General features: G+C 43.7%; 2 protein-coding genes across 16 annotated transcripts; both read right to left on the bottom strand.

Moving 5' to 3' along the window:
• Positions 1-38,799: 38,799 nt before the first annotated feature.
• On the bottom strand, positions 38,800-70,920 carry mctp2a (multiple C2 domains, transmembrane 2a). 3 transcript variants are annotated; one of them, XM_047597080.1, is made up of 23 exons: positions 70,804-70,920; positions 67,701-68,687; positions 66,830-66,889; positions 66,645-66,753; positions 64,256-64,398; positions 64,067-64,143; positions 63,855-63,969; positions 63,727-63,750; positions 61,221-61,394; positions 60,397-60,527; positions 60,103-60,289; positions 59,875-59,968; positions 59,691-59,793; positions 59,500-59,599; positions 59,296-59,397; positions 59,126-59,200; positions 58,766-58,885; positions 49,077-49,196; positions 47,982-48,023; positions 43,265-43,374; positions 43,057-43,166; positions 41,819-41,916; positions 38,800-39,654 (listed from the first exon to the last, which is right to left on the bottom strand). In XM_047597080.1, exons 2-23 carry the CDS (start codon positions 68,673-68,675, stop codon positions 39,595-39,597), a joined length of 3,129 nt encoding a protein of 1,042 aa, XP_047453036.1. In that variant the 5' UTR covers positions 68,676-68,687; positions 70,804-70,920; the 3' UTR covers positions 38,800-39,594. The 3 variants fall into 3 exon arrangements, with proteins under 3 accessions (XP_047453036.1, XP_047453035.1, XP_047453037.1); XM_047597079.1 differs by lacking the exon at positions 70,804-70,920 and adding an exon at positions 69,143-69,255; XM_047597081.1 differs by lacking the exon at positions 70,804-70,920 and adding an exon at positions 69,143-69,255 and having other exon boundaries at positions 61,221-61,391.
• Positions 70,921-74,533: 3,613 nt separating this feature from the next.
• Positions 74,534-133,329, bottom strand: mef2aa (myocyte enhancer factor 2aa). 13 transcript variants are annotated; one of them, XM_047597379.1, is made up of 12 exons: positions 133,049-133,327; positions 130,240-130,531; positions 113,965-114,181; positions 106,339-106,542; positions 90,750-90,884; positions 89,179-89,401; positions 87,830-87,889; positions 81,803-81,987; positions 80,375-80,398; positions 78,718-78,847; positions 78,427-78,550; positions 74,635-78,225 (listed from the first exon to the last, which is right to left on the bottom strand). In XM_047597379.1, exons 3-12 carry the CDS (start codon positions 114,016-114,018, stop codon positions 77,889-77,891), a joined length of 1,476 nt encoding a protein of 491 aa, XP_047453335.1. In that variant the 5' UTR covers positions 114,019-114,181; positions 130,240-130,531; positions 133,049-133,327; the 3' UTR covers positions 74,635-77,888. The 13 variants fall into 13 exon arrangements, with proteins under 13 accessions (XP_047453337.1, XP_047453339.1, XP_047453335.1 ...); XM_047597377.1 differs by having other exon boundaries at positions 133,060-133,327; XM_047597381.1 differs by lacking the exons at positions 90,750-90,884; positions 130,240-130,531 and adding an exon at positions 90,952-91,083 and having other exon boundaries at positions 74,534-78,225; positions 133,060-133,329.
• Positions 133,330-144,179: the final 10,850 nt, after the last annotated feature.

Genomic DNA, 144,179 nt, shown 5'->3' with positions numbered 1-144,179 from the left:
ATGTAATGGATTAACAGTTCATTTCTGACATTTGCTCAAGGAACTCAGTCTTCTCATGGTAGATACAGTAGGGTACGACTTATTGGACTTTCTTTAATTGCTTACGTTCACGCTCTTTACTTGCGAGAATTATTTATTTATTTATTTTTTCAAAATGTATTTACACCTGTAAATGTAAGGGTCGAAATCACCAGATGTGTCACGGTACAATATTATCATGATACTTCAGTCTAGATCAGGGGTCGCCAACCTTCAACACTCAAAGAGCCATGTGGATCCATTTCCCACAGAAAAGAAAACACTGGGAGCCACAAAACCCCTTTGACATCTAAAATGAAGATAGCACTGCATACATCGTTTTTACCTCTATGCTAGGCCTATAGCGTGTTACATTTATGAAATGAAAGAACTGCTACAGAGAAAACGAAATTGCATTTATGTAACATAACAGGGATTTATCCGTGGTTGTCTTACCTGGGCTGGGCCTGCCGGCGGGTGTCGCGCGTCGGCAGTTGTGACGTATATTTTGAGCGACAAAAAATTAATTACATTTTATTTTAATGTTAAAAGATCATCATCAATTCAAATTTAGAATAATATTTAAAAAACTAACGCACTAAAATAAAAATACATTTGAATTAAATACTCGATAGCAACTAGTAAATGTGCTGCAATGCACTCTGGGAGTTCAGTGTTTTTTGGTTGTTTGATGTTACAACCGTGAGTGTGGTGTGGCATTCAGTGTCATTCAGTTGTTGTGTAGCTCTCGCTCGTTCACTGATGAGTGACTAGTTGTTTCACACAGAGCGCTGCACTAACTGAGACCTGTCAATCAAAGCCTCCCTGCACACGAGGCCCCGCCCCTATCACTGTTGAGCCAATCACAAGGCCACATGTTATGTCACAGACTCAGTCAGGTTCCCCTCAAATAGCCGAGAGCTTATTCTGTCCCCAGGTGAAAACCAGAGGCATGGTGCAAATTTAGCAGAAGAGAAGCTGACAATGCAACTAAAATCAACATCCATCCATCCAAGGTTAGATAAGTTGTGTGCTTCTAATCAGGGTCAGACATCACACCAAACATATCTCTGGCATGTTTAAAGTGGAAACTTGAATCTGTCAGTTTCTTTATCTGTCAGTTGCACATGTTTGAAATAAAACAATGCATATGTGTATGACGTATTTTATGTATGAATGTGTATTATTTGTCTAGCATTAGTTAACTTAGCTCGCAGAGCGGTATCTCCTACTTCATCGTCCGTGACCAAGTCTGGTGTGGAACTTGTTTTGAATACGTCCCTGGCTATGATGTAGAAGGAGTGTGTCTGGTTTTGTTGGTTGATTTTCCTGTGGAGCTGACTTCACATTAGCTCTGGCATTGCTGGCTAACGCTGTCTGTGGATGGCGTTGTAGATTTCTTATTAGTATTTTTTTTAATTATTGTACAATACTGCTTTCAAAACCAAACATCCTGAATAAGTCCACACCTTTGGTTTAAACCAGACGTGTTAGTCTTTGCTTTACCATCGTCCATCCATCATAATAACAACAAACCCAACACCACCTAGAATTTAGGAGGTAAAGGTTTTAATGTTCTAGTACCAAGAATTTCAATTCATGTTTGCATCTTATATTAAAAAATGTAAATACTGCATCCCTGTATTGTTACAACATTGCCATGCCGCTATGTTGTTTTCCATTTTTTCTCCTCGATATGGCAGAAAAAGATTTTCAGGGGGAAGAACGGTTATGTCAACAATACGGCAGTTTTATGATTTGAATAATGAAATTAAATCTCACATCTCTGCCTTTGTTCCACATTGTTTGACTATTATTTATTCTGGGCCAGAAAATGACGATACTAATTTTAATAATTTGACTGCTAATTTTAGTACTATTTGTACTGCATTTTGAAGGAGCAGATGGCAAACGAGAATAAATTATTGAGCGAGTGGCTCCTTGATCAGCAAAAACGTGCTGATTAAACTCCTGTTATATTTGGTTTTATGGAGAGAAAAAAATAATAATAATAAGGAACAATGGTTTACAGATATTTGGATTCATTAGTTGCATGTTGCGTCTCTACCTGCAAATTTTCTGGGCGTTGGTGGATAAATCACAATGTGTGACATTATCTGGGCAAGCAGGATTTTCCACTGTGACACAAAGCCAAAATCCAGGAGCATACAACTCATTACGCACTTCTTATTCAGCAGCACTTGGAAGCTACCTCAAGCCAAATATTTGCTCTTTGGAAAACCTTGTTACCCAAATCAGCTGGTGGCCCTTGGTATACATTCATCCCATAAGGAGCGAGTGCCAGAGCACGCTGTGTGCATCCACTAATACAAATGAACTTCCTCAGATAGGTCTGACACTTACAGCAGTGAACAAACAGCGCAGCCTCTTTATGTAATGGGTAGCAGTGGGGCACAGCAAAGAAATGATGAGACATGAAGGGCCATTGCCTCTGGATAGAGGTGAGTGCTATCGGGCTGCAAGGATTAACACATGTCCCCCACAGCCGAGTCACAAGCATTCGCCGCTCTCCACCAAACAAGTAGGGTTACAAGTGTTATTACTCTCACCTTTCAGAGGGAGTTTTGGATAGAGAGATCATTAAATTAACCGCAGGGCACTGCATTTGTGACCAGAAGCACATAAGCCACTCAGGGGCGGTGGCCTACACTCTGTGCCTTTTGAGATGCATGTATAGCTGTCCTCAGAGAGCCGGTATGACAGCGAGGTGAAGTCTGGGTCTGTAATGGTGTTAGCCTTTTGATCACGATGCGCTTAACGCAGTAGATCTTCATTATCGAGGCTATTTTTCTCTGAATTCACTTAACATCACTTTTCCGCAACCGAGTTCAGTATGCGGTGCCTCACGTCGACTTGACTGGGATAGTAAAAGGTAATGAACGAGTGCCTCAAAGAATTTTTCAGCCATCAGTCTGTAGCCTTTCAAAGCGGGGGTGATTGACAGCATCCTATCAGTGTAAGTGTGCGGTGTATTATCATAGTTGTCCATCCTGTCTAACGGGAGAGGATGTCCCTGTCTTCAGACGATGCTTTTCATGAAGTGGTTCTGCCCGATCATTGTCAATAAATAAATCTGATAATTGTCAGCGCAGACAGCTGTTTGTGACAGCTTTGTTGTCTTGACTCACTGCATCCTGTCATTCTCACAGAGGGAAAAGTGAGTTTTATATACTCTGACTGCCATCCGGGGAGCGGGGACATTTGCACATGAATCAATTGTCAGCATCACTGTACGCTGACAACTCAGTGACAGCTCAGATACACCGAGAATGTTGTTGTGCACATTTTTCTAGGTGGCATCCAAAGTTTGCGCGGATATTTTTCTCACTGCTGTGATTCAAGGAATCTGGAATATCAAGGTTATATCTATCATTATGAAAACAGAAGTGGAAGAAATCTTCAGAATTATGGACTGAACGGGAAAGTAGATGAAGCATCTTTTTTTTTTTTTTTTTTTTTAAATATCTCCTCTTTCAACAGCTACTTGAAAGTGAGCCTCTCCGATTATGATTGTGGCTCTTGTTGCTCAAGATAACTGCTTGACATTTGCTAAATCAGTCAGTGTCAGTCTTGCATACTCAATTTCTCCCCACTTGAAAGCTCTTTCCAACTTTGGCATTTTGTAGTGTTCTGTCACTCAAACAGAATTTGCCATGTGTATTGATAAACAAAAAAGTCTGACAGCACAGCAAACAAAAAGCAGGTTTTTATTACAGAAATAACTTCCGTCAGAGAATCCGGACTTACGAAGTGAGAGGTGCGGTAAAAGCAATGGGCTGCGTGTATCAGCATAGAGCAATTTAGATTCACCTTGCAATACTGTGCCATTCATGCGCAGTGATATATTCTGGAAAATGATTTCACTTTGAGGGTGGCCAGTGGTAGAAATCCTCCCTTACTTTTGCCCTTTGTTGATATTTTTCCCCTTTGCCTTGCAATGGCTCTATATTACTAAAAGATAGCGCATATTAGAAAGGCTATGAGGAAGTGGACATTTTACATGCTGCAGGGACCGAACCTTTTGCAGCATGATTGATTAATTTAACATTTAGAGCTTGCCTGGTAGCAGAAATAAAAGTATTAGTCACGTGCTTCAATTCCGTTTGGCTCGTAGTAGGCTGTACACTTCATGGGTTAATATGTTTAGGAAAATGAGGATGACCTTCTGTCAACAGCAGAGCCACTTACCCTGGTAGACCATGGCACATTGATCCATGCTGGTGAGAGGAAACGCTCTCCAGTTGCACTTCATCCTGGACAGTTCTTAAATGTTTTGCCAGTGTCAGTGCACTCTGAGTGCTCCCGGTGAAAAGATAATCACTGCGATCAGTGTTCTTTAAGGCTTGACCAGCCACAATAATCTGTCCACATCAACGATTGTTCGCTCACTTGTGCCTAATGGCCCTTTAAGTTCCCGTGCCCTACAGCTCCCGTGCACCCTTTGACTCTGAGCCTGCGAGCCGCAGGGCTGATCAATTAAAACGACCCGGACATTTAAAAGGCAGTCAATAAACGGTCCCGTATGACACAACACTACCTGTTGAAGCGTGTGCATTTGGCTCATGTGCAGAGTCAACGGCCAGTCAATGCAACTCAATGTCATAAACGCGTCTAATCATTGATCACATTTGCATCGTGCATATTTTAAAGTTTAAACCGTAAAATATATGTGATTTCAATCGGAATAATTTGAAGTAGCGCAAAATTGTAAAAGCCTAGAAATAACACAACAGAGTTAAAGATGAATGTTGCATTTGCACAAGGAGCGCGAGCTGTAGTCACCTCTCTGTTGTTACAGATGAGATTGAAGTTGATGCTATAAATGGGCCGGGTAACTCCCTGAAGGGAGCCTCGGTTGACACGTGTTACTAAATCTTGTGGAGATGCCATCTGCCACTGTGTTAACTGTTGGGAATGCTGACCTCTGCAGACACCGAAGTCATCCAAAACGGATCACATCCGCAAATGCAGACAGAGTGACTAACGACTTTAAGCAGTTTGACAGTTTTTCTTTTCTTGTAAAAATCTGAAATTTTTGCAGGATAATAAAGCAGGAGTAAAACACAATACTGAACATTTCCCTCTTTGACATAAAAATCTTTGCTGCAAAATTGAAGGAACAGTTGTGAACTTCCTGTCTGGTGCACGTGTTATATGTTTATTCCATCCAGTTGCCCTGAAAGGAGGCATTGGCTGGAGTATGGTGATTAAGTCCAGACTGTGTTACTGACACTGCAGAGTTGGTTGTGGGCGGATACACTTGCCTGCAGCTTGGGGTCGTGACATAGACGTACCAGGCTCTCTCTCCTTAGCAGTGAGTGACAGGAGGAGGCAGCTCGCCGATGCCTTTCACGTGGGAATCACAGCTTGCAGCAATATTGAAACAAAAACGTCTGTAAGACTTTGTGGGAAAATTCAATTGTGAGTTTTTTGGTCCCTTAATGTTTCTCTTAAAGTAAACTGCTGCCCAAAGTTTATTAGTTCAGATAACATTTTTGTCCAAAGAAAGGAGCAGCTGTGTTTACCGTCCTCCCCACAAGGTCACTCAATAGACACCGGCTAAAAATAACTCCTTCTAAAATGTCTTATTGCAACAATTCCTGTAGTTTGAGACACATGGATAGCGCTTATTTCATATGTTGTTATTTATTATCAAAGATAATCTTTGTTTTTACAAGTGAGACAGTTTTGCTAATGAAACAAATTTAATGAGTGGATTCCTAATTTATTCTGACTATTGAACAGCCCAGAAACGGCATATTAATCGTGACATTTGGCCGAAAGGAAAGCTTCAAAGAGCGTTCCTCTTTACGATGTTTGACAGTGAAGGCGTCAGTTGTGTCAGAGTGGCTGCTTTGCTGTCTTGAACCGATGTGCAGCGCTAATCAGTTTGCGAGCATTTGGAGGTTCCTCTGACGACTGAGCCGTGCAATCTGCACACCTCAAAGACACCTTTCCTATGGAACAGCGGGGGGGAGGGGGGAGGGAGCTGCGCGCTTTACAGTTTGTAAGTTCTTCTCCGAGTCTTGTGTAGAAGTTTGCGGGCTTATTACTCAAGGGGGGGTCTTCACTGTTTTCCTTGCATGTCCCATGGGTGTCTTTTTCAGCTGTAATGAGGCCTCCTGGACCAGAAAGCTCTCTTTAAAACAGGGAGTAATGAGTCCTTGTTGGCAGAGAGAATGGGGATTCGCACTACTCCGCGGAAAGGAGAAGGTCACTGAGAGGAGTTTTATTTTGGGAAACTGTCTTGTTTCTGAACCAAACAAAGCTTAAAGGGAAACACTACAAAGTCCCAGTCCAGAAACTGACTGTCTCGGTCTAAAGGCAATTCAACAACTTCCAAGTTCTAGCGTCAAATTGACAGCTCATTTCCTATAGTTTTGCCCCGATGGCAGGACTTATTATAGCTGGCAGTATCATTTTTGCTACAGCATATTTTTATACAGCGCGCGGTAAATTCCTGAAATGCATGCGCCACATTGAATGTAGCTGGTTATTGTGAAGTGACTGATTAATCAAAGTCAAAGGCAAGTGCTGGCGCCGCTCACGTCCGCCGTGAAATAAAAGAGACCATTCCAGTCGTGCCACATGCGCTTTTATTCGCGTTATTATCGAGCCCATTCAAGGTCGCAAACACGTCGAGGTTCCATAAAGTATGCGTAGACGGTACATATTTAAAGCTAAATAGAAATCAGTGCATAGTTACGTCTCATATTTTTCCCCACGCATCTTTATTTTGGAAGTGAGGCCACAAGAAGAGCAAACCCACAGAGAAAACGTGTATTTTATTTATTTATTTTTTTTAACTCATTCAACAATCCATGCTAACTTTAACCTGAAAAATGGGTTCTCGCCCCTACATCGACCTACAGTAGGGAAAATTGAGTGCAGCACCTGCGAACCTGGGGTGGGGTAGAGGGGCCAGGCAGCTTGCAACTGCCTCACGTCATCCCTCTGCCTGGCCCAGTAATAGCAGTCACACAGACTGCCACCATGACACATCCAAGCATAATTGGCCCTGACAAGAGGGCAAATCATCAACACAGGCCTGATAAGCATTACAGCCAGATGACAGCGTACAGAAGTGTATTAGCAACAGTGTGACATATCACATTACCACTGTGAATACAATAAAGGAGATACTAAACACTATGGCAGCTTCAATGACTGTCTAGTTCTTCCGTCTTCTTCTTCTGCCAGGCTATTATGCCACTTTTTCTTTTTTTTTTCTTTTTTTTTTTGGCCCAGGACTCATAGCATTGTATGAATATTAAAGTGTAGATATGCACTTAATTTATGGCACAAGAAGCTTCCTGACTTACTGTAGGGTGTATTGAATAATGCATCCCTGCTTATTACATATGTATGCTTTAAGTGTTAAGGCACACTGTGCTCAAAGATGTTGTTGGTTCACACATATGACACACCTTTTTTTTTTCTTTCTTTTTTTTTTTTTTAACACACATGGCCAATCTCCAACAAAGCACTAGTTCTTTGCCATGGTATGGGAAATGCTTGTGCCCAGAAGTGAAGTAAGTTTTTACGACTTGTTCTGTCACTACCTCTAAATGTACTTACTTTGATTGGAGCTTTTATGACAGACTGGGGAGGCTGATTTCTGCCATGCAGACAGTGGAAAATCCATTTCCCTTAATTGTTTTACCACTTGTATTAAAGGCAGTGCCATGTGTAACAGGAGCCTTCAGATACTGGGACAGGTCTTGAACCTGATAACTTGTACATGTTTTATAGCTGTTACATTATAAATTATTTCCACAGACCGGGGCCTTGAGGGATCATATTCTCTCAGCTTCAGTTACTGGTAACATCTTTTAATGATATTAACAAATTTGCAGCTCTAGTGTTTCAGCTTTATCTAGGAAATCTTAAACGGCTCCATGGTAAATACTTGGTTATGATATTATCAGGCGCAGCCCATTGTGTGCTGGGTGGATCGTATGGCTATTAAAAGTGGGCTAGCAGTGGTAATAACTAAGCTCATAAAGGCCCGTGTTGCTGCCTAACAGCCCGTCTGCATTTCCTGTTCCAACAGCGTGATATCGGCTGGAAAAGCAGGAAAGAACGGCCGTTTTAATGGCTGCAAAAAACAGCTTTTTACGGTTTATTTTTCATGGCTCTGTGGCGCTCGGTTAAACCTCTTATTAACCTCGTTTTTTAACTTCCTCTGCCATATTTGCAGTATTGTGTTTCGACTGAGCTTCGATACTCCCGTAGCTAATGAGGCTCTCAAGAAGTGTCCAGTTGTCCAAATAAATCTGTTTTAAAGTTCTTCCGACCTTTTTATAATGCTCAGTGAGCGTCACACTATTTGTACCCATGTATAACATTTGTTATTGGCTGCGTATTTACCTTGCCACGTCTTCTCATTAGTTCCATGTGGGTTATTATGTTTCCAGAACAGATGCCAATAAACCGTGGCATAACTGTCAGAGGGTAAACAGCACAATATGATATGGCATTTATTCAGTGGTGTGCCTACAAATCTCCCGGCTATAGGTTCTTTCGTACTTTAGTAAAATCACATGACTGGCAAAATATTCCAACTACAAAACAGCTATTAGTGAGAGAGGGCGGTGGGAAATTAGAAATTCCCTGTTCTCTAATTCATTCAGTTTAGTCATACAAACTATATTCAAGTTAATATGAGATTATAATGTGGAAAATACTAAATGAGTTCATTCTCATCCATTTTTTCATCTGATATAGATGTGCATGAAATAATAAGCTGCCAGATATCATTCTAAGCCACGGAAGCCTGGCTCTACCTCTGTGGCCACACAAGACATGACAACTTTTAATCTCAGCACAGAACTGTGCCAAAGCCCATTTTATCCCAAAGACAGGGAGAGGGATTTGCTTCCACTAATGGAGTTCAAAGATTGCAGCGTGTCAGATAAGGAGTCATGGGAAGTGAGTGACAGCGCCGGGTATGAAGTGAGGAAGGTGTTTGAGCGTGAGCTACATGAGCACCCATGTCTTGTTTAAAAGGGCTTTTGCTCCATCACTCGCCTGCCACTGTCAGTCTTTTATTTTTTTATTTATTTTCCCAACGTCCTTACTTTTAATAGACAAACTGAGGAGGATGAGGAAATGTTGCACCAAAGCTCCTCTGAATCAGAGTTAGAGGGGGCACAGGCGGCATCACACCAGACAGCTATTTATGGGAGATGACAGTTTGCAAATATCTCAATCTGGGGAAAGGCACTCGGGGTGACAATGAGGAGTGCCGTGAAATTGGAGGAGTCAGCAGCCAGCATTTATTTCATCAGGCGTTTTCCAATGAGGTGCAATTGCCTGACAGCATGGGGTTAAGGTGGATGTGTCATTACACCCACAAAAGCCGTTCTGCATGGATATATTTTTCAAACAAAAATATGGTCCAAAAAGACAAAAGAATGGCAGAGAAATCACAGTAAACAAGAGTAGCTTTTATAAATTTTAATGAAAATCTACCTTACTGCCAATATTATCCATATTATTTAGGCCACGTATGTTTAAGAAAGTTATATCAACTAATTGAGCAAATTAAAAAAAATTAAAGGGTAAAGATGCGTAATGCTGTATTCATCCAACACTTATTTTCTACAGTGAACTTTTAAATGGCTGATGTCACCACCAACAACATGCTTGCCCAAGAATTGCTGGCAAAACTTTTGTTACTTTTGTCGCTTGTAGTGTGAATGCGGCACACCACTGACATTTAAAAAGCATCTAAAATGATTGACTCGTAAAGCCGATTAAGCTGACACTGCAGTGTTATGACCTCAACCAGCCTAGTGTCGCAGCAAAACCACGCAGTGACGTGTTTTGGAATGTTTTTCAGTTCAGTTTTTGCTTTTAGTAGCTGCACTTAATGTGCAATTTCAAACGTAAAAGAAACATGGTCAGTACGTGTCATTGGTTGGTTTGCTAGCCCTTGTGTCCAGTAGCCGGATGACAAGCTAGTCACTTACTAGTGTTGTAGTTGGTCGGAACTGCAACTACAAATTTAGTAGACATATGAACACTGGCACCACTTTTACAGAATGAACTAACTTTCACACCAAGGTCGTTGATCTGATCGGCAGCCAGCGAACCTAGCCGAGCCCAGTTAGAGAGTGTGCTATCAGCTAGCACATAGCTTGTGCATAACAATGGTTTATGAAAGATAGAACAGCAATAAATACCAGTGCCTCCAGTTGCTGCTGAACTGTATCAGTTGCTCCCTGAATCCTGTGAAAGCGCCCTAAGTTGTTGGTGCATAGCCAGTGTTAGCCCTGATTAGCTGATTACTTAGCAATCTAGAAAAAACGGTACTAATTCACATCACACTTCATTCCTTTAAGTCACCAAGTGGTGTACTAATGTGGTGTGTGTGTCGAAAATTTTAGGGTTGACGTTTTTCATGTAATGTTTTTCATGTTAGGCACATGTAGACGTGTAAACTTAGTGAAGCGTCTGGAGGTAGCTAGCTGTTGTTGTCAGAAATGTACCATTTTGTTATTTCATATTCTGCTCATGCACAGATAAGTAATCAGTAATATATTTCATTCCTTTTGTAATATGGGGAAAAAACACTACACTGAAATTTTCCAGGATACATAATTGTACTAATTCAACTGTAAATTAAAATTAAAAAAAAAAAAACATTTTTTTTGAGTCTGTTTATCAAACCGCATGCCAAACTATGAATTTTGATCTTTGCTGCGTTTATTGTGACTACTTCACACTCAGCACTCTAGTCCCACTGAATCCACTCTGCACCCTTCGAATGATGCAGTCCTACATTCAGGATCAAAGTTGTGTCACCTCCAATGACTTCCACGAGGCAGCGGATTAAAGGAGATGGGAAACCATTTTTTCCACCAGGTACGACTGGTACAGCTGTACAAACATATTAAACAAACATGGAAAGTATTTTCTGAAGGAAGCCTGTAATTCACCCAGAATTAAAGGCTGAGGTGGGGATGAAGACACAAAGACTAAATTGCTTGCAACTGAACCTCCACCTTGTGACCCAAATGATGGCCAACATGCTATCAAAGGTTTAAAGTTTGGTGCTTTGGAGCCATTTGGTGCTTCAGACTATATTCAAGTGACTCTTCCAAAAGTAAACATGAACTAAAAAGCCACCTTCAAAATGTAATTATGTTAAGTACAGGCATATGTTGAATCACAAACCTGTACTGTGTGAATTGTCATTTCAGTCAACTCTGACCTTTAAATGAGGTCTGGAACCAACGGATTTTGTCAGCAGCAGCTGCATTTTTATGTTTTTTTTTTTTTTTTTCATGACTTCTAAAACACTTACATTCCTAAGAGGCTCATATTTCTGTCCACTTGCGCGAGTCCAGAGCCTCCTCCTAGCTACTTTTAGCTTCGGCTGGTGTTACGTTGACTGGGATTTTATTGAGCATGGCAGCGTGTCCGAGGCACGCCGCGGACGCACGTTTAGACGCCTGATGTCATGGTGCGGCGTGGCATTCAGGTTAGAGAGCTTTCAGCTGTGATGGCAGAAGTACTGATAGCTCCACTTTAAGATCTGTACTTCCCAATTGTCTGTGAATGCAACCTATTAAATGTGACCCATGTGCATTTATGGGCTGTTTTCTCACAGGTCTGTATTTCCAGTGCCTTTGATCTGGTCTGAAACTAATACTTAGAACTAAATAAATAAAAAAAACAAGACATGTTTTTTTGTTTTTTTTTTGGCAGCTACTATTTTTATTCATACATTTTGCTCACACTTGTAGGGATGGTTTGTTTATCCAAAAATATTACATGATCTGAGTGTAACTCCTTAATGCGTAAGTCCATCTTTTAAATGCTTGTGCATGCACATATAGGCCAACTATAAACAGTGAGCATGTTACATTTTTTTCTGGAATCTTTGTGTTTGTTTTCAAACCAGTTTTCATTAATTGTTTATTGTAATCTTGCAACTTAGGACTTAGTCTTCCTTGTGTTGTAAATTATTGTTGTTTTTTTGCTGCTTTTTATAACTGTAAAGCGAAGTGACAACATAACAAGTGGGAATGACAAGGCGGTGCATAAATAATTGATGAACACTAATCACAACATGTTTTGAGCGTCATTCGTTTCCTATATGAAATCAAAAGTGAGCTCTTTAATCTGTTCGTGTCAGATATGCACTGTAAAGTGAGGTCAAACATGGAGCGCTGTACTTGTTTTCCAGACAGTCGGAGGAAAGCTAATGTAAAACATAGCACTTAGGAGGGGCTGTTTGTGAGGTGATACTTTTTAATTGCTTCAGACAAATTTGTTTTGAGTCAAGCATCAAATCCAGAACATTAAAGTGGATTTCAGCGAATGAGCACGTAAAAGGCGTGTCCTCGGGGATCACCGTGATGTGCTGGTAATGAGTGGAGGTAATGAAAGACTTCACATAGACAGATGTATCCATTTAAAATAGTAATAACTCCAGTTAAGATGGCAAAGTGCAAATTATGCTCAACTTTCACTAAAGCACATGTTTATGCAGACTCTGCAGGGACCTGTCATTTTTACTGAGTCCCTGGGAAGTGAAGGCAGCTCCTGAAGACTCTCATTGCCTCTCAAACAAGGTCAAAGCTGTGACAGTGTCAGTGTGACTGAAGTGCTACTGGTACTGCACCTCCGAGACTGGAATGGGACCATAAATCCACTGTTGTGTGAGGCCAACGCGCACACTTGAAGACACTTTTTTGTAATTATTAGCTCATGCACCTCTCGTCTGTACGTGATTTAATATACTTTTAACATAGATCAGTCAAAGGGAACGTCAGTTTGATATTTCATATACATTGTTTCTTCTTCTAATCTGTTTCATTCCAACACAGATTATGTTCTGTGTAAAGATGTCACCACTCAGGAGGCGAAGAGATAAAACATATCCATAATAGAGAGTAAACTTGCGTCTCTGCATTTACGGTGCAGAAAGAACACATGTGACCTGGAAATGGACCTCGTATATTCATATGAATGGCGTATCTTCAGGCCGACGAGGTAACACACTTCACAGAGATGTGTCGCTCATCAGGCTGGATGCACGCGTGCCGGTACGTAGGCCCAATGCTTAAACCCTTCGCCTCTTGTCTGCTGTTTCTGCCGGTGAGTCGCTAAAGGTCAATAGACTCAAATGACAGAGCTGAACACGTCTTCATTCTCCGCTGATGGAGAGCGGAGAGCAAGTTAAAGACAAAACTGCTGTTTGACAGCAACCCGCTGCCTACCTGAGCAATCATTTGTGCCATTTAATTCCCCTGGCACTGTGTCACAGAGATGCTTCCAAGGCAGCTGTGCTGCTTTTTAAGGCCTTTGTTGTTGGAGTCCCCCTGAAGTGATGGATGGTGCACTATAGAATGAAGATCAACCTCTTCCTGTGCATGAGGAGGTGTTTGCACTATGTGTGTTTGTGCTCTCACCGGCGCTGCCTCCTCCTTGTCTTCTCCTGGAGGGTCCAGCCATTTATCCTGATTTAGTCTGGAGTGGTAACATCAGTACTTCCTCTTTGTGTTGGACAGAGACTGATTTTCAGCCCCTTAAAGCCCTAGTAGCTTCAGCTACAAATCTGTGGTGTAAAACTCTGAAGAATGGTGTTTGTTTAAAACTTTGAAGAATGGCGTGGTGTTTGTGCGTGTGTGTGTGCGTGTGTGTGAGGGGGGGAGTACATGAGCGTCTTTGTTTGTGAAAACTGTTCACAGTCAGCATGCACAAAGCTCGCCTGTGCCAAAGCAGTGCTTCCCACGCAGCTAATGGCAGGGATGTGGAAATGACTGGCTGGCCGTGGCGGCGGAGGCAGGGGATGTGTTAATTGAAAGTTAGGATCACTTTGTGGCCATTACAAGGAAACCTGAGACATGTTAACGCAACACAGTTAGGCTGCACCTGCTGTTGCTAGCTAATTGTGTTGGGTTTGGTCATGTTTGTCAGGAATGGGTTCCCATCACGCCCTGCCTCCAGTTACAGCTGTATTACTGCCAGAGTTGACATTACAGCAGCAGCCACAGGGGAGCCGGAGCCAACCTGCGACCTCACTGCCATGGCTCCGGCTGATGGATCCTCAAAAGCCAATATAAATCTCAGCCACGTCATTATTTTGCCATTTGGGGGGTTTCTTAGGCTTTAATTGCACTTTATTATTCTTTATTAGATACTGGCTATATTTAGTCTACAGTATGCAAGCAGTTTTGTCTTTATTATGATGTAATATTCTTAATGTATCCCGGTTTAAATGAATGTGTTTTTTTTTCCGCGCAAATTGCTATATTAATTGAGTGGAGCAGCCTATGGTAGGAACAGAAAAATGAGCGGTGTCTTTCCAATTCATCCTCACTTACATATGCATCAGTCACAAACCAGGGTGCTGTGCAGATGACTCGCTGAGGAGGCATACTGTGCTTTTGAGGACCTGCTAGGGGCAGCAATGTATAATCTGATTTAGACTAGAGCAACCTCCTATTTATTTTTAATTGTCCCACTTTAGCATTTAAGAGCTATTGATCCCCGGAAAAGCATTAAGTGACAGAATCACTATTACTGTTAGTGCTCCCTGCTTGGGGAAGCCACATCAAAGGACATTTTAATGTCACTGACTTTCTGAGGGAATTTGAAGCCTGGTTTTGAACAGGCCAGCCTATGAACGGAAAGGACACACAATAGACAAATGGAGAAACAAATGTGAGGGCAATTTGCAGCTAATCAAAGTATAGCAGGGAATCGATTTTTTTTTTTTTTTCCTGGGTGAACATTTGTTGCGCACGGATTTCATAAAACAACAACATTTAAAAGTCACGCGGGGTTCTTGTTAAATCCTCAAACATTCATGGTCCCACGACACAGACAGACAGACAGACAGACAGCCTCCTTAGATTGACTCCACTCACAAAATACTTCCCTTTCAAGTGAGACCTCCCCCCTTCTTCTGCCACCAGCCCCAGATGTTTTGATTAGCAGCAACTCGTATGCTGGTCAGATCTCGGGATTAATGATGGATAATTTGCCTAAGGTTGGCATAGCACACCGCCACGCTGCCAGCCTTTGGATGCCATATGGGCAGAAGCAGCTGTTTTCATTACTCTCCCTTGCCCAGATGTGTCAAACAGGATGCCGACTTCAATCCGCAGTCTTGCTGGCACTTGGTGGGGGGTGCTTTCTACTAGCTTGGCAGCTAATTACTTTAATGTAGCCGAGTACGGAGGCCCTGCATGTTTTTTAAAGGCCTTTTACAAACAGCTGAATGCCAGCTGTCACCTCTGTGCCCAATGAGGGAAGATGGATAGGTAGATGCTGAGTGTATGATGAGGTTGGCCGCAGGCACAGACCCAGCCCAGACCAGGGGCACAGCAGCCCCTCTCGCCGAACAATGGGAAGGTCATCCCAAATACACGCTGCTGAGCCACGTGGCCGCGGCGGCACCGCGATACCCCTCACTTTACTAAACTCCGCACTTTCGGATCCGACCTTGCCCGTGTCATCCGTGTTGCCGCGCCTGCCCTCTCTCCACCCAAAAAAAAAGCTGCGGCGTCCCCTGAAATGATTGTGAATGTGGTAATCTGAGCCGCGGAGGTACAGTGCCAAGTCACAGCAAAGACCACACACAGGATAAGCTGGCACGGGAGCAGAGAACGGCGAGTGAAAACAGAAAGGAGGACGCTGCCAGAATGTCAGCTGGGTCTTTACATGAGATTGCGCACACCATGGAACATGTGTTCGGTGTGTCCCGCTTCCTGCCGAGCAGCTCTGTTTTATTGTTCAGTGATAAATCCCGAGATTTGTCCCGACTGCCACATTTCTCATTGTTTCCGGCTCGCGTTTGCTGCCGCCCTCGAAACCGCGTGTAATGTGCTTTAAAGTGATTGACACCAGTCAGATGAAACCTTCCCTTTTATTCTGGGACATTGACACATGTCAAACGACCTGAACAATACAAATAATAGCTCTGTTCGCTCAGTCAGATTCATCATTACGGCGGCGCAGGGCATCAATACGTTTTCATTATGTTGAGATGCCATGTCTATATTATGACTTGAGCAGTGCCCAGCAGCTACAGCTGAGCGCTGACATCATGAAGGGGTCAACATCGCCTGTCTGTGGCTTTGATATTTCCATCAATAAGACTTCATGTTTCCACACCTGTATGTCCTCTCTCCTGTAATGATCAACAAGGGGTTGCCATCAGTCAATAGAGTATTATGGTTTCTTCCCAGGGCAAGAGATGATGAAAGCGCTGTCTCCGCCGTGCGCCTCCAGTCATCAAGGAGCCGCAACGCGTCCAATGACCCGTTTTCTCTTAAACGTATTTATTTTTTCTCTCCCCCTTAAAGTTCACCGGTGGAAGGCCGCATTCAAACATTCGGAATTCGAGGCCCCGCTCGCTTTATTGACGGGACTGGAGAACGCGAGCGATGCGGGGATAGTAGCGCTTCCTTGCAGCTTGATCCAGCAAAGTCACAGGGGTGTTGTATTGTTGTTGTTGTTTTTGTTAAGTATTGATCTCAACGTTGCGCTTCATGTTTTGGCTTCCATCGGGGGAAAAGACGAGTAAAAGAGAGCATTTAGCGGATCAAAAGACCTTCTTTTAAGCACGGGTGTAGCCATGCCTTCTTCTCATTTTTCCCTCACTTTGTATTTTGAATGTCATTTTGTTCAAATTATTGACAGTGCCTTAGGGAAGGTGATGCAGAACCTTTAGACTGTTATTATTGTATATACAAGTGCTGCTTCACATCCTCATTGTAGTTCATAATTCAAAGCGGTGTTTGTTCATCCTGGCTCCTTCTCCACTTTACCATGTAGTGTGCATCCCCTTCACAGCACTTTTGTAGTCATGCTCACTTTTGGGCCTTAGCCTCCTCTCCCATAGGAGCCTATTATCCTTCTTAACATATGCAAAAGCATGCTGGATTGTGCATCACACTCACTCAGGGACTTGACACACTCCGAGGCTCGTGGTGCTGTGCGGGCTGCTCAGCGTTATTGTAGGGGTGCTTCTAATTTAAACAACCCTCCTCACTCTGAGGGCCTTCACAAAGAAAGTCATTATAAGTTCTGGGCGAACATTAAGGGTTGAGAGGACATTGTTGCGTCTTGGTACGAGTTTGAGCATCCTGGAAAATCTGACAAGATCAAAGATGAAGCAGAAAATATATTAGTTTTACTCTTTCTTTTTTTTCTTTTAAGTTGAATGATATAACACACAACCTTGCATTCTTTACTTCTTCACTTTTTCTTTTTTTTTTTTTGGTGTTTTATTCACCTACAGACCGCTGCATTCCTATTCCGGAGGTAAAATGCTGTAAATATTTTTAATTAGATTTGAGGACACCGAAAAAACTCGCATTTTCGCTCATCGCCCCGTCTGTGCGGAAAAGCGCGCGCTCAATAGAGATGGGGGGCACCTCAGCAACGCTTTGATTTCAGCTATGAAATTTTAATTTGAAAAAAGAAAGGAGGGAACATATTGCTCTCATTCAAATCTAACTTTGTTCCCTCAAACTGGAAGATTGGATTTTCTTAATTAAATTATCCCCCTTGTTCACATACTCAAGGGGGCCATTGGCTCAAGGCAGTGAGAAAAATGTGTCTGGGTTTTTTGGATGCACTGCTGGCATAATGCTGGTTTGTGAAGAGAATGAAATGTTTTGTTCTGGTTGGACTCCTTTTTTCCATTCCATTTGGACTCCTTTTTTCTAACTGGCCGTCCCTGCTTTCTTCTGTGCTCCTCTGTGTTGTGCCAGCATCAGCCCTGAGCCTCTCACCGAGAGAACGCTTTGATGTGTCCCCACTGTGCCGCCGCCCCCCTGTGCCCTGATTGGTGGATAGCAGGCGGGGCTGGCGGGGCAATGTGGGAGTGGATGGGGGATGAAAGCGAGTGGGGCAGCGAGGGGGCACCTGCACACAGAGCCTTGCCTGTGTGTCTGCTTCATCTTCAACTGGTTCCCTTGACCGCAGGCTGAACTCCCGTGTCAGCGACCATCACACGGTCGCCATGACCTCCCTCTCCCTTTCTCTCCCTCGCTCTCTCAATTTATTTCCTTTCTCCCTCTCTCCCCGTATCCTTCTCTTTTCTTTACATCCCCTTTGTCTGTCTCTCTGAAAATGTGTTATTATTAGAGGGTAGCAGATGACAGGTGAATCTCCGCGTGTGGAGTGTTAAGCCGAATATGGATCCAAATGAAATTACTTCTCCGTTTAGACCGATTCGCCGAGCAGAAATAACTTCCCGTTTTAGGAACCACCAGGTATCACCGTAACACACCAGCGTGCGTTGGTCAAAAATGTAACTAAAACGTTAAAAACGTCTAATGATTCCCCGTGAGGTGGGTGAGCGACATCCGACCGCATCTGTCGAGACCGAAGCTGGTCTCCTCATTCTCTGTTCTGTGGGAATTTGATTAGCCATAAAACGGTGCATTATGTCATTCCTATTTATGCCATTTAGAGCTGCCAGAAGGTCACAGCAAAAAGGACCCCCACCCCCTTTTTTTTTTTTACTTTTATGGAGATGTCACAGCAATAAGGGTACTGTTTCAGCACAGCTGTATGCCAAGACTGGCCAGTGAGAAACAATGAATGTCTCTGTGCCATCGTAATTCAGACGTGGTTGTAGGCAGAAGAAGAAAAGAGGTTTTGGTTCATAGTCTAAAATGCGGTCCGGTTCATGTTTCAGACAAAATAGATTCACGTATTGTTTTGCAACTTTTTTTTTTAAAACCTGCGCTTTGAGTAGTTGGATCTGTTGGGAAGGTGTTGTAAGGTTTTTTTATAAAGCTGCCTTATTTTGTAGTACGAACATGTGACATTGTTCTCCTTCCACTCACTGTATGAATACAGAGGACTCGCCGCCTAGCCGGTATTTATAGATACGCCTCCGACTTCCAGGATGAAGCTTAAAACAATATTCACTTCAGTAATCATGAAGATAATTGGCATTAAGCTTGTGTCGGCATGTAGGCCGTGCGATTTACTGAGTGTTCCTGCGAGGGGTTAAGGTGCTGACATCTCTTCACTTGCAGGCCCAGCTGTCACCCTCTTGTCTCGCGCCGCCGCCGATGTGCAGTCATGTCTCCGCTCTTACTATATGATTAAGACGTGGCTGCTTTTTTGGAGCTGTTTGGTGGACGGAGATCTTAGCTGACCCTGTGTAAATGCAGTTGTTGCAGAGGTGACCCGCTTGTAAATGAGGGTCATGGTTCAGGTGCTGGAGGTCATATGATTTGGCCCTTTCCGTGCACGAGGGCACCTTAGTGGCTGCCACTGCTTTGACCCCAAAATGCTGAACGTGCATTTGATTGTGTTAGAACCAATAACGTATGGAGCTCCCAGGCAACAGAGAGGTCACCTCTGGGCCCATTGAGATGTGAAAGGTGACAGGCGCCAGGATCTAAGCCAATAGAACTCAAAGAGCATCTGTCAGATGTCTTGGACAGGAGTGTTTGCTCAGCAACTGGACAGCTTTCTTTTATAGACACACAAGTACTTTGGGGATGGACAAAGTCTTTATTCTCTATGAGAGGGTTCAATATCTAAACATGTTTATTGTGAGGGAAAGTATTTTACAAGCGATGGAATAGGTACCGAAATACATACTCCAATCAATCTTATATCGATTTAAGCCCTGTTGTCACTCACCTAGATGTTTAAGAGTCTCTCGGCGGGGCTGTTAAAAGAGTGTAAAATACTTTCAAGGCTGCCTGTGCTCGAGAATTTCAGAGCAAGGCATCACAACGCACAGCACTTAGGCCAAATCCCAAAGGCCGTGACTGGCGCAGCGTGTCCCACATTAGCTCAACCACAGCTCACTGAAATGGACTCGCCTGAGTGGAATGAAACCCATAAGGCACCATGCACACCACGCCAGCGGCTTTATCAGACAAAGATCAATGGACGGCAGCATTCACTCTGAGCGCCCAAGCTGCAAGGACAAATACAGTATCTTGGGGGGTTGTGAGAGTCATTGATAGGCTTAGGCTGTGTATGTGTACGTCTAACCCTCTTTAATCAGGTTTCCCAACAGCAAACACTGGACGTCAAGTGATGCGTTTCAGGCAGCGAGGCCTTTCAGGCGGGACAAAAGGTGGGAGAAGCTGTGGGACTCAGGGCCCGGCGCTCTCATTCGGTGAATGTCTCTCAGTTTTCCAGTGGAGCTCAAAAGGCCTTTGCCCTTCCAGCTGTAAAATTGGCAGACAGGGAGCCTCTAAAATCCCCTACGACTGTGAGTCCACACAAAACTGGAGCATTTACTCTGAAGGAGCTAAACAGGCTTCAGCACAGGCCACATCAGACTGGGGAAGGGACTGAAAACAGTGCACAAAACAGTGCATTTTGAATACCTTTATTCTGGAGTGGTACAAGTTGAGAATTTAAATATGTATCCGTTTGGTTGCGTGTAATGCGCTACGTCTCTATAGCTGTAAATGGTGTCAGCCACAAAAAAAAAAAAAAAAGTTTAGAAATCTAACATTAAAACTGCAGATTTTCCTGAATTTTTGAGAGACTTAACGTACACGAAGCCTTTTTGGTGCAGATACTGGAGATACATCATGAGTAATCCCATCGTGTAAAAAACGTTTTGCTGTAGTGTTGTAGAAAGACGTTATTTGTCTGTGATTAGTTGGATGAGAAATCTATCGTCTCTCCCCAGTAATTGCTAGAATTAAAAGGCAAGCAACATATATTTTCTCATCTCTGAGCTGCACTTTTAAATGAAACAACCAGCTGTACTTAACACAACCTATTCTGTGGTGTGTGTGTGTGTTCTTTTTTTTTTTTTTTCTTTAGCATCCGTGTCTATGCTCAATTTGATGCTCGAACATTGCTCCAGTGCAGCGATGCTCATGTTCAACCGTCTATAAATCAGAGCACTAAGTGAAAGTGCTGGAGGTCTGCATTCATCATTATTGCATCACAGGCTAGTGAACTGAACTAGAATGGAGCCACAAGCCCCTCGGTGGAGAAGATCATTTATTTATGAAGTGGCCCGTGACTTAAGAGGATCATGGATCTTATGAGGGATTTATACTCTGGCATAAAACAACTGATGTGCATTTAAACAAAGTAACAGGTCACCGGTGCCAGGCTGTTTATGTTGCTTCGGAAACACGTCTACGTCCTTTGGTCGCATGTTTCAGTGCGAACAGAAAATACCTTTATATTCTGATTCAGGTTTTATTATAAGGTAGAGTATAACAACTGTGACCTATTGCTTCCCCAATCTTAAAGTACAACATTAACGGAGAGAAAACACACCTTGGCTGTTTGTTCACCTCTTTCGCTCTCCGTGCATTCGTTGGGAGACGCATACATATGGCAAAGACACCTTCTAGAACCGACACCGTGAAGAAAAAAAAAAAAAACACAGCAAAATTGCTTCTAATTAGAATAGTAAAGGGTCTTTCCTAACCTTTTGCAAATTTCTGAAATTGGCTAACGACAAGGTTAACACATAGGCACCATGACACTTAGAAGGAAGACAGTGGAGGATATGTGCAGTTGACACAGAGCACATCAGTCAGTGCTTGGCCATGTTGTTTACATGATTCACAGGACTTGCTACTCATCACGGCCTGTGGCACTCTGTCAGGAAAAGAGAGAAAGGATTGTAACTTTGGCCCTATTGTTTAACAGCTCACAAAGACGGAGGACACAGAAATTATTCTGAAGAGCAGGAGGCACACGGTGGAAAATGACCTTTAACTGCACTTCCTTAGCTGAATCTCATCCAATTAGAGCACTGTATATTTTCCCTAATAGCAGCTGATGAGGCAGGGCGTATGAGCGAGCACGCCCGACCGGCGTTGCTATGCAGCGAGATGGCTGCTTAGCACCAGAGGAGCGCTAGGGAATAAGTGAGCAGAGAGCTTTAATTTGATAGGGTTAGAATCCTGCAGGCTCCAGGGTCGCGGGTCACCAGGAGCTCGTCTCACACTGAATATGAAGAAATCAGAAGTAAATTGCTTACATCTGCTGCCAGTGGCTGTGAAGGCTGTGATTGGCTCCCAGAGGTGTGCACTATCTAACACAGGCAGCGGAAGGGGGCCTTGGCGCAAAGAAGGCTTGTAATTGGAGTAATTCTGCATTAATAGATGTTAAAAATCCTCCAAGCAGCTGGTTTGAAAAGAAGTGCCTTCATGAAACGCTGCAGGATCATGGGGGGGTGTTTTTTTTTTTTGTTTTTTTTTCTTTTTCATTTAATCTTTCTTGCTTTTCTTTAAAAGTCTGCACCGCAATGCAATCACAACAGCCATCTGTAAATGCTCCATCTCCCTGATGAAGGCGGCGCTGGCTGTGTCAGGCAGGAGAGCAGATAAATAAGGTAAACAAAAGTGCCATGTGAAAATTACTATCCATCAGCATTGTCCACAGTGTGGAATGAGAGGAAATAGCGTGTAATATTACAGCCAATGAATAATGTTACCGGAGGTCAAAGTTTCCGATGCTCCATATTGCATCCTCCCTGCTTCCATCTATAGATCCCATACCGGCTAACTGGTTTGTTTGTCTTGTATCCATTGTGATTGCTGCTGCGGGGATATTTCTCCATGCTCCAAATATTTTATTATAATTTTCTCTTGTCAGTGTGACACGTCTAGTGGTTCATGTTACTCATCACAGCCCCTACTTTGGGACTGTGTCCAACAGAAAATGGGACAGGCTGTGAATTATCACAAATGCTCTGGCAAATGACACTTCATTGGAAGGTCTTTGTCACCAATTATGTGTCTATTAAGAAACAGTCAATCAGTCAATGTGCAAATAGCTAACCCTCCAAGGGCTCAGCTATTGACAGGAAGCTGTCAATAGTCCATCTGATATGATTTAGCTGTGGAAGAACTGTGCGCTCACCGCGGACACTTGACAATCCTGCCGAACGTTTCGGAGGCTAACTTCTACTCTCACTAGCTTATTGACCAACAATTATTTTAATGAGCCGCTTTAATGGAAATGTATTATTCACTGCCAGGAAGCCGAGCGGCGTGCTTTGCGCGAACCTTTTGATTACCGGGTCTTCAGTGCCTCTGCCATAGGTCGTTTCTTTGCTTAGCAAAATAAAAGTTTCCATTTCACATCAAGCGCTGCACATTTCTGCGCGTTATGTAACGCAAATGAGGCACTTTCCTCTCGTCTCGTGGCCTCTAGCATATTATGCAGCAGCTACATTTGACTAAACCGAAACGCAAATTGGATGTCTGGCAGACTAATTTGATTTCCCCAAAAACCCTGAAACCGAAACCCTGTTAGTTACCTCAAATGATGGACGCTAATATTGTGTTTTCAGCATGTAACTGCAGCTCGGCAGACTGTCCCATCCCAATCAAAACAGTTGCTTCCCAAATGTTATTACATTATGTTGCCATTTTCAGCTAAATGACTGTAAAACAGCTCTGCATCACCACTGATGCCCATGCACAAACACATTACATTTGCTGGCTTACTCTGGTTTCATAGAGCCCCACTGTCTCATTTTAGTAACTTATATACTTGAGATAATGTGGAACAAAACCATCACTGTGAATTAAATAACATCTACAGTGCAGTACGCGCATGGAAGTAAACATTTTTTTTTTTTGATCACTTAAAATCAGAATGCAAAATCCCAGAATCCCCTTCCTGCTGCAGGAAAAGCTAAGTTAATTTTCGACGTTTTCTACTTCAAGGGCGTCTCGCGGCTCCGAGAGCCGTTGGCAGACACGCTGGAGTAGGCAAACGTAGACGATTCTTTCCATCAAAGGCCGACCGGATCGTCAGTTAGCAGATTATAAAACGGACGACGTTTCTGTGACATTGCGCGCGCCTTAACCAGCCAGCCGGCTGCAGCAGTATCCTCACTCTGACACAGCCGGGTGGATAATCAAACATAGCAGCAGAACACGACCGCAGTGCGCGCACGCTAATACACTGACGCCTCAAATACAGTCATCCCTCGCCATACAATGCATGTGATTTGCTTCAGCTATTGCCATTTGGTGGATAAGTGCATCTTTTCAATTTCCCCCCAAGCACACAGGAGACTCTTTATGTTCAGGATAGATCTGACTGGCAGTGAGCGAGCTAAGGACCTGATAGTCCTCAACTATCCACCATAATTACCGTGACAGACTCACTTAAGCTTCTCCTCCATCTAGCAGCGTTACCGACATGGATAGATCTCAGGATTCTTGTTGTGCATAATGGTCATACACAGCCAGAGAAAAAATAGGAGAGGGGTTATGGCATCTACGGTTTAGACCTTGTTCTTGTAATAAAACGTGTCACAGGAACATAGGTGGGCTAGATTTATTCCATCAGGATGTTTTCTTTTTTTTTCTTCTTTTAAAAGATGGACAGGGATTAGATTAATTAGCCATAGACTGTGTAGGGAGTCATTAACATTGTCTGATGTGTCTACTGGGTTCCCAAGACTTTAAATACAAAACAGAAATTTAACTAAGTGAGAAATTAACTTCAAAAATAAACCTTTTAAAAATCACCGTCCCCGGGAGAAAATATTACCCTCTGCCCGCATTTATTTTTACACCCATTTTCATCAACAAATGCTTGGGATCCCTTTGATTCGCCGCATTTGAATAATACTTCCTTCTACTTCTGATTTGATTTGCACGGAGGAGGGAGAAAAAAAATAAACAGATAATCATTAAAAGCAGAGTAGTCTCCTGCTCATAAATCAGTGGTGGGTGTTCCAGCTGAGGTAGCTCAATAAGCTTTCCCTTAAACATTGGCCCATGGTAATGGGAATATCTGAGGGTCAATCGGGGTTACGCAGTCTTCCTCAACAGGAAATGAGCTTTTGGTGGGCTGTGTTCCCAAGGTAATGAGCAGTGTGTGTGTGTTTAATCTTAGCTAATATTGTTATAATAACTGGATAAATTATTAAAAACAAGCAAATGGTAACATCCTAAAGACCACCTGATTTTGTTGTGTTATCTTACAAGTTTTAACAGTCCGGCGGAGAGTTGTTGGAGAGCGAACCCTGCGCGGGGGTGGGTGATGACACCTTATGGATGACCTCTGTTTTCTCTGGTTAAAGGTCGGCACTTTTGCGAACTCCTCTAGTTAACTCGGCCATATGCACGTTTTCCCTCCTCTAAACCTCTGCACACGCTGCACTTACTCAGCCCCCCTCCCTCCCCCCTCGCAAGTTGAGCCATCAAATCTTTGTTCTTTTCCTCTCCGCTGTAAGGTCACCATTGCCTCAAATCCGCCGTAAAGCGGCGGTGGCGAGGGCGGCGCGAAATCCATGTCCTAATATGCAAATTGATTCACAGACGCTCCGTGTTGTATAATCGCGCGCATCTGGCGTGATTGGGCAGCGTTGGACAAAATAGTCCTCCTTCTCAGCCGGGGCATTTTGCTACTCAGCAAAAGCTAATGTTGAGAACCGTGTTAGCGATTACCATGACAAAGGTGAGCAGGGGAAGAATACACAGCGGCAAGAGGAACTTCTATGTTCACGGCCCGGAAAAAAAAAAAAAAAAATGACCCACCCCCTCACCCCCTCACATCCCCAACCACCACTATATGAATACAATACGTATTTAGTCTCGAAATCACAGAACAAATGCATCAAATAAATTTGCGTGGAGCTAATTTCACCCCTCCATTTTGATCACGTCATTCCCCCTGGAAAATTGCAATTAAGTTTGGAGAGATAAAACATGCCAACTACTCTGCATTTCAAGGCTTGATTGGCCTATCAGCTAGTCAGTATGCTGCCATGGTTTTCATCACTGTTAATTGATCCTTTCTTTAATTAATCTGGAAAGGAAAGCCCATATCTCTATCCTGTCTGATCGTCCCCTCTGTCTGTCATAACACAATAAAGGCCCTATCCAACCGCTGCTAACTCTGCCTTAGCTTCTCCCTCTGGCTCTCGGCCAAATGGACTATTTATGGTGCACCTATCTGACGACGAGCCTGCCGCACGGAGTTCAACGGCTGGGTTCATTAACGGCGCTTTTCCCCGGCTCCTACTAATTTGCATGCAGTGACACCTTGCTTTTAATATGGATGTGAAGGTTAGTGGTAGGCCGTGTCCCTTTCTCAACTACCAATAGTCTAAATGTAGTTCCTCCAGCTCCTCGCAGCCCTCACCGTCGCCGCCACTCTGATTCAATTATACCCCATTGTTTTTTTTTGATTGCTGGCATTTATCATGTATGTTTGCCCACTGTCACATGACATAAAGTGTACCCTACATTATATAAAACATTTTTTTTTTTTTTGGGCATAATAAGATAAGATATTTCAAAAGTATAGCTGAAATATTATTTTAAAATTAAAACATACAGCATGTTTTGACGGTCTAAGATGAACAAAATCTTGAAAATCATTAGGTTAACAAACTGTGTATATTTCTGTCCCTTCATATGTGTGTGCATCTTTGTTGTCGAGTGTCGTGGGTGTGGTCTTCAGCCGGGACGATTCCTCAAGACTTTTTGAAAAATACTTTCTTTGTCCGCAGAAGAAGAAGAAAAAGAAGAAGGAGAAGAAAAAAAAGTCTCTGCCCTCTCTTTTGTGTATTTTAACAGTTGGCCTGGGTTTCTGACAGCTCTACCTGCTGTAATGGTTGCCTCTAGGAAGTGTGAAACAAGGTCTTAACACTTGGCTTTTCACTACGAATGTGTGCTTCTTTCTGTGCTCACAGTTAAAGTTACAATTGGACCATAAAGCGTTTTTCCCCAACAGACTGTAAAGAAATGGATGGGAGGCAGCTGAGAAATGAACATGTGAGTATCTGTTTCTGTCTAATTAAATCCACAGAACAGCCTCAAGCCTTCCTCTGCCAAGACTGGATTCAGACAACTTGAGGATACTGTAGCCGCCTTCTGTGGTAGCACACTGCCACCTATTGTTCAAAGCGCCCGTCCCTGCCTCTGAAACCTTTGTCTGCCTCCTCTCTTGATTGCTGAAAAGACAAGTTAGCTGGTAACAGATAACTGATGATAGTGACATCAGTCATCTGCCGGCATAAAACACTCTTTTAAGATCACATGTCTCTTTTGAAGGCTTCTTTATTACTATTTGTACAACACATGGGCTACCTCTAATGGCACAAATCATCTGAGCAGGAGAGTAATGCAACCCCAGCTCTTATGTGTTATCACTGTGAAATGTGTTTTCTTAGTGTGGGATTCTGCAAAGGCCCATTTGTTGTTGTTGCTCTTGAGAACAAAGCAAAAGAAGAAGTGGCAGCTGGAGGAGCAATTTTTGTCCATCAAGGGCTATTGAGAGTTCAATTATTTATCTTGTGAAGTGTTCCAAGGATGTGGTCAGCTCATCAGGGTTATAATGCATGGAGTGAGAGGACATGTGCGCGGAGCACTGGGAGGAGGATGTTGTTGTAGTCTGAAAAAAGTCAGCTAAAGCTAGTTTCCAGATATCAGCACTCCCACGCTCTCTGCAGCTAATGAGGAAGTCTTTAGAAATGGACATTGTTCATATCTCTGCTGGCGAGGAGGACAAACGCGGCGAATGTTAAGCACTCGACAAGCTTCAGCTGACAAAGACGGAGAGAGGAACACATTCGTTTCTCCTTCAATAACATTTCTTTATTGCGAGCGCGGCGCGCGCATGATAGCGAAGGTCGAGGCTGCCCGGGAACCTGCGCAGTGCACCACACAGTTTATGCGGCGGAGAAAAAAAAAACGCTGTTAAGATCATTTAAGTATCTTCTTCATTATTTTAACTCAAAAAGCTGGCATCTTCACTTGATAAAACTGCATTTTATTATTTTTAAAGGTATTTTAATACAGTTGACTCACGTGGGACAAATGTGGCGCTATACATACATGTATGTGCTAACATCATGCACTGCATATTGACAAAAACGTGGGCGTAAGGATAAACTTTCCATTTCCCGGGCTCTGGTAAGCAGAGTGGAGGCAGAGGACGTGCTACACTGATCAGAGGAAAATTTATCATCTGCGTATTAAGCCAAGACTCCTTGGGCCATAATTTTTCGAGCAGAGATACATAGCAACTGTTAGCGCAGAGGGATGGCAGCGGAAAATGCGATACATCCATAAACAACGTCAGCGTCCGAGATGACATCATTGACTGCTTTTTGGTCGGCGGCGCTGCGTGGCGAGAGCCGAAGCACAGAAGTCTAGCACGTATTCACATCACAAGGAACGACAGAAGCAGCTTCAAGACCTTTGGCCCCTTCCCTGTGTATCCATCAGGCTCCGAAACAGTTTCAGAATGTGCACAGTAGCAATAAAATGTTGCTGATGTTACTCAAATGCCTTCCAGAAAGACAAAGACAGCATGAGATTTCAGGGATTTCTAGCAACTTTTAAAACGGCGCGCGAGGATAAATTCATCACCAGTTTATTCAAAAAGAATGGATCACTTTCAGAATTCCTGCTAATGTCCATCCATTTCTCCTAGCCAAATGGACTCTGGAGAAGTGACTGATTTTACACCGAACTCAATAATCCGAAGCCCCGCGCGGTGCGAGCCATGGAGTTCCACTGTGCGTATGTTAACACCATTAAATCACCTCAAATGTCTACATGATTCAATTCTTTTCGCAGTGGACGACAACCGAATTGAATTTCCCCAAAGTGGCTGTCCATTTCCTGTCTGTGTGTGACGAGTGGCTGCGGTTGCAGGGGAATTTAGACCCACTCTCCCATTTACTTAACTCCCATATCACATTTAGCACAAAGTGTGTGGCTGCCCATTTTTCAAAAAAAAAAAAAAAAAAGTTTTACGAGCACGAGTCAAACATATTATTTAAACATGCTGATCTTAAACTTTAATCTACCGGGGTGTTATTTTTCTTTCTTTCATGAAACATTTTTTTCTTTTTCTTTTATTTCCAACTGAGCGTGACTGCTCTGGATGGATGTGGGCACTCTTTTATGTTTGTGCAAGGCTATTTTTTTTTCTATATCTCAACAGTAAACCATATTCAGTGCCTAAATTTTGGCGCTGCAGCCAGATGAGGCCCTGGCCTTGTACGAGCCTGTCAGTGGCACTCTATAGCACAGCGGCTCTTAGTGGCCGTGACTCCGTGACCTGCTTTCCCGCTCCATCATGAATAGCTGCTGGCACCTCTCTCCAGCCTGTCTACTAGATGAGGTGCAAGTTTATAGAGACACGCCATTTTTATTTATTTATTTATTTCCCCGCACCATTACATTTTTTTGCCTTGATTATATTATTATGCTACATGCTGGATCCGCTCTGTTCTGCGCAGTTTGACGACGCCCTCCGGGTCAGGTATAAGAATAACAAAAAGTAATCTCCTTCTGCGTTCCTCAAAAAACTCTTTGCATAGTTGCACTGATCTCTATGTAAATACTCAGCGGGAATTAAGCAATGCGGCGAGGATGTAGCAACAGTGTTGACCATTAAACACAGAGTGAGCTAATTTGGCACTTTCCCTGGGAAATAAAAGAAGAACAAAAAAAAACAAAAACAAAACACTGAGCTTTGAAGCAACATCAGCTGTCTTTTTAAAGCGCAAAAGACTTAACTGCACTGTTTTTAATTGTCGCCGCAACAATTCCACTCAAAAAAAAATACGAGGCGTCTAATCAATTCCGAGATAAAACCTTTCACCAGCTGCAAACGGGCTGAGGCAGACAATGCGCACGTAGGCTGGGGAGCGCTGATTCCCTCCGACAGACTGGTCCTGTTTGGTACCTGCTTAATCCCCGGCATTTTAAAACTGTGTTTGGAATAAACGGACTAAAGGGAATAGAGCACCTAAGAGCTCAAGAAATTGAGAGCTCTGCGGGCTTGATTGGCAGGCCTTGTCAGCGAGTCTCTTCCAGTAAGAGGCACCTGCCTCGGCCCTGGTGGGATCCCCGCTCCAAAGTGAAGCGCAGAGGCATTGTCTTAATTATCCCTATCCCCCAGCACCCCCACACCATCACCACCACCACCATCACATCTCAACAAGAAGGGAAAAAAAAAAAGAAAAAAAAAAAACACAATTAACGGTAAGCGTTTAGAGGAGAGAGATTATTTACTGGGGCCCATCCAGTGGAGACAGACGCTCAGTGGTCCTGAGAGACAAGCTTGTCCATCAGCTTGGGGAAGCCTAGCAATCCAATTAAAGCAGAAGTCTTTCAGGCGGTCAGTGCTAACCGACGGTGTTCATCATCCGCCAATGACATTGCTTTAATATATATATATATATTTTTTTTTTTAGGGTAAGCATGTCTTTTTATGGGAAACGGTGTTGCCGTACGCAACACATGAATTACACTTGTTTATTCATGAGATAAGTCGGCGCGGTGGAAGTGATGTTCGCCGTAGCCTACGTGGAGCCCAACAGACTGGAGTCAGTAGGAGTGGACTGGAGTAAGTGTTGGCAGTCATTAAGCATCTACGTGGAGGACTGACCGCTCCTCAGTGAACAGGGGGATTCTGATAAAGACAACAAAAGGCATGCAAGGATGTGACAGCAGGAAGATTCCTGCGCTCACTATAGTACACAGACTTCACTGCTGCAGACCCTCCAGGCTGAGGCAAAAAAAAAAAAAAAAAAAAGATTGCTGCAATTCAAAGAACAGGACTTTAGTCGGAGAGGCAAACCAAATGAGAGTCTGGGCCTCTGGTCCCGGGGTCAGCTAGCAGGTGGGAATGAGATGAAGCAGAGACGGGGGGAAAAAAAAAACAGGATGGCAGAGTGGGGACGTCACATCTGGGCTGAATTAGGAAAGTAATACAGAGGGCCCAGAAAAGTGTTTGAGGATCTGGGAGGCAGATCTCCTTTCCTTAGGAACAGCAGGTTAGTATGTCAGCGGGGAGTCCAGATGAGAACGATTAGAGGTGGCCTTTGAGGAGCAGGTGCCTCCTTTACCTCTTCTGCTTAGCACTGAATAGACGGTCATTAATCTTACATTGTCATAAGGCATTTAAGCAGATGATACTTTATGAGCATGTCAAATTCCACCTTGTATGTGGTTTGTTTCAAATGCAGAATTTTCTGTGCGCGGACCCGTATGGAGCAGCGCCTCATTACACTCAACAAGCCTTGAAGCTGAAACTGGAATGTGCTGTGGCACCATGACAGAAGAAAGATACAAAAAATCAGAGAGGGGGGCCTCCTAATAAGTGGATTACCTCACCTAACGTTACATCACGGTTGGTTTTGTGAACGCAGCATTTGAGAATATCACAATTTCACTTGCTGCCAAGTGTTAAAACCGAGAAACATACACTGGCAAACCATTGTTGAAAGCCAAGAGCAACAACTGCGTCTTCTTAATACTCTCGTAATTTCCCCTATGGCTCTATCACGCTCACTGTCTGACTCCGCTCCGCCGCCCCGCCTGCTCCGCGTAGCGGGGACGGACACGTTTGAGAATTGATTCAGCGCTACATTAAGTAATCTAGTAATCATTTACAGCAACCCTTTTCTGGAGAAACAGAGGCATATTAAACAGGCGTGGATGTCACTACGAGGAGCATGAGGCCGCTTGGGCGCTATGCGAGCCCTGTCTGACTCGGACGGCGCCCCACGTCGGGGTTTCGCTCTCGAAACCTCCTCGAGCCGTACAGCCAAGTGGAAGATCTCCCTTTTTTTTCACAGCGCCATTTCCACCCCATTTCTTTGCATTTTCACTGTTATCTCCCCCCCCTCCGGTCCGTCATGGAGGCTCGATACCAAAGAGAGCGCAAGCACGCATCCGCCTGCAGGCAGGCAAGCCGTGGACACAGACAACTATGCAGTTGCAGGTGTTTGTTGGCATGAAAGACCTGTAGGCAGACAGCGATACAATAAGCACTTTTGCGCTACACCCGTCACTTCAAGACTGCCTACACGTTCACTACATTCACGTTCACACGAGCATTGTGATACTAGTGCGTTACGGGGTTTCCAGTCGCACGAGTTTGCCAAAACATTTTCCGTTTGTTTTCGTTGAAAGGGCATTTTAAACCACTCCTTTCAGCGGCGTGGATGAAGCCTGAAGTGCCTTCATAAGAATTCTATGGTCTGTAGCTGTGAGCCATCTTAAACCTTAAACTCTGCACAAAGACGGAGAGATGGAAAAGAAATCTGAGCCAAAGGCGGTCTAGTTTGAACAGCTTTGCAGACCTGCCTCGAGTGCATTGTGCAGATTTTGGGATGTAAGCGAAAGTGGTTTCTCTCACCTGGCGGTGGTCTTTGTCGTAAAAACTAAAGGGGTTGCGTTCTCGCAGAAAATCTCAAACGTGAAGAGGCTCGAGGCGGTCGCTGGCACATTACTGCCGGAAACAAGGTGACGTCTGAGGAGTGATTTGAGTTTGTCGGTAAACAGCAAATGAAGTGCTAATACAACCAAAAATATGTATAAACACGTATCTTATAAGAGGAAAAAACTGTATAAAACATTACTATAATATGATATCATATAAATGTTTATTTTCTTTAGGACTTTTAATCAGTCACAATTAAATGTCATTAATGTTGATCACTGCAAACTGAGTATTTTGACATATCTTTAATAAAATCTTCACAGGATTGTACAGATTGATACAATATAAATACTGAAGCTGTATGATGTTTATTTTCGAGCTATGGTCGTCTGTTCAAAAGAACTACAGCTTAGTTATTTGTATATATAATGTGCTCACACGTGCGCAAATTTGTGTATCTTACAAATTGAATGATTAGCAAGGGTTACAAATGAAGCATTTTATTGACTATTACTACTACAAAAAAAAAGATACAATGCCAGTCGAGAAATTAACTTTTGAAAGAAATTTCACGTCAGCTACCCAAAACTTTCGCCTGACTGAAGCACACCCTCCTCAGGACGCAGGTTTGTTTCGGATGGAGGCGGGGCACCGCCGCGGATCAGTAATGATTTACAAATAATAAGTGGAGGAATGAACAAATCAATAAATCAGTAGATCTCTGGATATTTGTGAGGCGGCCGCATTTTTTTTTTTTTTTTTCTTTCTATTTTATTTTATTTATCTGGGTGTTTTATTTGTTTTCAGCTCTCCAAGGCAGAAGCAGGAATCCCAAATTATCCAGGGGGTTAGGGGGCGCAGTGCCCCTGAGCCCCGAGCCCCATAGCGGAGGTAACGTATTCAATGGCCTGGGGCGAGTGGAGGAGAGGAGCGGCCCTGCTGCATACTGATGGCAGGGAGAGGAGCCAGTAATTGGAGCTGCAGAGGAGAGGGGAGAGAGGAGGGGAGGGTGGGGGGCAAGCACTGGGAGATGATGGCTTTGTTTTCTCTCTTCCTGTCTGTGCCGCTCAGACTCCTCCTCCCAGACCTCTCTCTGCCTCGCGCTCACTAAGTAGAGATATGGAGAAATTGAATAGAGATACTTACTAATTGGTCTCTTGCTGCTTGCTTAAAGGACCATAGACATTCTTTTTCATTTGCCTATTGAAACTAATAAACTATGTCTGTCAGCGTGAGTCTGTGAGTGTGTGTGTGTGCGTGTGTGTAGTAATTCAAGGATTACATGAAGCCCTGTGTTGTTCTTACGGAGAAAAGGGGAAGGTGTGAAAGACTGCTATTACGGTCGTTTTAAGAATGGTTGTTATTGTTATTAAGCCTGAAAGGAGACGCCGAGCTCGCTAAAATGAGCATGTCCTTAAAAAAAAAAAAAAAAACTAGCCCATTTGTAATAGCATATCAAAGCTCGACTGGATCATTTATGGCTTTATTCTTCCCTCTCTTGTCGTAAAGCATATGCGTTGAGTCCGCGGAAGCCAATTCAGAACCTGCGTCGACTGATATGATGTAAATTGGTAAATACTATCTTAATCAGAGCGCATCGCAGTTAATTAAGAAAATTACTCTGACAAACCGTTTGAAGCTGGTGTAAGAGCTCGAGCCAAACCCCGCAATCAAACTCGCGCCTTACGATGGCGCTCCCTCGTGTGGTTTACAGGGAACGCCGGGAAGGCGGTTGCGTGCATCCAGGACCCCGACGGGAGAGAGGAAGAACCCGTGGCCTAACCGCTTTTGGCGTCTTTCGACTGTCGATTTAAATGATGAGCGCGGGTAAATGGCCTGAGTGGGCTGGAGGGAAGGAGGACGCTGCATGGCCGGTCTGCCCTTAACAGGTTGAAGCCCGCGGGTCACTAGAAGGACGCGAGCAAGAGGAGCTTTCATTTCCTGTCAAAGAAGAGCGCGGAGACGCTTTCCAAGGCATCAGTCGCGGGCTAATTGGGCCCCGGTGGGTGACACTGCAGCATCATAAATAAAACAAACACAGTTGTGGCGTTTTCTGCCACTGGACTCTTTAAACCTTCATCACAGAATAAGCGGTTCCGATGAAACACCCGGCCTAATTACTCTGGTACAGCGCTGTTATCTTTTCTGCCTCGCTGTAATTGATCCTCCTTTTTTTTTCTTTTTTTCCTCCTCCTTTCCTCAACGCATTTATGTTTTTAATCAGAAATGAGAGCGTGCATTGCCTGAGAGCTTGAAGACCTCGCAGGAGCCGATAATTAGCCACTGTGGTTAATGGGCCTAGCTGCGCCTGTGTGCTACATGACTCTACGGTGTCATAATGTAGCAGAGCTTGGAGGAGACAGTGCTCAGGGGTGATACACATGTGATTAGTCTCCTCACTTCAACGCAGCCCTCTTCACACCTTAGCTTCGCAGTCAAACCTCTGGTGTAGAAAATTACATATCTTAAACCGCACTCACTAATCAAATGTGCTCCGCGCGAACCTCCGACTGATCCCTGACCGGTGTCGGGAGTTTAAACGCCGAAACACACAAGCGCTGTCGATGTGTTTTTAAAGTGTAACAAGTAACGTAAGTGCGGTGGGCGAATGCGGCGCGCTCTCTTTTAATGTGTTTGCCGCGTTTGTGTGTCTCCGCGTTGCACCGCGTATGCTAATTTGGATAAATATACAACTTGCCCTGGGCTGTGAATTATAAATCAGGCTAATAGTGATACACTTAAAGTCTCCTGCTTCTTTTAAATTCTAACTGAATCAAAACACGTCAGCTGCCCGGCTGTCAGGTTGTGCGTTCTCCACGCTGCCGGGGTTCGCCGACGATTTCACTTTGTTATTCAGCCAGTGGCTCCTTCCTTGGGACCGTATATCCATATTCATCCTGAACCTATAGAATGTGTCAAATAGAGGTGTCCTAATTGTGTCCTTGATGAAAGGCTATTAATATTGAACACTCTCGCATTCACCCAGGAATGCGTGTTTTCCCCCTTCTTTCAGCGAGACAAAAAGCAGATCTGTTCATATCTCTAATGATACCTGATTCCCCGGGGGTTAGTGGCGAGACTAGCGGTGGCTTTAGCAGATTCATCAAACAAAATATGGTCCTGCTTTCCTCAGGAGGCTGGGAGTCACATTGCGTTATATCACTGTTAATTAGAATGAAATATGCAGTTCAATTATTCTTTGTATTGTTTCCTGACGCGTGCGCTCGTGCTAACTATAGAGCACTGATGTAACACCAAATGTTAGAAAGCTTAACACTTTATTTCCGCTCGTTTGTTTTTTTGTTTTTTTTCAAAGCAGCAGTGCAGGGATTTTTTTTTTTTTTTTTTCTCCAGCAGTTTCATTTCTCACACAACAAAGCGAGCCCATAACTATTCCTTCCAGTTACTACAAAAAGGAAGCGTTTAACAGCTTCGCCGCTCCTATAAGCTTTGCTACCGGCGTGATGATTTGGCTGGGTGGCCGGTGTGTCCCATGTCACATTGTTTTTGAGGCAGGCAGTAGCTGTCCTGTGGCCGGTGTCAGCACCGAACAACCTCTGATCCGGGAACAGCAACTGTCAGGCCTGCACCTGTAACGCCGAGACCTCCTGTCCCCCGCCCGTCCACGACGCAAGGTTGCGCTAAGACACGCTTTGCATCTCGCCTGCACTCATTGGCCCAAGCAATACTCCCGAGACTGGGCACGATCCCAGCTGTTGTCTTCATTTTAATGCACTCTGAATAATATTAAAGCGGAATCAGTTGAATTTATTAATGCGGCTCGCCCCTTAGAGAGATGCTTTTAAAGGCCAATGATTTAATTTCAGCTCTTAAAGGCCATCTTCTGTTCTTGACGCTATAAAGAATTATGGCTTTTGCCATCTCTTAACACCAGTGTGTACTGTGGGCCACGAAATGAATTATTAGTAAACCGGAGCTAGTGAAAACATCTCCTATTAGTGACCGTTTTTCTCTCTGTTGTTACCGCACGTCACGCTCCCCAGCCCTGTTCACAGTGACAACCTCAGTCCTGGTTTCTGTAATTTATATCTCCTGTCAACGGGAGAGCCTCGAGAAACGCGGCGGCTGGTTAGAATCGGGAACAAACAAAAGCAGGCGACGGCATCGGTAACTGCAGAAACTTCGCTGCGTCCTTTCATTTGTTTCCACCCGAGCTGACGCCCAGAAAAATCTCGCTCTTTATTGGTGTCAGGGTTCTGTCTGGAGGCAGACCATAACCTCTGCACCGTTAATTTAGGCCAGTTGGGAGTTGCGGCACCGCCACTGATCTCCGTGACCTCCTTCTCAGGTGGTGCAAGGAGACCAAGTAACACATGCGTAAGAGCTTTAACACATGTAAGTCAACTATGAGTGGTGCTTTTGTTACTTTGTCCTACTGTGTGCATTATGTCTCTCAGAGAGGAGGTCAGAGAACCTTAACAGCATTGCACATGTAGCAATTACTAAGGAGGTGTTGAGAACAGTGGCTTATTTAAATGAGTTTTTTTTTTTTTTTTTTTTTTGTGCTATGCATCTCCTTGTAAAGCAACGGTAGAATGCGACGGAGAGAAAGGGTGCAGTGTTCTCTCTCTCTGCACTTGGTAGTTTGACGCCCGCTCCGGGGCTGAACATCAGAGGAGCGGCTGCTGAAAAAACAGGTTGTATGGGTCCTTGCACACAGCCTGCCTGTGGTGCTGCCTGAAGGACTGCCATGGAAACAAGGAGTGTGACAGGCTCTGGGGGGATCCGCCACAGCTGCAGGCACTTCCTTTTTGACAGCCTGATGAAGACATCACTGCCACACCATGCACAACAACAACAACTACTGGAGGAAAAAAAAAAAAAAATGTGATCAGACAATGTTAACTGCTGTGTGGCTGAAATGTTCATTAGTGGGCTTGTAAAACATCCAGGGATTTTCCCCACAACATTCAGGGACCATATTGCTCAGTGACTTCCTCTTGCTGAGGTTCCTGAGAGTCCCAGGAGAAAGTACATTGATAAATAATTCCTTAAATATGATTACCGCCGCTTTGAAAAGGGGCTTATGTGTGTTTGTTTGCGCGCCGTACGTGTGCGCAAGTGGCAGCACGAGAGCGCACCGGTGCGTGCAAAGTCACGTCAACAATTGTCGAAACCTTGTCAGACTCCTCTCTATGATCCATTGAATATGAATGATACGGGCAACATGCAAGTCCACAACCTCGGTGCCACGGATTCAAAGACTTGACAGTTTGGAGGCAGGCAACCGTGGTCCCACAAGACCTCCCGCAATGACGCTGGTAGCATTTGCCTCGATAATATAAATGACACAATATTATTTTCACTTAAAAATTGGTATTCACCAAAGTGATTATATTTTTTAGTTAAATTTGGATTTATGTATCCGCTAATTGCCAGGTTCTTATTTTCACTGTCAAATATTTAGATGCATCCCGGTTGTTTGCTAAAATGTCGATTAAAAGTACCCTGGGAGTGTTGCTTAATTGGTTTCACCTCTTGGGGACATTTCATCAGGTCCTCCCAGTGATCTGCTTGTACCCCCCTCCCCAGCGCTGCCCTCCTCTCAGCACAGCCAAAACCAGCCCCCCGTCCCCAGTGGAGCCAAGAATGTAGGAGGGTTTCAGCCAGTGTGTGGGATTTAGCTCGTCAGAAGCTCAGGGTCACCTCCACACCCTCTCACTTTGAAATGGACCCCTGGTGGCAGCTCCTGGGAGAGCCCAGTGATGTCTCTATCAGCCTGTCAAAAGAGATAGCCCGGGGCTCCACCAGGTCCCCCTGAGCCAATCAAACTCTTCACAAAGCACAGATGGATGCTCTTTCACCAGCGTGCTACTCCTGAGGAGGGGGGCACCCGGCCGCGATGCTCAGTCTCCCTCAGTTAGAACAAACTCCCATTGCTGGGGTCCATTGCTCAGTTCAGCTCCACTTCAATTACTACTATGTATATTTTTAAAAGGAAGAACTTGGCATGTGTTTGTAGGAAGGCAAAATCAAGTGAGTGCGAAATTATATTTATTTGTAAAAGCAGAAGTAAAGTTTGTCCTCTTATGTACACGAGCCTCCTATATTATATATTTTTAACTTTTTGGAAAATAACGTCACATCGGATTAGCGGTTTTGCAGAAATTGCAAAAAAAAAAAAAGGTGTCATTAATTGATTATTAAAAATGCATAAATATGTATGGGAACCCTGATAGATGATGCGCTACGTCCCTCTACTGGGAAAACCTGTGTCAGGAAGACAGATGGAAAAACAGAGTACATGTGTGTGTAACCATTAGATAGACCAGGTGATTTTAGTGGAAATATAAAGCACTAAGTGCTGAGGATGGAGAGAGTACTCTCTGCGAGATGAGCTCTTTCTCTCTCATCTGGACCCTGTTATTGTGAGAAGGCAACAAAGCAATGCATTAGGAAGCACACTGGAGCCACACAGCTTTGATGTGAGCTCCGTAACCAAGGCGCAGCGGTGGCCGGTGTGTGAGCTCTGTTTCAATGGCTGTGTTGTGTAATCAGATGTGTTTACTGTGTATTCAAGTAAAGAAGTGGTGTAATCCATCCTCACTAGAGCGTAGTTATTAAAAAAAAAAAAAAAAAAAAAACGCAGACAAAAACAAGAACTCAAACTGATCAAGGTTCTTTATTTATGATTCTTGCTAACTCTCAATTTGATGATACAAAAAAAGAAATAGAATTTTCACGCTAATCTCTACAGTGAACGTGTAATTAATAAAAGGCGGCTGAAAATAATATAAAAACATGACATAAATATATATTTGTTGCCGAGATCAAATTCAGAAAGCTGACAACATTATATATACACAAAATCCTTAATGCAAAAATAGTAAAATTCAGTACTCTTCTAATATTTCAAATGTGCAACAAAAATATATTATTTCTCCTTGATTATTTAAAAATACAAATGACCTTTTGATCTTTAATTATATCAATGTACTTATAAAGCAAAAACATCGTAGTGGATTGTTAAGCTTGTGTTATCTTTACCTTGAGGCAAATTTCTCAATTTCACCAAAGTATAAAACCTAAATAAAACAGCGGACGTCTTAGGTAAGCTACACCCGACCCTTTTTCATTCCTTTTCTAAATCACATCCAAAGATGAAGGCTGAGCCTCGCAGTGTTCTCTTTTCTTTACCTCCAAGCTCGTGATTGACAGCGCCATGTGCTGCCCTCCTAGCCGCTGCAGTTCACAGCCCCTGTCAGGGGGGTGGCAAACACACAAGCCGGAGAGTGGCCGGCTGCCCCCTCAGCAGCAGGGGGCAGAGTTAGGGTGGTGTGGTGGGGGGGTTGCGCGGGGTCACGGGCTCCGCTGGCACTGGAGCATTGTTGTCAGGTGGACTGCATCGTACCACATTTAAAAAGAGGCGAGCCGTTCACGCGGCGCGTTCCGAGGAGCTTACTTTTTCTTCCGAGGCTGGTTCTGGCTGGTGGGCGCTCTCCGCACACTGTACTGCACCTGTAAAAACAAACAGGAGTTTTGGTCAGAGGCAGGTAATCCGAGCTCAGTGGAGCGCACGGTAATGGCTCCCCTGAGGAGAGCTGGTGCAGGGGAAAGCGAGGCGGGCTCGACTGTAATGAATCATTTTTTAAACACAGGAGCAGAGGGGATTAATCACAGGGAGGAAGGATTTGAAGAGTCAAGGGTTCTGTACCAGTGTACGCCCCCCTCATTCTGCACCACAATCACAATATTAGAAACAGACATCAACTGTTGAGATGACCTGCCAGGCCGGTGAGGGAGCAGCGCGCTGCATAATCACTCACTGTGAGTTGTGTGCGCGCGCGGGAGAAAACTTTGTTAGTGTTGAGCGTTGTTTAGGTTGAGAAGTTACCAACACGAGCTGATGCGTAAGTTTCTTCGTGACTTTACAATCCCTCGGTGTGACTTTTGACTTCTTCAGGCCAGAGCAAGACGTGTAACGTGATATCTGAACTTAACAACCCCGTTCATTTTTTTTTCTGCCTGTTACACATGTAGAATTCAGTTCAATTTTCTTTTTTTTTTCCAGAAAATACAGCATGTTCAAATTTACTAACAAAATAAACGTACACTGCCATCTTTACTTTGCCACTTATAAATAAAAACGCATTTTTTTTTCCTTTTCACAATTACCATGAAAATTGGTATCACAATCCAAAATTGACCGATCATAGAGCAAACTGAAACGAAGAGTTGGAATTTAAAAAACTTGCTTTTGAAGCTCGCTCGCTGTTCAAACAATACGGCGAATCTGTTGAATAAAGGTAAGAACTCTATGCTAATTAGCTGGTCTCCATTATTAGAATGGGAGATGGAATGCGGGAACAAAGTGACTGCCTCCTGCATCAGAACATGAAACTGTCCTCAGAACTGACAGATGCTTCTTATTTCAAGACAGACACCGTGTTGTCAGAAGTCCCCGTTTGAGGCGGACTTTGTAGATGTGCACAGGCACTAATTGCCAAGTCACATTTGCAAGAAAGACAGGAGTCAATTTTCAGCCTTTGTGGTGTTTTGTGTCCACGCCTATCTGAGGATTGAAGTTCTAAGTCAACAAAACAAAATGTGTGGTCTGTTGTTTTGGGTCTCCTGTGTATATGATGTTAAGGTTATCTTTCGCCGTCCACAATGGAAAGCACTTATGATGAATCTTAAGGGTGTTTTGTTTTTTGTATTTTTTTTTTTTGTGATAGGAGCTATTTCCAAGATGTAGTTCCTCTTTTTAAGCAGGCTAAAAAGTATTGTTTCCATGGGATTTGAAAGTGAGTCATTTTCAAAGCCCAAACATTGTATCCCAACGGGGGAAGGAGACATACAAAGGAATCTGAATCAAAATGTATTCACCACCTTGTTTTGCCAACTCAGTGAGCCAAATCTCAAACAACACAGGCTCCCTCCAACATCACAGAGAAGTCAGCAATGGCTTGCTGCAGGAGGACATCAAGGGTGCAGCTGAGAAACAGACTGGGGTGAGAGAGTCTTGCCAGATCCAGACTGTCGGGATTTCTTGCTGAACGCTGTCTGGTGAAATACCTGCGAGATGAAGGCATTGTGTGGCACTTCATTTCCTGGCTAAGCAAAATTCTCCGTCAGAGAACGGCGAGCGCCCCGGCGCCACTTATGACGCCCTGACAGCTCTTCTCTGCTCTGTGATGTAAATGCAAATGACATATCAGCCTTGGATAATATGTAATCACATATGGCACCCAGCAAGACAACTCGGGGCTCACGACTACATTAATTGACTCCACCACCCTGAAGTGACTGAGGCCACATCAGAGCCTCTGCGCTGACACAACAGCCAGAGACGTCAGGAGCCCTCCGCCAGGCCTCGGCCAATCACCGGCTCTAATGTCACGGGCGCTTCAATCGCGCGCACGAAATTGCTAATAACGGACGGGGCTGCGGCGGCGTGTCTGAGGACGAGTCTGAGCATCTCCTCGTTCAGGCGCCGCAGCGACGACACGGAGTTGCACCGAGGAATAATTGGGCCGGGGCTGCTTTAAAGGCGAGAGTCCATTAATAATCAAACAAAGCCAGAGGATATATTTCCGCAACACTTGGGAATTCTGGTACAGCAAATAATGCAGACATCTTCGGGGAATTCCTTCCCTATCTGTATGTAAAATTGGACCCTTACCTTTTGAACATCAGAAGGCACCCTCTTGAGGAAATCCAGTATTTCATTATTGTCAATAGCATATGGGTTGCGCAGCTTCTTGGTAAATACGTTAACGCCTGTGCAAACAAGAACACATTAATAAATTAAGTTGTCATACGGACCAGTGTAGTATTATAGCATTTTACAGGGTAGAAAATAACAGTTAAAAAGAGTCGTGTAAACCATCATGGTACAGCGTAGACCTCCCACCAGTACTCAGTAACTGCATGGTATGATGCTTTTTAGGTGGATTCCTTTCAGACAAACTTAATTTAAGGCATCCCAGCACAACGGAGACAAACACAAAGCAATACTTCATAAATTTGTGAAGCACACACTCATGACAACTTTTTCTCACTTTTGTTTCGCTTCAATCTGGTCATTTCTTGTTCTTCTAAATTTACTCCGTACATGGCTGCATACCAGAGGAAAAAAAAAAAAAAATCTCTTGGGTCTGTAATGGGACCATTATATTCACAGCTCTGCACTGCCTGTACCTCAGCATGCAGACAAAGAACCTAAGGACTTAAATATGTGCAAACAACTTGAAAGGCTTGCCTCGCAACCACAGAGATGGGGGTTAACTGGGGAGGCAGAGGAGTGTCTCAGACTGTGTGTTTTTTGTTTGATATAGTGGTTTTTCGGTATTGATTGTGTTGAAGGCAGTGTGGAAGTACAGTGGTTGTGGGCTTACAGCTGGAGGAGGAGAGCCTGTTAAGGGCAGCATATCTCCCTGACCACTGAGATGACGGTCTGTTCTGTATGACTGCAGCAGATAATGAGAGGCTAGACCAGGAGCCTACAGACTGCCCAAGGACATCATGTATTATATACAGCTTGCTACTCTACCTCTGCTTTGTTTTCACACAAACCCTCGGTCATGCCTCTGCTGGGCTCTGCTACATCAGCCCACACTGGGTAGAGCGAACCTCTGCAGCTGCCTGGTCTCAGTGCATTTGCAGAGGTGGAAAGATGGCAGAAGTTCTTAAATTACTGCACTTCATTAAATCATGGATTTTTGCAGTTCGGAAGACCGAATAAGAGCTGTGCTTCTGAATATCTGCCCTGATTTATATTTATTTGTTAGGATGTTTTGGATATATTACTGAAGGATCATGCAAGAAACGGTGGGAGTATTCACCAATGCAAAATAAAAAAAAATAGTAATATTCTATTTATATTTTTATGAATTAAATTGACACACATATAGAACTTACCCCATATCAGCACAATGTATCGCAGAGGGATGAAATATAGTAGCGTTGCAGCCACAAACAGCACCAAGCCGGCCAAGCACGACAAGAACGGGACAGACCAATTGAATATGCTGTAAAAAAAAAAAAAAAAATCAAAATGAAATACATGTTTAAAATATGTTAACAATAAATATATATGCCAGGTTAAATGTAAAAATAGTGGAATTACTTCTTGACTCTCTCTCCAATGTTTGCGAGTTCCTCCAAAGCGGTCTGGACAACCAGTACTACTTCCTGCACCATATGTATCTTATCCATCAGACCCTTTTTTGCGGCTTCCTAAAAAGAAACAAAAAAATGAAAAAAAAATGCACAGACGCTGATGAGCTACACCCTATGTCAATTGTCGGGCAGGGGTAGACAAAGACCAGTTTATCTCCGCTGTGCTATTATGTGTGATTTATCTATTGAATGGCCCATAATGAGCAAACACTGTACATCTTCAGACTATGCTTTTGAAGATGAGACGGACTCGGCGCTCAGAAGCTGTTATGTGGACGGCTGGGAGATTTGAGCTTTTGTCCGCCACACACAATAGAGCTGTTGCAGAAGTGCAGCACAATCAAGACTCTCTGGTAGATGAAAAGTACACAAAATGGCCATCCGCAATCAGGCGGACTAGACGACCTAGACGAGAAGTGCAGGGGCCTCACAACTTAGGGAGAGATTCCATTCCAGCAGCCTGCACACGACAAGTTTGAACATGTTTTTACAAATCTGTCAAGTCTGGCTTTCTAACCCATCCTCGCGTTCTCTCTCCACGAGAAAAACACTTCAAGCTGTTTGGAACACCAGTCGGATACGTAGTTTTCCAAGCGTGATTCTTATAACAACCATCGGCGCGCATAAAGCATTATTTGTTTTAAGGCGCTGCGGTAATAATGAGCGAGGCAAAGCGTAAAAGCCGGCCGGAGAAAGGCTTGGACTGTTCGTCTCAAAATGAAATAAATGTGATCGCATCTAGCTCGGAAATTATGACAACTGTGAAGCCCTCCGGGGCAGAGGAGTGACTAGAGCTAACGCGAGCAACACAAGCTAAAGAGGGCTGAGAAGCCTCACATCAAAAGCAGGAAATAATGACAGGAATGATGACAGAGAGAAGGGCGGGAGAGGAAGAGTGAGAGCCGGAGAGGAGGCGAACGAGTGCGTTGGGGGGGGAGGGTGCTCTAATGGACCCTAACAGGAGGCTTGAGGATGTCTATATGTTTGTGTTACAAGTCAGCTGAAGCCGCAGCCTGTGTGCATTGACAGGGCCCAGACAGAATGCCTTTATCAGAGCTTCACGAGGCAGCCCCTGGGAACACGCTGTCTGCCAGCACAGAGAGACTCCCCACTGCTGGGCCCACTCTCCTCCACGAAAGGCGCAGGAAGAGAGCAATTCCCACACTAGCAGAGCCTCCCCCGCTGGGCTTGGATCTGGACAGACACCGACGGCTCAGCACTGTCCAAAAAAGGGAAAACTATCACAAATATGCTTTCTTTGAGATTAACATCTCATGGTCTCATCACTGGGAAAGAGGGACTATCTGTGTTTATGCATCATCTTACGCCACTCCACAGCATCAGGCGGCCGAGCAGAGCTTCACGTTGTGTCCTTTACACCGCGTCAGGTGTTAATTGAGCTCTTTATCCTAAGTTTATTTTCAAAGCGGGGGGAACACTGCTAGAGTCTGCTAAAAGCCATTACAATCTGTGTCTGTGAGCTCCTGACGGACCCAGAGAGCCACACAGGAAAATGATAGCTCTTCTGATATGGAGCCTCATCAGTTAAGCATTCCTTTTCATATTTCCATTTAAACCAGTTTAAGCGACCTAATTACATGATTCAGAATTCAAATGGATTACAAAGTACGAAGCATTATTTGACTGCACAAATACACGCGCGAAGGTAATTCAAGCCTGAAATACAGCTCCCACGGGGAAAAAAAGAGAAACCATATTGAAAAACAGACAAATAGATGTACTCTGTAGTGTGCATCAAGAGGAAGAGCTCTCATCATTATCATTATTCATCTGCTTTAAGATTCCTGAAATCCTCCATCTCCTTAGCGACCAAAACTGAAGTCCTTCCTGCATTAATCTCGCGATGATATTCTTTGTTCATTTCCCTTTTCAGAAATGTACGCGAGTGCAGAGAAAGCAAAAATAAATAAAAGAGCTTCTGAAATGGAGTTGGATGTGTAAACTGGGGATGGACTAAATGAGTCCTAAATGTCCACTGATTAGAAAACCTGTGTGAAATCATATTCTCATTTCAGATAAAATTGTAAAAGCTTCCTTCTAAGGTGCAGTAATGGAGAACCAATTTGATCTCTCACATATTCTCACAGACGCGTGTGGCCGTTATCAAACAGGGTGGGGGTGGGGGTGGGGGTGGGGGTGGGGGGGGGGAGTGGGAGGGAGCTCAGTTAGAATAAATTTTAATTAGAATAAACTGTGCCAAATTTGAATTCTCAGACTGAACATTTTCCCAGTGACTTTTTTCGACAAAGGTGCGTCTGGATGAAAAAGTTTATCTCAGATGGAGCTAAAATAAAAACAGTTCACGCGGACGGGGCTCTAACGTTTCGTACCTCTAACAATGCGTGCCACAGATCATGACATGGGCAGCGTGTCTGACTGGTGCGCTCAAGGAGACCCAGCGGTGACTGTGGACTATTGGGTGAGAGATGGAGTAACCCCGCAGCCCAGTCTAGCACCCCCACAACCACCACCACCTCCCCCCATCCCTCCTCCACCCCCCAACTCCCCTGGGCCAGGCTGTGTGAGCAAGTCAACCCCAGACCAGCGCTGCCAGCCGGGGGCAATGAAAGGGCTGTTTCATCTTCCCTGTTCATTTCTGTTGGAGATCTATGGACTTGTTTTGCCTCTCTGTTTCTTTATGTTATGATTAAATATTGTCTATCTGCTCAATTGATACCTAAGGCCAAAGGGAAGTCACTTTGCCCACACATAATTTGTAAGCTGTCTCCTTCCCTGAGGACAGATTTGTTCACAGGCTGGGAATCTGTTCTGTATTATCCTGCTGTAACACTGCCTTGCCTTTCGTCTCTCTTTAACGTCATGCCTTCACATTCTTGCAGCTCTGTCTGAGGTTTACATATTTCCTTCCTCGAGGGGGAAAAAAAAGGGGGGATAAAAACATATTTGAGTGGTAATCATAACCTTCTCAGAGGGAAAAGCCTTTATTCACATGTTAGAGGAGAAACCACGGGAAAGAAAGCAAGGCTTTGAAGTCATCAAATTTAACACTGATCACTCTTTAACCCCAAATATTTTTAAAGAAGACTTTGATAGGGTGTGTAAAGCGACACTGCTTGATCTAACGGTATGATATCACGTTCAAGTGACAGCGAGACCATAACAAGACTTTCAAATAAGCCACTTTAAATTAAAGCTGACAGCTTAAAACAAACATGGGTGACTGCTTAATTAGTAAATGAAAGGAGATATTTCATTTCCTCTGAGTGTAAAAGGGCTTAGAAGGCTCACAGAAAAACCGCTCAAAAAGCTTTAACAGGCGATGGCTGAGTTTGCAAACACATGGCGTAGAGAGAGGTTCATACACCGCTGCCATTTCTTAAACTAAAAAAAGTAAACATCCCATTATTAAATGCTAACGTCTCGAGGTAAAGAAACGCATAATAATCCCTCCTGCGCAGCACCGATATTAAAGCGGTGCATGAAGGTAACCCTTGCCGAGGGAAAATTCACAAATTCCTGTGTCACTGTCACCAGTTTGCCGGTTTCGTAGCAGTGACAGAAAGGGTGGCTTTCCACGTCGTGTGCGCAAGACATATCATGCGAGTTTCATCTGTGAATTAGCCCATCCTTTCAGACAGGATTTGGTGGATGTGCCTGTGTTTTTAAAAGAAGCTGGCTTTTTCGTAGCCCCTGGTCATCACAGCAGAATATATTGAGCGCATTATGGATATGAATCCTGGGCCTAGACATGCAGCACAAGGGTCATTGCTCGGAGGCTTTGCGTTAGTTCCACACTTCATTGCCATAAAGCAATAATACACATCCCTGTTAACTTTTCCTTCTTTATAGAAAACAGTGGGATGAGCATAATTGAATATTATGTGCTGTGGGAAGTATAATTTTCAGGCTACTTAAAGATTTCCTGTTGTTTTGTTTTTCAAGAGACTCTAGGGGGATGTAATAATAAACACAATCATTTATGATTTCTCACGAGCGGCCAAGTGAAGATGACTGATAACCTTTCAGAGCACAGTATGAGTTTATTACTGGGTTACTGTACTTACTGTTCATTTGTTCTGGTAGCAGGTCACTCTCAAAGTAACTATTACATTTAGGAAATGATGATACGAAAAACAGCCAGAGATTATATCTTCAACAGCTGTTCTTATGTTTAAATTTGATTTATAGATTTTTGAAAGGGTTGCGGCATCTCAGCGGAGTGCATCGTAGAGTGACACTGAACACCCAGAGGAATAGAACAAAGAGCTACATGCTGCAACTCCTCCATAGATGTTACCCTCATTTGGAATGCATGAAAATATTTCTATTCTTAGAGAAGAAGGAGGATCTGAGAATTAACTGTCATTCTGACTCTGCTAAAACACTGACTTGAATACGTATGGCGTTTCACTTTGGTCGAGCATTTTCTAAGAAGAAAGCGCGCATTTTGTAGAAGATGCACGACAATTTGCGGAACCGGGTTTGCACCCACCAGAAGCGTGGACGCGTCATGAGTTTCTGTTAACCCAGGTTATATAGAAATAAATATTGGTTTGGAATGAAAAAGGGAAATATAATCACAGAAATTATTGTGAAAAATATATTTATATTTATTGTGAAAAATTTTGTTCTACCAAAACATATTATCCCTTAAGATGTTAGGAAGAGACAAGATAAAATACCTTCTCGTCTTCCTCTTCGTCATCACCCATGGTCATGTTCACCTAAGAGAAAATAAAGGGTACAGGGTGATTTCCAACGAATGGGACATGTGGGCACTGGAGCATTTTTAACAAACACCTAGTAATGAAATTTTCTTTGAGTACATTCACCCCTATTGGGAGAGGCTTGTTTCCATAGAGACTGCATCACAGGGGTGACCTCACACAAAAGGAGAGGTGAAAAAGGGCCTTCCTCACAAGAGCACTGTCACACCAAAGCAATCTCTTTTCTCCACAACATAAGCACACAGAAAAACAGAAAGAGGAAAGAAAAAACACATTTAATTTGGATGTTGTTGCCTAGATCACTTTATATCAAGTCATCCCTGACCCCACTGTGGTGCACGCTGTGACATTGCCTGGGTACAGAGTCGTGTCATTGTGAGCCAGAGGGTCACTGAGGGGTGACAGAGTCTCCACACTGGATATGAGGGTGAGCACGGGCTTTAACATTGCCCAGAGACGGCATCTTAGCCTGAAGCCGCGAACACAATGACTGGGCCAGGGATTGTGCTTTGGGGTGGGTGTTTGAGCAGGCCTAGCCACTGGCAGGCCAACGAGAAGGCTTACAACACAGCGAAATTGGGGGGCAGTCAGAAGTGTGAACGGCATTAACCTTCACAGGCATGTGTAGGGCAAGCATAATTTCCATAACAGTAGATAGAGAGGGGATGGTGTGATGTTGTAGAAAAAGCAGCCTTTCCAAATGTGGTGAGACAATATCACAATAAGCTACACGTACATTTACAGTAATTTAATTTGAGTAGCTTCTTACTGCTCAGTGTTTTACTGGAAGACAATATGGAAACTTGTCTAACCAGCTATAAGTCACGGGGAACGCAACCAGAACTGAGCTTGGCGTGGAGTACATTTTATATAACGTCTCCTGTGTTATAGTATGCATGAAAGACTTATTTACTTTTGTGTAAAACTGCAATTTGCAGTGTGTTGAAAGGAGATTTCATCCTCTACAGAATAATTTTGCACTGTAAACGCATGCATCTGCAGAGCCGTGTGGACGAAAATACGGAACAGTCAGGGGTCCTCGTCACTCACCAGGTCCTGGTTGGAGCTGGCCTTTCCCTTCGTGAGCTGGAAGTAGTTCCAGCCGATGAGAAGGAGCAGGAAGAGGGGCAGCATGAAGAGCTCCCAGTTCCACACTGTCACAAGGAAGATCTGAGGAGACAGGACGTGACAGTGTTACGCAAAGCGCATCATGCCACAGCTTTCAAATCTCAGCGAACCTACTCCCAAAACTAAATACATAATGGATTTAACCATGTCCTAAATCTCGTGATGAGGAGTGCATCACTGCAAAGCCTTTTAGATTAACAGCCAGTGGTAACAGATTTTACTTGTGGTGCTTTGACAGGAATAAGACATTCAACTTTTAATATCTTCTAATATCCTATTTGCAATATATTCACCAATAGCAGATTGCTGGCTGAGTGCCTTGCTGTTGAACAGATAGTATGACATGGATAGGCAAGATATGCCGTCTCTTAACTAGCACATCAAATCCTCTTAGAATCAGAGGAAGCGGTGCTGTCTGACGAAGCACATATGGCAACTGGAGAAGCATTTGCAACATTTACCCCCTCTGTGGTGATGATACCGAGAAAAGCCAAGACCCTTGGTAGAAATAAGATGGATCACACTGAATGAGTAATCCCTCATAATTCTGTAAAGAAGTGGTGCTAAGCACGTTGCACAACACCCACTGCATTTCACAGCAGAGCACTAATTGGGCGGCTGCATTTAAACCCATTTAGTGACAGCCTAATGAGTCTGTCTCCAACTGAAATTATCAGGAATGTGTGAGGAGGATCGCACCAGCAGGTTGACAGGGATGAAATAAAAATGTCCCCCACAGCAAGTGGAATCTTAAAATCTATTACAGTGTGAATAGGAGCCATCACCCATCATATGGTACACTTAATTTTATCACAGACGTCCAGCGCAACGCCTCATATTTTATAAAAAAAAAAAGAAAAATCTGCAATTAATTCATCATTTATAGTGGCTATATTCATCTTACTTTGGGGACAAACATTGAATATCCTGCTATGCTGAACTCACACGATGGAAACGCGGTGCAGTCTGGGCTCAAAGAGCTGGAGGCTGCTTAGAGTACGAACAATATGTTCGAGTTAAGCCCGAGACAGGATGTGAAGCACTGAGGCCTTCAGGCCTCCATAGACGGCCTGTAAACAGCAGACTGCTCCTGTCATAGCACCCATGTGGAGTCCGTGCGCGTTGCTCTGGGGGTTAGTCTACCTACTGCCACACCAGGCCTAGGTTCAAACAGCCACCAGGGAAACGTGTACCATGAGTAATGCAGACAACACTGTGGCCTGAGTGCCCTGGGCTTCACCACTGTACTGCTTATTATCCTGCCACACAACCTGGGAAAGAGCGGGAGAGACAAAACACGCGGCAACGCACTGGGATGGCCAAGATGCAAGGAAATGAACAAAATGAACAATATGTTTCAGTTATTTTTTTTATAAGAGCTCATTTGAATTACGTATATAGCAACCAACTAGAGGTGGTGAGGGATAAAAAAAGGTAAACAATGAATATGCATGATGTGCAGAGATAGCTGCAGTACATCTCCTCTCTGTTATGAATAACTTACGTCATGTGTTGTCACCCCAGTTCCCATGAGGCAATTCTAAAGCAACGCTCCCCTCACCCCAGAGGAATTCTGCTAGCTGGTGGACAGGTAGCTTGTCATATTCCCAGTATTCTCGTGAAAAAAGGAAAAGGAAAAAGGGGGGGAATGTGCCTAGAAACTGACATGAGCCCAGCAGGAATGTTGAACCTCCTTGCCCTCCCTGCAAAAGCTGCAACATTAACCACTAAAGTCTAATTGCTTGGTCTCTGTCTTCCTGTGCAAGTCAACAGAGGGAGCCAATTCATTTCCGCCCAGGGAGCCGGCAGAGAGAATCTGTCACAGGTATTCATAATCGCCCACTAATGCAAATTTCTGCTCACCGCGTTCTGGCTCAGTGGGCAAGATAAAAGCCCACAGAAATACAATGCCTTGTGTCTAAACTGAGTGCTTAAATGAGGGTATAAACCAAAACTGTCAGAAATATCTTCTCAATTCCTCCCTCATGGTATGTCAACCCATGTGTTCGGGATTTACATGCTATTTTACCACTAATAAAAAACGGTGGAGAGAAACATCTGGGAAAAGCTCTCCGATTCCTTCGCTCAGGTGCACGGACTGAGATTTTGCCGTCAGATATCCCGCAGTAATGAGCAGAGGCAGGACTATTTCTTCCCCTTGTCGCCTCACATTCTGCAGAGTTTCAGTGAAAGTGCAGACAGAACTAATTCCCCACTAAGTGGTTTATGTTTTATTAGCAGGCAGTGGAGTGATTAAAAGAGATGTTGGACAAATTGTAGCGTTTCAGAAATTAGTTTAAAAAAAAAAAAAAAAAAAAAAATCGACTTTTAAGTTGCCATCAAAGATGGGCTCCAGTTCAGAGTCCAACTAATGTTTCATCAAATTACACACGTCAACTAACACCTTGAACTTCTCAACACGTCAACTCTAAATGTTGCACTGGTTGTAAAACGATCATTTATTTAACCAAAGAGGACACAAAGCAACAAACAAAGGCCAGATAGGAAATAATTAATGACATACAAGAGCATTTTGGTTTACACACGGCAGAATTGGATAACGAGCGAGTTGTAATTGAGCAAGTGTTGGTATGTATATCTGGGAGGAGTGTCTCTAATGTAGGAACCCTCCCTTGACAAACACCATTTAGCTGAAAAATGGCTGTATGATTATGCACAGGGTGCCTAGGGAGAGAAAAAAAAGAATGAATTAATAAAACTATTAGCACACGGTGGAGTAGATGATGGAGATGCACTCTCCTTAGCCACCTGTAAGCGCTTGGAGAAGGGGGCAACCCTGGGCAGAGCGACTCTGCCAGGAGGGTTAAGAACAGCCTGACAGATTTGTTTTATAGTGCCATTAATATGATTCTACTAAATGCATTCTGCGCCTTCTCATGCAGATCCCCTGGCCAGCAGAATCCAGCACCTAATAATAAAGCACTCAGCGATTAAAAGTGTGAATAAAATAACTTAAAGCTGAGCAAGCATGTCAGCTCCTGCCACCCACACTCTCCCAGGAGAGGGAGAAGGGATCGTAGCAGGAACAAAGGGACAAAGACACCTTCTATAAAAGTTTCTACCGTTCTGTAAATTGATTAACAGAGGGTGGCTTAATCTACCAACCTGAACTACTGACTGGCAGACATGCTGCCAGACTGCAAGGCTGCCAAATCTTCCCCATATACATTATAGCAACGGGCATCATATCAGTGTTACACAAAAAAATACTGTTCATGAGCCAAATTAGTGTAATATCAAAGGACGTGCGGCTATATAATATCATTACTGTTTCACTGCAAAAAAAAACAACAAAAAAACCACACTATTTTTTTTTTTTTTTTAAACATGGTACATTTCAAAAATACCCTTATTTTTAAACTACGTACCAAGCAAAAACAGAGATTTAATCTTGGCACTATCTTCACTACTTCTCTTCAGTTGCACTCGACTTGGAAAGCTAAACAAAGCGAGAAGAGCGCCAGCCAGCATTATGAGGGTCAGTCATGGGGGCTGTGGACGGATGCCAGATTACGTGAACATATACTGAAAGAGTTTAAGACCGACTATAGGCTGCGGGGTTTGTGTCTCTATGTGCGTGGCTGTCTCTGTGTGAGAGAGCGGAACCGAAAAAAAAACAGGACGGAATCAGAGCGTGTGCAAAATGTGGGATACACAGATATGGAGAAAATGTTTCTGATTTGACATAAACATAAAAGAGGAATGTTTATAAAATCTTGAATACTCAAATTGTTTTTTTTCTGGGGAAAATCAAGGTCAGTGAAATGAATCTGTATTGCTTCCTTAATTAAAACGCACGCACACACACAAACACACACAGACAAAAACTGATAAATAATGAATCAAAGGCGAGCAGCTCAACTCATGCAGGTCCCTTTTTGTTTTGAGCCGAACTGAAACAGCGATGAGAGGGCTTATGTTAGGGACGGGAGCGGCAGGCTTTAAAGCAGCTGTAAATGCAGAGCAATGAGACATGTAATTTGTGTTGAGCTCGGGCCAGTGTGGGGACAGGCTTTCAGGGGGAGTCGGGCGCAGAGGAAGCGCAGATAAGATTTCTCTTCGGGGCAGGTAAGAGTGTGTGGGCAGCCATAGTGCTCTGAGCTAACGCTGAATAAATATTTCACATGCGCTCAGCTCGAGTCTTATCGACTGGGGAAGGCGGAGAGAGAGAGAGAGAGATGAAGAGGGGGTAAAAGAGAGGGCAATAAAACCGGAAATCTTATGTCCCTCTTCAGCGGGGCGAAAATAAGTTGTGGCGGCTGTGTGGTGCAATAACAATTCAGATTTTAAATCAAATAAGAATATACTAATATTATTTACCATAATTCAATTTAGGGATTAGTCTCCCACTTTGTTTACAATTGCTACTGTTATTTTTTCTTACAATAATTCAAGCAAAAAAAAAATATATAATAATGAAATTATTCAGAAAAATTCCATAAAAATAAATCAAACCACTGGTGGTTTTATTTATGTAAAATTGAAGTTAGCAGTCATAAAATTCTAAGAAAACGGCCCAGCTTGTAAGTAGTCCCGCACGGCACAATGCAATAGTGATAGCTCTTTATCAAAGCACTCAGGAAGAGCAGCTGCGCGAGGCGAAGCATTAGCATTTGCTCAGAAGGCCAGCTCTGGCCGTTGTCTCCGCGCCTGTCTGACACATGCCAGGGCCAGCGTAGCGCCAGTGCAAGTCTGGAGCGGGGCAGTCGGCGGGGGCCCTGTGGTGCCTGTCAGTGGTGGCTACACTGACCCTGCACTCCGGCACTGGCCACTAGTGTTTAATCCGTGTCGGGAGCGTTAACACTGAGCGACCTCCTGGGTGACAGATCTGCCATGCGAGCCTTTTCCCCTGAGGAGGGTGGGGGGTGTGGCATGGACTCTCTCTCCCTGTCAGCTCGGCTCACACACGTTAACGCGTCGGGGCCAAGACCGGCCCTGAAACAGCCGCACACAGGGGTGGACAGGTCGCCGCCTCAGCTGCATGGAGAAAGGTGTCCTCTGTGACTGGGAAGGTGGCGAGTGTGTTAAAGGCAGTCATTATGATACGGCACACACCGCGGGGTCAAGCGCGGAGCATACTTCTACTAGGCTGGAAACACGCATAATATAAAACAACAAAGCACGCACCATGCACAAATAAAATCTCTCCTTCCCAGGGGTCGACGCCTTTACTTAGCGATACTTAACATTTAATTTTATTTTGTTTTCAACAATAGTAATGAAGAGTACAGTAGGTTTAACTTGAATCCAATGAGCTCCAATGAGAACTTTAAAGGTACTAAACCAAAAAATGTGAACAATTTCACAGCCCTAATGAGGTGAATATTAGCAGAGAAAGCTTATTAATCCCACTAAGAAGGTGACATATTCCAAGGTTACACGCTGCACTCAGCCAGCCTCAAGAGCTGTCAGCTAACATGCAGACATTTGCAGGCAGCTAAATAATAATACTTGAGGCAGCGCTGAGCAGTTTGCAAGTAGTCACAGACTCTCATTTAATAATTAATAGATCTCGACCAAAAAACCATGAATGCACACATCGCCATCACTGCCATCATTTTTTTCCCCCCGCTAGACACATTCCCACTGCGCAGTCTGTGAGAACTCCCACAGCCGAGGGGATGGAGCGTGTAACCCCCACGAGACTGAAGAAACCCACTCCTTTAAGGCCTCCAACTTTTTTAAACAGAGAGAAAACAGATGTAAAGCAGAAACAAGGAGACAATTCACAGGCGTGCACAGTCCTCTTGCTGTTCTCACAAAAGCCCGGCCACACTGCAATGCAGTAAACCACAAAAGAGCAGATCCAAGACTCACAAAGCAACTCGTTTTCAGGGACAGTGTTAACAAGAACAATTATGACAACTCTGATTATGGCCTTGATCTGGGCTGTCTGGTGTTCTGGTTAATGGCCCTGACTGCCGTGGTTCTACACAGGTGGTCTCCCGAGACCTCTGGAGCCAGATCTGACCCTGTCCTGCCCTCATCTGAGGGGGACGATGATTCTATCAGCCCCCCAAAAAAGCGCCCGTTGCAGCTGCCAAGTGTGTTTACAGCTGCACCGCATCAAACATTCATCAAATGCCATCTTTACAGTGTGTGATGTGAGGCAATCAGCATTTCACAGGCTGTCAAATGATGTCTAAAGCAGTTGCTACCTGGCAGTGTCAAAAAGAAAACGGTTCAAATACTCACATTAGGTATACAGGTTTCTTTCTAGTCTAACTCCTGACAGATGAGGTACCTCATATGTTAAAATATTAATTCTACTTAAATACTTAAAGCGGTCAAATGACACCAAAGCTCCAAATCAGCTTTCAAGTGTAAATGATCCTTTTTTCTTTTTTCTTTCTTTACCTTTCATCCATTTCATCTAAATCAAAATTGTTCTCAACTTTAAACTTCTGAATCAGATTAATTTGGCTGGTTAATAAATGCCCGTTTACTACTTTATCTTCTTCTTTTTGTGTGTGTGTTTAAGAAAGTTGTGTCTCATGGTCTAATGCACAGACCGGAGGATTTTTATTCCAAGTTGTTCCCACGAATAGTTCCTGTTGGGAAAAGTAACTGATCTGATCTCCTCAGCTCCTCCGTTCATGTTTCTAGCAGTGCTGTAGCTCCATCTACAGGTGGTACTCTTGAGTGCAGCAAAGAACTCTGGGTGACCCCTCTGCAGTCACTACTGATGTATAGCACATTCATCTCGCTCAGTCTTAGTGAAAAGCACATCTAAAGGCACTTATTTTATGAAGATTTTAGCTGTCACATTTTTCTCTCTCTCAGAGGAAGTAACATGCTGTTGTCAAACTCCTGAGAAGAGCAGATCCTCTGCTCATTACTGTAGCATAAACAAGAGGAGGGAGGGAAAAAATCTAAATTTTTTGTTTGTATTTCCATTCACTGATGAAAATGTTTATGAGGATTTGCCAGAACTTTGTTTAAAAGCGTGAGAAAGACTTCTCTTTTTTTGTTTTGTTATTACATTACCTAATTAGAGCGACCATTTTTAAAACTCTAACCCACTGGCGGAAAACTGAAGGCAACTTCAAACTGTACGGAGTCTGCAGGTGAGTTTGCACAATCAAAACAAGTCACCTCCTGCACTCAGAGCACGGTAACAACGCCGAACGTCTTTCCACTCTTGACAGGGTTTCCTCTCGCACAGAATCACTTAGCAGTAGCGTAAAACCAAGTAAGCCTTGGCGCAGTTTTCTAACTGCCACTCATGGCGTGGAAATCATCTTAATGTACATAAAACCAACATTTTTCTTTTCACCCGCTTAACGTGAACCGGTGCGGTGATACCTCATGCAAAATTTGAATACCTTACACACCACACACCGACAACCACTTCATAATGCATACATGAATCTACATAAACAGGATAGCATTGCAGACTGCATGCTGTGCGGAGGTCAGGGAACTGGCCTGTGGGACTGAGTGATATAATGGCTAAGTATTCCTGGTAAAGCACTACGTGAGCATCCCGCAGTCCCAGTAAAAACCACAGCAGTGGTAATGCATTACAGGATGTATATAGTGTAAAAGGGTAGGACTGGTCTGCCTGCGTGATAAATAATGTATTGTAATGTATATTAAAGCTGGACCCACCAATGCAGAGCTTCCTACTGGCATACCCTGAGAAGCCCTGCGCTGCCTGCCACTGTGGAAAAGAGCAGACACTAGTGGTATAATTATGCACATCTGAGAGGCAAGCAGAGGCCATCTGTCAATGTCTGAATCAGTTACCTTATTACCACCGCCTAAAGATATAAAGATAGGAGAGGGAGCTGCTTTCATTAAAGCACATGGTGGCATGCTGCTTTAGACAGCTCCAAACACTAACTTAATTGGAAATGATGACTTGGAGGAGGAGAAGCGAATGTACGGCGGGCGCCCTCGGAGTGGGCAGGGGCATGGCACAAGGCTTGTAACGACAGTCAGTCGAGACCTCGCCCTTCGCCCCTCGCTGACAGTAAGAGGAAGCAATATTTACACGTGAGCCATGGGTTTCATGGTGCTTGTTACTTGCTGAAAATGTAATAAATCACATTAAAAAAAAAAGAACTTTTCACCCGCTGAACTGTCACTCTGCTGATGAGTGGGTGATGAATGAACAGTGCCAGTTTCACTCTGGGCAATTCTCACCATGCACCTCCGACACTTCGGCTGTTTGAAGCAAACCTCGTCTGAGACAAAGGCGCGCTCGCGCCGCTCTCTCTTACTGTCTGCTTTTAAGCGTATCAACCGGTGTGCTGGTTTTGTCAGTGTCTCAAAACAGACCTGTTGTTTCAAATAAAAAGGGAAAGCAATTACAGTCATTGTCGCAAGAATTACCACCTTCGCTGACAGGGAACAGATGAGATACAACTGAGAGGGAAAAAATAAATGGGAAGCAACGCGCTACAGTAACAGTGACAACCACGGTGAAAATATTGAATCTTTTTCATTCATTCTAAAATCTCAATTTGTACGCTGCACTCCTAAACAGCAGGTGGAGTAGAAGTGGAAATGAAAGATTAGAGTGTACCACCGCACACTCCCATCGCCCGCGGAGGATCTAATTATAGGTGGAAGGAGATGGCCCCATCCCGCTGACCTGTCACCTGTCAGCCTGCCTATCCTCCTGCTCTCCTGCCCGTATCCATGCCTGACCGTCTGCCTCCAAGTCTCTCGCTATCTGGCCGCACTCTTACTGAACCGTCTTCCTCTTTCTGTGCGAACCAACTTTCTTTCCCAGATAGTAGCCTGCCTCCCACTCTATCCTTACACAATTGCCTGCATTGTTCTCCGTCTTCCTGCCTGCGTGTCCGCCTGTCTTTCTGTGTGCCGTGCTGTTCTAAAAGGCTGTGATACACTGAGCCCGGCCATTGCCTGGGGGGATTTGCACCTCGGGATCAGTGAGAAGGGCTTATAGAATACACCAGGTATGAATTGCATGTCATCCTGAGACAGAGCAGACAGAAGAAAGGCGGTGAAAGGAGAGTTCTTCACACACCCTGTCTGTGACCGCTTCCTCACCCTGACACAGCGCTGGCAGGGCTTTCATGGCAAGTGTACACTCTTAATCATGACATTACATGTCCTGTACTGCGGGGGATTCACTGGGTGCTTTAAGATTATTTAAGCTTAGGTCCTAAGATCATATACCCTCATTAAAATCAGCTAAACAGAGACATTTAAACAGGGTTCAAGTCTCAGAGGTAGACTGTCACTACTCCACCCAAGGAAGATGAGACTGTGATCCTCCTTACACCTTCCCTTGGGTTAGGAGGCTTTGCTAAGAAGTCAGACGTACAAACACCCAAGCCCCATCCCTTCAAATGCACTCTAATGTCATCTGGACCGAAGGAAAGCCAAGCGGGGTTTGATTTATAGGATGAATCACATCCATCACATACGTACAGAAGGCAGCCATTGTTTTTCATGGGAAACAGACGAGCAGAGAGAGAAAATGACTGAACCAAAGATTCTCCTCAGCAGCTAATTCACATAAAATGAAAGAGTTAAAACTGGGCTGCAGTGAAATGGGACAAAACTTGTTCGCCCCAAGGCTTAAGAGAGTTCATTAACGTGAGGCAATGACTTACCAGAAAGGCTATTAGACTCCGTTGCGTGCTCTCCCACTGAACACAGCTTTTAATGTACTGTAACGTGTACAGAACTGCTGTGCTGATTTTTCGAACCCGATATATATTCTCTGCAAGAACCTAATGGGAAATTGAAACCAAACTCCGGTTAGTATCATTTGACACTGGACATAATGTTTATGAGTTTGCAATGAGGTAGAATCAGCTTTACAGTCCCCCATTTTTCCTAAAGTTTAAGTCAATTAAACTAATTAGTTTTGCCACGACCAATTCAAAACCTTGACCGCATGGCCACTTGATTAGTTGGGATATGAGGGAACCGTAATGGGAAGCTTTTTTGTGTCACGATCTGCTGATCACCTTTTTGGAGAACTTCACGCTTTCCTCTGACAATTTTGCCTCTTTGGGCTGGAATGTTTTGATACCAGCTCTGATCTGGGACAAAGAAAGAAAACAATCAATGATGTTCAAATGATACATGATATTATTGCCATAGTAACAAACTTGACCACATTCAGATTGATCTTTACTTTATTATAGATGACCTCCATCACCAGTGTGATGGTTCCTTTAGATGTATTTCCCAAGTCTTCCTTCTTCAAGTGCAGACACACCTGCTGGCCATTCTGAACCTTTAAGAATTTCAAAATAGAACATATTTATATTTTACAGTTCACCTACAGAGTGTATATCGATATTAGCAGTTAAGACATTTAGAAACTAAACAAACTTACAGTCAGTAAAGGAATGGCCACCTTCCCCAGAAAGTTTGTTTTGTCTCCATTTTCATCAAGGACAGTCAACTCTATCACATCATGAATGTCCTTAATTGGGCTGTAAATAAGAGTTGCACAAATATTATTTACATTAAAGACGTACGACACAAAGCAAAACAAATGACCAGATGTTATATTATTTTCCTCACAATGTAACGGCTTTGTTCCACTCTGGATTTAGGGTCTTGCAGATTGTGTGGGTATGAAGTTTGCAGTTCCCGAGCTCAACGACACAAAAGGGGTTGCTTTTTCCTGCAAAATGTTATTCAGCGTGAAGAAAAGGCCATGACCACGAGAACAGAAAACACGAAAGTGAATAGCTTTGCAGATTACCATTGAGGTCTGTTGAGGAAAGATCATTTGCCCTTATAACGTTGACCTGAAGGAAGCCAACTTCTTCCACACACTTGTGAGAATTCTTTAAGTTCTGGATAAAATACAAATACAACCTATTAATATTATTACAATAAGTGTGTGTGTGTGTGTGTATATATATATATATATACTTTATGTATTTATTTATTTTTTTTACAAAAAATAAAAGACAACAAAATGACATACAAATCTCTCCACCACTGTGTCTCTCTCATCAGGTTTTGACAAGGTAGCAGATTCAATGTCAGAGACGGAGATTCCCCAGCTGGGTCTCAGGGTGGCCAGAAACATCAGATTGCCTTTTCCTGGATTCAGCACATTCGTGTAGTACTGCTTTTCATTAAGCGGAAGCCTCGATACGTCAACATCAAACCTGAGACACGAAACGAATGACGCTCCAATGAAACATATAAGGCTAACTGGTTCTGTGAAGGAGATGATATGAGGCAAAATTACCGCTGCCAACCACAAAATACTCACATGCCCCATGATTCTTCACACTTCCTCCCTCTCTTTGAGCACACCTCCACCTGCAGTGGTTCCTGGTTATCTTCAAAATGATTGAAGTCAAACTGCTCTCTCCACTGGGGATTCGCCTGAATGCAAAGGTTCTGAGGGCAGTAGAGACACAGATTCAGCACATACAGCAACGTGGAAACACACACACACACACAGTCACTTTGACACAATGTCAGGTTTAATGCATTATCAGGATGAGCAGCTCCTGCATGACAGGTGGATTAAGTCTTCATTCAGTCCAACCAGAACGAGGCAGAAGAGGAGAAAGAGAGGTACGTGTTGTGTGCCTCTGTATCTATTTGTGTGTGCTCGCATGTGCACACCTCAGTAGCCACTCTGGGATTGTAAACACTGACAGCTTCCAATTAGAATCAGCTTTGTTCAACAAACAAACAAGCAGCGAGGAAAGCAGAGAGGTTTACAAAGAAATGACACGACAACACAAGACAAGTGCACCATAGAATCATCAGGGGGGAGGCCAACAAGTACAGGTAGATGAACAGGGCATGCTGGGTATGCAAATGAAGGCAATGAAGCCCATCACCCGAAGCACAGTGAGAAGTGAGTGGCAGCGTTGCCCACTCTAATGAGCTGCCTCTGCCATGGCCCAGTGAGCCAAGGTGGAGGTGAGTCACTGACAGGCACCTGCTGGGCAAGGAAAGCGGGGAAGTAAGAGATAGAGGCTGAGAAGAAAGTTAAGGCATAAAGAGCATACATTAAAAAGACACGGGAGTATGAGAACAGGGAGTGTAGGAGAAGTGTGAAAAGAGAAAGAAAGGTCCAACCTTGCTCTTGTACTTCTGATCGCCGAGGCGAAAGCGGACGTAGACGTCACCCTGGCCGTACTGCGGCATGTTCTGTCCCTCCACCAAGGTGACTCTCAGCACCCCGCTCCACATCTGGTTCTTCAGCTGGTTCTTGGGTTGGTCATGGCGCGGCGATGGTGTGGCCTGGTTCTGCTGCAGCGCAAAGAAACACATGTACGGTTAGTCTTTATTTTTAAAGCACCGTGCACGGAGGGAGGGGCCGCCCCCCTCCCCCCCCCCTCCTCCTTTTACCTGCCCCCCCGCCTCAGCCCAACACCTCATCATGTTCACGGAGTGCATGAAAGTAGGACAAAGGTTTACACTATACAGTGCATCTCTGTTGGAGCACATTAGCACATCTCTACTGACAGGCAAGCCACACCACGGAGGCTCCTGGAAAGAGAGGAAGAGAGGGACGTCAGCGAGCAGCCAGATGTCCCTGGCTGTGACAGTCCCACTCATCACTGGCTCCCAGACTGAGTGTGGGGAGGCAGGACACTTGGCATACTGCACCAGAGACAGCAGGCAGCAGTGAGTAATGATGCAAACCACACAGCTCTCTCATCAGCAAATTATGCATACGTGCAGTATGTATGGCCAGGAGTTTGCTGCATGTTAGCAAATTAATCCAATTATAAATTTAACAGCAAAGTCGCAAATCTTTCCTACTAAAGTGGAGCTATAAAACAAAGCAAGATATTGTGCTTTCAAGAACTCTTTGGAAAATAAAGGACAGCCCGGCGAATAATTCACTTCTCCCGTCGTGTGTCATGGAGGGAGTGTGTGAGAGAGAGGCCTTGATATGTTTCCATGTTAGAGTTCCCGTGAGGCCATGCGGTGATAGGCCAGGGCTGTAAAAACAAACAGCACAGAGGTTGTGTGGGGCTGACTGTAATTAAAGAGCAGGAGCGTAATCTGCTCTAGCCTCTTTGATTGCCCAGCTCCTTCGGCTGCCCCGGCGACGCGGCTTCAAACAGCCCCACTGCAACTCCCCTGCCACTCCGGCCCCTCCTCATCACTGAAGGGTCGCAACCCACATTGCCACCCAATCCGGAGGGGATCAAAGCACATCTCTGGGACCTGAATTAACATGGAATACCACAGGCACAGCCCTATAAATATCAGCCCCTTCAAAAGAAGAGGAACAGAGGGAGTGGAGGAGCGATATAAAACAGGCCTCAGCCAAGTCATCCCAAGTGTTTATCTTGGACACATTTCTATCTCAGCGGCCAATAAAACAATTCCACTTAACTGTAAGTGGCCCCTAAAGAGAATCTATTCCTGGTCCTAAAAGGGCTGTGCGATTGCTTCCATATGGTGGGACAGCATGGGGACAAGCATGATGAGCTCAGACCCAGGTCCATTTGGCTGGTACCTCAGTACTGTCCATCCACAGCTGTGATATTACATCCTAACATCTGGGTTATTGCCCGCCATGCCTGGGAATTATCAGCCTTGCCGATCTTAGGCATCCCACACTGGCAACATGCCTCGAACAGCCGAGCCCCCCTTCCGCTTCTCCCATACGCCCCCTCCTGTTTGAAACACTATCACACAGCAGAGTTTTACTCAGGCACTTGCCATTCCATGTCTCTGTGGTGGTAACACAGAGGGAGAAAACGATGTTCTGACAGAGGGGGAGTAGAGCTGCAAGAGTCGGGTATTCAGCACTTCCAGGATAGGTGTTAAATGCAATAAGATACTGTAGGTTTGTCAAAAAAAAAAAAAAAAAAAAAAAAAAAAAATGAAATGGGAAAGAAATGGCATTGTTACATTGTTAAATTAGCACTGCGATTTAGGCAGCGGAACATTGTGCACAGTCCCACCACACATTTCTGTCTCCCTTTGAGTATCTTTAACCATCTGTAGCGGATAACCTACAATGCGTATGAAAATGGCATTCATTCCTTTGTCATCTAATTTCAAATTGAGATTGTCTACTGGACCATCAAGAGACTGAACAGTGGCAGATGTAGTGACAGCATAGGTGTGAATATAAACCCACTCGCTGCAGTGTGAGTCCCAAACAGCAACCCTCCTATTTCACTCTGAATCTAATTACAGCTGCAATATATTGAAAACCACTTGAGAAGAGATGGAACTTTGTTTACTACAAAACCAAAAATGGCTCTATAATACTCATCTAAGGGCTCTTTTAAGACATCGCATTCAGCCAATAATATTATTTTGGGGTTTTGATCAGGGTGTGATATTGCCCGAAGATTTTTCCTCAGAGAATGACACCACTGAAAATATTATGCATTGCTAAGAAGGTTAACTATAAAACCACAAAAGAAACAGGATGTGCTGAAAACAAGGTTACACACAAAAGCCTGAGCATACGCCTCGGTCTTTGTTGCATCATAGCACAGTGAGCTACTGCCCCCTAGTGCTTTAGATCAGGCTGAGTAAATGTAGATAGTAGAATGTGAGATATTAAAGGCGTTCTCATGATTACAAGTAAATGTGATATAAAAATCCATACCTTGTTCTTCTTTTGAGGCCATCTCTGTGAACAGAAAAGAAATACATGAATGAGCAAACATTTGTATTAACATTAAGGACAAAAAATGTCATCCACACACACGCTGCTCAAGTCTGAAATATTCTTACAGGGCCTTTTTTGATGGTGGCGTCTCTAAACATTAAGCAGACATCAACTAAAATTACTCCCATGTCGTCTTCTTTACTTTTTGGATCATCGAGACGCAACTCCATTTCATAGGTTCTGTGAAAACACAATAAGGATAAGCAGATTACAACTGGCGGACAGCTTTATGTGCATCTTTTATTTCTCTGTAATGCGTTATATATGTATTACTCACTTGTACAAGTCAAGATGTTTCACAGAAATCGCGCTGGACCCCATGAAGTCATCAGAGGTCCGGTTTTTATCATAGACCTGCAGCAAAAAAAAAAAAACACATCACAGAGGTCACGTCTCGTGCAAACGGAAATTGTGTGTTCTGGAGCAAGACCACTGCTGTGAGAGGATGCAAACAGGCAGGGCTTACTCGAACTTCCACAACATGATCTTTGTCTCGGAGAGGATAGGAGAAGGACTCGTTCCAGTGGGGATTCAAGTTTTTGTACACCACTTTGCTTTTGTAGAACTGCTTTCCTTCAAGTTTGAACTTCACATAAGGATCACTGGAACCTAAAAATTAAATCAAGAAAAAACACTAATCAGCACAATAATGTTGTGTAACACGTGTGGTAATTATCTCAATAGTTATACGATTGTATATTAATCGCTAATTGTGTCGTCATTTGTGGTGGAGCGGAATTTATTCAAGCACTATAAAAATATACAGTGTGTATGAAAACACACACACACACACACACACCCTTCCCCCATGCTGGTTGTGTGAGACACTGAAATATGTAGGGAGGAGGTGCGGCCCACACATGGCAAAAACAGAGGAATGTAGCTGTTTAATTGTCAAAGAGCAGAAACACTCGCCAGCATGAGGTGACCAGAAACCAAAATCTAGAAGCAACCAGTGTTAATCTCCCAAGCCTGTTAAGAAAGTCTGTCTGCGAGTGTGGTGGGGGTATGGGACTTCTTTGTTTCTGCAATTGCATGCAGATTGGCCAAAAAATGAAAGCCAGCCCCATGCCTTCATTTGTATAGGGGAATAAAGGGGTGCTTGAGAGAGCCTGCAGGGAGGCTTGAATCACATGACAAAGGCCCTGTGGGGATGGGCTGTCAGGCCTGTCAGCTCCCCACTCCAAATGAACATCTCGCAAAGGCAGGCAGGACCCACAGCAGCTCCACCCTGCCAGCCTGTGACAGGGAAACCTCCAGGCAACTTGACAGGAGGAGAATGTGGCAGCTAGCAAGGAGAAAAGCTCTGGCATGACCGAGAATGGTGACGATGGAAATTAATGGGAAAAAAGGGGAGAACAAAAAAGCAAGGAGTGGGGGCTGGTGGTGTGGGGCCTTTCAGAATATGTAATGACAATGTATGCCATTGGTGAGCCTTTGGCACAGGGTTGATTGTTGGGCAAACAGCGGAGAGACAGGGGGCGTGTGGGGATTGCATCATCGCGGTGCCATCTTGTCAGGGAAAGTAAGGTCTCAACTAGCATGGAGTGAGACGCTGGGCTTGGACGGTCTGCTGCCACCAGGCAAGAAAAAAACAAAACAAAGGTGAAACATCCTTTCACCATTTCTCTGTATGTTGATTTCCCAAAGCTCCCTGAGCCTCAGAATAATATAATTTTGGTTAAAACCATGGGACAGCCCCAGGGCTTTGATTTTAAATTTAATAAAATTGATTTGCAATGCTGTCATATGACATTTATATGATGAAAAGATCCCATCCCATCACCCTTAGAAGATCAGTGTTAATGTTTACTTTTTGCTAAAACCCAAATCCGAAAAACAGCCAAAACCTTTCATCAAATTGTCATAATCAAGGAGACCACACAGGAATTTTCTCATAGGTTGTAACTCCATTTATGGCCACTTGAGGTTGCTGCTTTCCTCAAACATAGACTCTGCATCTGGGAATGATCAAGTTTCAACTACACACTTGCTCTATATTTCTCTTTGTTGTCTGTGTCTCACAAACTAATGAATAATAAATTCCTTCTCAAAAGAGAATAAACACATTTGAATACATTAAAAAATGAATAATAAAACAAACTACCTTTCAAAGTTCATGACTGATTTTCTACTTTTAACACGGTCATATTGCTACTTTGCTATGATTACACACAGCATTCAATTCCTATAGAAAACCAAAGACATTAAGACAATAATTTCAGAGAAGAATGGCTGCGGCTTATGATATTTAACATCAAATACTTTGAGAAAACAACACCTCCTCTTTAAATATATAAACAACAGCTACTTCAATATGTTTCAACACCAGTAGATTCATGAACAGATTGGGTGTTCTCTCATAAGGACTGATTGCTTTATCCTAGTCTGTTTTTTGTCAAACGGGTCTGGCTGCATGCTTCTCTGGTAGGTTTTGTTTTTGTACATCATGTAACACTCATCAAAAGACGTCACGCTCACAGGGTGAACACATCCCATCTTCCCCTCATACATTACACCACATATCCTCTTTAAAAAATTCCACTGTATGGTTGACTCACGGTCGCAACAGGATCATCAGGATGTAGTATATACACTTTGTGCACATGCACTGCTTCATCAAGGACTCGCCCATAGCTGGAACCATAAGTCAACACACGAAGAACTGCATTCTTTTAGAGTTTGAGATCTGATATAACGCCTCTTGATGATAAAGCCAAATGTGCTTCAGTGAACCCCCCATAGTTTTCAGTTTTTTCCTCTCAGGATCTAAGTGAGACGGCAACTTTTACGCAGGCTGCGACATGTTGTGAAGTCAGAAGGTTGTGTGGCTAACCATCGTGTTGATGACCTACCAGAACGCTTGTCTCTGATGACCAGATTCCTTCCTTGCTTGAGGTTGATGTTCAAGAGGTACCTCTGGAATGGGGCGGGTCCATGGATCTCACCCCCTGCTAAAAGCTCCTGCAGAGAGCCATTTACATTCATATGCTTTCGCAAGATATGATTTCAATAAGGACCAAATGAAATGGGTACTCACGGGGCTTTCGAAAGCGTCTTGGCTATTTTCTTCAAGGGGCCCGAACAAATCACAAGACATCTACACAGGAAATATTGTAATAATGAATTATAAGAAACTGTAAATAAAACCTTTAATGTACAGACAAACTTAAACTAGTAACACAGGTTTATAACAGGTTTCTGTATCTAAGGAGCACAATGGTTTTGGTTTCAGTTGTACCCTTACATTTAACATCAACCAGCAGAGGACATGTCCCACCAGTAGACTGAATATAATATGCAAAAAAAAAAAAAAAAAAAAAAAAAAAAAAAAAGATTTTTATATATATATATATATAAATATATATAAAAATCCAATAAAAGCACCCACTGTTGAATTACCGTATTTCCTCTAATAGTGGGTGGTATTCAATTAATAGGCTGTTGCAGATAAAGGCTGGGCTACAAATACTGGCCATGTGTGCCAATTATTCATGCAGCAACACACAGGTACCACAGACGTACCTACATTGTAGCTACATTTTCAACGAAACACTCTCAAAACAACACTGAGCTTTAGCAGTGTGGCGCAAATTTAATATTGATCCGCAAAGAATAAGTTGTTATGATCGGGATGGTTACCCTCTGGTACGCTATGACCGTTTCAGTTGCGCTAATTTTTTTGTGTATTTTTTCATGTCTTATCGTAAATACCTTCAATTGGTCAATTTTCTAATAAATGGACTGTTCATTTTTGAGAGTTCAATCCTGCCCGGCTGCTATTACATGTATGGTTGTACTTGCTAAAGTTGGAAACAACAAATTTTAAATAACTCAAAGAAAATACTGACGTCAAATGACAGCAACTATCCTACGAGTATACATGCAGTTATATACATAATGATACTTACCTCCGCACTTTCGTCTAAGTGCTCCTCGTCCACTGAGAGCTCTCTCATTATCAAGGGAGTGAAGGGTTCTCGCTCCACTTCTTCGGAGTCTGTGGTCCAGAACACGTTGACTTGCTCATCACTGGGGGAGTCACATGTTGATGCCAACGAAGTGCCATCTGCATTCTCCAAAGGACCCTGAGTATCTAATGACAGAGACATCCTATCCACAGAGGTATATTCTCTGATGGCTGCCAAAGACCCTTTTTCAGCCGATGGCCTTTTCTGCTCAAAAGATGTGGTCTTTTTCTCTTCGTAAGGATTTGTTTGCTCTCCCATCGAGTTTGCTCTGGCCAGTGCTGCAGCAACACTCTCTGAAATCACTCTGTCTGTTGGGGGGTCTTCGCCAGAGAGACTTGCTCTCTCTCCAGAGAGACTTGCTCTGTCCACCAGGTCTGTTCTTGATGAAGGAGCTTGTGCACTGTTGAAAACATGTCTTGGTGCAGGAGTAGGTTCAAAAATAAATTGTTGCGCATTCCTCCTAGCTCTTTTATCCACTTGTGCATACAGGCCTTCATGAACGAAGTTCACTTTCTTCTCACGGCTTAAATTTGTCGTGTCTTTAACTTCCTCATAAAGTACCTCCACTGGTGCGCTCATTCTATGAGAAGCTGCAGCTGGATTAGAAACATGAGGAGCTCTGAATGTAGTTTCTGGGAATGAATCACTCAGTTTATCGGCGACAAGTGGTCCCTCACCCAATGAGGAACTTGCAACTGAATCAGAATCACTCAGGCCAGGAGAGATGCCAAAGTAGTTACCATCAGTACTGTCAGCGGAACATGCTTCACTTGGTATACATGATAAGTCTGGAACAGAAAGGCTGCGCCGATGGGCCAGATTCCTCCCCTGCTTGGCAAGCAACTTCTTCTGTGGCTTTTTCTTGGGGAACTTATTTTTGAAGTTATCAAAAAAGTTCTTTTTTTTGACATCCATCTTGAGGGACACCTTTCAGATAAGCAGAAAACGGTGAAATTGAGATCTTTCTGTGCAACACACATGCCTCATGTAGAGCAACACATTGTGTAGTAGGCACTGTCCATGGCAAAAACATAAACTACTAAAGAGCTACAAGTAAAACATTCTGGAGGTTTCCAGTAACGGTTATGAACACCAACAACTAAACAACTAAAAGTGGACTATACAACAATACAGAAGACGTCTGTTGTCTGTCTACTATCGGATTTAATGACACACCACTACTCCTGGCAGTTTTCTGTCTTACCCTTGTGTCTAACACAAACACAACATTACAAAACCAAAAAGAGTCTGGCAGCAATATTGTAGAGGCCAGTGTCATAACAATTTACTTATTAATCATTCTGTAAAAAATTTTCTGCCTTCCTCATCATGCCTTCTCGATTCTTCTAGTTTGATTTAAACAGAAAAACACTGCACCGTACCTGTTCAGCTGAGACTGGCTGAAAATTCCTGTAAACACTTAGTCAGTTTCCACCAAGAGCAGTAGAAATGTATCCTTCAGGCAGCTCAGCCATCCTAACAATGGTGAAAAAAATTTATCTTTTTTAAGGAAGTGCACTTTCCTGCTTGAAGACAACCGTGATTGGTGGAGAACCCAGACTGGGTGAAACCAGCCATACCAGTCATACCGGGTGTAGTTTCAATGACTATGAGAATGCCATCATTAACTGCTGAGTCCTCCCCAAGTTGTCCGAGTTGTATGGAGCCACATGCAGTATGACTCCAGTTATATGGATCAGAAAAAATCTGACTACAAATATTGAGTAAATTAAGACAGTGTAGATAGAGATTAAATTGAAAACATGAAACAGTTGCTCACAGTACAGCAGCCTGTTTTGTCAGTCTGTTTATTGTTGATTTGTATATACAACAGTTTATTTGCATTTGTGAGGCAATTTGTCAGTTTTGAGACTTGCAGGCAATATACTTTGCTATGATGGGTTCTTTTACAGGTCCATGTATTTGAAAATATACTTAGCACCGTAATCTAGCCTAATTCTACAATTCAACCGCCTTTATTATCTGTCCAAAACTGTCCCAAAATACTGTTGATGGATTCAACAACATGACTGTGGCATATGAAATGTCATAACAGATCTGGCACTGCGTGGCTCCAGCACCGTACCAAACTCCATTTCTTTCTTACAGCCCCATATTTGTTTACAAAGGAACATGGTTTAGCCTAAGCTCGTCAAAAGTGAGCATTTGTGTTTGCAAAGTATAAACTATAGCTTTCTGTCCACACATAGAAGCTAAAGCAACAGACCTACTGGTGTTCCCTCTCTCTGCCTCCTTGTTTGTGCCTAACAGTGCAGACTACGTATATGACAACAGATGTGTTTGAGTCTGGACTGAGTCTTGTTCAATATTTGCTTACGTCTTAAGGAGATCAAGCCCACATGAAAGAAGCCCAACTTGGCTCCCAGTTGAAAGGCAGTCCTGGGGATCTGAACAGGGCAAGCCCCTATGGCAGGTGGCCTGTCGCCCTCCTTCTCATACAACTCAAACAACCCAAAACCCTGCTTGGTTACTCTACACATGCACACTGGACTTCTTCCAGCCGACAGTACAGCTGGTCTCATGGACGGAAAGCCAAGAACATGCACTTGGGGACTAATATACTGACTGATGCACATGCAAGCCTACAAAGTGAATCCAGCCATAAAGGACCGAGGTTGTGGACTACACAGCTGACCTAAAACCTTTTGTTTGTCTCACAGTATTTTTTTATTATTTTATTTCATGTTCGGTGTTATAAATACAGTTTTTAATTTGGTACCAGAAGGAAATAATGGGAATGATGCAAATATGCTCCAGGAAGCAACATTCAACATGTTGCTTTGTGAAACAACCACATATAAGTAGTAACCTGTGACTATAACAGTTCTCATAAACCAAGAGTGTAATACATAGACTAAGCAGATAATTATTTCCCTTTAAATTGAGCCCAGGAATACTCTATAGTCTACACAAAGTGAAAGTATTGTAGTTAACCTTAACTTCTAGTAGCTAGGTTAACTAACTGTTCTCAAGTCAACATATTAATATTTCGGTCTCACTGCAACTTAGTTACTTATAGTACCTTAGAGTTTGGACCCGTTGACCTCCAGGGCTGCCTTTAAACGGGGTCATGCTTGGCGTGAAGGAAAGAAAACTCCGTATGAAAGATCTCCCTCTTGTGGTTTTCACGGACTCTCAAGTGGAAAGTTTTGTTCAAGTCCTGAGTTGTGACACGCTTGCTTCTATTTTCAAAAACGGTGGAGGTGGCTGGTAAGTTAATACTATATAGTGCAATTAAGTTGTATAGAGTGTTCTTCATAGTTTTATATGTTGATACTCCCAACATTTTCCTTTCATTTGCATTCACTGTACTTACTGTGTCGAGCAATGCTGTCGTTAACTTGCTAAAGGTAATCATTGCCTAGCACCGGCAACTGTTGCCTAGCACCGCAGTCCTCGCAACGCACGGTCAGTTGTTCGTTTTACCTGTGAGTGGATATCGTATTTATAAAATATTACTTCACAGTGGTGGAAATGAGCAGAAACATTCAAGATGCACGATTAAAAACACAACTCGTTTTGCAAAGCTATGCTAAAGTTATGCTTGTTAAGAATCGAGGTCTTGTGCTCTCTCGGCCACCGTACGTAAGGCAGCAAGATCTGCGTGTCACATTTCCCAGTGGACACTAGTGGTATTGCAACTAAAAAGTCCTTCAAACAGCATTTATTTCACAGTCAACTACATTCATTCTCTCTTGTGGGACACACAGTCTGTCTCAATAATGAGAGTCCATGTTGAGTGCCTCGGTTGAAGGTTGAAGGAGCTCAAGACTTTTTTCATGTCAGTCATTTATGGATTACTATCTGTGATCAACCTAGGATAACATGATAGTGATTTAGCGCACAAATCAAACAGCATTCTTCTGTCACAGAGGCTAGGCGGAGCTAACAATGTCAGGTGACCCTGTCTGGTGACTTTGAGAAGCTATCTTAAACAAACAAACAAACAACAAAAAAAAAAAGAAAAACACCTGGAACTACTACATTTTCACACAGGTGACACCATAGAGAACAAGATCTTCAAGATTCTCTTCGAGATTGGACTGTGCTTTCTCTTTACTTAGCTGATTGTATCTTGGCATAATATGAATAGTTGTGAAATGGCTGTCAGCTGTGTACCAACCTGACTAACGCACAACGTAACTGATGGTCCCAACCCCATTAAGAAGGCAAGAAATTCTGCAAGTGAACCCTGACAAGGCACACCTGTGAAGTAAAAACCATTTCAGGTGACTACATCATGAAGCTCAGTGAGAGAAGGAGAAGGGTTTGCAGCGCTGTCAGCAGTGCAAAGGGTGGCTGCTTTGAGGAGTCTAAAATCTAAAACATATTTAGAGTTAGGCCTTATTTAACCGTTTATTTCCTTTGCTACATAACTCCACATGTCTTGCTTCATAAGTGTCGGTGTCTTCAGTACACATCAACAATGTAGAAAGTAGTAGAAAATAAAGACAAAATACTGAATGAAAAGGTGTGTCCAAGCTTAAGATCGACCGGTATTGTACTTCCCGGTGAATATTATGACATCTCAGTGAGAAACTATTGTATGTGGAACGTGTATCAGTAAGGGCTGCATTCCACTTAGGGCAGGTCCTGGCAACAGTGTGCATGCTGGTTTACTACTGTAGCGCCGAACGAAAGTGAGTCAGCACTGATGTTATTAATTCCACCTATGCTTTTCCTGTGTGACAAGTTGAACTGTCTAACACAAAATATGATAAAATGTTGATCTGTTACTTTGCATGTCTGACTGAAGTGTAGTTATTTTTATGAAACATTTAAAGTACACAAATCTGGATTAAAACTAGATTAAAGCAGCTTTTCTAAATATTTTTGTTGTAATAGTATATCAGCTAGCCATGTACAAACAATGTGAAAGGGGTCTCTGATAGCAGTGGACTCATAGTGAATTGTTGTCACCTGCAGCTTTGGACATTTCCAGTTCATTGTTTAGTTGTCTGGACCGTAGTTTTGTTGAACAAATAACTATTGTTACTGTTTTAAGCTGTTTTTAGGGAAAACTCAGTCAGAGGCTAGCTGGTTAGCATAGCGGAGAATGTAGCATCTGAAAAGCACAGTGGTGCAAAGTAGTCAAGTACATTTATACATTTTTTTGTGGTACTTGTACTTGAGTATTTCCATCTTATGCAACTTTGTGTTTCCGCTCCACATTTCAGAGGGCAATATTGAGATTTTGATTTATTTATTTGTATTTTGAAATACAACACATAGTCGAAGATTAAATAACTGTTTTTCAGCCTTTCTTGCTTCTGACATCTTAGATAAATCATTGGGTAGTTGGAGGTCACTGTTGAGATGTTTATGATTTGCTAACTGCTAAAAAGTGTTTTATTTTTTTTTATTTCAAAATGGTCCAATATCTCGCTACGAGGATAACTAATGATTAAAAACATCCAGAACCGGAAAACAAATTGGTGTATTTTTCTTTTTTGTGCAGTTTTTCTTAACGACTTTTACTTGCAATTGAGAAATTTACCAGTATTTGTATTTTTAATTAACTGTGCATATTTAAAAAGGGGACAGTTTGGTGTCAGGTTTACCACGGCACCTTAAAAGTCGATGTCTTTCTACTGACCCCATGTGGACAAAAAACATTAAAGCCTAAATAAAGAATGTCCTCTTGTGATGAGCAAAATAGCAACATGGTGTCCTGAATCCACGTCCATCTCTCAGGTGTTGATGCTTTTAATTTTTTTTTTTTTTATATTATTATTATTTTCACTGCTGTTCATGGGGAAAAAATTGGTTGTTGAAAAGTTCTTCCTCTGTATCACAAATGATACCTGAACATCATAACAATCATAAAAAGAAAATAATACTGTGCTCTCATTCATATACTTTGCCTTATTTGAACACTAGTTATACCTTACCTTCCTGGCTGGACAGGGAAACCCAGAGTGAATAAACCCACGTTGTTAACCAGCCAGTACTATGGGTTCGATCCCTGGCATGTGAACCACATGCAAGACACTGAACCTTTAAGTTGCTTCTTTGTAAGTGTGCGTGAACAAGCAGGTAGACGTGTTATTGTGACTGTAAAGCGCTTTGAGTAACAATGAGTAGAAAAGTCCACTGTATATTTTTTTTTACAAGCCAGCTACCTATGTATTGTGCTACAATGCCCCCTGCTGGCGACCTAGTGGAACTGCACCGATCTGTGAGAAGAAACATCAATTGACACTAGATGCCAACACTACATAGATATCATATGCTTCCTAGATCTCCTCTGCAATACACACCCATAAGATCTGCAGTTACACATAAGGCTTCTACGGTAGGTGTAAACAAGTGCTGCTGGCACTAATGGAGCCTGCATTTCCCTGCACTGCACTGTCCAATTAAAAATGCAAATGTAAATCAGCCGTACTGGCTACGTATTTCTGTACACACACAAGGAGTTCATCTCTGTGTTTAATTCATCCTTTGGTCCACACTGAGTAGTGATCAGCCATGCAAGGAATCCAGGAAGCAGTTCGGGGGTTAGGGGCTCGTCCAGGACACCTCAGCCATGGACGTAGAGGGGATTCGAACCAGGGGCCATTTGGTCCCAAAGCTGCATTTATGAAATTAACTCAACCTTAACCAGTCACAATGTTAGAAAGATGTTTTTATATTAATCCACAGGTACAATAATGCTGCTACTTTTACTGGTTGTGTAGTTTTTCTAAACTATCACGATTGTAAAAATGCATAATATCCTTACTGTAAATTAAGCAGCTTTTTTCAAAATAAAGAATTCAAAATAATCATTTAATCGAAAACAGCTGGGCTCCCAGTGTCAGCTCGAACAGACATACGAGGTCACAACATCAAAAGAGTAATAGACAGTGAGTTCGGGTTGAGCATACACTGAGGTGTTTAATAAAGTTGACAGTTTCTACTGTTTGGGACTTCACAGGAGAACAAATTCTATGAAAGAGTTGTTTACTTCATTTTATACAGAATAAGAGAGATAACCTAAATTACACATTAAAAGCCAATATTTGTACTTTTGTGAAGAATACAAATTTTGTACAACAACATCTAGCATCTTAATTGTTTAATAAAAAGTTCACTTGAATATCGTATGATGAAAATAAAATAACACATTCAAGGGAAATAAAATGTAGATTAACTTAAAACCTATTTCGATTTTGAAACAAATAATTTCAGTATTGGCAACAAAGTCCAGCTTGTGCCGCCAAGCGGTCTGAGCGTAGAGACCGAAAAACAGCTCCTTTAGTTAAGTGAACTATCAACTACAAACACTTACCAAACACGTAGTTCTGTTTATAAAAGCCATGAAGCAAAGCAGTGTACTCTTGCACAGCAAAGTGAAGAAAGTCCTCTACGGAGGTTCATTGATTACCCTTTCCTTTCACATTCATCAGTTGTGCACAATTTGTACATACACCAAAAGAGCAAAGTGTGTCACGCTGCATTCACCACGCATTTTCTTGTGTGAGTCCTATCTGAGAAGAGGCAGACATGGTCGGGTTCGAGCGATATCTGCATTGTCTCCTTTGTTTGACTGAGAGAACATAAAAGCGGAGTTGATTTTTCTTTGGGATAAGGCATTTCCTATCTGTGCATATAGATAGAGCGACTACAAAATTCCCTGATATGTTATCGAGTGCTAAAATATGTGCTCAACTACGAGGTGATGCTGCCGATACAGTAAAAGGCAGACCGTGTTTGTCATTTATTATTGCTATTTTCACCTGCTGCGTTAAACTGGATTACATTATGGATTACTATACATGTAAAGTTATGTCTATCGATATATATGAACATGAGGAGATTGCCCTGGGGTATCCAAATACATGATCTGATGAAATGCATCATATGCAACTTGTAGCTCGGTAACTTTCCAGCTGTGGCACTTCAGAATAAAAGCTCTAACAGTCTATCCTCGGACACGCTTTTTTTTTTTTTTCAGTTTTTTGTTTCCCGAATGCACCGGAGACTAAACATGACCTTTAATGACATCATTTTCGCTATATTTCATGTGGCTTGGGGGGTTAAAACTGCATAGATCGGAACAGGCGCACACTGAGAACTCGCACGGAGCTGACGATGAGGGGCGGCGGAGGTCAGGAAACACACACACAAGACGTGCCATGGCGAATGCAGGGCAACACCACTCTCGCACAGCAAACTCCCCATACAAATGTGTGCCTTTCAGCAGTGAGATTGGAGCCAGTCGGTCGGTGTGTGTCGAGATCGAGCTGCTGAACGGTTTGCTTTCGTGACGACGGAGATCACAGCCCCCGTCCGGAGGCCTCGGATTTTCTCCTGAAGTTCCTCGAGCCGCAGTTCCTTTACTAACAGGGGGTGGTGGGAGATAACATTTCTTGAGCCAATCTTGGAAACAGCACTTTTCTTTTTTTTTTTTTACGGGATTACGACTCATTTCAGTTTTCGGTATTTACAACAAACGCGCGGACACAGGCGTGATCGTTTTAGACTGGAGGCAAGCGGGAACTTCCACCGCGTCTCTCCTTTAAAATTCCACGAATCAATGACAGGATAGTGGCTTGAGAGATGTCTTTCAGTTGAGCTACATGCAAATAACAATAGATTATTCTTCAGTGCAAAGCTGGGACCTTGGATCTGAATGGTGGCAGTGTATTCAGCAGCTGCTGCTGTAAAACTAACACAAGCGAACACAATAGGAGGGAAGAAACCCTATTTCCCCTAGCCTTGCGATCATCCTTCAGAAATATGAAAACAGTGGAACTTCAGCCTCGCAGCATTGTGATAACAATGTATTCAGGACAAACAATCACCACTAATAAAGAGAGAGACAAAGCAAACTGACCACCTGGAACTAAAACACATGGGAGTTTATGCCGATAATTCGTTTTAGAAGAGGCTAAATAGCAAATATTGACCAGTGACTACTTTTTAAGGGTGTACTCCTGTAAACTTGGCTGTAAACCACAAAAATATACTTTTCTTGAAAACGGTGCTCCTACGGTGCATTCAGCATGTACTCACACCCTGGTAATATATATTAAAGTCGCTATTTACACAACAAAAGAAAATGTTTGGCTCAAATTTTTTTTTCAATTGTACAAACAGAACAGCAAATGTTCATGGCTTTAGATATCGATTCAAGATCTGGTTTTACAGGACTTTACACTGTAATAAAGCACAATTTTAAAAAATAATAATAATAATAATAATAATAACCATGTGACGAAAGAAATTTTGAGTGAGTTGTTAGGAAATCAAAGCAACTGTACAAAACAACACAAAATAACAGCTTTGGCTTATATTACTGATGAAATGTTACACAAACGTGAACATGTTGACTTTCTCACCAGTTCAACTGGACAGGTTCTCATTATCTTAATTGCACATTTATATATCCTACTCTTTTTAAATTATAAAATGAACAGTTTGTCGTTATTGCGATAAATTCTGTTGCTATTTATTTATTCTTTTTTTTCCTTGCTGCTCAATAGGTGTTCGCTAAAGTCGTTTTCAACTGTTTGTGACAAATTGCTAGCTAACTCCACGTGCTCTGTGTCTCCCGATCGACTCGACTGACGGATTATTAGAGGCCACTCGAAAGATAAAAGGTCTTGCACGGTCACCAAAGGGTTTTAAATATAGTTCTCGCAGTGAACATCGCTTACGTTAAGGGTCCTCAGCCGGAAAGCAACACAACTTTCTCCGATTGTTTGCAACTTGCGAGCACAACAGCAAAAAACAGCAACTACATGTAAGTGTCTGACTAGACCAGTGACTACAATAATCTACCGCCTATCGTTTAACAACTCTCTCTGAACATCGTCTGCGAACGCCATCTGAATTGCACCAAGTACCTGATACCACCTGCTTGTGCATATAATTCAGTCCAGCTAACAGATTTTTTTATTTTTTTAAACCTTGCTGTATCAGCTTGAGAATTTTACTTTAGATATGTCCTGACACGTCTTATTACTTTACATCTCAGCCTTCCGAACTGAAGTGGAGTTGAATAATAGTATCATAATTATAGCTCTAAGGACCCCCCTTCTCCTTCTTTTAACTCCATGTCGAACCCCTCCCTCCCCCTCTCTCTGACTGGCTGGTGACTGGAGACGTGACCAGGGCTCTTTATGTCACCCACGTGTCCATGCGCAAGCGCTTGACCGACGGGCTCTCCCTATCGTCGGAGCCGGCGGGGGGCCTGCCCAGTCCCAGCGGGGAGTGGAAGTCGGGCCGGTGGTCCTCGCGGTCGCTGCCGTCGTATGAGCTACAAGACGAGCTGAGGCTGTCGGCAGGTGAACGTCCCAAAACCTCGTGCCGGCTGGACCCTTGTTGCGGCTGCTGCGGGGGGAAGCCAGATGGCGTGACGCGCTCTCGCGGGGGCGAAATGGGCTCGGACTTGATGTTTATGCTCTGGCTGGTGTTGATGGATAGGTTGGAGCCCTGAGGTAAGTGACCTCCACCACTGTAGCAGAAGAGAGAGAGAAGCAGGACATTCTGCGTTCAGTTCACAAACGAGACGACGAAGCGCGGAGGCCAATAAATGTGAAAAAAGCCAGGAATATGTAGATGTGTGATTCAGCGTGATATCACAGAGCACAGTGGGTGTTGCTTTCATGCGAGGGCGTCTGGAGAGTGTGCCTTTGTTTGGAAGTGTGTTACTCACACCAAAGAATTAAGAGCTGCCTGGCCCAGTTGATGCTGTTGCCATGCCGACATGGAGCCCAGTGAGAGCCCAGGAGAGCTGAAGCCCTGTAGGGAAGAGATCTCTGCACTGCTCAGGGGGTACTCTGTAAAAACAAAAAGCAGCCACACACACACACACACACTGAGAGCTCGCTCACATTTCAGTTGCGACGCAGCGCGCCGCTGAGAAATGAACAGAGACCAGCGGAGTGTAGTACAAACACTCTCGGAGTTTGTTTTAAGTCTGGGTGGAGTGTGAGTTCAGACTAACCGGCAGTATTGTAGGAGGTGGGCATGCCCGAGTAGACCAGGCCCTGTGGGGGTAAGCTGGGGGTGGTGACAGACACTACAGGAGTGGCCAGTGGCTGAGTGGACTGGGAACTGCTTATCCTCTGGGTGTTCTGCAAACACACACAAAACAAAGAACAAGCGTAAGACAAAAACATGACCAAAAACATCCCAACCTCATACTAAATAGTGCATTAATATATATTTAAATCATTTAATTTACAACCTTAAAATTATAAAAAAAAATATTGTTATGTTTAATGTGGTGTTTCATAATGTGATTATCGAGTATGTGCAAAACTCTACTCTGCCACAAGGGGGTGCTGTAGCTTTACGGTAGTGAATGTTGTCCTCTTTCTGGTTCATTACGGACGGTTTTGATGTGTTATTGTCACGATAGATAAAAATGTAGGATAAAGTGTTCAAAGATTTGTCACAGGAGTAATTGAAGGTATTTTATGCACATCTGGATGTGCATAAAAACCCGCAGACATGCTAATTTTAGCCCACGTGAAAGCGGCTACCTTGGTGGTTTACAGTGGTTTAAATAAACACTTTTTTCCGTTTGCTTTAAAGTGGAGAAAGCACGAGTGCAAACATCACGGCAGCATTAGTCACATTTATTACAACGACTTTAACAAATTCAACTTTGTTAGACACGAAGAGGGATGCTATTATAGGGTTAGCTCGGTTGGAACCTGTAATCAGCAAGCTCTCTCCAGCAGCATTTAGCGCATCAACTTTCAGAGTGAGACAAACCAGCAAAGTGAGATCAGTTTCACATTCAAACAGCACCTAACCAAGGGAGTGCAAGGGGACCATACAAATGACACACGTCACGTCCCCGTGTGACAACGCAGTAGAGCTCCAGTGGTTTTTTTTTGTTTGTTTTTTTGTTTTCTGTTTAGTGCAGCAACCCGGCATGCAGTCCACACACAGTCACAATCCGCACAGCTTGGTGTGGTCATGCAGCGAACTTTGCTGTGAGCAACAAATGCATAACGCTCCAACTTCGCTAATCAAACGCAGACCGGGTCCAGAAACAATGCAGCAACAAATCCTCGGTGTATAATTTAACAAACATATGTGCAGCTGCCAGCAGTTACGTTTGAAGCAGCATTGCATCATGATCTAGTTGATGGCTTCCTTGCATTGTTCCAAAACTCTCCAGCCAGATGACTTCACCAAACCCAAACATCTCAGAGAATGATATCACTTAAGGTGACGTAAACTTCTCTTCCTCAGAAAAAAACTTGAATGATTTATGTTTGACTCATCACTCTTTAAATTGTACAACTTCCAACTGTGACTACAGTAGAATAGTTTAAAGAATTAACCATTCGTTCGCTCTCTCTCTCTCTCTCTAAAACACGCGCACTTAAAATGCCGCTGGTATATGACTAACATCGACGTGTTGGGAATAGAGGAGACAATCTAACAGGCTGAGGCAATTTTCACATGCCAAACCCAAAGCATGCAGTGATAAAACGTTGTGTTTTTTTTTTTTTTTTTTTTTGTTCCTTTAATTTCTTATTCCTGGCAGTTCTGAGAAGCCAGTTTGAGCCTTCAATCCAGCATCTGTGATTACCGGAAGCGTGTTCACATTTCAGCCATTTGCCCAGGCATTTGTCAAAACTCACCAAATCCATTTCTTCCTCCTCCGACTGCCCTCAACAGAAGAAAAGAAGAGAGTTATAGAAAAGGAGCGGAGCGACTGTAAATCGCTTCGGGAGAATGGAGACAGCTGTCAAGACTTTACAGTAGAAGGGGAATTGAGGCAACAAAACCGGGGATTATTTATCTATTTTCCCCGCACTTAACATTTGAATTGTGGCCAGAGTGCGGAGTGTTGAAGTTCTGAAGCTGTGCCGTAAATGGCGAAGTTACAAACAGGGCCCAGCTGTAGAGGCTGACATCGACTCGTGATCGTCAGAAATTACGGATCAAGTTTTGTCACCGGTGCCGACAGCGACTGCTCCAGAGAGCTCCGTGCACTTACAATCCTCCCCGGGCTGAAAGCAGGAAGGAGAAGCCCATCTTCCATCTTCTCTGTGCTGTGGGACATACTGTGACCAGGCCAGAGCTCTTAATACCCACACTCAATCAATAGCGGTAGGAAGACACGACAAGGGCGACAAGATATTATCTGGCTCACACCCTGGGCCCCTGATTAAGTCTTCATCTACACTCTGTCACACTGAGATGTGATTAATTTAATACCATTATGGCCTAATGACAGGCTGTCTGCAGACCTGCCACAGCCGTAGCCTCCACAGCCTCGACCGGCCTAAAATGCTTCATTATGTTCAGACGGGGCTGAGCCGACCTCCCACCGCTGCCTGTTTCAAACCTCTTGCAACACAACCTGCCGCACTCGCCGTACTCCGCACGCAGACGGGGCAAACACGCAGTTGCTTAAACACGGCTCTGGGCTAGTTGCGGCTCAGCGAGGGAGGAGCGCCCACAGTAACCGGAGGTTTATTTACAAAACACAACCCTTTTTTTTTTTTTTTCGGAGTGGCTCCTGTTACCGACGCCACTAACAACACGCAGGGTTGGAAATAGCAGATTTGCCGTCCCCTGACTGAAAACCCACCTCTTGAAGAGTTGTTTTGGATGTTGATTTACGACTCGGAGAGCCTGCTTCAGCCTCAGGTGTTGGTTGTGTTCGGGGCGCTCTGCAGCTTCATTATTGTAATCAGCGAAAACCTCCCCGCTCAAATGTGAATAATTGAAGGAGAGCTGTGGCACCTGGGCTGCAGACACTCGGCTCTGTCCACATTTTAATGGGATCCAGCACGAGAGGGATCTCGCTCCGTGAGCGCGCTACACCTTCAGCGAGTCCCACTGAACAGGGCCTCAGAGAGGTGGCAGCCTCGCTAACGCACTACGCTCTGCCGACGCGATAACATCGTGGACGTGTGCAGGCGAAATCCTTGCAAAACATTCTGCCACCAAAGTCTGGATGGAGACGCAAAACAAAAGCTCTGCTCTCGCCCCGCAGCAGAGGTATTTAGAGGTCCTTTAGATGCGCGACGCTCGTGTGCAGTGGTGTGCTCCATACTCACCAGTGGGGGCATCATGCCTTTGCTTGATGGAGGGATAACAACCCTTAGGTCTGGCTTGCGGCTTCCCATTCCCATGTTCCCTCCGGGGGGTGGTGGAGACTTGGTGGGCATGACTTTACCCAGGCCATTGCCGCTGGGTGTGCTGAGGAGGCCCGGCGAGCCCCTGGGGTTCACAAAACCATTCCCTGCAGAGGTACACAGCAACAGAAACACATCATCAAACCACGGACTGTGACTGACAACACTCCCAGTCATCAGGCGAACCTCTCGCACCGTGTTGTTTTCCAGCTTGCTGCAGCACGCAGCGTTAAGTGTTTCCAACCCTCTGGGAAGTTTTAATAGGCCGAGATAATTATCCTGCACATTTACAAAAATAAAATGTCCATTTCAAAATTGATGAGCCTTTTATTTTTATTGTGAATGATTACATCAAAGCCAGCCTTTCGCACGTTGGGACGAGGAGCAGTTCACTGACAAATGTACTGTGACTGCTTAAAAGAAATAACCGAGCGAGTTACATTCGAATAAAAGCAATAAAACGTCGCTCTATGTTGCGTTTTTTTTTTTAACACACAAACAAGTGCACACTGCTAGACTCGCTCCTCGAGCATCGCACCTTGGTGTTCATGGTCATTAGTCATTTCCTTCGTTCAGAAAGTATGAGCCTCCGCAACTTATTTTAGGCACTCAAACTCCATCTTCATCACTTGACAACAATCTCCTAAAAAGGATAAAAGAGTTTTACATGTAAACGTTACACACGGACACGTCCGGGAACATTTACGATACAGCTGTTGTTTCATGTATAAATATGATGTGATGGGTAATGAACTGGAGTTACAATGTGACACAGCGTCATAATTCAACTATTATAAATTGTTAGAGCGCGAGAGCTGCGTGTGTATTCGCCACTGCTGTATTTTTGGTATTACACGTTTCATAAAGAGATTTATTCTTCCTGTTTTTGTCAACCTGCAGTACCTTATTTTCTACCGCAAGATAAAGTATGACTCATCCACTCAAGGTCTGCGGAGGGATTCTGCAGATTCCACACAAATGTACCGACAGAGCGAGTGAGTTATTACGAAAACAAAGACCGAAAAACAACAACAAAAAAAGCGCGAGCGCGCGAATCTTCAACTCTTGTCCCTTCACGTAAGCCTGACATACTTGGAAACGCTTAAGAAATCCTGAAAACAGGGCTGAAGACAGGATTGACTGCGTCTAGCGCGGCATCAATGGATCAGTAACACTTCAACAAGTTGCTGCCTTCTCCATTGTGTTCGGTGTGCCTCAGCGAAACACAAAGCGTGTGCGCGACGAGTAACCCCTCGCGTAGGAATATAATGGAACAATAGCCCCTCTGACTGCAGATAAGGAGAGCAACAATTCATGGTCAAATAAACAGTTATGAAGTCCACAATAGTATCTCACAGCTGAATCAACAGTATATACAAGCAGCTATCGCCATCAGCTCTGGCTTTGATCATGCAAGACTTGGCCGCTGCAAGAAAACCGTGTTTACAGAATTAGCAGAGTAAATGTCCAAAAGCCCTAAAAATAGCAAGCCTGATTAAAAGCACCGAAGATGTCATTCAGTGGGAATGAGACGTTAGTGCAAATAGAATTTCGTGTGAGGGAAAGGAGTGCGTTGCGGCAAATTGGCACATAAAGGCATCTCTGATAACAACGGGACGTGATCTTACTCCAGCACACTGCTTCACGTAACATAAATCTGCTGCCGAGAACAACAAGACAAAGGATTTGAAGACCTACGTTCTGACCCACTACACAGCTGCTTCGTCACCTTAAATAAACTGTACAGATTCCTACTTGCTCGTTAATCTCCCCCTTTCTGAGTTATTCTGAAATTTTGTTTCCACTCGCTCCCTGAAATTCTTTTACTTTCTTCACCTCGCTGGGCGTGAAACGGCGTAGGTGAGTTTGAGGGTCACGCTTTCACGTACTCATAGCGGTACGCGCCGGCAAAGTGAAAACGTGAAAACGAGAAGGAAATTTGTTGCAACTGATTTTACCCAGCGCTTGCACACTGCTTCCAAGTGGGCTGCAATAAAAAAAATGAGGCTTTTATCGCGGCGCGAGGTTACGCCAAAGGCAGACGCCACAAAATGAGCTTTGTAAGCCCGAAGGCCGAAATTAAAAGAGTGAGAAGAGTGACTCAAAGATGTTAGATGATGGGTTTCTTTCGTGTACTGGATGCTTTGTGACAGGGTTATAAAACAAGCATGAGGAGGCACCGGTTGTTGACTGGGATGTCAGTCGGCTGCCTTCAGAATGTGTTACTATGAAATCTTTTCGGAACTCGCATGGTACAAATATTTCCGTATTAAAATAACACTAACAAGACTATAATAATGCTGCTATAACGTACAAATTGTGTACATTGACACAGACTGTAAGGCGAATACTATTGGATTGACAGAAGGGAAATTTGCTAATTTGAATCTAACTGCCTCAGTGATTGAACAACATTTTTCTTTTTTTGTCAACCCTTTGTTAACCCTAACCTGAACACATATATGAATAGTACGTTAACATTGCTGACTTTTGCGATCTCTAATCCCCCATCACAAAGTCTTCTGACATGTAGCAGATGTGATTGTTTGGAGACGTTCATCACTAGTAGCCTGAAGCCTTATGATGAATACACCAACCTCATAATATGAAATATATATTATCTATATGACAGAAAATAACTAAAATCCTTCCAGAACCCTTTAATTTAACTGTATAACTGAAATATAGTCTAGTATATAATAAAATATCTTCTATGTCCACGTCATTCGTGATGGACCGGAGTCGACGTCAACATGCTGCCATCTGCCATTTCATCACTGCAAGGCAGAACCAGACAGACTGTATTTACCGGCTAATTTAGACTTGGATTAACCCACCTGACTTGCTTATCTGTGGAATGTTCCTCTGATTACGACTTAAGATGTCTGCTGATGAGTGAATCAAATAATTCTTTTAAATAAATGCCAAGAAGGGAACACTTGTCTGAACAAATACCACCGAGTCAATTCCGAGCCAAGACAACAGCCGCAAGTTAGGACCCACTCTTCGGCGGGGACATTTTAGCCGGGCTTTTTTTTTTTTATTTTCACTCATGTCTGCCCTCATGCTATATTCAGACTTGTCTAACAGATTGGTTGTGCCAGTAAATCCTCTCTGACTGAAACCTGTGCACGTTGAAAGCTGTTTGGTTTCTGTTCATTGTCCTGAATTATTAACACGGTCTGGGATGGGACATTACATAAGACCTTGTGTTTACAACTGAAGCATTCAGTTTTCATTTTAAGTTCAAGGAGTGGAAACACAGTGACTTATTGTGCCCGACATCCCACATGTGTCAGGTTCGGGCAAAAAGAACAGCATGGTAATGAATGGGAATAAATAATAATAGATGTCAATCAAGGGGTTCCATGCGTGCACAATTATACTAATTCCAGACTGGATGTCCCAAGGGTTGATTTGTTACGCTTAAAGACAGATGGCAACCAGGTAAATAATCGTTCTTGCTCTCATCATTTTACTTGAATACTTATATAGATTGCATAAGTACACTGTACACTGTTTGTTTTACAGCATAGGCCTACAACAGGGGGTCCGTGACCCCTAGGGGTCTGCAGAGGTACTGTGGGGGGTTGCAAAATGTTTGGTTGATCAGACAGTTTATATATATATATATATATATATATATATATATATATATATATATATATTAAATTTTCCCCCATAAATTTTAATTTCTTTAAAAAACATATTAACATGAATCCAACATATCTGGCAGATTACGTTCTTTCAGTCAGCTGTCTCAACAGTGCACAGTGTCACACAGTTTCACACTAGACCTGGCAATCTAAGTTTCTGGTACACAGTAGGCCCCGCCCCCTATCGCTGCTGGGCCAATCACGAGGCCACATATTAGCAGCAGAGAAGGAACGGTGCAGGTCGCTCCCACCAGCCAACTACTGAGGCCAAAATGGCTTGATGATTCACTGACGCTACTACATTTATAGTAGCAGGATATATACATATATATATACATATTTAAACCAGTTACATATATTTATGCCACCCTGAAATAAAACACTAAATATTTGAACCTCTATATTATTTGAACAATATAATATTGAATATAAAATGATAATGATATATGATATATTAATATATATTTATAAATAGCACTAGGCCGAGTTTAATATAGAACACATATAGTTTGTAAGGGGTCCCTACTTAATCTCTCCATCAGTTTGGGGATCTGTGGCCTGAAAAACATTGAATTGAATCTCATTCAATTTACCTGGTACAAATAAATAGAAAAGTGAAAAAAATAAATAAATAAATACTGCACAAAACTTGATGCAGCCCAAGCCCGCTCCTCTCTATTACCCAATCTTATAAATGTTTTTTTTCCCCTCCAATATGGGCTCTTTCAAATCCTCTATTTTCGCTGCAATATTCTCAGGGCCAGAGCTTGTAATTAGGAGCAACTGAATGAGTTGTTGAGGACGGGTTTGCAGAGACACACAACAGCGCACTATAGTATAGACGAGTCTTAAAGAGAAGTCGTTTTTGAAGGTGTATTAGCCGTCGAGCCATTATCTGAACCAGAGATTAGACAAGAACAACAGATGGCTTATTTCAGAAAGAACAATTCGCCAGCCAGAAAATGTTGCCAGTAATGTTCACTGTGGCATTGTACATGCGCGTACAATATGTGCATCCCCGTACGAGAGGAAAAGTTACACGAGCAGCCGTTTAACGAACTGCATTTGACAACAGCTGTACGTCACAGACCGAGCATTTGTGCGAAACAACGTCAGGTTTCTTCGTCCACGTCTGCTTGACTCAAATTAAAAAAAAGAGAGGATTTCACCGAGCCTCGCTGTGCGAGCGCACAGCCTCCTCTCCGCGGTGACACCATCTAACAGGAAACAAGATATCACACGGCACATCTTCCATCTGGCCACTCTGAAAGGCCTCGGCTGCGATTATAGCTGCTACTCGTGAAAAATCATAACTATGTCAGGAATGGTCATCTGACATCAGGGCTGGAGAGGTTAGTCCTCCCTGTAGGCTCTGCTCTTTTACGCACTCGGTACAAACAACAGCTGCAGCATGGTCACGCTGTGCCAAACGCCGGCTCCTAACTCTACCCTGACCCCCGGTACCACACCCACACTTAAAAGTAACCCAACACTCGCTTTAAAAAAAAAAAAAAAAAAAAAACGCTGACTGGAAACCAATCTGAGGTAGTCTTTACACCAATGCAGGAACAAATATCCCCTTAAGCCTATATTATTGTGGTCTCCACCTAGTTATTATCATTGAATGTCATGCGGTGTCGTAACAGCGCGCTGCGTTTTGCCAGAAATGCTATATGGTGCGCAACAAGCTAAGTGTCAAGGAAAGAGTTAAACTCCACCTGCCTCCACGTCTCACGCAGCACATTTCAGCCATGACAGCCTGTCCGGTCATTGTGTACCGAGGACTTAGCGGGATGACATGGCCTGAATACCTACAGGGTTATGCTGGTCGAGGCATCTTACAGACCCTCTCCAGCCTTATAAGGACTGCCAGGGTTGCAGGGGCGGAGGGCACAGATGCACCTGTCAATAGAGGGGAAGGAAGAGGGAAGGAAGGGAGAACCACACGGAGGTGACGACTTTAAAGGAAACACTGCAATTATTAACTCGCCGGTGTCAGTTGGACCGCTAAGTGCTCGGCCTGGTTGCCCCTGTAAGGAACAAACGCCACGCCGTGTGAACGCTGCTGAGCCTCATCTCTCAATGATCCATTTAACAAGCACATATCTGCTCTGTTGTGCTCCCTTTGCATGCATTGAAAATACATTCAGGCCAGTGTAGTACGAGTCGATAATACCGACAACCTTCTTGTACCAATCACAAATAGATATGCTACTATTCTGCTCGTGTGCTAAGCAGGAGGCCTATTGGGCAGAGCTACAGAGAGCTAATGAATCTCTCCGGGAGGACTTACCCGCTGGGCTGGAGCCCACACCACTTGGCACTGAAAGGTCTGTGGTATTCAGCATGCCACCTAATGAGATGCACACAGTGATACGATTAACCATCTGCATCCTTCTGCAAGACAGAGGAGCATGCGATCCGAGATGTCAGACCAGAGACAAGAAAATGTCATGCAGATCTTTGTTTGCGGTGGCATGCACTATGCCACTGTCATCGTGGTGGGGAAATTTGCAGCGTATGATTAAAGAGAGCTGTGTTAAGCATGTTGCTTGCGTTCAGCGTATGCACAAAGTCTGAGATGACGCATTCCGCTGCGAGGCCGCACTTTAAACAAGCGGATGATTTATTCTGGCTCTCTTCCATTGTAGCCTCTGTGAACCGCTCACCAAGCAGACGTAAGAGACTCACTTCAATCTGACAACACTAGTGTGCCACCCAAATCTGAACTTTGTTTGAACTTGTGCTTCCTATAAATCATAAAAAAAGACAAAAAACAATAAGTCTTGTTAAGTCTTGTAGTGAGTAATCAAGAGAGGAGTTAGTCGGCACAACAACCCCTTAGTGAACCGCCCTGTGAATGGGAAAGGTGTGAGCCAATTCTGAAATGTGGTTAAATTTGAATGAGGCATTTCACACCTTCATGCATGTACTTCCATCGTTTGCAATGTAGCTAAATCTTGCAAGGGCCATCTGGACTGATTGAATTCGACCAGTCATACAAGTACTAGCATCTGACATCACTTTTTCCAGGATGCCGAAACAGTCAAAGGTGTGAGGATGAGCACACAAACACTGCTCAAAGGGCGTCAGCATGAGACGATTTGACTTTAGTTTCGTTACATCCAAAGCCGTTTTGACAAAACATGCAAACTCTGCTTGAGACACAATGAGCCAAAGGTTTTCAGGCAGGAGGTGGTGAGAAGGTGAGAAGACTGAGAGCAAAACAGTTGTTATGCGCTAAGTATGAGGTGATTAGCCTAGCTTAGCATAAAGAAACAAAGCACGAGGCAACGGCTGACTTCGTCCTGTTTAAAATTCATAATTGTGTCTGCCCGTATCTCCTTACTAAACGCAACCTGATCTAATTTGTGACATAAAGTGAGATCGGGGGGGTTAGTATTCCTTCAAGAATGGGAGGAAACCATGCTCGACATTCCCCCTGCTTCCTGGCTTTATGCTAAGCTGGGCTTTGTGACTCTTGGCTCTGGCTCTACTAAATCCAGGGGCACAAGCAGTGGACGTATCATAGAATAAAATTAAAAAAATAATAATAATAAAATAAAATAAAATGACGGCTGGGATAGGCTCCTGCAGTTATAACAGAAGATGAGGGAATGGTAAAATAAAACGTTGCTGTACCTGCGCCGCCCGCGCTCGTGGGCCTCTGGGAGCCTCCACTGGAGCCAACATTCCTGTGCAGAGAGGCTTGAGGAGGGGACAGCATCCCACTCTCACTCAGGGAGGCCGAGGCTGCTGCCAGGGCCTGGCTGCCCAGGCTCCCTCCTGCCTGGTACATGGCATTAGGATTGGACACGGGCACTGCCACATGCATGGAGAAGCTCTGCTGGGGCAATGCTGTGGGCTAGAAGAGGGAGACAAACACACAAATATTTACACACAGCACACTTAAAATCCAAGGTCTGCTGAGTCTAATGGGTCGGTGGTTGTCATGGCATCATTAAAAGAGAGCTCCCCTAGAGGGTTAGCTTTGGTAAGCTACTAAATTCACAAAATAGTCAGACAGAGCATACTGTGGAACCGCAAGAAGGGCTTCGTAAACTTAACAGGTGTTTTATACATAGCAGAATTATTTAGTAGCACATGATATTTTAAGAAACATTTCTGCCAAACATTTGAAGACAACCACAAAAAAAAGGTTTATTCGTGTTACCATCATACATACAGAATACACACAAATCTTCAGTAGTATCACAGCATAGACACAACACGCAGAAAAACAAAAAAAAAACAATCACATGCATTCAGGTGATCACTTTGGCACCGCAGCAGTCAGCACTACACAACGTACCGTGCGCCTTTTTTTCGAAAAACACCGCTCCGCGAGGCGTTTCTCGGCACAACTGAAAGCAGTGATGGAGGCTTTACAGCTACAGAAGTCATTTGCATTTACCGAGAAAGTGCTGACTGTGCAAGGCGTAAGTGAGAATGACAGGTGGCGGTGAGAACGATTCATCACAGCATTATCCAGTGAGCCAGTTGGGTGTTATCATTAGTTTGTTAATGGCAGAAGTGATGCTCTTCATGTCAGGAACATAGAGAAAACAACTGCTCGGTTAGCGCTATGTTCTTGCACGACTCGAATACTGTCACGCATGATAAGATCACAAAAGATCTGTGATATTTCAGAGGGATCAGAGGGAAGATGCTAAATAATAATGGTGTGACTGGAAGTTTAATGCTTGGATGCACTGGGAGAGGTAATAAAAAAGACTTGAAAGGAGAAGTTGTAAACACTGCCCTATAAAAGAAATGGAAAACAGGGTTCTATAACAAATACTTGGAGTAGTACTAACCGAGATGGTTAACCCGGTGTGTTTGAATAGACTGCTGTTTTATGATTATTATAGCATAACCATGATACTGGGGTGTAATCTCTCTAGCAGAAGCATGCAACATTTCACCTGTTAATGAAATGTGATCTTATCAGGGTGTGCCAAAATATCAGCTGCAAAACAAATCAACATGAGGAACGAATGCACACCCGGTAAAGGGGGGGCATTAATCTTAAGGTAGAGTAGCTCTGAGAGAAGTTAACAGAAGGTCTGGAGGGGTATAAGTTAAAAAAAAAAAAAAAATTAATAATAATAATAATAATAATTAAAAATTAGAGGAAAAAGTTAAATGAAAGGAAGAGCCAAAATCCTTTGTGCCACAAAGCCAAGCAAGAACATTGCATTTACAGTACTTACGATTTTATGATTTCTCATCATATTATCAAACTCCTCATTAATTTTTTTATACTTTTCTTCTGTGTGAGGAGTGAGGACATATGAGGCATCGGGGTCCGGGCTATCACAACCTCTGTGTTCTTTCTTGTTTAGCGCCTGTAGTGAACATCAACATAAAGACAGGAATCAACACAAAATAGCAAGGGACAAAGGAAGTACTTACACCACAGCGCTTGTACATTAAATCACTGTCTTCGCTTAGTTTGCCGAAATGGTCGTCCATGAGGGGGCTGTGCCCAAAACAGTCATCGGGATCAGGACTAGCACAGTCATTATGGCCTTTGTTTCTCAATTTCTGAAATGAAATTGCACAGTTGAAAAGAATATGGTATACAGGATGTGGATGTGTGTTTTTGCCGCTTGTCATCTGATATAAACGGATCAGATATAACATTATGACCTATATAACCCACATTATGACCCAATATGGTTTAATATTATGAAATTTTCTCTTGCGCCTCCAAAACAGCTGTTACACATAAGTGAAGGTGTCTGGAAACGGGATGTTTTAAGCGGGGATTGAGGAGAGGGGCCTCTGTGGATCATCCCACAGATACTTGATCAGTTTGGGATCTAGCGAATTTAGAGGCCAGGTCAACACCTTGTGCTTTTATTTTTTTTAAGTGGCTCCTAAACCATTTTTTGTGTGCGCCTGTGTCAGGCTTCATCCTACTGGGTCATTGCTATGGGGCAGACTTCTCCTGTCTGTGGTCATAATGTTGCGGCTGATCGGTGTATACAGCAGCATGCAAACTTTAAAGTATTATCCATCATGCAGTGTGACAAGGAGGCGTCTGATCACAATCCTGTAGCATAACAAATACACAGTGGGAATTATAAGGAATCATCTCAGGGGACAAGAATTTGTGCAGTTTAGAAGGAAGTTGGTGATCTCACAGATTATACATGTATTTTATCCTAAAATCTCAATTTCTGCATCTACAACATCTGCACAGCACAGCACAGCACCAAACTCCACATAAAAAAAAAAAAATTCTCAGCAGTCATGTTTATCCTTTAGTTTTCTCCCTTTGTTGACGTAAAACCAGGGAAAAGAATCTGAAATCCCACTCCGCACCCTTTCCCCCCGTCAGAGAAAAACCGCTGTCCTCCTGCTCCCCGTCTCAACCCCCCCTCCCCGCCTTCATCCCGAACTGTACTTCCGTCTCTGCGTGCCTGTGTTTGCATTTTTCATCACATTTTTCTGCTTTCACGAGCCACCCACCTCGAAGAAACCCCTGCATGAGACAGTGAGCCACGTCCAGTCTGTATTTCAGTGTCACTTGTGCGATCTGATCACGGCTAATGCACGCGGAGAATAAAATGGATTATCAAATGTGGTTAAATGTGCTTATTCGGGCATGAAATTGAGCCATTATCGCGGACGCGAAAAGAGCTCACGAGGTGGCGGCGTCGCCAAGAGAAGAGCCTCTCCGAAACTTCGGGGCACAAAAGAACGTGTCACACAACTAAACAAGTAAATGTAACACTGTGCTCTTTTGCTCACTTTCATGCAGGCTGTTCTCTGCTCCTCATTACAGCTCTGAATAGCGGTGTTAACAAGACTTGCTGACAGCATGTGACAGCTTGTGATATCAAGGCAGTGTACATCAAAACATGATTTATGTGCGGCTCTCGAGGCTCCTCTATCAGGCTGCTGCAGGTCCACGGCAGCGCCCCTGCCCCGTCTGTGGGCCGCCTCAGAGGTCCCTCTCAACAGGAAGGTCGCCGACTCCTGTGGATGCGGGGGTCAGAGTGCGAGCCAGAGGAGAGGGACCTATACACACTAATGAGACCCCGCTCTCTCGTCCCTGGTCCTCGTCAACCGGAAAAAGTGGAAAATGTGTTATGTGTGAACGAGTGAGAGAGAGAGAGAGAGAAAAAAAACTACGTGAGTGGGATTGTGTGGTGCATGTGTGCAGTGTCTCTATGTGGTGTGCATATGTGTGTGTGTGTGTGGGGGTGGGAAGGGGGTAGGGGGGCGTATTTCTACAGCTGCTACATCCTCTGACTGTACGCTTAGGTCTGTGCAGACAATGCGGCTAACCCAGCGCTGCTCACCACAACCTCAGCGTACGTCACATTTCCTAAAGCCTGCGCCATGAGACTCCTGCATTATATCTTCGCTCGTTTAAACAGCGCACTGTTAAATCCCTCACTACACTATGTGTTTACAGGAATACGTTTTTTTTTTTTTTTATGGACGTATATTTTGAGGCACAAAAACTATGTTAATCCTCGCTGTGCAGGCAGGAGTTTAACAGCGTTCTGGAGAGGGGGCGGGGGGGGGAGATAGAAAAAGGAAGTTCAGAAAAAAAAAGCACCCACATCTCTTCAAACACAAGTGTCCACAATGCCCAGAGGAGAGCGAGAGAAAGAAGTCCTCTGGATAATGAATGACCAGCTCTGTACCACAGATGCATTACTGTTTGGTGTGGTGTGGTGCAGAGCAGAGGCATTCTTCTCATTCTAAGAAAACGCCTTGCTGGTTCATTTCCTGTTTACTGAACGAACCCTCTTTAGTTAGGGTCCTGAAAGGCCTGTGTTTACCGGGGTTAAACTATGCACTTTCTCTACCCGGCGAGCCAAAGATCTCATCTCAACCTGCAAATTTAAACTCCAACCTGCTCATTATGGGAATATCTTGGTCGGACTGGTCGGGCACAGCTGTGCAAGATGGGCAGGGCCGCTCTACTTTCACAACAAGCCTGGCCAGCCTTCAGCACACCACACCCACCGGTCCCGGCCATTTAGGGAGGGATTGTAGAAGCGCAGTGGGTGAGCAGGAACCGAGCTGCAGCAGCAGCCAAGAGCAGGGCAGCACACGGATCTCCTCTGTGATATATTGCACAAGCCGGTGTAGTACAAAAAATAATGATAATAAAAAAAGAAACTGCAGGAGGTTTGTATGAACAACAGGTGGAATGCAAGAGTTAACCATCTCCGTGGAGTTCTGATGAATATGAGCACGACAAACCGAGGCTGTATGTCCCCTCCCCTCCTTTTTTTTTTTTTTTTTTTTTTTTTTTTTTAAATCGCTTGGCATGTTCTGTGTGCCCCACAGACGCTGCCCACAGCTCCCAGTAAATGGATCACTAAATCAGCACATGGCCAAACAGGTGCTCCTATTCCAAACACCTGTCAAAAACCTGGCTCCCCATGCCGGCCAATCACAGGCAGCCCCGCAGAGACATGACCATAGCGGGACCACGCGTCCCCCCGAAGGCCACCCGACTCCATGACAACTTTGTTCTTACGAGTCAATGGCGCCCACTCCACCAGACATTAGAGCGTTCGAACGCGGACAAGGGAAAACTTATTAAACATGTCCTTTTCTTGCATTATGAATTACTGGATTAATGAATCTTCAAGATACCTCTCGGGCTCGTACTTCACTAACTATAGTCGGCCGTATCTGAATACAGTAGAGGCCGGGATTTTCAGTAGCATGTCTGATGAAAGATATGGTCTGTTTGTTGCGGGAGAGGGTTACAAAGAGTATAGACAAGGGAACTTGTGTAATCTATTCACAAGGTCCTGAGAGGCTCACAAAGATGAGTGGGAACAAGGCCAGCTGCTATTTTCTCACAGTGGCCCAAACCCGCATTGATAGAAATTTGGCTCTTCAAATAAAAATGAGGCTATGAGAGGCTGATGACAAAACCTACTGGGCACTACTGCCTGTGTGTGTTCACCCTCGTGTGTCCATCAGTTTTCTTTAGTGATACTTCAGCTTCTTTCAAAAAAAAAAAAAAATTTCCATTGCAGGAGGCCTTGAAGCTTCCTTGTCCGGAAGAAAATTTCTATCTGTCATCTCCACCTGAGACCTGACTATTAACTTAGCTGTTACCAGGGGAAACATTCAGCGCGGCGGCCGCCTCCATAGACTTGCGGTTAATGTTCAGCGCAGAGGACGTGCGTGTAGTGGCGAGGAACCATGCATTTCACATCCCACTCAGTTTTTACATTAAGATCGTCAAAATAAATACAAAACCAGTGATGTCAACGTGTTTGTCAGACGTGATCATTCGATATAATCGCGCTCCTTCCTGGACCTCGGGTCTACTTTTAAGCCTTACATTCACATTGCGCGAGTTAAAAATATAACCTCACCCATTGCGTAAGCCACCTACATCACCTGTTCCTTAAGAAGTACTTTCAGCGAAATGGGCCCGAGCCATTCACTCCGCTGCCGCTGCGAGTCTCGGAGAACCATTTCATTTGGATGTTCTCCCTCTCTCTTGTGTCAAGAGAGCTTTCTGCATTTAACTTATTCATGTACAGTAGCGTACCGTACGTGAATAGAAGGCGGGGTGAAAAGGAGAAAGATAGTGGTTAGGCATAAAAGCTGAACTGTAAAAAAAAAATTGTGGGGGTGAATGCTGAAAGGACGGCGTGGAGAGGCTGCGTCGGTGCTCTCTTGTGTCTGAATCACGGCGAAGGGCTACACTTAAAGCAGCTCTCACTATTAGTAGAGCGCCATCCGACCTATGGCTGGCGCATCACAGCTACGGCGCGGTTCCTCTTCACGGGAAGACAGCTTGCGGTGTAACAAGCTGCAGCGCGTCATGAATGTTTTATCCGTGTTTGTTCCGGTCGCCACTAAAGCACGTGGGCTACGTGTCTTAACCCTCCGCGGTGCGGCGGCCTCCCCTGCACCTCACTTCCGCCGGGTCCCCTCGCCCCTCACTCCCTGCAGCGATATGAATTATCCCTTGTGCCCACTAAACTAAACTAAGCAAGGTGGCGTGCTAATCCTCATGACATCACCATTGTGTCCAGGCCGTTCCATCTAATGTGCTTATCAAAGGGCTCCTTTGAGTGCGAACGCACTAGGAAATCATCACAGGGAGATAGCTGATAGGAAGGCTTTTATCTGCGAAGGAATATTTCTGCTCTTATATAACACCTTAAGAGACTTTCACTACTCCCATGTTCCCTTTTCTCCCGTGGCGCTGCAGCCTTGACTTGAGGGGAATAAAAGCCTCTTTTGGTTAGGCTTCAGGCGCTGTATGCTGTGGTCCAGCACTAGGGTACTGTAATGTATGATTTTTTTCTTCTTCTTCTTTTTTTTTTCTCCTATTTCCCACTGCATGCTGTGAGTTTGGCGCAAGGGGCTCTCAGATGAAGGGACCACGGTAATTCCCAGACATATCTTGTTTAATCTCGTGGCCGTTACACATTACAGAGAGCACTGATATCAGGATATGAGACTGGATTCATGTCCTTCCTCTAGCACGCTCCATTGTCTAGTTACTCGGTGGACAGGAAAAGCAGTGGTGGTGGTGGTGGTGGAGGTGGGGGGGTGGGCTCTTAACATGACCGTCTGCCTTGCACTTTGATGGTGTTCTTGTGCAGCTGTTGGAAAAACAACACGCATAGCCAGATTTAATCCCACCTGAGAGTGACAATGGAGGGACCACAACGAGCCTAGGTGGTTCCTAAATCCGGCCCACGCTTGCCGACTCAAAGGCAGCGACGTGAGTTTGTTTTAATTCCATACTGCAAACGATCACCTGCATTTCGCCGACCGGATCCCCAAATTAATATAGCCCATTGATTTTACTGAATAAAAAGTAATTGCTATGCAATGAGCAGTCCCTTCAGAGCTTTCTGCTCTGAGACTTGTGAATGACTGATGTGACAAAGCTATTAGCTGCTTCAGTCAGAGAGAGCAGTCTCAATCAGTGGGCTGCTTATTTTCAGTACAGACGTGGGGGAATTAAACTACAAATTGAGGATAAAGGCAAACCAATGTCATCATTATCTAAAGACTAAAAGGAAGGAGGAAGCGGTTCCCACTCAAATAAAAAAAAAAAAAAGCGGTGGCCCACATTAAAAAAAAAAAAAAAATGTCTGAACATTAACTTACATATTACTGAAAATCTCTCAAAGCCATTTTACTTTGTGTCTCTCCATCTTCCCCTCTATCTCTCGCTCTCTGTGTGTCTGGTCATTGAGTGGATCATTAGCTGTCAGGGCCATTGAAACCATACCCCCAACCCTGAACTCCCATTCCTGCTCGCCTCTAAAATATTCATAAGGACAATTAGGAGTTCCGATAAGGCGAGTACGGAGGGCTGGGGGGCGCGCTACACAGAGGGCAGGATGTGCCAGCAGGACGTCTGTTCTGCAACACTCTATACCCAGGCCACAGACCTGTCCTCATCAATCTGAGACACAGCAGCCTCCCTCTTTGCCCCCAGTAAGGCCAAGCAGCCAGGGGAAGGTGGCACAGTGCCAGCGAACACCCACCACACACACACACACACACGCACGCACACTCTCCCCATCCCAGCAGGCTTTGCTCTGTCCTCGCCCCTGGGCAGGAGGGGTTGGCCACACAGCACGCACAGAGGGAGGAGGGGGGCACAAGGGCAAGCTGATTGTTGCACCATCTAACTCACAGAAGCCGTTGTGCACGAAAGCGAGGTCTCATTTCAGCCGCGCAGCAAGGTCATTAAAGAACACAGAAGGTGGCCTGTGGTTCGAATCGTCTTTAGCTTTATTAGTATCGCTGTTGCTCTTTAACTAGATCAAACCAAATTAGGTCAGCCTCATGTACGACCTATTTTGTGTGGATCATGCCACACTCTATGACAGGTACGCGGTTTGAGCCCAGTTTGTCACATAATGCTTTGTTATATGCCAAGTTGCCGCTGCACGGTTACGTTAACACACATTTCTATAATAGGAATTAGTTCATCGAGCCGAAGCGAGGAACACGAAAACTTTTCTCTGGTCAGGAATGACTGTGTGTACATTACCAGAGAATTTTAAAAAAATACAAAAAAATGAATGTACATGCGATCTCATGTGTATAAGTTTGGATTTTAAGCTCGGGGTGAAACAAGGTGGCGGAGGAACATGTTATTGTAACTTCAACTGTTATCCCCAAAGGACAACTTTGTCAACATCCTTATCAAACAGTTTGTAGTATTGGCAGAGTTTCAAACAACACGCTTTGCACATTCCTTGTCCCATAATTATGTACCGTCCTTGTTAACATACCGATTGCTCAGTAACATATGGAAAGTAACGTTAACTGTGCTGACCTAGCCAGAAACAGGGAACCGGTGTTGATTTTATTATTTAATTATTGAAGATTTCGATTTGCAAATCTTTAAATGAGAGACTGATACTTGGCAGCATCAAGTATCGCAATGTTATGCTGTACAATTTTAAAAGGAACTAAAATATTTACCGAACGGCTTTGAGAAGTTAACTTCTCTCTCTTAGTACTTTCCCTATGTCCGAGAAAAGTTTGATATTTCAAAACCATCTTCACAATAAGTAACCAGCTAGTTCTGAAAAGAAAAAAACAGCCTTTATGTAACAGAATCATTTGTAATTCATTTTAAAATATAAGTCATACATCTGAAGTGTTTTTGGTTCTAAATGTGGAGTATTTTCTCATTAGCATCATCGCAAACTAATGTTTTGAAGAAGGAGCCGTGGCTCGAGGTCTTTGTTGTCCTTTTTTTTTTTTTAATGCTTTCTAAGAGACCCTCAGTTTGAAATGAGACATACGCGACGCAGTTGAGAGGGTGGAAAAAAAAAAAAAAAAAGCTCTGACGTCAATGAAGCACGACATGTGCCAAAAGCAAAAATCTCTTAGCAGTAACCTGGTAACAAGCATCACACACAGAGAGAGGGAGAGAGAGCAGAGACATAATAAAACAAGGAGATGAAGTACATGATGGATTTAAAATGCACAGAAAACCAGTACTTGATAATGGACTTCAGCCATTCAGGAATTCAAAAGAAAACTTATATAAAGGCCTACAGGATAAAAGCCTACACAGAGAGCGAGGATCCTGCTGATTAGGGCCAGTATAATTCCAATAATCAAACATTTTAAGAATCTATGAGTAATACTCTCCTGTCCTGTAACAAGTACACATTGCAGGGTAGTTTATAGAAATATAATCGCATGAGCATTACCACAGCTGTTTCATTATACTCAAAATCTACAAAGGAAGCCTGGTGACCCTTTTTTTTTCCACTAAAAGCCCAGAGGAAAACGAGTCCTTGTCCTATAAAAAGGGGCACTTTGAAAACCCAGCATGTTGCTCGCAACAGAAACATTAACACAGGCCGCGGCAAGAGAAGAGTTTGCGGAAAGAAGTCTCTCAAGATTCCCTTTCAATTTGAAGAGGCCAAGCAAAAGGAGAAAAACAACAAATTAACCGTACTCTTTACGGTAAAGGACATGTTCTAACTGTAACATGATCAGAGGTATTTCATCCCCACCTTGTCCTAGTGCGCTAGTCTGAAAACAGATGCTGGTGTTGCTGCATGGGTCCGTCAGCGTGTTTGTTTTGACAAGAAACACAAGTTCACTCTGGAGCTGACCTGGCCTGAAACACAGGCCTGAGGGTTAAGCGCAAACAGGAAATAGGAAGTAGCTCATCTTCACAACATGGTGTGTTTACACGGCGCCAAATCAAGGGGCGGTAATGAGATTTCAGAAACACTAATTAATGGCTGCCTATGCGGTTACATTACCACCCTCCCAAGAGGAGAACCGTTGACTGACGGGTTTCGTGTTTACGTGGCAAGGCGGTGAGAACACGCTGAAGAAACACAATCATTACCACAGAGAACTTACACATTCTCTCAATTAGAAGTTTCACAACATAATATAATTGCGTTTAAGGTAATGCGCAGCACTGTATCCAACCTACAGTTATTAAAAGTATTGAAAATAATTTTAATATCGCTCCAATAAATCGTAGAAGCCCAAAAGTAAACACAGCTTTTTATTCTGTAATATTAAAAAATGGGCCGGCTGAAAATTTCACGTATATTGAAAAGCCCCGGAAAATCAACATCGACCCAATAAATCTATGTCAACAGCGATGACATTTGATTTAGCTTAAAGGGGATATTTCTTCATTGCTGCGGCGAGCTCTGCGGCGAAGCACCGAGATGATAGTGAAGTCGGGGAGAAAGAGTGAAGTAGACAGCTAATGGTGAAGGGCGGGAGGTGGATATGAGGCTTTACAGAGACCTGACAATGATGTAGTTTAACTACTAACTATTTAATGGACTCCTGATTATCATCCAAAATGGAGAATGGACCAAAAGCGTAATTGTCCCTCGATGTCATTTAAATTACGTATGCAATCTGCTAAATTAAGACATAAACACACTAGAAAATTATAAATGATTATAGAGATAAAAAGACTGAGCAATTTGGTAGTAAAGGGTGTAGTCTAGCCTAGATACTTTTTTGTTTATGACCAGAAACCACCAACCAAACACGGAAAGACAAAGAGTTGCTGTGACGTATTTGGCCAACTTAATCAAAAGGTTAGGAGAAAAATGTGAGAAAGATAATTAAAGTCTAATTAAAGTTCCACGCTGGCTTATTTGATATTTTTTACAGCGTCTCACAGATTTAACCATTTGCAGGGAGGTGATAGACAGACCGGGCGACCTGCACAAACGGTTTTAAATGTTCCAAATCTAATCCAAAGCTAAAGTAAAGACAGCTAAAGACAAACATAATGAGCAGCAGACTTGTTTTAAATGGGGCCCACAACATCTCCATACTGTCGGTTGGCCCCAAAAAAAGACACACCATTGTAAAGGAAGTGATGTTGTTCATATTTATGGCGGCGTCGGTTTCTTCAGAAAATAGACAAAGACAGAAAACAGCACGAAAGGCACAGGAACCAGCTTTTACTGGCCTCATATCACAGAACATGAAACAAATATGTAATGGGATTACAATGCAGCATCTGCAAAAAGGCAATAAATGTTACACTGTTTAAAACTAGCACAACTGCTCACAATTAATGACATTTTTAGTTAAAGGATTTTAACTTGCCCTGCACAAGTTTACTCTAAGTTTTTTCTAGCAAGGTAAACTGCTATTTAACGCAGTTCCTAAAGAGTATGGAAGAAAAACAAGAGCTAAAGTTGGTACTTTTTATCCAGTGTATGTTGGTATAGCATAAGGATATATAAAATATCTACATTTATAAACGTGCTTATAGGATGGCATTGAACTTAACACTGCCAGCCTATCAACTACAAATCATGCATAGTCATAAACGCATTAACATTTTCTATAGCAAGGTACAGGGTTACAACAGTATGACTTTCCATTCATTCCAAAATCAATGAGCCACAGACGTTTTTAAGCCGTTCAGAGACGGTACGATTGCCCGGCGCATGCTATATTACATGCATCATCAGCAAAATGCACAGCAAACCTGTCCACAGACACTAGTAATGTATGGCACAATGATGAATACACAATTATGACACGATCTGCCTCCGGTACTTGGAGTGGATTTCACCAGTGGCCTTTGATATTCATGTATTTGTGCTCACTGTTAAAACCAACAATAATTAAACAGCGCACCACAATATCCCAGCAGACTTCAGAGTTGATCGAGTACTGATCTATTAAATATATGCAAGGCTGAAGCTCTTTTCCTTCATAAATATTTGATCCAGAATTCTGCTGATTAAGGGTGAGGTGAAAAAAATGAAAGAGCAAACCATGTTTTTGTTCATGTAAAGAGGAATGAATGTAAAAAAAAAAAAAAAATAAAATAAAAAATGGACCACCGACTTCATCAACATATTTGAAGAACGTTGTAATTTCTCTGTTGTAATCGAAGAGTCTCTGATCTGACAAATGGTTATAATGCCATTTCTAAAGCTTTGAGACTCCAGTGAACCACAGTGAGAGCCATTATCCACAAATGGTGAAAATGGCGGAAAAGTGGTGAGCATTCCCAAGAGTGGCTGGCCGACCAAAATTACCCCAAGAGAGCAGCGGCGACTCATCCAAGAGGTCACAAAAGACCCCACAATAACATCCAAAGAACTGCAGCCCTCACTTGGCTCAGTTAAGGTCAGTGTTCATGACTCCACCATTAGAAAGAGACTGAACAAAAAGGCCTACATGGTACAGTTCCAAGAACAAAACCGCTGCTGAGCAAAAACAATATAAAGTGTTAGTGCTAGAAAACATCTTGGTGATCCCCAAGACTTTTGGGAAAAGTCTTGAACTTTTTGGAAGGTGTGTGTCCCGTTACATCTGTCTTAAAAGTAACTCCATATTTGTGAGATGGTCTGAGGCTGTTTTGCTGCTTCAGGACCTGGAAGACTTACTGTACTTGGGTTCTGCAGCAGGACAATGATTCAAAACACACCAGCAAGTCAGACCACCCCTGAATGGCTGAAGAAAGACTAAATGAAATACTTTGGAGTGGCCTAGTCAAAGTCCTGACCTGAAACCTACTGAGATGCTGTGGCATGATCTTAAAATGGTGGTTCATGCTGGAAAACCCTCCAATGTGGCTGAGTTACAACAATTCTGCAAAGATGAGTGGAACAAAACTCCTCCAGTTATTAGGTTTAGGGGGCAATCACTTTTTCGCATAGGCCCATGTAGCTTTGGATTTAGTTTTTCCTTAATAATAAAAACCTTCACTTAATAACTGAATTTTGTGTTTACTTGTGTGACTGATGTTTAAATTTGTTCGACAACCTGAAACATTTAAATGTGACAAACATGCAAAAAAATAAGAAATCAGGAAGGAGGACAGCATTTTGTGTGCTAAATGGAAGTCCTTATTTGAAGAAAACAAAATTCCCACTATTCCTCCAGCTTCATGTGACATAGGAAGTCAGATTGAAATCAGATTTCAGGCCGCTCGGTGCTCTTTTCTCTTCTCATGCTCTTTCATCTCTCTTCCTAACCCCGCTGCAAAATTCCCAGCCTCCATTTCCAATGAGCCACCAGCAGGAGGATAATTGATCAATCATGCTAATTGAAGAGTCTGGACAGCTAGACCACCATAGCAGATGTGCCAATTTGCATTCATTAAGATAGAAATGAGCCTTAATCACTGCTCAGCGTTTGATTGACGAACATAAATATCCCCTGTCTGAACCTCCTGGTGTCCATTTAGCCCAAAGCCTTTTCCCAAAGATTCCTTCCACAACTGATAACATTTATTTATTGTTCTCCAGCTGTACACCTTGGTAGCAAAGTGTATAATTCAACTGATAGTCTTTATAATTAAAAAAAAAAAGACAAGACACACATGATGATGGACTGAAAGGCTGCGTTCATAACTGTAAAGGTAACAAATGGAAAATTCACAAAACTAAACTTGGTGGAGGAAAGGGCTTGATTCAGAGATGACATTCACTAATGGTCAACATTTACATATCGCATTGATACAGGTCCATTCACAAGAAGATCCCAGATAGCGATCGGTAAATAAAAACCTGATGGAAATTAGCTGATCGTTTTATGCTCATTTCTTCTTCCCCCATGCCGTGGTCTTGTGAGACGGGGGCCTGCTCCTTCACAAATAAAGAAGCAATTGTCTGTTTTTCCCCGAGTCACAACAACAATGGCCTCCGCTCTTTATTATGAGTAAGATAAGAGGAATTTCCCTATGAATAAACTCTAAGCTCATAGATCATCAGGGTAAAAGACATAAAGAGCAGCAGCGAAATGACTGTGCATATAGCGCAATCCAGCTATTTATACCAATATTCTCAAATTGGGTTAAAGTCTATTCACAACCTTGATTTTATAAGATTACAACTAAGTATGGTCTTAATGTTGATTCCATGTGCCCAAAAACTACATTATTGCTAATCTATGCTATATACCTTTATTGCATTTAATGGCTCCAAGACAGACAGGGGACAGACGGATGCTAAGTGATGCCTGTGAAGTTACTATCTCATTTCAAGGATCCTCCTAGGGACACAGGGACCTTTATGCGCACAGGAGAACAGTGTGAGGTTATAGCGGAGCACGAGCAAAATCTCATTAGCCCCACAAGCGGACAGGAGAGCAAGACCAAATATTATTAGATTAATCTAATGACCAACGGCAGCATTTTCATTTGTGGTTTAAACATTATTCAATAAGTAATACAATAGAAACAACACCACGAAACCTTTAGTGACGAATGCTCTCACTCAGGTCACGACCATTAAATGCCGTACATGCGTCCAAAACTCTAAGCAACTCACAAAGGAAGATGTCAGATAGCGATGTTTGTATAAAAAAAGAAACGATTTTCCTCATTCAAAGCAGGAGCCATTGCTAGAGAAAGGGGGCCGCCATTATCTTTACCAGATGATTCTTGTAGTAACGATTTTTATGAAAATAATTGACACAAATGTGAGACACAAACTCCCTGAAAAGGCACCGTTGCCCGCAGCGTTACTAAGGTTAATGCATGCAGACACGTATGGGCCAACACGCCAACATACACACACTCGCAGGAGACAAAAATGAGCCTACTGCTCCGCTTTGGACTGCGAGCCAAGTTTGAGACAAAGTCCATAGCCCTCCACTGGGTTATCAAACTGTGGCCAAGGCATGCATCCATCTGTGGAAAACATGGAGACTGTTCTCTCACACCGCACAGTTCGGCCTTTATCTACAGATGGTACTACTGAGCAGGAATGTGACCTTTGATTCGGTTTCTCACGCGGAAAACGAGCGCACCGATGAAAAGCGCGAGAGGATCTTTTTTTTTTTTTTCTTCTTCTTTCTTCCAGAACTGGACAAATGAGCACATGGTTGTTTGCATGGCAAAGATTGGTTTAACGCGATTTAAAAATTTAGATAAGTGTCCAGTGTAAGTGTCCTCATGTGAGGCCCATTCAGCTAGATAAATGAGGGAGCGGAGGGAGGGAGGGGACGGAGGGGAGGGGGAGGGGAGGGGATTCGTCCCATCATTACAAACACATCCGCTCCTCCATGTAGTGCACGAAGGGTCTGTACACATCTAGAGGCAAAAGGTTTGGAAAAGTGCTCACCGTGCAATACGGGAAAAACAGAAAAAGGGATTTTTTTTTTTATATGAATATAATGAGATCATAACTTCAGCCATCACCTCTGCTCCCTGGTCAAACCAAAAAGCGGGGTTGTGAAGTGGACTCGGTTGGTTACTTCGGCTTGGCTTCACTTCTGAGCGCTGACCACATAGCTAGCAGGCAAAGGGGTTTTGTGCATTTGCAAAAGATGCTGGCCGAGTGAGCGAGGACAACGGCGGCTTGTTCTCGCCTTTTGTACAGTGGCGGAGCTTCCTTGAGAGCAGGCAGCAGTTTGAAGTGGGGAAAAAACCAGCATGGGAGCACTGGCGCACCATTACATACACCACGCTGTTCACATGAAGGCACGAGGGCAGGCCACAGACGTATGCGGGGAATGACCCATCTGATTGGTGGCGACACTCTGAGTGAAGGTGTTCGCAGCATGGTGCCCCTTTTAAAATAAGCCAGCTCCTACACTCACAGCATAAAAAAAAAAAATAATAATTTGTGGTCACTGTTATGTAAGGAATGTTTCCATGTATTTTTCATGCAGGTGAACTCCCGCTCTGCTCCGAGGGCCCCTGATGGAGGAGTGACGGCACGAGTCTCCTGGATGCCAGAACACTCCGGCGCAGCTCTGCCAAGCAGGTAATTCACAAGCAGTAGCAGCATAAATAAAAGATAATGGGCCACAGCTGACTCCTTTATGCCGCGTGTAATTTCCCTAATTCCTCCAACTGAAAGTCTTTTCAAAGCTCGGATTTTTTTGAATATTTTTAATCTCATCCATCGTAAACGCTTTATGTCTCTTAATTGTGCGGCAGTAATAAAAATGTACCGTGTTTTAGTGGGCAGGTGGCTGTAAAAACTAGGGTTGCAGCCGCTCGCATTCTCTCATAAGAGACGCCTCACTGTCGACAATCACAGCCCGAGAGTATTCCAGATAACAGCGGTAAAAAGGGGCAACTTCGCGCCGAGTGTACTGAACTCGTCAATAGGCATTAACATGCATTGTGTGCGCATTCATTTAGGCAGAATGAAGATACCGGCCTCTTAAAGCAGATCTCGAATAAGCTGAGAAAACCACACGTGTGCCAGCGCAAGATGTTTGGAACGGGATGCATCCCTAATCATTCTCATTTACTTTGGCTTTTACGCGTTTTGGCTGACAATTCCGTGCGCTGGCATAACAAGTGGCTTGCTCTTCCGCTCGTCGCCGGCCACGTAGATGCTGCCAGGAAACCCAAGTGCTAGTTGAGTTTTATGGAGCTCTATGGAATGTACTAAACACTGTGTTTTCGCTGAAAAAAAAACAAAAAAAAAAAACGTCAGAAATAGCCAAGCTAACCGTGGGGCAACGAGGAGTAGCCAGAGATCTGTGCCCTGCAGGTACAATATCTATGGGAAACAAGGTCAGCAATAGTGGTCAGCCAGTTACTGCGTGCATGCATGTGCAGAGATAGTTTTTCCATGTCAGTTGATGGGCACAAGGGAAGCCGAACTTATCAGAAAGTGCAGACCTCCCCGTGCCCTATCTGAATGGCGACTAAAGGAAACTGTTCCTGACGCTGACTCTGTATCTGAAGCATTGCCCTGTGGCAGCATTTGTAGAATAAATATACTCTACAGCGCTAAAAAAAAATTAATTATCGTTACTATTTCTTTTTGGATGTGGCAAAATCGTAACGACCGAAAGCTGCTCGATCAGGTATAAAAGAAGGAAAAAAAAGTCACTCACCTCTACAATGTCAGAGTTGGTTCTGCTCTCATGGGGCTCGTTGTACTCTGTGTATTTCAGCAGCACTTTGTCCATGTCTGTGCTCGCGTACTGGAACAGTTTGTTAGAGCTGTTGAAAATGATGAGGGCTATCTCACAGTCACATAGTACGCTCAACTCGTAGGCCTTCTTCATCAAGCCGAACTTCCTCTTTGTGAAGGTAACCTGAGGGAAACACAGACGAAAAAACAAAAAACAAAAGAAAAAAACATCCGTTACAGAGGAAAACTGTTTCTCCGAGATCAGAGTGAGCGGAAGATAAACTTGTAGATGCGATTTCGGCAAGCGTAATTTCTTATTTAGCATTTATTGGGCAATTATAAGCGATAGAAGGAGCATTCACATCTAACTTTAAGGTGCTTTAACATAGTACTTTAGCACAGCACTTAAACAAACGTAACAACACGGTGACAGATAACAAGATCATTCCTCCTTTAGAAAAAAAAATATTGCAGTACATGTCTGAAATATCTACTTATCAGGCCAGAGGTCAGGGTTAGAGGCGCGAGCCATCGAGCTGAGTCAGAGCTTTGGCAACAAGAGGGGTCCATACATTACTGTAGCCCCTGACTCCATATACGGAAAGCTATCTCTGTAGTGCAGCATAAGCCTTGTAACGTGAGCCCTCAGATGGGACTTCGGGTCATACATCACTCCGATGGTAACGCAACCCTCTCTGCAAAGTGACTTTCTGTCCCGCATCTCTGCAGCTCTGTCTCTGCGGTCGCCTTAGCCCCATTCACATATGTCATTATGTTACACCACCTCTTTACAGTAAGCTACACTCGTTCCTCAAACTAAAAAACACCATTCAGGGGTAGAGCGGATTGAAATACTGCTGTTTACTCCTCTGGTTTTGAAAATGGCTGTTTGGAAAAACGTCCTTTAGAGGCGTTTTTTTTTTGTGTGTCTCGTCAAGCGCGCATTATACAACGCGGCCCGTGAATGTGTTGGTGAGGGCTGTGCTCGGAGCTACGGAGGCTGCTTTCTCCATCAGTTTCACTGACCTACTAAGAGAGGAGTTGAGCAGATGAGCTGGCTTTGTTCAACTTTAATTGGTCACAGCTTGCGGCTATACCCTCATTTTAACTGGTATAATGCAGTATAATCCTATGTGTTGCATGGTGTGTGTGTAACCGCTTTGGAAGTGGGGTCACTCCAACTGTGATAAATGCATTTCAAATCCTTCACACTACAGGTAATTACACAGGACCATTGTTCCTGCTTAAGAGATAAAGAATGCGGTCCGCATGTCATTTTCTAGCCGGTGCGCCAACGTGATTTCAGCTCATTTCAGACGAACCAAGTTTCGCCATGACATTTCTTGAAATGACGAGGTTCGAGTGCAAGAAGGTGAATCAGACACGTGTTTCTTTGCACATCAACCTTTAAGGAGTGTTTCATTCTTAAGATTTTCTAAAGGTGGAACACAGCATGGGCATATCTTTGTGATCCATCTCCAATCTCTTCCCCTCAGGTTCTAACCACCTGATACCAGTCTCCCAGCCTCCGGCCGAACATCAGAGCTGCCCACTCGCTCATTCGCCTCCTCGCCCATTTGTTTGTTTGCGTAACCAGCTGGAAAGCGGGGACGGACGTGTGGGGAAAACGATTAACAAATTGTATGCTCTTTAGCAGATGAATGTGGCTGTTAAGCCATGGAGATGTCACCTTTCAGCAGGAAGCCCAGGATGAGACGCTGAGCGAGGACTTTGTTCCACCTGGATGCATGGCAGAGTGCTGAGTGCAGGGCTGCTGACCCAGGCACCGCTTCATTTCAACCTCAGCAGCAGCAGCAGCGGCGGCAGCAGCACTGAGACTCGGCCGTTAACTGCAGCCACAGACACAGTACCTCTACAACAGCCCGTTTCTGCTCACGCTACTATTAAAGATGACAGCCATATTACTCTTCTGCACTTACGCAGTTAGGTTGTTAGGATATTTTCTATTTTTGTTAGGATTATGTTAAAGATTTAACTTTTAGACACACGTAAAAAAAAAAAGGAGCCCGAAGGCCGACCTTCTCAAATATAACCTCCATCCACCCCCGTCTTGTCTGGGGCGAATTTTGTGACGGTGGAAAACCACAGACATCCTTGAGGTCAAGTGGGAGGTTCAGTGGCGAAGCTCCCCTATGCTTCACTCTGTCAAAGACACCCTCAAAGACATCCAGTGTGGTTTCAAATATTTGAGTCACTCCTTTCGTAAGATGTGCTACATTCGTAGTGTAGCTCCCTGACTAATTCATGTAATTCACAATGACAGGATTAGACGCAGTCTTGTAAAAGTCTGTCGTACACCGTGCCAATGCATCTCGCAGCGGGTTCTTAGAAATCAAATGTCAGGGCAAAGGAGAAGGAAGGCCGTGGTCAAACTTCCAATAAACTCGGGCAGTTCCAACTTTCTCTGCTTTTTGATAAGGTCATTATAGCGGCGCACACAATACCCGACATGATCAGCAACTCTTCCAGCATTTCATTTAGACTGCCAGGCTGAAAACTCTCTGACCTTTTAAGATGCTCTCACAATGTCAGGATGAGGTTTTAATTGCGCTCTCTATTCACACTTCCTGCATTTCTACTTTCTTCAGCACCAGTGTAACCTGTTTTTTGCAGAGCTCAGTAATTTAGTTCTTATATACGTGTTTTTTTGTTTTTGTTTTTTTATTTTGCGTGACTCCAAGCCGACGATGTTTCTAAATTAGTGTTTCTGTCAAAATGAATGTGCTCTATCTTTCCCCAAGCGACAGGGATTATTCACCCTGTTTGTCTGAATAAACGTAATCACTGATGGGAATCTGCATTTTTCTGGAAAAAATTATACCCCAGGGGAAATTATAAAAAAAACAAAAAAAACAAAACATCACATAAACAGCAACAAGCAAATTCCCCTTTTACAAATATTGGACTCACCGGTTATCGCTTTGATATGAAATAATCATAGAGCAGCTGGGCTGGTGAAATGCGAGGCTAAATGAACTGAAATGCTGTACGATAACTGGGCGTGTCAAATGCAACCTTCTATCTGAGTGTAAACCAGCACCATGTGCCCAGAGATAAATGCACAAACATACCATGGATGACGGTGACACATGCTTTTTTACTGCTGAATTCCGATTCGGTTTTAACAGTTTTGCCGCTGCCACAGAAGACCGTGCGGTATATAACAGCATATGCTCCAGCAAACCCAGACGCACACACATTCGCAACAGAGTAGACGTGTCAATCAAAGGGTCTATCAATGTCTGTCCTCGGGCTGGGGTGCCAAGATGACAAACAAGGCATCTGGGACCGAGAGTGCAGCTGTGACTGGGGCATGGCAGGAGACGCCTGACACCTTCGGAGGGGTGAGGAGCTAGAGGTCTTATTGGAACCTCACGTCACCTCTGACGGCCCCCGTGGCAGACATGGGAGCGGGCTTGAGAGACAGTGAGGTCTGGCACCAGCTGGCAGAGTGACCCGGGCCCCGTGGCTGCTGCCCTGGCTCCGCGGTGCCAGAGTGTGGGGGGCTTGGGAGACAAGCCAGGGCCACGGCGACTGTCTGCCTGGATCAGCTCTCTCTGGGAGAGAGGACAGCCCCAGGATCCCCACGTGGACAACTGAGGGCGCAAAGGCCTCATCCGGGGGGCGGCGTTGACCTTGAAACCTACGGTAGCCGTGACTGATCCTGTTTAGCGGAGGGGATGACACGCTAGTTAAGAAAACGGAAGCAGGTTTCCTAAAAATGCCTCAAATCGATAACGAGAACCGATCAGGTTTGAGGACAATTCACTTGTTTGCTATATTAGAAAAATATATAAGATAAGTAAATAAAATAGTTTAAGTGAAAAGTGAATATTTAAGTTGAGCCAGAACAACTTATCCTAAAAGAAATAATCGGCACCAAGCATCGGCACGTCACCAACTAAACAGAAATTTAAAAAAAGATGGTGAAATGAATCAATAATCAACAAAAGTCACAACCACACATTTAAGAGACATCCAACTTCTCTAAAATGAGACACAGTCTCACACGCTCGACTTCGTGTTTTTCCACTTCAGCACAGTTTTACGGAACCTACAGGATGAGGTGGTTTACATATCATCTTGAACAGTGATCATACTGTATATGCACTGTCTGTCACATTTAACAGGTCTCCTCTGTTCTTTTCTGTTGTCTGTCAACTCGCTCTTCACCTGTCAAAAAAAATAATGATGACCACTCAGGACTTCAGGAATGAGTGAAAGCTGAAGAACGGGAGGCATGCGATTGCGTCGCTCCCCGGAGAGCGAGCGAGGCAGAGCTACTCCGTGCCTAAAGGCGTCTGACGTGCCGGAGCAAAATCCAAAAATGAGCCACAGCAAGGGCAGGCATCCCTCCACCCAGCAGCGAAATCATCAAACTTTTAATGACTTGGACAATTACCCCCAGTGAGCCTGCCTTAATGGCATCCAGAGGACGTCACCAGGCAGCGCTCACTAGGCTCCACTAACGCCTACACATAACTTGCAAGACTAATGTTCACCTTCAGTTTCCCGCTGTCACTCGCCCCGTATGTCGACACTGTGACAGCTGCTCTGTAGGTGAAATGGTGAAATCACGAGTTAAAAAAAAAAAAAAAAAAAAAAAGTCAGAGAGCTCGACGAACTTCTCGTCGTTTCACAGCGACGAAAAAATAAAACGCGCAAACACAAAGAAAGTGAGACAGATGAGGAAAAACACAATCTGTGAATGAGATATCCATCTGTGCCTCAAAAGGTAATAATTACTGTGAATGTGGTAAATCAGGAGAATCACGCAGGGCGTTGCTGCTATCAAGCATTCATTTGCAATCAGCGGAGTCAGTCTGGCTGATGACTGTTCCCTGCTCTGATGTAGGACCGTCGCTTATGCGGGGCCACGGCTCGGGGACTGGCTTCTGGCAGGCTTACAGTGTGCGTGACAGGACCTCCGCAGCCTTCACGTCTCATTCTGCCCACGTCAAACAACACCTTTGTGCGACACAAAAAGCCACACGACACAGCCCTCTCACCTACACGTGGTGCATGCTTCGGCAGCAGAATAATTTTTATTGTTATCTATCTCGCCCGTCGTGTTTGCACAACGCGCTTCATTCCAATACAGATACATCAGCTAAGTTCGTCGCCTGCACTTCTGCACTCTTTCCCTGACAGATTGTGCAATTACAAAGCTCCTCAGCCCGCGCCGCGCTCCCGTGTTATAAATCCTGAAAGGTTAACAGCCCTCCTGCAGGTGCATGTATTATCACCTCCAGTGGTAATGCAAGGGGGGGCCCCTGTTGTCCCCACATAACACCTTTTATAGAAATGCTATCTAATTAGCCCACTTAAGAACCTCTTTCATTTAAATGCTAGAGTATGGAAAGCTAACAGCAGACTGTCATAGACAAAGATTCAAATTGTCTCCTGACAATGGGGACCATATGCTAATGGCTATTCCCCCTTGGTTAGGAGCACGCCCCAGGGAGATGGCACTGTGTGCTTCATGGCCCACGGAAAAAAAAGACAGATAGATACACACGCATACATCACGTTACACCAAAGCTCTATTTTAGCACAGCGGCCCATTGTCACTGCTGCTGAGCCAGCGAAAATCTGCTAAATGCAAGCCCAAGTGCCTGCGTTCTGCTGATAAACTTTCTCGCAAAATTATACAGTGAGACATTTAAAATCTGATGCAAACACACGACTTTGGGAGACACATTAATAATAAGCAACGTCTCCCCGCGCAGCTCCACTTTCCGGCGAAACAATAGGGCCAAATGTTTTCCCTCACCCCCCGTAATATAGGCATCGTAAAGAATGCAGCACCTCAAGATGCCCGCCTAGCTATCAGGCGACAAGCTGTTTTGATGTAATTCTCTCTCATTCCTTCTCTCCCTTCGCGTCACAGGTCAATGCATAGAGTGTAGGTACCACCACTGAGCCAGGAGTGATTCCTCTCCTGCTCCTGCTCCTGTTTGGATCCCACCCAGAGCCAGGTGTTACACTGATAATTGGCCCACACTGTGGATTTTTGTTTCGCACTTGACTGAACCACTAGCCTCACATTAGCAGACAGAAGCACGGCCGGAGTACCGATGGGCCGTCGCCGTGTAATTATTTATATTTTGACGCGATGTTAAGCCGATGTGTTATATTTGGACACAGGAAACTTTTGCATCTTTATTAATTGGTATAATTTGTCAAAAGCGGCATTCGTGGTTCCTTAACTTCGCTCCTAAATCAAAGTGAGCGCGCCCAAAAAAGACACGGACTGGCCGTTCTATAGATATCTGCGTTGTTATTCTTGTTTCATACAGACCCGGGCTGTTTTCTACAGTGTTTTGCTGTTTAGGAGTTTATATATAACAGGGGCAGACAGAGTGAATTCCAGCTCTCTCCCTCTTTGTGGCTAGCCGGGACCAGTGTAGCCAAGGCAAAGAAGGGTGCTGTGTGTCCTTCTGACCCACCCTGTAAATGAGAGGGTGCTGTGGTGCAGTGGCTGCTCCTAATTACTACCAAACAGCTGCACACACATACGGCTACAGGGAAGGGGCCCGGCCATACTGCCAGGCCAGGGGACAAGCCCTACAGTGTGGGGAGGCCACAGGCGGCCCGCTGTGCTCCTCTGCTACCCTCAGTTCACTCCCACGCCGTGAGGCCCCCGCTGCAGGCCAGCGCTCCTGCTGCCTCATCAAGTTCTCCGGCTGAAATTGCAGGGTGGCAGGGGAATCATGTCTGTAAATATGACCGCACTGACAAAGAAATGTCATGGTCCCTGTTCTGCTGGCTGGGACTTCGGAGAGAGAGAGGTGTCTGTTTAGATTCATGAACGCTGTGACAGCCGCCGAAGTCTGCTGCGAGGCAGGAAGGAAAAAGCCTGCGACTTACTGTATACATATCTTTTTGAGATGGAAATCGAGAGCCAGCTCTAGTTAGGGAGCCAGATCCAAATGGTCAGATCCGCTGGCACCGTGGGCCTCCGAGGTCACCAGCTCCAAAACAATAACATTAACCCTTTAAGACCTAAACATCTGCCCGCGGATATAAAAAAGCTTGCGCTATTTCAATTACCGTAGCTCACCAATGGGAAAAACGCAAAGTGTGGCTGAACACTGGGAATTTGTTCTTTCTGAAAAAAAAAAAAGAAATTTGTTGATAAAAATGAAGTTAGTTATACCACCCAGAGATGTCACAACAACTTCCCAGTGTTCTGCCACACTTTTGAGTTTGTCAATAGTGCAAACCGCTGTGAGTTACGGTAATTGAAAAACCACGAGCTGTAACGTGTCGCTGACGATCCGCTCGGTTCTGAAGTGTTAAACTCATGAATCTCTGGAAAGTTGTGAAATTAGTGCTTCGTTTCCTGAAGAAAGCCGCTAGTATGTCTGTGAAATAATGTAATGGGGGGGGGGGGGTGGGGGGGGGGGGGGGGGGGGGGTGACACATGGGATTGCGTTCCAGGAAGTCCATGTATGTGTCACACACACAAAAAAATGCTATGAAATGAATAAAGAATGATGAAGAATCAAGATTTGTACCAATACCAGGCGAATGTAGACAGACAGACAGACAGATTGACAGAATGATTGACTGGTCCACTCACCTGTCTGTTCCTCTCATCCATGATCCTGGTGATCTGTATCTTCTTCCGCCCCATGGCTGTGTCCTTTCTGGTCTCTCTGACACCTCAACAATATCAGAAAAACAACACGCTCTCTTCCCCCACTCTCCTAGTACATTGTGCGACAGTCTCTCTTCTTGTATACACTGCTTCACTCTTCTCAATTCGCTCGTTGTGCTTCAGCAGACCACACCACAATCTGCAAGAGAACCAAAGGAGAGACACACAGGGAGAGAGAGAGAGAAACAGAAAGTTAACTTGACACTCATCCATGTCTCCTTAGGCACTTTAAAAGGCACCGGGCGCTCTGTGTTCTGTTCCCTAGCACATTCAGAAAGTATGAGACCCACATGGCATGCGCCGTTATCTTCTCCACTGCTGCACTTGAACCACAGCTGAAGTCAATAGAAGACAGCTTTGCACTCAGGAATGGAGGAGCTATGCAAGTTGCACCGACTAGTCGCTTCACCACCAGACTGACTCATTCATGGGGAGAAATCTGGTCACTTTAAAGGAACAGTCTTGAGGAAGTACGGCCTTCTCCCTCATGAGAGTTGGGATGGGAAGATGGACGCTACCGCCAAACCAAAGAGAGCATTAACTTGGAAGAATTGAAACAGGACAGCCGTCTACCCAGACTGGGAGGTCGGGGCCTATATTGCCGCCCGAGCTGCATTTGTAAACAAACAAGCCTAAAAAAATTTAAAGTTAAGCATAACGGCAACAATTCCCGGTCTTATTAAGGGTTATTTGCTGGGTTATTTCTGGGCTGAGAGCAGTACCTTCTTGAAGTCTCTGATGGTTGCCTGGCAACTGGTTTCAACTGGTGTGAATTAGTGAGCTCTGAGCTAAAGTTTTGTAACTTTCAGAAAGAGGCAGTTTAGCTGTTGTAGCGTCACAGCTATTCGTGCTAAGCTAAGTTAAGCTAAACAGCTGCAAAAGCTAACAATGAAAAATGGGTATTTCTCAAAACGTTCGCTTTTGCTAAGTTCCTTAAAAGAAAAAGTGTCTTCCTTCCCCTACCTGCAGAGACTTCCTGAGCTCACCCACCTTGATGCCAGCTTTACTTTTGAGTTGATTAAGGGAGAACCCGTTGATCTTGAGTTGGAGGAGAAGCCAGGGTAAAGAGATTTTGGGTGGGTGAGGGGGATATTCCCACATGAGTTCGCATCCTGGCCAGTGGTTCGGACCACATTGCCCCCCAGGGACCATCTAACTCTGTCCTGACTCTGCCTCTCTGCAACAAGAGATATGTCCCCCTCCCCGGAGGCACATCCATCACTTACACCCAGCAAATAGAAAATGTCTAAACAACTGCATTTCCCATATGAGTACAAATGCAGAAAGGTTAACAACTCGGGCCATTAGATGCAGTCAGCAGTTGCGAGGGTTAGCAGGAAGCACAGGGGCCGAACTGGCAGTGAAAACGAAAATGACCAGTTCCACTGGTACACGGTCATTATGGGTTACAAATGGACTGGCATTATGGTGTCTGGCTGTCTGAACCGGGGCTCCACTGTAGGCAAACTTGACTGAGATCACCTTGCTAACTACCCACGCGCTGCCGTCTGAGCCAGGAAAGTAACTGCCTGAACCCCCACAAAGAATTTCCCCAAACCACATCACAACCAGCCAGGAAGAATGACGGTGTTCTTATTCATTCACCAAATACACAAGCTAACTGAGCAGTGTTCAAATTAAAGGGAGCCGGAAGAGAGGGTGTCAGTTTCCAAGTAGTGCAAGCAATTACATAACAATATAGTAACATACTGAGTCATCCAGAGACTTCTTTTTTCGTCGTTTCTTCTTTTTTCAATATCAATTTGCAGAAATTCTAATTTCTTCTTTCTTTTACGACAGGGGGGGATTCCTCACACCCAATTTCATGATGTCATCGTCAAACATTTGATTTTACGGTAAGTCAAACAGACAGGTGATGAACTTGACACAGTGTTTTTTTTTTTTTTTTTTGGATACGTGTCATAATCTTCTCCATAACCATAATTTTTATTCGTACACATAGTAACAACCTTGCTGTCGGTTACTGGTCAGTTCAAGCGGCCAAGTTGAGGTTGGTTTCCACTAACGACTGAAAAAACAAAGAAATTGCTGCATGTCTAACTCGGTCTATAAACGTCCGATGAAACATCAGAAGAAGGTCGAGACACTTTCCCCATATACCGATGCATGTGCGCATTCTTTCCTCTCTTTATGCAGGGAGCTGTCACAGCAGGACAGTTCAGGTCTAGAGGCATAATAGACTGTGTCATGACATTTTTCTTGCACAGATACGAAATGACAAGCTGAGAGGGCCCTCAGACTGCAGGTGTGCCACGCTCCCCAACTTAGTGTCCACATTCATCAAAAGTTAGACGAAATCTAAAGAGAACTCGCCGGGAAAAAAAAGGTTAAATATTACATAGGAGAATTAATAAATACTTATTTCACAGTGATTGGCCATACAACAGAAAACTTCATAATCTAATTTCCATGTCCAGAACACTAGATTTCAAATTTCTGCTGGTCCCTCGAACCAGATAAACATGTCAGAAGTTGTTCAGATTACAAAGGGGAACAATGACTGCACTGTGGCGGAGTACATGTTTGTGCGTGACACACTTCTCTTCTACTGAGTGTTAGAATGGGACAGAGTATCTGTTTATGGCCCGAATCATGTGCTCTTTGTGCATGTGAGCGTGCGTAAGAAACACAGGCGAGGACGATAAACATAACAGCAGAAAAGGAAAGCGAGAAAACAAGTGAGCGCGGAAGAAGGAGCAGGACGACACGAGGCTACGGGGCCACCGTGAATAATGGCGGACAGGTAGAAAAGGGATGCGCGGATCTGATTCGTTGAGTCAGCCTCTGGTCAAACAGTGTTGTGCTCCATGACACATTTTTTTTAAATGTACACTAATGTACATTCTTTACGATACAGATACAGGCTTCACATTGAGAGAGAGAGAGAAAAAAAAACCACAAACACAAAGAAAATGTCAAATCACTTCATCACCAGTTTGTATATACAAAGCAGCACATTGTATAACAGCCTTTCATTACATTTAAAAGACCTTGATATGATACGCCTGGTCCACTTTGATATAAACCAGTCTGCCACTCCTGAAAGATGCTTACCAAACATTTGGTACACATAAATCAATGTGCAGAGACTATGTCACCACAGGACCGACCACATCAGCTTGACAGAAAGTCAATAAGACAAGCCTAACACAACAAGCCCGAGCCTCACTGTACCTGCCTTTTAAATAAATGTGCAGTCTGTGAATATCGCGCGCACGTAACTAAGCGTTTGCAGTTGTTTTTCCGAGCGGCGCGGCACCGATCGCGTACGTCGAGGCTGGTCAAGTGACAGGAATACCAGTCTGCCGCCTCCTCCTCCTTCTCCTCCTCCTCCTCCCTTAAGAGTGACCACTGAGACGCTGGGAGGCTTGGTGACAGGCCTGGTCCTTTCACAATCAATAAAACATGCTCAAATCCCAGTGTAATTACTAGCTCCAGCACATCCTCCTCCCTCTCTCTTACTGTAAGGCCGGGTTCACTCCACACAAAGTTGAGGCAACACTCCCTGAACCGCTGGCCTACATAGGAGTGACATAAAATTACATTGTGCATTTCTGTTTTGAGTTTCACCAAATTAACAACAAAACTGAGGCCAGCGTCTTCATCTAAAGCTTAAACAACTTAAAACGCCACTTGTTTACATCTCAAAAGTCACAGTGGACTATGTCAAAGGTGATTTAAAGATTCATCGCCCCTCTCCAATACGCGGGAAACATGCCTCCACTTCTTTGAAGGTGATGGACAGCAGCCAAAGTGCTCAGCGTAGCCGTGACAGTTGCGCTTCCTGTGCAAAGCAGAGTGAGCCTCAGTATCCTACCGCAGGCCGTGGGCAGACAAGACTCAACTTCCTGCCCCTCCACTTCCTGTTATTCAGGACCCTTTTACATGCCCTCCGCGGGGGAGTCACGAGGAGCCGGGGCGGGGCGAGGCGAGGCGGTGGTGGTGGCGGTGGCGGTGGTGGGGAGGAAGAAAGGGAGGGACCACCTTGGGGACACCCTTCCCGTCTTATCCGTCCACTTATTACCGTCCTGGATGGAACTCGTGAGACTAAACAACCACAGCAGAGGCTCATCCCTTGTGGCTTTTGCTCCGTGTGCTCAGTCTGTTTACTGTAAGGATCATTGCACAGGCTGGACGGCGACGTGCGCAGGCCGGACGCCCTCGGCCACTCGCTTTACAATTAGCAGGCAGGGACCTTTCCTTGTTATTCAAACACTACGCCGGTTACGCAAGAATGAGCCGCGACTCCCTCCGCGCGGGTTAACATACGTTAAAAAAAAAACAACACGGTTAGGAGCAAACGGCGTTTCTAAGAACGTAACGGCCTCGCCCGGTAATCTGATGTGCATTGATTTGGTGAAATAATCCGTGACAGCCTTCTTAAGTGCATAAACTCCAAGTGTCAACATGGTGACTCGGGTATGATTAGCTCCTGGCAGACTGGAGACATAAAGCGAATCAGCCTAAATCCACAGTTCTACCGATTTGTCTCAATGGCGCCTTGACACCGGCGTAATAGGAAATGAACATCCACCTCTTTGTTCTTGCTTTCATCAGGAGGTGCTGTACCTGTAAATGGGGCTGTTGGCCTGCGGGGAGTGGAGGCGAGCCAGCCCTCTCACACTCTCTCCCTCTTCCCTTTTGTTAGAGAGCGCTTATCTCCCTCTCCAGCAGTGAAAGGCAGGATTGTGGCCCTAGCAGCATCACTAGTGTTAATGTCTCCTGATGCTAATCTGACACACGGCTGATCCCCCAACAACCACTTTCTCTATCCCCTTCTCTTCGAGCCCTCCCCCCTGCTTTCTTCATTTCATTTCTTTCTGGCTTGCTTTTTTTTTTCTTCTTTTTCTCATGATTTATTTCTTTCTTTCCTGTTTCTCTCTTTCTCTGAACTCATGTTATACATTCCCTCACCTCAGTTTCCAAGGCAACTAATGAGACATAATTAATAAGAGCTATCGCAAGGGCACGCGAACAAAAAAAGTGAAAAAGGAGGCTTTGAGAAATGTAGCAAGAGGTGGGGTGGGGTGAGGGTGGGGTGGTGGTGGGGGTGGGGGGTGGTCTGCAAAACATGGACTTTCTGCAGCACTTCCCCTTCCTCTGCGATGCATTGCTTGGGGTGACATTTCTCGTACAAGGAGAGCGATATGAATAACATCTCAAGGAAAGGCTGCACTGCTATTGATACGTACACCTTGTAGGTGTTCAAAGGAAACTCTAATTCGTAGTTTGCACGAAAGAAAAGCCCGCGGGCTAAAATCTGGAGATTACAAAATGATGACTCTTGAATCTTTAATAAACCGGTTACAGATTTACGCCGCGTAACAATGCTCCTTGTCTTATTTTATTAAGCAATATGTTCCCCCCGCATATAAAATCAGTCCGAGGCCAACTTGGTTGAGTATCAAAACGAATTGTTCAAAAGGAAAACAGTGACCGGCGCAGTGGGGACAGCCACAGAACCAGCAGCGAGAGCCTGGTGAAATGGCAGCCAAACAGACAGCGAGTGGTTAATCTGCCCTGATGACTGGGAGCTCAGTCCAACTCTCCAATGACCCAGCTGTAATCCCACATTGGATCAATGCAAGTTCAAACAATCCTCCACGCTGCTAGCACCTTGCTTGGGCTGGGGAGGGGGTGGTGGTGCTGCAAGACAGGGACCAGGAGACAGAAAGCTACTTATCACCTCCAAAATGACATCAAAAGGAAAGAAAACCCCACAGGATGAACCTGCTCTCGCCGAGGAAAATGTTTCGCTCAATGGAAATTATGTCACTCTTCAGATAAATACCAGACACCAATCTAGGAAATATGAATGATGATGAGTGGATATAACAACCAGTAACCGAAGGACATCATATGCTGACAGCCTTAGCAGACAGACATCCTCCATCTCACTCTCGCAGTACTGTCAGGGGATGAGAGGACTATGCAAGGTGACTTTGACTAACTGCCTTGGGGTTTCATGAGAAAACGCCATTGACATTACATTAATTTCATGTCTCTTTTTTAAACTGACTTAGTGCCACAGAGCCCCGGAAAGCAAGCGGGGGGAGGAAAAAAATGAAACAGACGTTTTGCTTTAGCTCGGAGGCACAGGCAGCGGGGATCTAGAGGCCGGGAAGACAACAGATGACAAATAGGTGACATGATCTGCTACCAACTTTTTTCCCTGTTTTAAGAGTCATTCGGCGGCGAGGCGAGACGCTCGCTCAACAGAGAGATGATAAATGTTAGTCAGAAACTTTCCGCTGCTCTTCACGTGTGTTTGGCTTTGAAAGCAGGTGAGTGTTTGAGAGAGAAAGAGAGAGAGAAAGAGAGGAAGGGACGAGGAGTCAGACAGAGAGAGTGGGAGAGAGAAGACAGTATGACTGTGTTAACTATGTGGAAAGATGTAAGGGAAACAAGACTAAAAGAAGCACCCCGCGCCCATCCCATCCCACCTCTGTGGTAGTGTGCGGCAGCGGCGTTGTAACATAATTACTGCTGGGACACTTCTATTCCCAATGATCCATTTGCGTCAGTCAGGTTTTCAAGCCCAGCCAATGAATGGATTCTCAGTTTCTCAAGGATAAAGAGATGACCCTCGCCTAACAGTTATATCCATTTCATGTAGAAAAGCTACTCTCCTCCTCAAGGTAAATCCCTTGATGGATATTTGAGTGAAACTTTCATGAACAAAGAAAAGCGGCGATAACTTCCGCGATGCACGGGCAGGGTGAGGAATTATGTCTCATTAAATATAAATGTGCGTGATGACTGAGAAATTATAGACACGCCATACGTGCTAGATGCCGTCCCGCCGGCACGCTTAGGTTATAGGGCGGAGGAGTTTATTTATCCAGAAAGCCCATTTTTGAAAAACAAATAACAGTTTAGCAACAGTCCCGGAGCTATTCGTACCGTGGCCATCATCACACAAAGCTATCACAACCATCTAGATAATTAGATGACAACGGCAGCATGGGCCACGCGACAGAGTCTATTTTTAAACCGCAACTCTTCGTTTTCTAATCCGAACGACGAGGGTGGCCAGAAATAGCAGAATTTCCGAGCTCCAATTGCATTAACTTGAGAAAAAGGTCAAACGTATGTAGATGGCGCAGACAAACCTTCTTTTCATACACCTAGACGTTCGAGTTGGAAGAGCTTCATAAGATTCTGGAAATCCACTCAGGAGAGAGAAAGGTCGCCGGGTTTTGTTTTTTTTCAAAAAAAAACTCGATTCGATGATTTGTTGACTTGCACGGGAATGGCGTGCCACTGGTGTCTCTCACTGTGGCACCGAGGAAAAGAATCACTGTGACCTGAGATGATTCTCTATTACATTAACCCCTTGACCCTCAGAAATCATCCCTAATCACCCCGTCTGAAGCATGTCATGCTATATCCGTAAAATGCAATTGACAGACTAATGGCGAACTACTCGCTTCACATTAACCCTGTTTCTCTAACGAATTATGTCTGTGAGCGAAAGCCCTCCATCACCAGCATTCCTTATGACAGTGTGTCAGCTTAACAAGTCATTGTCTTGACACGGCGCAACATCGTTTTTTTGGCTCTCTTTATGAACGAACGCTCCCCAATGTGTTCGCTCTAACTGATAAAGTTGTTTCATTATTTCATTCGTTTTTGTTTTTTTGTTCTCACCCCCCCTCTCCCATGTTATTTCTGCTTTCCCAGACAGTAGCAGACCTATATGCAAACACACACGCGCAAAAACAACAACGAATCCGGCGTGGTCCTAGAGGTTTATACATTTGCATGGAATTACAGTGTGGCACTGTGGACTGATACGGCATGACGGCATTTGTCCATTTGCATGGCTGTCTATCATACGACGGACTTCTCGCCGGGGAACAATAATAATGCCAATCCCACAGGGAGCAACAATCCTACACCCTCCCAGGAACCCTGCGAGCTGTGTTAAGTGTCATTGCAGCCTTTTGATGTTGCACAGAACGCAACTCAGAAATGGTAAACAGCAAAGATGAACCGAGATCTTCCTCCAGGGGGAATCCACAGCGTAAGGATATTAGGGACGTTATGCATAATGCGTCTCAGCAGCGGCGCGTTTACCCAATCTCAACACATCTTTCGTATACACTGAGAACCCAGATAAGACGCGGTACTTCCAGATAGTCAATTCTCCAGCAGCGTTCGACAATCAGCAAAACAATTGCGCTTTTGGTAAATTGTCTGTATTGTTTAGAAGTACAGTTAGAGGCCTATGCCTTCAAAGCAACGTCTGCACTTAATGGAATATATATATTTTTTTTCGGTTTTGAAAAGCTCAGAATAAATATTTGATTTTCTCTTCCCATTTTTATCTTCCACTCGATGCCTCTTTCCCACCGTGTTCCATTACATAAAAGGTTTATGCAATCTGAGCAGTGAGGATGGCCATGAGTCACAACAACAGTGAAAGAGGGCTAGCTGAAGTACCACAGATTTTTTTTTTTTTTTTTTTTTTTTTTAGTCTTTAAATGATGAAACCGTGCAGGCCATGAGATTCACACGTTTGTTTTTCATGTAAACACGTTTTTTTTCTGATAACTATCATGTGACTGAGGGGTGCTCGAAGTGTCTGCGGAAAATGTAAAATATGTGGTCGTATTCAGTTTGCTGAGGAATTTTATGCTATTAAGGTTTTATGAGGCCGAGCTAAAGCTTTCATTTTGAATAATCACTGACGTTCTGAATTGGCTTTACGTATGACGCGTTTTAGCAGCGCACCTATTTCTTCATCGCATGCTCTTCTTGGTAAGCTGACTTTCATGAGCAAGGTGAGAAGATCAGTTTCTTCCTCGTTGATCTCGGTTTGATGTGTGCTGGCACCAATAGAGAGCGCGCTCCAAGTAAATAATGGAAGGGGACTTTTTCGGCAGTTTCTCCCGAATCAGATGATGTGTGTTAGCTGTCACATGAACACTGTGTGCAAACACTGGCAGAGAAAGAGACAGCCAGGGAAGGGGGAAAAACAGAGAGACACCCACATGCCCTATTGCTGCTGGCCTCTTCGGGACTCAGAAAAGATTCCTAAAGAGGCTCTGGTCCTGAATCCAACCCTCAGATGGCTGTTAGCCGCTGGTCCTGTGTCCCTGGGCCACCCTCGCCAAATGAATAATCCCCTATACGTGCCGTGATCACCCCCGGTAGCTGGACCAGCGTCGGATGTTGAGGTGGAGGAGGGGAACCGGTCTGACACGAGTACAGGATGGCAACAAGCTCACCAGTGGAAACACTACACCATTTTCACCTAGATCTGCAGCCCACAGCACACAGATGGAAAGTGGACTGGGAGAAAGGGAGAGGACAGACGGGCAGCCGCGCAAACAGCGGGTAGACTCAACACCTCACTCACGATCACAGTCACACTATAGAGAGCGAGGATCTAGAGACAGGATCATCATTACTGAAAGGCTCGGATTTAAGTAATAGAAAAATAAAAAAAAATACAACCCACCATTGAGCACAGAAGAAGTTTAACAGTTAAGGATCTTAGCAGTAAAAGCTTAAAGATGATACGATGGCTTGCAATAGCCACACTTGACGAGACTTCCCCTAAAACAGGCAAGGTCAAAAGAAGACAATGCTCATCACTGTTAATCTGCACACGCCACATAAACACAACAAACCGTTATCTTGTTATATTGCACAACAGTTCAGAAACTCATGCTCCAACTAAAAAGAGCACGCACAAGGCGTTGCAGTGTTCGCGCTGCTGCAGCTCGGCCCCAGCAGCAGAGAGGAAGACAACTTTGAACTGTAAGTCAGAGCCCTGCGGTGGACCGGAGCGGTTTCCAGAGAGCAGAGGGGGCTGGGTCACTTCCCTCCTCTGTTCATATGGCCGATATGTGTGCGCTGCAGAATAATGGGAGGAATCACCCCCCCCCCACCACCACCACAACCACCGCCACCCCAGCTGTCCTGGTTCACATGGTGTCTCAGACAGACAGAAAAACAAGGATACTGCAGGCCAGGCCTCCTTCCTGCAGCTCCTGGGGCAACATGGACTGGTCCAGCTGCAGGAGGTCCAACTGTGAAATCAAGCGGCGGCTGGACTTTTAGTCAATGGGCTTGACGCATGAGCTGCGGCGCCCGAGTCTCACTGCTGTAACTACTGCAGCAGCCATTGATAAACACTTCCCCGTGTATCCTACCCCTTCTTACCTCGGGTTGTGCTATGGGAGGATAAATTAAATAGGGGTAAAGGCTGCGAACCACCCACATTGGCACTCACTCACGACACGGCCGACCGCTGCAACGCACAGAACTTACCGGGCTCGGAGGAAAGTTTACTTCAGAAACAGTTCAATTGTTTCTCTGTTGATGAGGCTTCCACTCCATCGGCTCTATATAAAGCCAGGGAGGTTAAATCTCCAGTGAGGGATGCTTTTTAAGATCTACAGTAGAACATCAGGAATTCAATACAGTGGGGTATATTAGCAATCAGGGGAGATCTTTTGATCTGGTAAATTATATTATAATATATTCCTTTGATTTATGTTTTTTTTTTTTTTTCAAAGTCTCATTAAAATGCTGTTAAAATGCAACTCAGCAAAGACGCGTCTTTCTTAACTTCTTTTTTTGCCTTATACATATTTCAACTTAGTAATGTATCCACATGTCATTTCCTCCGCGTCACTCACTAATCGGCGTCTCGGCGGAGGCAAATGTGAGTTTCAGTGCGACGAAAACATAAAATAAGCTAAAAAACTATGACTAACCAAACCACAGAACAAACACCTTCGGGTTGCGTGTCCTATAAGTGTGGTCCTCTGACTTTAGAGTGGATACACAGTGTGATTCTGTGGTTTTTCTTGCAGTCCAGAAACCTTAAGAAACTGGAGGAGGTCACAGGAAGGTGCAAAGTGACTCATCAAAGCCATCACCTTGGCTCCACCACATGCTCCCATGGTCTACCCTCCCAAACCGCATAGTGTGCATGCATGCACCACTCCTTCGCTCAGGGACCCAAAAACATATGCATGGCAATTAACAATACAGGCTAAAAGGATGCTAATACAGAGTAACTACGAAAGGTTAACGAAAAGGCAAAGGCTTGTTTGCATTCTGCATCCAGTCTGGATGTGGAGCAGGACACAAGACAATGGACACAGCGGCTAAGGCAGGCTAACAGCAGATTTGGAGCGTGACTTTGTCTGAGGAGCTTCCTGCTGTGTGGTCCGTGTTGAACAGGTGAAGAGACCTATAGCCAGGCCTCATTTGAGAGAGCAGGGGAGACAGGAAGACGGCGCGGCCTTAAGCTGCTCTGTCCCGCTCAGCAGCACATGTGCTGAGTGAGGCAAACAGGGTGGCTTACCACCAGAGGTCTCTGTCAAGGGCAGGACAGTTGAAAGGTCACTGCTAGCTGTCTCACTATACAAACAGTACCTCAGCGGCTAATGCGTTCACCCTCTGAGCTTGAGCTTACACGGGGGCTGGTACAGGGCCCGAGCAATCAGATTAGAAACAGAGTTTCTTACTGCCGGTGAAATGTAGTTATTTAATCAGGGATCTTTTACAGCAGCCACTATGGCATTTATTAATTACACTATACCGCTTTAAATAGCCATACCATAGCAGTGGCACATGACAACAGCACAGGGACGTCCTGTCTAACCCTGGACGCGTCACACACCGCGCGTAACGAGGGTCAGGAACTGAACCCAGTACCTTCTTGCAGCAAGCAAGAGAGCTAAACAAAGATCCACCCTTACGCCCACAGTCCGGATATTTGCAGGCAGGCACATGAGTGATATAATTAAACACGCTCAGAAAGAAAAAAAAAAAACAAACAAACAGAAAGAATCAGAAAGAAAAACAGTCACAAGTTTTTTCGCACGCTAAGGTTAGATTTTTTTTTTTTTTGGTTCACCGTCCAGGAGGAGAAATAAACAATATGTTTATGTATGCATATTAACAGAGCAGCTATTTGTTAAACCCCCCCAAAAAAAGCAAGTCTTTTCTCTTCGGTCTACAGGGAACAGCCTACAGTTAACTGCGGTCTAAAACATTATCTGCCAGGCGCAAGATTCTGCATGCAACCTCCAGGTCTCACAGGGGAATGCTGGAATCTCCATATTGATGATGGAGCTCCAATAAACAATGAATCATGTTGCTAAGACGCTTGAGTTCGACATAGAGAAGGCTTAATAGTTACACTGTGGCATGCAGGGTTACCATGCATCTGCTGGTATTTTTTTTTGTATATATTTATAAAAAAAATATAAAAGGTGGAGGAAAAACTGCTGAGAAGTAGATTTTTAGTACGTAAGTAAACTGCTGGACGAACCCAAAAATTTTATGTCTTCCAACTTTTTTTCCAGAAAACACATCTGCTAAATATACAGTCCACACACAACAAACAGCTCTGTACAGACGCCACTTGAAGGTTTCACAAAAAAGCATGGAATCACAATCATGCAAAATATTTAAAAATAACAATCATACGGCACTACACGGTGCTGCAATATCCATAAGTATTCATATTTCCTTACTAAATCTGCAGTGGAATAGAATATCTTGGCTTACCAAACAACCACTATCCGCTTTATTGGACCAAAAGTGTTCTGCTTCTATCCCTTATTTTTCATTCAGTTCATCCCTGGCTTTCAGTTCTCTGGTGTTTTGTCCTCCTTGGAAAAAAAAAAAAAAAAAAGAATGTCCTGGGAGGAGGAGAGTGGAGGAGAAAGACTTTCACTCAGTGATTCAGAGGCATCGCGTAAACGCCAGCATTCTCTTTCTGACAACCAGCGTTAATTGCGGATCCGACTCGCCCACACACTCCACATTTCTCCTGGAAGGAGAAGCTGAGGCACTGAGATTGAAGTGGGATGAGGAGTGCAGTAAGAGATGCTGCAGCTGCCCATTCCTCGCACCATCGCCACCTCTCATTTCTCCCTCTCCGCTGAGAACTTGTGCTAAGACGCTAACACGCACTCACGCACATTCACGGAGGCTTGCGAGGAGCGCACAAACACAACATATAACAAGGCTAAAACGCTTAATAAACAGTGTGGAATATCAGCCATCTATCACCCGACGCTAAATCATCCTATGCTTGATTAAATGACACAGGGCAGAGCCTAACATTTGACAACACTGTCAGACCTTCCTGTCTGTTTGTGCAACGGAGGAAGCCGAACATTCAGGGTCTCTGAGGTTAGAGCAACAGTTCAAAGCGTGCACGGTGAAGACGTTTATGACGGCTATATCTGAGCCTTCGCATTCATTCCTTTGACTAATATATGACATAAATTGTTAAAATGAGATTCATTCCAGTGCGACACATTAGACATAAGAGCTCACGTGACGCGGATCATGAGCAACAAGGCCCATTACTGGCGAGGCCTGGGGCAGCACAGAAGCTAATGACTGCAGATTGGAGGGTGCTTTAATGCTTTGCTTTCGAAATCACTGGAAACCAGCTGGTAAGGTAACGCGCACGGCCGCTTGAATAGCAGCATCATAAAAAACAGGACAGTGAAAAATACAAGGATGCTTTAATAGTAGCAGCAACTACTCGCGTCCCCGAAGAATTACTTTTACAATAAAATCTGTCATTGGTTCGACCCGATAAGTGGGGGACATGCTGTAAGCTGTAAAACATTTACTGCCACTGTTGAGGCAAAAAGTAATCATTTTTCACTACGTGAAGGTAAACAATGCGGCTTTTAAGGGTGCTGATGCGCATCCACACAATGACATAAGAAAAGCTTTACAAGTTCATACATGTCAAACAAACAAATGCCTTCACACATTCATGCAACGACTGTAAAATGAGAAGTGAATCGAGAGCAAATGAAAGCAGTATTTTCTGCTCTCCAACTGAAAAACAAAAAAACTACTCCTTCAGTAATAGTAATGATTTATGCAGGGTACAAACATTTGAGAAGGTCAGGTTACTGTTGGCCATTTCCCACTCTGGCCAGGGGTTAAGGTCACCCGAGTGCCAGAGATTCAAAGGACCACCACAAAGCAAAGACACAAACTTCTGCTCTTCAACAGCCTACACAGAGCTAATATTAAGTCTGCACTGCCCCGCTGCCTGCCTCTTTATTTAATAAAATGTGCAAGGCTTCTTATACGGTGAGAAGTCTATCGCGACAAAGTGTACCTGCAAAACATGTTACATTATTTAATTTGTCCGTGCATGCTTTAGCTGAGCAAATTCAGGCTTTAGCCAGGCATCAGCCTTCTGTTTTAAATCATTTTTGTGTTTTACTTTCATTTAAGGACGTTTGTAGGCACCTTACTCAGTTAAGGCTTCATATCATGCAACACACACACTTTGAAAAACACTTTATCTCCTCTTTGACATTATATACATGGAGGCAATTTAAAATATGCATACGACGAATTTACTCCTCTAAAAAAAATGAAAGGGAGTTTTTAGGAGCTGCATAACGTTGAAACATATAATTTGTAGTTGCACAACTTGTATTAGATACTGTCACTGTGTGAGCCGGCCTGCTGTAGCCAAGGTGATGGCTCAACGGTGTTATTATGTACACATTGATTACTATTTTGCCAAAACGATGCGCCTGTTTTACAAAGTGCAGCTTAAGATTTCACACACTGGAGCGTATGACAAACTCCGTGGGAGTTTTAAGAACAACAAGTCATTAAAAACCCGATCATCTCACAGAAGCTACAGGCCAACTCGGTCCGATTTAAAAAAAGAAAAAAAAAAAAAAAAAAAACTTTCTCACAATTAGCGCAACGTCGCGCGCGCTGGACGGCACTCGTTAACCTGCGCACGTTGGGCATTTTTTTTTCACGCACGGAAAGCGGACTGGTAATCGCTCCCTTTTTGCCGATGTTAAAAGACTTCTGCGTGGTCTCAAGTGCCGCAAGGACCCGGGAGAAGACAGATAGGTGTCTCCTAATGTCTCCCAAACACACTCTACGTCTCCCTCTTGCGCTTTTCTACTCTCACCCACTGTAGCTACAGTATCGCTGCCACACTCCGCAACATTGTTTCTATTTCCGTTACTCACCTTTACTCCCAAGTCAGTCGCTGGATATAGACACTCTATATCGGTGACTCCAGTGGATAAACGTAATTTCAGTTCACATTTACACGCTGACTGCTATTTTAGGGGGAGCTGACAAACTCAGAAAAGCCAGTCTCCCTCTTGTCAGTGAGAGACTCCTCCCCTTATCTGACGAGCTGCCTCTCCCTCCCTCTCTCTCACCCTCTCTCTCTCTCTCTCTCTCACACACACACGCACACACACACACACACACACGAATTCAAAACATTTATCTCAAGTATGAAAAGTCTCTGTTTTATTCTTGAAGCTCGGCTATTTACCATTTATCTGCGAGCGAATCCTGCTTCCAGGAAGACACGCGCTTTCTGCGGACTATGGATTCATTGATACGCTACCAATATTATTCCTGTCACTATAATAACAACCCCCCCGGCAGCCATGAGGGTGAGGCATTTACAGTAAACACATAAACCTTATGGAAACTCATACACGGGGGGGAAATAAACCGACAAACAGCAACGGGAGCAGACGAAATGCTAAGTAGGGGACAGTTCTTACTGTTTCTACCCCCACACTGACTTCAGACTTGAACAAATACTTTCCCAAACTGCTCACAACATTAGATACTACATTTGACGTCATATCTCTAAGACAACAGTAATGGAATTCGGTTTAAGTGGCGCTGCCGCCGGCCAATGAGGAGCGGCAGCGTCTGCCGGCGCAGCCAATCAGAGGAGGAGGGGGGCGGGGCCCGGGCGGCTCTCACAAGGGAGTATCACGTGTATTTGCAGGCTCACAGAAGGAGGAGCGGAGACTGGCGGCCCGCCCGGCTGATTTTTTTTTTTTTTTTTTTTTTTTAAACTGGAATTTGGAGGCAGGTGCGATGGAAAATAGAGCACAATTATCGACTTCTCTTGCAATTAACTGCGTTTAATATAACGGAGAGGATAAACAGTTGACCGGACTTGTTACTGCTGTAAATATACACATATTCACACAGTCTATTAAAAGTAGCAGTATAAACCCGATATAGACTGTCTGTTGCGCAGGCTAGAGCTTGATAACAGTCTCGAAGAAGTAGCGTTTTTTGTGGTTGTTTATGATTACTTTGAGTATTTTATAGAATACTGGTGTTTTTAGTCCACAAATATCATATACTGTATGATATTATTACCCTATCTAGTGGCACAGCAAGAAGGTTCTGGGTTCGAATCCATCGGCCGACAGGGGCCCTTCTGTGTGGAGCTTGCATGTTCTCCCTCTGGGTTCTCTCCAGGTAAATGCGACTTCCTCCCACCGTCCACAGACATGCTCGCTGGGTTAGCCGTTGATCCTAAATTGGCCGTGGGTGTGAGTGGTTGTCTGTCTCTCCTCGTTAGCCCTGAGATAGGCCGGCGACCTGTCCAGGATGTACCCGTGCCTCTTGCCCCATGACAGCTGGATTAGGCTCCAGCAACTCACCGACCCTCCAGAGGAAAAGCGGTTACAGAAAAGAACGATTGACTTACCCTATCGAACAGAATATACAATGAGGTTAAGATGAGCTCCACCAAATCCCCATTCATAACCATCGTGATGCTGTATGTTAAAGTTATGACAAGACGATCTAGTTGAAGAGCACCACAAAATACATCCCCCAAAAATATTACATACAGACGAATCACCATCATTTGTGCACTGTTTCAGTATAATTAGGAATTTAGTGCAGGAATGTTACACTAGAATGCATTTGTTTCCACATCTGTACCTAATGAACTGGAAAGTGTGTGTGAATCTGATATAAAATCATATAATCTGTTACCGGCATGGGGCTGTTTTACCTCCATCATGAGTACCGTTCATATGTCAGGCATATTTCTCAGGCTACATAACTTAATCTTTATTGTGGTTTTGCTGCTCTTAAGTAACTGATCCGCATCCTCCGCTTCTACCACGGCTCAAATGTCCTGTTTGCTCAATATTGTGTGAGGCTTAGAGGACTTACACAAGTTGTTCAAGTGTTCACACATGAGGCTACTTATTATCTAATAGCAAACGCATGTGATGTGAATGACTGCTCCTGCATCACATGACTTCATTGTTTGTTGACAGGGTTTTGTACGTCGTTAATTTCTTACAAGAGCCATTTGGCATTTCAGACTGCAAAGACCCACAAGACAGGCTCGCTCTGAGTTTTAACGGGCCCACGCCTCGCGCATGCTGTAGAAAACGCAGCCGGAGAAGTTTGCAGAATTCTCTGCAAACAGACTCAGTGACTGGATGCCACCGCTGCCCCAGTAAAATGCTATTTGATTCTATCTGCATGCTATAATAACTTAAAACTAATGAAGGAAAATGGCTTTCACGGAGCATGGCTGCTGCTGCTGCTGCTGCTGCTTGTGGTGCTGTGTGTGGATCGTTTGTATTTGTCTCGAATAGCGTGGTCCCAAGTGTGCTGTGCTACCTTTCTCAATAGATGGTCCCAGTCCTTAAAGCTGTGTCTAGCTGTGTCTAGTCTCCCTTGTCCCTCCTGATTCCTCACAGCCAAGGAGTCGTCTGTCCTTAGTCACATTAAATGCTCACACAAAACAGTTGCTATATTCCCAACCCAAACATTTATTAAGGTTAAATTGTTCTTATGCCACAGTTTATAGCAAAAAATTAAAATATATTCATACAACAACAATATTACAGTAGATTTTAATCCAGCAATTCAGATTAAATGTTTGTTCTTTTCAGTGTAATATATACATATATAGTATAATATATATAGAATATAATATCTATTTGTAAACAACTGCACATTAAATCCATATATCACACTGTGCAGCATACTCATTCAAATTGATTGAATTCCTAAAAACCTTTTTTTTTGTTTTGCTAATGTTAACATCAGCTACTGTATCCTTGATTTATACCGCCCTCCCACCTGCGTCTTACGCACACCTGTACTTTACATTGTACCATTACTCATAAAGGAATACACAATTTTGTTGCTTGTTTGTGTTTGTGTGCGCTGTATTTGATTATCTATTGTTGTCGTTAGTTTTAGTTTTGTTTTTTTGTTGTTTACTTATTATGTGTTATTTTGTACCCCATGAGAATTTTAGCAAGTTTTGCAGTGGGAAGACAGAGGCGCATTTTCAATCAAAGCAGTAATTCACGGGGGCCATTAATGCAAATGAATTTTGTTCATTATCTGTGCCGCTCAAATTGCGTTCAATGGGAAAAACATTTTGTACCTAGAGTCATTCTTATTACGATAAAGACCTTTCATCAAACTGATTTCGTGTCTAAATGTCCAAGAATAATTTGCAGACATGTCTGTGTCATGTGTTTTGGACTTGGCTTTCCAAAACTCATTCATTCACCTTTACTAGTTAATAATTAAGCAAAATGCATGAATTGCTTTCTGTATTCCTGGTCCAAAATTGAAAAAATATTTGCGATATTTTCATATGTGAAAGAAGTATAATGTGAAAACTATACTAAAAAAAAACTATCCTAAAAAAATGAGCAATTGTTATTTTGTCGCACACATTTTTGTGCTTAACAAAATTAGATTGAAAGTTTCCCCGGTTGTTTTCACGGTGTTTTCAGTCAGCATAGTTTCTGTAGTGGTTCTACATGAGTTCAGGCTGTCAACCGTTTCCAAGCTGGTCACAATATCTTCTCAGCAGCACTTTGCATCAACATGCACCCCCTCCCATTTTCCCAAGGAGATGCAGCAACAAAAAACAATGATGCTCGTAAAAAAAAAAAAAAAAAAAAAGAACACCACGGTACTGATTTGCATCAGCTCATTAAGTTTCACCAGAGCATGGTGCAGTCGACTGAAATATGACACATTATGTGTGGCAAGATCGTATCTCAAATCCACAGAATTGTGCAAAAAGTGAAATGTATATTACTCAATAGAAAAACAGAAATCAAACTTTACCCGAGTTCAGATTCGCATTTCATTCCGCATCGTGTGTAATGAGCCATAATCCTCGTTGTGATACCTGTGTCTCACCTGTTGATGTCCAAACGCCTTCACAGTAACCTTCTGTTCCACTCTCCACCTCCGCGTATTGACTTTCTTAATCTCTTCCTTTTGTTCTTTCTACAACTCTTCCTCTTCTTTCTGTGGCTTTTGTGTCACTCTGCCCATTGATTTACCTCAAAGCCAGACCAGCTGGCTTTGGATGCTTCACTCCGAGCCCTAAGAGGCCCGTCTTCACACCCTGTGCCTCCTCTAGTCCCTTGGTCTCTCTGCCGGCAGAGAGCAAGGGGGGCAGCGGTTTGAAGGGTAGGACCCCAGATGGACATAGACATGTCGGGCATGTGTTATGTGATGGGGCTTGGCTCTGAGCTCTCTGGACCAGCCACAGCTGTCAGTCATAACTCCAGAAGGTGTTGAAGATTTTTTTTTTTTTTTTACTTCACTCTCGGCCTGAGAAGAAATTTTAAAAAAGTGAGTCGGGAACAAAACAGGAAACTGTTTGAGAGAAGAATGCTACACATAAATCCATGAAATACTCGAGTGCGCTACCTTTCCTTTGTTAAATTAAGAGGGGGAATCTTACATGTACGACACAGTAAGTGATGCATTTCAACCAGCTGCGGGGTCGCGCCAAATAATGGTTTGTTCCAGCAGGGCTTTGATGCAGACAGCTGGCATTTCCAACATTGCACCAGACCACAAATAGACCCAGACACTCTTTCGCTCCAATTAAAAAATGCATGTGGCAAGCTTTATTAGGATATACAAGTCAAGTTTGATCTACAGTACGACGGAGGGGAAAGAAATAGATGTTTACTTTGCAGATGAGAAAAGCGCAAATAGATCACTGAGTCACGCAATTTTCGGGGACAGCTATCTGACCGGCGAGCTGTGAAATAACATTTCATTATCTGAGGCTCATTAAAACAACCTTTCTGAGAAGCCCTCAACGCCTCTCACCTACCCACTCGTCATGGGACAAACGCTGCCAGCAAATGCCACACTAACTTTTCAGATAACTGAAATCTAAAGTTACAGTGCTGAGCAATTTGGAACAAACGTACACGTAGTACCGAAGTATTTCGGTCTAGCAAGGTTTTGAGCGTTTGGATTTATTTAGTTTCTGGCTAAAAAGCACCACAGCTCCGGGGCTGATGGCACAAAAGTTTCCAACAACGCCGCATCTGACTCGACCGCAGAGACGTGCTAGACAATCAAGATCAAGGTCTAAAAATACTCCATGTCTCACAGCCTGAAAGTCTTCTCTCATTACCCGATGTAATTAAAAGCAACCAAAGCATCCAAGCTCTGAAATAGCACGCAAACTCCCGACGTGAAGGAGTGACACTAGCGGCAGAAGTTCGACGAGGGACACAGAGCCGCGGACGCTACGTGGAATGTAGGCCGAGAGAAAATTGGCCAGTTGGGTTTAGTGGTCAACTACAGTTTAAAATGTTTTGGGCGCAGCTCAAGAGGAAGCAGGACTCATTTGTTTGCCACACAGATTTAATGACAGGTATGACTTGGGAAGAGTTTGTACTCTTTTTGCGTCTCACTTCTGCACAACTTTGGCACTCTCCGAGTAGCGCCTGTGCTCTTCCTGAGGCAGAGAACGACAGCACACAAAGGTCCCTATGATGAGCTGATGATCCCTCCTGAGATTGCCAGTCTCTGGGGATCCCTAATGTATTCGTCTCTGTTTATCAGGCGACGGAGCGCTTACCAACGGCAAGGGGGGGGGGGAGTAGCCCAATCACCCATCCCGTCTTGTTTGCTCGACGGGACCCCCCCACCCCCTCCGCAAATGTACAGAGATCCAGATAATAACACAAGTTCTTTAATTATCTGCAATATTCACACAAGTCCAAAGCTCCATTTATAAAACGGAGCCTCTGTCGCGCCGAGCTTATTAAAAATTTAGCAAGGTCAGGAATTAAACTGCTCTTACCATCATTCATTTTGTCCCCAATTTCACATAGTATTTGATTAATCGCGGCGCCAATAATTCACAGTGTCACAAGTTGACGGTCATGCTTACAAACATGCATTTCTGAGGGTTAAATGGAACAAGACGCTTCTCTAATTTGTTTTTTGTAACATATACATTTATTAGAGGAAGAAAAGCATCAACGTTTAGATGCACTTTCACGTTTTTTCTTAGAGAAGAAATCATTGACGACTCCCATGTTGTACTTAGGCCCTCGACTGTAGGCCGATTTCACAGGTTTTCTGACATGATGATTGCATCACAAGCAAAAACGTGTGTAAGCGTGTCTGTGTACGTGTGAGTTCCTGACATTGCCAAAGCCGGCGAGCAGGTGCCATCACTTCTCCTTCCCAACACCTCCGGTGAAAAGACATGTTGAGGACGAGCTGGATCAAGAGTGTCTGTGAAAGGGAACGTGTGGGAGAGACCACTCTAATATCTGCCCACCAGTTCTCTCTGGCATTTTAGTTTCAGTGACACACCAGGCTAATGTAATTTAGTTTGTCAGACTGTATAATAAGAAACCTTAAGATGTGTGAATATACTGTTACCATGCAGCACGAGTAGGCAGCATTTAGAGAAGACAGAGTTCTACACTGCTTTGCTTTTTTTCTGACAACAGAACTTTTTAACTATTTAAAAAAATATATATTTGGAACCATTATTATTACTTTTTGTATTTTACCTGAATTGCCGCCACGCACATTTTTCAGAAGTGATTAAAGTAACAGATTAAAATACTATGTTATATTATGTTTAGTTAAAAATCAAAATACGCTTATATTCTCAAAAATTAATAGACCATTTTTTGATCCTGTTTGCGCCTCTCCATCAACTATGCATAAGATGCATGGCAATTTAAGTATAATTTTGCCTTTTACTTGTGTGTGAAACCGCTCATTGAATTACGATACATCTTTCGTCTTGCAGAATATACCAACAAATGATCCTCCCTTTGCTGAATCTGTCCGTCTATGCTGACCTTCAGGGGACAGGGGTATCTTGTGAAGAGATAAGTTACGATGATGCCACTTATGTGACTTCTAGTGGGTGTGGGGGTAGTTTTTCCAATAGGCTTTAATAGTTTAATGGCAATGTACATACGACCACTGATAACATGAGTAACCTAACGCGTTACTGTTTCCAAACCACTTACTTATCTGTAAATTTCTATTCTATTTCTATTTTCTATTTTTCTATTTCTATTTTTCCTATTTTCATGAGTAAAAATTATAATATTTTTACTTTCTTCTTGCTGGAGTTTGCGACAGATCACGTTTTCGGCATGAACAATGGACACAGCGATGGACTAACTTCAAAAACACGACATCGAATTTAAAGAAACATTTGTTTCTTTAAGTTGCAGCACGGCACGGTGAAACTAACAGAGCAAGTATCACCAGGTGGTGAGAAGCAGAGAGCTGCACCTAATGCGGGAGGTCCCCCTCTTTGGTGCACTTTTGGTTCAAAAACAGCAAGTAGGGGAGAGTTGAGGAAGTTGGTCGGTTAGTCCTGTGTTGTAGAGGAAATGCTGCCTCTTAAAAAAAAAATCTAACTTACTTTAAAAACCAAGAGACTAAGTTTCTTTTTGAAGGATTAATCAGTAATCCGTAATTGGACCGCAGTGATCGCACGTATGCGTACGGCCTTCTTGACTTCTTGTCAAACATCCTATGTGCAATTCGTGACAGGATCAAAGGATCAAACAGTGATTTGTTTCTTGCCACTGACTATAGTAGCTATTAACCAATGTGGTTCACCACATGTGGCAAGACTTTCTCACCTTTCTCTTATTTCTACTCTATGATATGGAAAATCCGAAACAGGCCTTTGAGAACTACAACCTTTTGTTACCTTTTCACCCATTTCAGGTTGTGGGGAATCACGGGGGGTAAATAAGGTCTCATTTAAAATGTTTTAGAGGATTTTTTGCATGGCAGCAAAGCAATTAAAAAAACCTTCCAGCATATTGTGGATGACTTAGATAATAAAAAGTCTGGGAAAACTTTGATCCTCATCCTTTTAGCCAAATAAAACCATCATGTGTTCAGTTTACTTTAAGGAGTGGTATTATTTGAATGGCATATCCATTAACAATGCTGCATACCGTACAATAATAATGAAGACAGTGTTTCAAAGTGTTTCAAATACATTACATTTTACAAATGACATTTAAGGGCACATTTTCTATCATCTGGAGTGAAATACATTTTAAAAGCAACCCTCGCAAAGCACTTGCCACACTGCCACCTTTGAACACACACGTTCCCTCACAATGCTGTGTAACCGCACAGTCGATTTTTCTAAACATACCCTATCACGCAATTGTAGGTAGTAGGTGTCCCATTCTCGCTAAGCATTATGACTCACACCAGGCACAGAGCAAGCTATCCAACTCTAATCCACAAGAGATAATTTGGTATTCATGTTTTACAAATGTGCTTGAGAAAAATCCCTAAATCTCTCTGGCAAGTGGAGTCGAGGAAGTCGTGCAAGCATGTCATCCGCCATGAAAAGGCAGCGCGACGGTTGACTAAAGCGAGGCTTTGTCTCCCGAATTCAGCCTGAAAGACATTGCCATCATCAGCTTTCTTTGTTGCAGACTTTGTCTTTCCAGTATTCTACTGGTTTCTCAAAGGTAAACAGAGGCTTGACTCGGTGGGACACATGCAGTTTTCCTACAACAGGTAATAAATTTGCGTGTCAGGCCTGCGCGTCACAGATTAAACATGCTTTGTTTAGGATGATTTATGAGCGCAATGTCGTGCTGGGTGCACTTGGCTGTGAGGAGCTGAGGGTTTGATGGTGGTGAGGGGGTAGCAGGTGGGGCGGTGGGCTGGTGAGTGTCAGATTTGTCTTACAGGAAGACTGATCTGTAGCTGCTCCGAGGGTGCCCACTGCAACACACACCTCTGTCATTAATCACACACAGCCTCAGAGTACAGAGTGCTTTGTCTTCTCCTCTTCTCACACCAGCACTGCAAGCTGTCACCATCCGGAGAAAAGCTCACTTCAGAGCAACTATCCAGAAGTAAAAGAAACTCCAGGATGTATATTTACTCTCACGCAAAAAGATGCAGGATGCCGCTCTAAAAATATAGCCCCTAACTCGTCATCCTCAAAGCACGGCCGCTGTTGCACGCCAATGTCTCTAATAGACACAAAGGAGTGGAAAACCTACGGTACTGTACTGTTTTATTCTTGTACTCGTCCTCCCGCAAAGAAGGTTACCTGGATATACAGGATTAAGATCATTCACTATCCTTACAGAGAAGCAGCTGATTCAGCAGGTACCACAGCTAAAAGCATGTTGACTTATAATCCAAATACAGCTGACTCCCGATGCCCCACTTTCTACTGATCGCTCACGCTCCCTACTTCCATTCGGAGGCTGAATTTGAGGTAATTAATCACAGCAGGCCACGTTTTAAAACTAGGATCTTCTTCAAAAGCAATGGGTTGATTTTTATTTTTATTTTTTATTTTTTATTTTTTTTTTGGGTTAAAGCTCAGGAAATAAAAATCTTTGCTGACATCACATTACACTGTATACATTAGGCAGATGCCTTAGTTCAGAATGGCATACAGTACGAGCGTTAAGTCCCCGGGAGCCTCAGCTACACGCCATTAAACACTGTGAGAGCATCGATAAGATTTTATTGACACCGATTCCATTACCGATTCTGCTTATCGATATGATTCTTTATCGATTCCTTTGTCAATCGAGGGTATGCACGTGACATCACAGCAAGCGGACGTCTCCGTGGTTACGGCCTCTGAGTGGCAAAAAGTTTCAATCATAGACTTTTAATAGCATCTAAATTGTAAAATTATATTATTACAGATACCTCCGACTGTCAAAGTAATTGGATCTCTGCATTATGAAGAAACAACTGGAATTTTGGTACACATTTAATGTTAATTTATGCTGTATTTTTCTGATGAAATCATGAATTACACCATGTTCTGGAGGGCTGTCAGATGTTGTTCTTTTGGCATTGTTAAAGTCGACAGTAACTATTTCAGTTCCAACAATAAATAACAATAAAACAATAAAGAGAATATTTGTGATCACTTCTCGTCGTGCTTTTAACATCTGGTCAGATGCTAAGGTATTATATCAGTAAAGCTCTTAGCATTAGCATCTCTTATTTAGCTATTTATCATAATTGAAATGAACTAAAACTAACTTAAACTAACTGAAACTGAAGCTAATCCACTTTTCCAAATCCATGCTAGTCCATATGGATCATTTTCAAGTCCCATTGTCCTTAATTTGATCTGATAATCCACATTTCCCCCAGTCTCGCTGTATTTACTCATACAATTCACCATGTTTTTGACACTCAGATGGGGGGAGGGGGGGCGTGGCCTCGGGAATTTTTGGTTTAGAAAAAGTAGGCGTCTGTGGTTTCGTATAAACAACAGCAATTTTGAGTTTCTAAACAACATATATAACAGCTTGTGAAAGAAACAAAGGAAACTGGCCACTGGATCCTCTAGCACTGCTCTGATGAGACTGAGCGGCAGCTGCACTCGCTGAACAAATGGCACTCTGGGTATTTAATACGTGTGTCGTCGACAAATGCTTCAGCTTGTTGGTGGTGTTGCCGCTCTTGCTTGAAATTACGGTGCTGTATAAAGTGCACGTTGCTCTGTCACAACCCCTTCAGTCTCTCTGCCATCAGGTTTTTCTTGTCGTAGCGTCACGTGATGTGAATGACAGCACACAATGGATTCTGAACCTAGAAAATGAAGTCCAAAGTGGGCGGGGCCCACAGTCGCCATGTTGGATGAGCTGTACTCCACCCAGGATCCCCGCGGATCCAAATATGGACTCTCCGCTACCTGTTAGCTCAGGCTACTGCCTTAATAAAAAATAAATGAATGCATTAGAAAATTCGCCCCACGTACAGTTGGTATGAATAGTGAAATAAACTATTGAGATCAAAACCATTTTTTGTACCAGGCTGTAAACAGGTTGTGAAATTGGGATTTATAACATGGGGGTCTATGGGGGTTTGTTCCCTTTTGGAGCGAGCCTCAAGCAGCCACTCGATGAACTGCAGTTTTTTGCACTTCCGCATGGGCTTCATCACTCAGACTCAGAGGATTTGACGTAAAGATTCTTCTTCTTTCGTTTTATGGCGGTTGGCAACCAACTTTTAGGTGCATTACTCCCGCACTCTGGACAGGGATGTAAAGATTTGGCAGGAAAAGCATCAATAAGGGGAATCGATAAGCATGAAGGCTAATGGTATCAATGAATTGAACCAGTTGGAACCAGTTCTTTAAAAGAACTGGTTATCGATGCCCATCCCTATAGTTTCAAGCGAATGTTCCCTCTGATTTTCCCACCTCACCAGTCATGTTCAGTTGGAAATCTTAAAGCAAATATGAAATCTTACCATGAAAACTTCAGTTCTATAATTTACTTCAGTCTTCTGGACGTAATGGAAATAATAGATGATACTGTAGTTGGGAGAAATGGGGTTTACACAAAAGGAGAGGTAAAAAAACAAACAAATCCAAGACGCATAAAAGACTTGTTATGACCTGCATGTTTAATCAAACCTGTTTAATCGACCCTTTGCCCATTATTTTCAGAAAAGGTGAAGTTAATGAAACAGCACAAATAATAGAATTCTAAAGACATCTGTAAAGCCAGAAGGAAAAGTCTATTCATAAGTGAATATCTGAATTTAAAAAGGGGGGTATTCAGAGAAGAGATTAACAGGCAACGCTTTAAGCAACTTATTGGTTATACAGTACATATTCCATTTAAGGCACCAAAGATTAGCATGAAGCTGGTATTTTCTCTGCGCGTTTGCCCCCTGTAACTGTGAATATTTCACGTTAAAAAGCCCAGGTCTCCTTTCCACTGAAATACGGGCTCACGTTTGCCGACTACCCAAGGCATCTCATAAACAGTTAATTCCTGAATGTGACCTTAGGTGGTCAGGAAGGGGAATAACGATCTGTCAAAATAGGGCTCAAGTGCACAAAGTAAGCTTTCAGTGTATGGGGCCAGATATGTAGAGTATATAATTGCAAGCACTGTTTAACATTTATTACATTCGGTACACCATTGCGGTTTGTTTATCGTAACATAGCAGGCAAACAGAGTTAATGTGCCCAGGCAAATATTTGCAGCGCTATATCAAATTCAGCTCCCAAATTAAAGATATCAGAGAGGCCAAATAGGGTCGCGTGTGAAATAACAGAGTTGTTAGGCCATTCACTGCTCCATACACAGATTGCCCTATCACACGACTGGCTGAAGTGTTTGCACACAGAGCTTTGCCGCCTGCGGGCTTATATATCACACTGTGCCTTATTAAGAGCTTTTACAAAATCTGGCTTTCACTCGCCCCCTTAGTCACCGCTCTGAGGGCAGCAGTCGTCAGGACCTCGGTTTGTACACAGCGCCGACTAAACGCTTAGTCCCGCTGAACAGATTGGGGCAGTGTACATGTGCATGACAGATAAAAGGAGAAAATGGAGATATCATAGCTGCGTTGTATGAATTGGTTTAAAGTGATATCCCTCTCTCCCATTTAAGTCGTGTAAGAGATCAGGCGCATTCAGCGTTATTGGATGTCACGCCTTGATGTGATTCAATTTTACTTTTCGGGCGTTTTGAACTGCCTGCTTTGATGCGCGCCGCAACATACTTCACATTATTCTGGTATAATTCAAAAAGTGAGTCGTACATACTCGCCTTTTCAGCATGACATGTCTCTAACCGGCTTGTTACAGTAACACGTTCTGATAGCCATGAAGACGGCGCGGCGTTAGTCTCTTGGTGCAACTTCAGCTGTCAGGCTGACGAGCCATTTACTTTTATGCAAAAGTAATGAGCAGTGACCACTGACCCATAAATTAATTATCTGCAGCTGCACGCTGACCGGCTGGAATGACTTCAGTCCAATTGTTGTTAAGATGTATTCAGGGTGTAGCCCAACTGTGTCCTATTCCTAAAGTCTCTAAAATAAAGGACTGCATTTTATTATAGTATGCTGGGAATTCCCCACCATTTCCTCGTGTTCTTGACCTCCCACCCTCCATTGTATGTGCAAGGAGAAGGTCTGAGGCCGGACTGGACCTCGCAGCTCTGCCAGGCTGACAGATCGGCTCGCCATGCCCTCTGCTGCTCCGACTGCACTGCGGCTCCATTGTTCTGCCCTCTCAGGTCGAGCCCCAGGGCAACTCCTCACCATTGTGTCTGACAGACCTGCAACCTGATACCATGGCAGTAGGCGCCTGGCTTCATCCCTGCGGATCACTGATGCCGCATGCACTCTATACTGCATGTGCATGTGGGTGTGCTTGAGCATGTTAAGCTAAATATTTATACGGACGAAGAACTAAAACGAGCGAGTTTTAACAGTTTTCTGCAACACTTGTACATATGGTTCGTGGGGAGGGGGGGAGAGAAGAAACAAAAACTTAACAGCTTTTAGCAATAAACTATGCGCGAGTGCAGTAGTTCCCTCATGTGATCATCACACACAGGAACAGTTGGCATGATCCAGGAACTATAAGCACAGGGACAAACCTCTGTACTAGTATGTATGTGTACAAAGGCCCAGTGCTCTTATTTAGTAACAAACTATACAGCTCCCATCTTTACTCCAACAAGAGGAAGACTGACATCTTATCTCACCTCCACAGAGACGTGGAAAAACTGAGCCTGAAGAAGCCTATAGTGCAGACACAACACAACAGCCTATACACATCAAAGCAAGCCCCCACCAAGCTGAGCATGCCGTTGTGTGTCACTGAGGAATAGTCCTCTTTTTATGTAACACACAGATGATTAAAGAGTTCAACACAGCAAGCAGACTAATGACTCCACTGGGTTGCAGGGGAACTCAGGAGAGAAGAAGGCAGGGCCTCTAGAGAATACTTGCTGAAACGGGGAAAGGTTCTAAAATATACAAATTTATTCATCAGAAAGCAGTCTTTTTATGTCACCGAAGTGTGCGTATGTGAGTGCGTGCAGGTGGCAGAGAGTGAATGTGAGCGAGGGGGAGGTAGAGAGACGAGAGAGGAAAAAGAGGTAGCGGGTCTGATAGTATCAGCCTTCTGTGAGCTATAAAACATCAAGTAACCGGTAACAACCACGGGAAGGGGGAAAAAAAATAAAAAAACTGCAACACATAATGCTCGGTTTCACTTTCTGCATCTTCGTTTTTTCATTAATAGTATAAGATATTTTAGTTATCATTAATTAATCATCTTGCACAATGAAAAAAAGATTTATTTGTTTGGAGAATTGCTTCTCGGTTTATCAGAAACAGTCATGGTGGCTGTGGTATGTACAGAGTCATATGTTTTTTCACCCCTCTGTTTAACACCTCTGAGACCCTCGAAAAAGGTGACATGTTGATGAATAGTCGTGGTGTATCTGGGACGAAGTGCAAAGTGTGTCATTGTCACAGTCACGATAGAAAGAGGAATTAATGACCACAATAGTGACAAAGGGCAATTATATGAATTTAACAAAAAAGAAGCACTCCAAACAAACTGGACGTGTTTATCTTAGCCTTAGAATATAAGACACAGCTAACATGTCTCTGTGAAAGTATAACAAACTTTTCCACACTCATTAAAGTGAATTTATTGCCTTTTAATCTCAGGATGTGTCATCATTCATATTAACACAGAAGCTTGACACAAATCATTGTGCTTTGGCTACTTGGAAAATTTGTTTGTGCACTAAAAGCTTTCTTGGAATGTCATGTAAGGGAGCTGTTTTTTGACATGCAGAAAACACATGTTTGTCATAAAAATATTGAATTTGAGGCAGCAACGTCTGAGGCCCGTCTGTGAGGAGTTTGCATGATCTTTTGCGCGCGTTCTCCCGGTGAGACATTTTTCTCCCGCAGTCCATATAGACATGCATGTTAGGGGAAAGTGGGTGTGCATGCTCATGTTACACCCTGACTCTTGCCTAACACTGGTTACACATAATAGGCTTCAGTACCCACTACCCTCTACCCTCCACTACAGGATACGAACGTACGTACTACCTTGCTCAACAAGTGGAAAACAGCAGCATAGTGACGGCCCTATACTGTATAAGGTAAAAGTTAAATGTAAACATGTCAAATGACTGAATGTTGTATCTGTACATTTTACAGACTTTATCAAGTCAAAT

The sequence above is a fragment of the Mugil cephalus genome, chromosome 10 (genome assembly GCF_022458985.1).
Source record: "Mugil cephalus isolate CIBA_MC_2020 chromosome 10, CIBA_Mcephalus_1.1, whole genome shotgun sequence".
Taxonomy (NCBI): Eukaryota; Metazoa; Chordata; class Actinopteri; order Mugiliformes; family Mugilidae; genus Mugil; species Mugil cephalus.
This window is presented reverse-complemented; position numbering and strand designations above follow the sequence as displayed.

Coding starts and splice junctions, on each gene's coding strand:
- mef2aa (XM_047597379.1), bottom strand. CDS start 114,018: ATGGGGCGGAAGAAGATACAGATCACCAGGATCATGGATGAGAGGAAC. Junction 106,543..113,964: donor TGGATGAGAGGAACAGACAG/GTGAGTGGACCA, acceptor TGTTTCCCTCAG/GTTACCTTCACAAAGAGGAA. Junction 78,551..78,717: donor CACCTCCTACAATACTGCCG/GTTAGTCTGAAC, acceptor TTGTTTTTACAG/AGTACCCCCTGAGCAGTGCA.
- mctp2a (XM_047597080.1), bottom strand. CDS start 68,675: ATGGATGTCAAAAAAAAGAACTTTTTTGATAACTTCAAAAATAAGTTC. Junction 48,024..49,076: donor CCAGCTCCAACCAGGACCTG/GTGAGTGACGAG, acceptor ATTTTCTCTTAG/GTGAACATGACCATGGGTGA. Junction 41,917..43,056: donor ATACATTGTGCTGATATGGG/GTAAGTTCTATA, acceptor TTGTTTGCACAG/GCGTTAACGTATTTACCAAG.